The sequence below is a fragment of the Crassostrea angulata genome, chromosome 1 (genome assembly GCF_025612915.1).
Source record: "Crassostrea angulata isolate pt1a10 chromosome 1, ASM2561291v2, whole genome shotgun sequence".
In the NCBI taxonomy this organism is placed as follows: Eukaryota; Metazoa; Mollusca; class Bivalvia; order Ostreida; family Ostreidae; genus Magallana; species Magallana angulata.
Genome location: NC_069111.1, coordinates 48980309 through 49090364, shown reverse-complemented (window position 1 = coordinate 49090364; position 110056 = coordinate 48980309). Strand labels below are relative to the sequence as shown.

At 32.4% G+C, this 110056-nt stretch overlaps 9 protein-coding genes and 2 pseudogenes across 14 annotated transcripts; 8 read left to right on the top strand and 3 right to left on the bottom strand.

Annotated features, from left to right (window-relative positions):
• Window positions 1-3322: 3322 nt before the first annotated feature.
• Window positions 3323-22835, bottom strand: LOC128192848 (uncharacterized). Its single transcript, XM_052865848.1, has 31 exons — window positions 22720-22835; window positions 18816-19105; window positions 18143-18313; window positions 17987-18001; window positions 17551-17865; window positions 15499-15669; window positions 15371-15385; window positions 14501-14800; window positions 13978-14148; window positions 13860-13874; window positions 12898-13149; window positions 12488-12655; window positions 10391-12304; window positions 10097-10258; window positions 9908-9973; window positions 9447-9688; window positions 9251-9334; window positions 8996-9140; window positions 8473-8666; window positions 8119-8207; window positions 7956-8019; window positions 7553-7744; window positions 7140-7393; window positions 6648-6951; window positions 6415-6555; window positions 6054-6237; window positions 5699-5889; window positions 5075-5347; window positions 4840-4960; window positions 3979-4123; window positions 3323-3639 (listed from the first exon to the last, which is right to left on the bottom strand). The coding sequence occupies exons 1-31, from the start codon at window positions 22833-22835 to the stop codon at window positions 3567-3569; spliced, it is 6837 nt and encodes a 2278-aa protein (XP_052721808.1). The 3' UTR covers window positions 3323-3566.
• Window positions 22836-24801: 1966 nt separating this feature from the next.
• Window positions 24802-37065, top strand: LOC128175155 (uncharacterized). The gene is made up of 3 exons (XM_052840621.1): window positions 24802-25379; window positions 33681-33830; window positions 36748-37065. Exons 1-3 carry the CDS (start codon window positions 25139-25141, stop codon window positions 36924-36926), a joined length of 570 nt encoding a protein of 189 aa, XP_052696581.1. The 5' UTR covers window positions 24802-25138; the 3' UTR covers window positions 36927-37065.
• Window positions 37066-41992: 4927 nt separating this feature from the next.
• LOC128163442 (uncharacterized) lies at window positions 41993-46423 on the top strand. The gene is made up of 4 exons (XM_052827051.1): window positions 41993-42089; window positions 42500-42754; window positions 44918-45097; window positions 45277-46423. Exons 1-4 carry the CDS (start codon window positions 42047-42049, stop codon window positions 45531-45533), a joined length of 735 nt encoding a protein of 244 aa, XP_052683011.1. The 5' UTR covers window positions 41993-42046; the 3' UTR covers window positions 45534-46423.
• Window positions 46424-49126: 2703 nt separating this feature from the next.
• On the top strand, window positions 49127-49937 carry LOC128162740 (heavy metal-binding protein HIP-like; annotated as a pseudogene).
• A 3768-nt stretch (window positions 49938-53705) lies between these two features.
• LOC128164006 (complement C1q-like protein 4) lies at window positions 53706-54596 on the top strand. The gene is made up of 2 exons (XM_052827718.1): window positions 53706-53857; window positions 54125-54596. Exons 1-2 carry the CDS (start codon window positions 53728-53730, stop codon window positions 54535-54537), a joined length of 543 nt encoding a protein of 180 aa, XP_052683678.1. The 5' UTR covers window positions 53706-53727; the 3' UTR covers window positions 54538-54596.
• A 9765-nt stretch (window positions 54597-64361) lies between these two features.
• On the top strand, window positions 64362-65839 carry LOC128169776 (uncharacterized; annotated as a pseudogene).
• A 3195-nt stretch (window positions 65840-69034) lies between these two features.
• On the top strand, window positions 69035-71429 carry LOC128171744 (uncharacterized). Its single transcript, XM_052837513.1, has 3 exons — window positions 69035-69254; window positions 70729-70908; window positions 71173-71429. The coding sequence occupies exons 1-3, from the start codon at window positions 69038-69040 to the stop codon at window positions 71427-71429; spliced, it is 654 nt and encodes a 217-aa protein (XP_052693473.1). The 5' UTR covers window positions 69035-69037.
• A 3569-nt stretch (window positions 71430-74998) lies between these two features.
• On the top strand, window positions 74999-77390 carry LOC128158244 (heavy metal-binding protein HIP-like). The gene is made up of 2 exons (XM_052821006.1): window positions 74999-75147; window positions 76887-77390. The coding sequence occupies exons 1-2, from the start codon at window positions 75021-75023 to the stop codon at window positions 77297-77299; spliced, it is 540 nt and encodes a 179-aa protein (XP_052676966.1). The 5' UTR covers window positions 74999-75020; the 3' UTR covers window positions 77300-77390.
• Window positions 77391-78671: 1281 nt separating this feature from the next.
• Window positions 78672-87443, bottom strand: LOC128189678 (uncharacterized). 3 transcript variants are annotated; one of them, XM_052861390.1, is made up of 4 exons: window positions 87368-87443; window positions 83614-83868; window positions 79492-79671; window positions 78672-79064 (listed from the first exon to the last, which is right to left on the bottom strand). In XM_052861390.1, the coding sequence occupies exons 1-4, from the start codon at window positions 87426-87428 to the stop codon at window positions 78802-78804; spliced, it is 759 nt and encodes a 252-aa protein (XP_052717350.1). In that variant the 5' UTR covers window positions 87429-87443; the 3' UTR covers window positions 78672-78801. The 3 variants fall into 3 exon arrangements, with proteins under 3 accessions (XP_052717350.1, XP_052717341.1, XP_052717358.1); XM_052861381.1 differs by lacking the exon at window positions 87368-87443 and adding an exon at window positions 86071-86785; XM_052861398.1 differs by lacking the exons at window positions 78672-79064; window positions 79492-79671; window positions 87368-87443 and adding exons at window positions 82244-82767; window positions 83149-83328; window positions 86071-86237.
• A 523-nt stretch (window positions 87444-87966) lies between these two features.
• LOC128157421 (complement C1q-like protein 4) lies at window positions 87967-88876 on the top strand. The gene is made up of 2 exons (XM_052819967.1): window positions 87967-88131; window positions 88366-88876. Exons 1-2 carry the CDS (start codon window positions 88005-88007, stop codon window positions 88776-88778), a joined length of 540 nt encoding a protein of 179 aa, XP_052675927.1. The 5' UTR covers window positions 87967-88004; the 3' UTR covers window positions 88779-88876.
• Window positions 88877-91939: 3063 nt separating this feature from the next.
• LOC128183871 (MOB kinase activator 3B-like) lies at window positions 91940-104325 on the bottom strand. Of its 4 annotated transcripts, none has more exons than XM_052853072.1 (7): window positions 104182-104325; window positions 100147-100297; window positions 98343-98436; window positions 97917-98050; window positions 95882-95997; window positions 94229-94315; window positions 91940-93839 (listed from the first exon to the last, which is right to left on the bottom strand). In XM_052853072.1, exons 1-7 carry the CDS (start codon window positions 104248-104250, stop codon window positions 93810-93812), a joined length of 681 nt encoding a protein of 226 aa, XP_052709032.1. In that variant the 5' UTR covers window positions 104251-104325; the 3' UTR covers window positions 91940-93809. The 4 variants fall into 4 exon arrangements, with proteins under 4 accessions (XP_052709032.1, XP_052709041.1, XP_052709049.1 ...); XM_052853081.1 differs by lacking the exon at window positions 95882-95997 and adding an exon at window positions 95193-95308; XM_052853089.1 differs by lacking the exon at window positions 104182-104325 and adding an exon at window positions 101650-101799.
• Window positions 104326-110056: the final 5731 nt, after the last annotated feature.

The following is a 110056-nucleotide window of genomic DNA, read 5'->3' as shown; positions in this document are numbered from 1 at the left end:
AACCCAAAGTAAACCCCGAGTGGACCCAAATTTTCAAAAAGTCAACCCAGAGTAAACCCCAAGTAAACCCAAAAAGTAAACCCGGGGTTCAGTTGGGGTTTACTCTGGTGTTAGGTTGGGTCTGATCGGTACTGTAACTTGAAATCTTAACTGTCATAAACCACGAGAATACGATATCATCCTCGTCACTTGTATAGGTTCATTATATAACCTCTACATAAATGTGTTATTAAACAATAAAATGCTTTCTTTTGTGACTCATGTGTGATATGAAGGTGGCGACATTCTTTATTTAAAAAAAGTGAAAATACCTTACGCGTTAGCGGGTTATCTATTTTTTCCCCCTGCAATGATCGTTACCTTCATAACCCGCATGGAATATGCTGTTGTTTGTGTTTATATCTTTCTTGTGATCAATTTATAACTTACTCGCAAAAGTAAGAAAAATAAATAAAAGTATTTTTAGTGAAAACAGTAGTTGGCCATAAATGAGTTCGCAAAATGGCCCACGTTTACTTTGGTCTCGCCATCACCTAATTTTTTGGACCAACTATTTCTAACAGCAAATTTGAAAGTAAAAATGACTTAGCAGACATATATGGTTCTTTTTATTATATCCTTGGGAGTGAAATACATGTAATCAAAGACTTTTCCTGGTTTAGCGATGTACAGGCTTTGTATTGAATAAAAAGGGAGACTACTCGAAAAGTAAACGATGAATTCGGGTTTCATTTTTTGACCTTTGTACTTGTGTAATCAATACTTTTGCAATGTTTTTAATGATATTAATTTCTGAACGTTATGTATGCCTAAAACTGTGTTGGTACTGTGTTACTGTACCGTGGGCATAGAATTCGTGTTATTTTTGTAAGTAGGCCTAATTTTAACAAACTATAAGCGATTTGTAAAGTGACCGTGACGAACAATGACTGTTAGGCTACAGTACGAAGCTAAGCAGTCTAATTATGATTTTATTAAACACACGAGACTTTAGTCTTGCAGTGCATCAAGCTTTTTGATTCTTGGGACTCTAAAATGATTCAGTCATCTAGCTATGCCCTTATTCAACAACTTTCATTTCGAGTTACGGTTTTATCATTACTCCGGACTTTAGTATTTAAAACTTTACCTTACAGTTTTTGCTGTATATTCCGATCATCCTTCCAGTTTTAGACATTTAATACCCAACATCTGACATCTGTATGACAACTTGGTTCTGTCTTCCCACATTTTCCCCCGTTTGGTGCCATGTTGGTGTGCAGACGATAATTGTTTATCAAAGGGGAATAACTCAAAAAATAACATCGACGAAGGCAGAAAAAAAGTCGGAGAATCATCGGATGATTTTTTAAAATTCTGGTTATCGTAGAAAATTAGCTTTATTTAAACAATAAAATGCTGTCTTTGGTGATTCATTCGGGATATGAAGGTAGCGACATTGCAGAAAAAATACATAACCCGCGTTAGCGGGTTATGTATATTTTTTCTGCAATGATCGCTACCTTCATTACCCGAATGAATCACCAAAGAAAGCATTTTATTGTTTATATTAACATCTTTCTTTTAGCCAATTCATAAATTGATTAGGAAAAGTAAGTAGCATTCACTATATATAAATTACTGTTAATGTACGTAAGTACGTTAACTAAAAGAAACAGCCAAATCGTCTCCTGTTAGACTTTGAGTCTGACGTCGTCATGATTATTTCATGCAGTCCGTGATTTTTTCTAGGTAGTTGTAGGTCTCGACCAATCGATAAACTGGGCGTGTCAAGTTTGGTCCTGTCACTTTCTTGTCAGTTTCAGCCGCTGTCGATTTCGACCAATCAATAAACGGGGCGTGTAGATTTAATTTCAATCTGAGTATCCCCGAGTACCCAAACTCCGTCACCAAAAGCAGAAAACATTCTGCGTTTCTCGTCAAATTATTTTTTGCGGTTTTTATCATTTGCAATCACCAAATATAACCTAAACATTATAATTTATAAAATTATTAACAAAAATATTTTTATTATTATTCAAATAAGCCCTCTGAATACGACGTTTATCACACGTGCTATCATAACTTATGAACCTAACTCCGTCACCCACATGATCTATGATACGCCAGGGAATGAAGACACATTAACAATTTAGTTTAAACTCATCTTGTATCTAGACCAAGTTATAATAAGTAAAATTGGTGTATACAATTTAAATTGTATATCATTTCATCAAAGTGAAATGATCGCCAGAATAAAAAAATGGGCCCTTGTAACAACAATCACAATGACCTTTTCAGAATGTATGGATGCCGTTTGATTTCTGTCCTTACATATTTCAAATATATCATATCAATAATGAGTATATTAATGATTATATTATTTATTTATTACATTTTTAATAAATGTAGCATATTCCAAATACCGACATACCGTATATATCTGTAACCCTGTATAAGGCAAAAATTACGGCATGAGCGATTTGACGTTATCATCAAGTGTAGTGCATAAACGATATTGCGGACTGAAAAAATGTATTAATAACCTTAATAAAAAATGAATTACATGTGAAATGTTTCATCTTGACCTCTCTTAAAATGACTGACCACGGTAAATAATCAAATAGGCCCGCGTGTCAGAAATATCGTTATTTTAGTGCACCCGTAAAAGGGTGTTAGCTGATTTCACGCAATTATTGTTACATAAAATGAACAAGGTGTAATTTTGTTATGTTTGAACACACTCTTAAATTTAACCGTTGTAAATTGTTGACATTTAAATAAAAAGATTTTTGACATGCAAAAAATGACTTCATAATCGCACTTGATTTCAAACGGCGAGGAGTTTCCCGAAAGTGACGGAGTTAGGGGGCGATGCGATATAAGTTTCCGTAAGAAAGAGAGGGAATAATACTTGGTAGATGTAAATATTTTCTTTTTAAAATCTACCTCATAGAAAAAAACTATGTTACGGCGGCCATTTTGCGAACTCATTTATGACATCTGACTGTACATCGGTACGTTAGAAAAAAGAAACAACCAAATCGTCTTTTATAGGAATTTGAGTCCGACATCATCATGGTTATTTCGTGCAGTCCGTGATTTTTCTTAGGTCGCTATACGTTTTGACCAATCTATAAACGGGATGTGAAGAACTATGAATGTAGGATGCATTTCCATTAGAAATAATGGGGACCATACTTGTTGAATGTAAATACATGTGTATTATACATTTAATTACTGTCAGCTTTAATGATGAAGCTCTCCATGTAACAAATAAATTATGCTGACGAAACTTAAATAAATATTATGACCACTGTGATTCTTTAATTTAGAAGAAATGTTATCTAATATATATTTAATTGACCATTACTTCAATATCTTACGTCATTTAACAAAAAGCCCTCAAATTTGCTAACCAGTATCTATATTGATGTATTTACAGCAAAAGCATCAAATCAAACATTCTCAGATTTTAATTATTATAAACAAGATCTTCCTGAGAAAAGTTGATAATTTAAAGTGAGTCTTTTGAGCACAATGTCCTTCCAAGGACAGTATATAGTTTAATTGTATTGTCCACGAGTTTAGAAAAACATTTGGTTGTGAAGCTCCATGTCAGCCGCTGAAGATTCCGAAGATACGTCATAGGAACTTTTCCTGATGAGAGAAAAAAGAATGAGTGCCTCAAATATTGACAAGTATTACAGACCACAACTTTGTAGCAAATTTTCCGTAAGTAAATAACAGTTGGGATAGGATAAGGTCAACAATACTGTTACAAGTAATCTAGTAAAAAAAAACGTTAACATAATGAATATCAAAGTCAAACAATGTAGCCATGTTGTAATTTTTGCGTTTACTGCAATCGAGTAAAATAAATCAAATTTTAAAAATACAAGAAAAATGGAACACGCGATTGCACGTACATTTGTGCCCTTGATTAGCAAAAATATTGCTGTGAATTAATTATACATGTACTATATGGTGTGGCCTTACTTTTTAAGATGGACCCGCCGACACCGCTGCTGGCAGACGACCACGATGACAATGGCGATGATGACCAGGGTCACTGCCAGCAGCCAGTACAACTGGTCCGTGTCAAAGCTGGAGCTGGAGACAGGCACTCGGACAACCTCACACTCTGCAGAACAACAGTGATTACTTGTATATATAACGGGGTGTTGTTTACTTACAACAGAACACAAGATAAGCTTTCTTTACATATTGTTTGGTATATGTTACCAGAACTGACCTATAACGAATCAATTAACTAAAGACATATCTTCTAACAAGAGACAGGTGGAATTCTTTTAGGGTCATGATTTTGGTCAAAAATTATTTTCCCGTTTTTAATGTTTACAATGCTTCAGCAAGGTATTTCTAATAGTCAACCAAAATTTGTGTGTCATTCGTAGAGTTATAAGAGAGATACAGAGCTCACAATTCTCTGTCAAGTCAACAAAGCTTTTGTTGACGTTTTAAAATTTTAAGTGAACTAAAAATATCAGTTTTAGATCTAATATAATTTTAATAAACGCTAGATCGATTTTTGTATGCTTAATTAACTGATTAAATGGACAAATGTAAACAAAACATGGCACAAGCCTTGTTCACATCACAGGGACCAAGCCCGTTTTAACATTAATTTCAATGTAACCATAAATAAAGACTTTCTTTATTCATGGTTACATTTAAATTAATGTTTGAACGGGCTTGGCCAGAAAAACAAAATTTGACCAAAATCGCCACCATGCCTCTTGAAATAGTCAAATTAACCTCAAAGAAGGAAACAGTTCAATGTGTTTCGAAAATGTAACTCATAAAGCAGAAAGTATTGAACTTGGTTTGTAAATTCACCTATGGTATTAACTGGACTCCACTGAAGGAGATCCAAGGAAGAATTGCAAGCTTGACAATTATCAGTCGGGCTCGACCAACCGTCGGGAATTCCACGCTCGTCAATGAAGCAATAGCCACTCTGAAAAGGAGTACATATGTATATGTATATGTACATATCTATATGTAAAATCACAAACAAAAACTTTTGCATATTTCAAGATGAAAATTTCTACCCGCAAACTGCACACGTTACCTTTAAGGTAAATTGTGGTCTTCCATCTGCAGTCTGCCCAAGTTCTTGGAAGGTAGAATTGTACTCGTATAACTCGAAAGATTCGCTGAATGTTTCCCCGTCGCTACTCACAGACACGTTAAACGTCCGAACAAATACTGGACCCATTTTCAAAGAGATGCGAGACGTGAACTTCCTTTTACTGGGAACTGGACAGGAAACAGACATCAGTGTCTGTACGTCTCCATTAATGCGTTCCTCTCCGGCAGACGTCGTACCTCCCTCAAACAAAACCTACCGACATAAAGAGAGATGAGTGACAGGGATATCAATTGCATCAAAATTGTAAAATTCTTTTTTGTTTGTTTGTTTGAACTATAATAATTTATAACATAACCTGAAAAATACAGAGGAAAATGGATAATGTACAGTTAGCCTTTTTGTGAATTACGGTGGTACTGGGTTATGTTCGAAGTGAAAGCGGCTATATATTTTAGGGCTACGATTTTTAACGATCATCTAACTATGGCCGACCCACAACGTAAATAATTGTAGTTTCCAGCTTATTGTACAATATGTTATATTGTTTGGTGATATTTTCCTCATTTTATTTAGAACGTCTAAACAAGCTTCTGCTGATCTTACATGAGTGACGTCTATCTTGCAGTGGTACGTTTCTGTTTCGGTGAAGTCGTCACCTGCTACGAGGATCTGGTCACATGACATTTGACTGACGTCACAGATACCATCACCCTCAATGCCCAATATCTCCGGTGGAATAGTAACATTCAGAGAGCAGTCCGTGGCTCCAAAGAGGGGCGGGCAAGTGCAAGTACCTAATCGATATCACAAATAAAATAAGTAAGTGGTAACTATGAGAATTTTTCGTTAAGTAGACATTTTGTTTTGAACCTGCATGATACACAATGCTATACTACACAATCATAAATCAATCTACTACTGTATACAATTGGCTCCGGATGTTTTAAAAGTATTTTACCATTTACACAAGATCCTATGTTGCTGCAGTTGTTGGGGCATGCGATGCTGAGTATTTTGTCGGCGACAGACTCAGTGTTGTTGCTCTCTGCGTTCAGTGTTGCGTTCACCCGTAGTTCTGATATACAACGGTCTATCAACGCCTCCTTTGGATTGTCCACCCATTCTAGAGAGCCATTAGTCAACTATCAAAAAAATCATACCGCCAGTTTAGAACCGATTCTGCATGGTATTAAAAATTAACATACTTATGCAAAAATGTACTTTTCAGAAACAGCTCTACTAGTGATATGACTACATGATGCGTTTGATATTATAATAATTATCAAATGAAATCTAAATAAATATAAAAAAAAATATACCTCAATGTCCAAGGCACAGGTTTCCACGGCATCGTCTGTGTTGACATTCGGTATATTGTTACACAGACCAAAGGCGTTAGATTTGAACATTTGCTCCCGGCAAAATGAAGTTGCGTTTTCAATTCTGGTCAGAGTTCTTGTCTACAAATAAATGTTAATACCGGTACCAATGAAATACAAAGTCCGAACCAGAGAAACCAAACAAGCAGTAAAAGCGCACTATGAAGTCTTACTCGTAAATCATCAATTTTTATTCGTCTGTCCCTTGGTTCTTCTCTTTTGACTCTTTTCATATTAGGGCGGTTGAACTCAAACTTGGATGACGACCTTTTGACCTCGCATCCTCCGCCCATGGCCACCACCTTTTCGCGCCGTCTGGTGCAGTTAGACACGACACTGGAGGAGCAGTCTGGCGTGCCACGCCCATCGATTCTCATCTTGATGACGTTCTTCTTGCAGACACACAGATACCGCTCCTGTGGCCACTCAGCGTTACTAGGGTCGAAATCCTCGAACAAACTCTCGTTCCCAGAAACCCTTAATGAAAGTATAAGACACAAAAATTAACTTTTGCATTTGACTTTAAATTCTTCCTTCAAAATATAGTATTCTTAATTCCGTATAATACTTTATTCAATGTCGTTTAAAATATTTTTGTAGTTCTTGGTTAAATGTTGCTAAATATTTAATATGCAGGAAGTATATCATAGATTGAACTCCCTTACTTCCAGGACTGGGAGAAGGTGTCTGGCTGCCACCTATAATCCGACCATCTGAAATTTCCACACGTTTTGTTTGCATTGGCATGATTCAAATAACTTCCGTCCCGAAGGAAGAAATCGTCCGCACATTCATTGGATAGTGTTCCGCACAGTCCTCGGGTTCGTCCGACATCTCGAATGGCGGGGTAGATTTGTAGATTCATGTATGTTTTCCCCCGGAGGTTGACTTGAATTCTAGTACCATAGGGTGTATACAACTGTTGAGCAATAAAGATTGTAACTTACCTCAATCAGTATATTACATCAGTTGCATCACTAGAATATTCAGATCAATATTGTATGGAAAAAGCGAGGCATTTTTTTTTTATATGTTTACATTTTGACATTCTAAAAAAAAATGATGTTCTTAATCTTACGTTATATAAGTAATCATGTCTTTTCCTGACTTCCAAAGTACGGTCCATACAGGAAGTGTACATCATTCTCCGCCTCTTTCGACCTGATTGACACCTGTCAATCACAAAGACATCCTTCCCTACTTGAACCGCCACGCCACACGTGCAGTGAGGTCCAGAGTTACCACGACATGGCTTAAACCGTGCTTGAACCTGAAATACAGAATTATACCTTAAATTTACAAATGCATCACAGATAGTAGTTATCGATTATGAAAAGTGGATATACAAGCATAATACTCATACATTTTTTGAAATGCTGATTTTAATTGAAAAATAAAATATTTAAGCAACAAAAATTTATACAGTCAAGATTAACCGAAAATTACTGTTTGTTTTTGAAACGTATTGATTAGGTCTTTACCTGAATAGGGGCCGTTTGATGTTGATACATGATAAAATCCCCAGCCAAGTGTACATCATATGGTCTGTAAGCAAATTATGTCAAATCAAATAATATGGGTCAATTCTACGTGTTACTGGTCATTAGAAGTAAACGAATCTTAAATCGTTTAATGGGATAATACCTTTGATCAAAGGTCAACAGGTGAGGGTCATTGACCGCCCTACAGTATTTCTTGGACCACTCCCTGTCACTGCCCTCCTCGATCACAATCTTGAAATTAAAAAGATATATTGTATCGCATTCATTATTCTACCATGCAGCATAAAGCCTAAATTCTTTTACCGGAAATTTTCGTTAAAAACAAAGTTTAACAATACAATTAAAACTCGGGATGTACCGAATCAAATAAGAATGATTCTTATTGATCCTCTCATCTATATCAGATCGCAATACCTTGCGAAGCGATCTACGTGAGCGGATCAAAGGATTTTAACCCAATCACACAGGGATATTGCCGTTAATCTATAGGATATACCTTCACCGGGGGTAACTCATACAGCCCCCATATCGGCTGATGGAAGTGAGCGTCCGTCCGTAGGACCACTTCATAAGTCGCCGAATACTCGTGTCCTTCCTCTTCTATAGCTCCTACGGGAATCTCGTAAATCCTGCTCCATTCTTTACTTTTCAGGGAAATTCCACAGTCTCTTTGGCCGGATACAGCGGCGCCTGGCAAAGGAATATCATTTTATATACAATCATGTACAATTCTTTACTAAAACAATGTTTTTTTTTTATAATCTTACATTTTGTAAATCTGTAAGGAAAAATACCAACGCAACTTTGTGAATATTTTTCAAATGTGTATTTTCAGTTATTGTACGTGTACAGATAGTTCCAAATCTTGTATCGCTCATAGTTAAGTTTCATTCAATACGAAATAATTGAATATATGAATTTGCGTGGGCATTTTAAGAAATGGCTTAAGATTTAAATTTTAAAACACGCTCTTAAATTAATAGCGTATCAGTGTTAAGATTAAAAGGATATCGCATTACCTGTGCACTGATCTTCTGATTGGTCCATCATGGCGAGAATGACGTCACACTGACTAACCAATTGCAGACAACCGATCGGTACTGTAAGTTGTATTTTGATCTTTCCCTCCTCCCCACGTTTGAACGCCACAACAGGTGTGAGAATCTTAAAACGTATGCAAAGTCATGCACAAATGTACAATTTCGTATATTTCTCCGTTTATTTTCTAAACATTTGTAAAATAGGTTTTAAATGAAATTTGTTGTTTTGCTGACCTTTATTCCGAGAAACTTTTCCTGACTTTGCCTGGATTCAATGATTGACCCGCCGTTATTCAACATATGCACTGCGCATGATATCTGAAATTTATCGACAACATTGAAATATGTTCGTCCCTAACATAATTTAAAGACTCGGGAGGCGATCTGCAATTCATAATTAGATAGCGTTAGATAATATATCTCTACTAACATTCCTTCCTAGAGTTTTGAAGTTGTCCCTTTGGAGATAAATATATGTTCTCTGGATATCTTCCAGCGATTCCGACAGAGAAGAATAAAACACACCGTCGAAATACCAGGAGACGTTAAATCGAACACTCCCGGCGTTGGTGGCATTGAATACGCAGCGTGCTTGGAATGCTTCACTAATGCCCTCAGGGACCAAATGGATTTCTACCTCAGCGTCGGTAATTGTTGGAACAGGAGTAGGAGCTGTCGATTTGATTATTTTTATCTCAGTTTTAATTAAAAATTTTAGCATTTAAAAAAATATTAATCACATATATGACGATTTAATCTTGTTTAAATGAAAAATATAGATGAAATTCAGAGCTTAAAAATTCCCCTGTCAATGAAATATGTCTCGCTATGATTTTGATAAAGTACACAGAGGTTGCATTCTTGACTTTTAAATTCTACACCATTACTAACACGACAGTGGAGTTGAAGGTAGTGGATTAAGTGTTGTAGGTCTAGCTGTTGTTGGATCGCTGGTATCTGGAAGGTAAAGGATTATCCTATTATCAACAATAGGACAGAATAGGTGAAAATAATAATATAATTAGAACCAGCCCCCCCCCCCAAAAAAAATAACATTGCAGACAATTTGTTGCTGCCTACCATAAATGCAGTATGCACTGTCGACTATTGTTGGTCTTAGTTGATACACACGATAATTGCCACAGTTACGAATTCTAATGGCGATAGACGTCCCGCAGATCCAGTCATCAACGACACAGGCCCTTCTATCAACCACGCCTTCATCAACGCTCGGTATGCTTCCTAAAACATGAAATTGAATAATGAATCAGGATTTATAAATTAAGACATTGATTGTTTATACCATATAAGATTGATGAAAAAATAATATGTTTTGGTCTAAATTCAAATTTAGTAGAACAAATGAAGAGTTACCATCAATCCAAATAGGATCTTTAGTTCCGCAGTGATATCTTAGGGCCCTCATTGTTAATAGATCATGCGACCCTGTTCCATACCAGCCGAAAAGCAAGCTATGGTCAGAGAGGGACTCGTTAGAGTTTGCCGGAATTTGATTGGTGTGATATCTTTTTACAATATCCGTTAGATTTGTGTAGTCCACGCAGGGATTGTAAATGTCTGTAGTTGTGAATGGTAACAAAGTCGACGTTGTTTTTGCAGGTTCTTGAGGATTTGTTGCATTTGGATATACAGTAAATGGTGTTGATGTAGTAAGATTCACAGCAATTGTGTATGTAGTGTTTACGGGCACAAACTCATTTGTAGCGTTTCTTGAGGTTGACGTTGATAGTGTTGTAGTCACATTGATACTTGTCGGTGGCGAACTTGCAGTTGTTGTGTTGGTAGGATAATCTGTTTTAAGAGTTGATGTTTCAGTTCTGTTTACAGAAACTGGAGTTGTAGATGAGAAGGACACAGTAGAATACACTGTTGTGCTTTTGTTAACCGATGGCTCCATTGATGTTGTTGTAGATTGATATGTATCGGTAGCAGAAGTTGACGTTAATGGTTGATGAGTGCTGTTAATTGGTGTGGTGGGTTTTAAGGTTGAATAAATTGTTGTTGACGTAGGTTCTTGTGTTACCACAGAAGAGGTTGTAGAATTAGGTTTATGAGTTTCCAGAGTGGTTGTTGATGGCAACTGTGTAACGTTAATCGATGCTGAGGTTGATATAATTGGAGTTTTTGAAGTTGACTTAACTGTTGTTATTGCCTGATGTGTGGTGTTGGTGGATAGTGTTGGTTGTTGAGTTGTTATAGCCTGATGTGTAGCATTGCTGAATGCTGTAGGTGGTTGAGTCGAGGTACTGGCTGACGTGTTTGTATTCACAATTGTTGATGATTGGGATTGCGTAGTTCTCGTTGGTAGCTGTGTATCATTGATTGATGTTGTAGATCCATCGGTTGATACAGTTGTTGTAGGTTGTTGCGTACCATTGACTATAGTAGAAGATTGAGGAAGCTGGGGTGCAAGTGTTGTTGTGGAATGTTGTTGCGTGGAGCTTGGTGATGTTGGTGTTATTGGCTGTTGCGTGCCATTCGTTAAAGGTGTTGATTGTTGTGGTCCGACAGATGTAGAGGTTGTGTCAGGCTGAGGTTGTAGCGTTGTGGTCATCATTGACGTTTTAATGCTAGAAGAAGTAGACTGTTGATCTTGGGTGGCCACAGTTGTTGTCGTCGGTTGTTGTGTTGTGTTGACAGTTGTTGGTTTATTCATGTCTAAAGTAGTTGATGGGTGTTGAGTATTAGATGCTGTTGTCGACGATGTTGGTAGCTGAGTCGCAAGAGTTGTGGTGGACTGCTGTGTGCCATTGGCGGCTAAAGTCGTCGGTAGGTGGGTGTATGTAATTGTAGTAGAAGATAAAGGCTGTTGTGGAGAAAGGGTTGTAGCTGGCTGGTGTGTGCCATTAGCTGTTGTTGATGATACAGGTAGCTCAGGCTCCTCTGTTGTTTCTGGATTACTCGATGACGTAGGTAGTTTAGTTGTTGAGGTAGTTGTAGGTCGCTGTGTCTCATTAGCTGGATGAGTTAACGAAGTGGACTGTTGAGATTCTGTAGTCGATGCTGAGGGTCTAACTGTTACATTAGCTGAAGTAGATGCCGAAGGCTGTACAGTTGATGTGTATGGTATGAAAGAAGTAGTGCTGAGAGACTGATTAAAAGTCCACGAACTGGATGTGCTTGAATTTTGATCTAAAGTTGTATTGATAGGTGTTTGAGATGTAGGTTCCATTGAATCCGTATTTTCTGTACTCTCATCCTCATCAGTAGTAACCGGCGAGGGAGGCAACGTTGTTGTTGTTGAAATGTCGTAGTTAGGATTGGAACCTGACACAGAACGAGTTTATTCTATCAAGATATTACAGAAATACATTGATAAATAGGTACATATATTTGCTATAGCATTTCATATCATCGGTGCATTTTTTCTTTCCTATCACATATTTTATTTGCAAAGTTTTGTATAATGCTATGCTTTTGTACTGTTAAGATGCCTGTATGAGTAGTTACCGAAGCAGTAGGCCGAGGTGTTTGTTAGTGTTGGTTTCAGCAGATAGACTCGGTAAGAACCACAGTTCTTCACCTTGATCAGAATACTATGGTAGCACCAGTTGTCATCTCCCCCGAGGAAACACACTGTTCTGTTAACAATGCCGGTCGTAACATTCGGTATCAAACCTACAAGTGTTAAGAATTGATAAGAAAAGATTTGATGCAAACCGTAACAAAATATACAAAGCAGGTAATAATACAGCACGAAATAAAGATAACATAATCTTTGTCAAAATGAGTAAAAAGTGTTTTCTACATTAAATCAAGTATTAAAATGATATATATATCAAATACTAGAAAATCCATAATATTTTCACTGTTTTTCGAGGACAATCGAGAGCAAGAAATCAATCAGCAGAAATGTGTACCTGTCATGTATCCTGGGTATATGGTACCACAATGGAACAGGTTGGATACAAAGTTGGGCATGTCTAGATTCCCGGCCCTGTACCACCGTTCTATCAGGTTCCTGTCGTGGATGATGGAGCTGTTCTCGTTCACTGTGTTCTGTATGTATCGGTACTCGTAGTGTGGGAGAACAGTGTAATTCAGGCACGGCTCGACTTGGACACTAGGTGGGGGACCACCAGTAGCTGGACTAGTTGGTGCCGGGGTTGGTTCTGAAATTTGGGTTCATAGATAAACCATTCAATAGTAAAAGGAATGATCTGGTTTTATTTCAATTGAATTCTATACCAACCAAATTATATAAATAGTGCCTGCTTGGGAGGGTAAAAATTGAAATTGACACCCCGAGAAAACCATTGTCAATCGACGCGAAGCGGAGGTTGACAATGGTTTTCGATGGGTCTCAATTTCAACAGTTACCCTCCCAAACAGGCACTATTTATTTTATTATACTAAATGTCTTAATTTAAAAAAACCCTTTATGTTTCGTAAATAATGACGTAAATTCTACGGCGAACCGTACGCGCATAATTATTGAGCATGTAGCAATTCGTTGTGTTACCCCAAGTGTGTTGCTAACGCTGAAGGTAATAAAACGGATTATAAACTACGTCTAAACCAATCAGATTTCAGTATTTAACATGAAAGTATAATAACCAATTATATAACACTTTAAGACATGTATTCTATAATCAGTACAGGAATAAGTAAATATGATAAAAAAAATAATTCTACAGCTACAAAGATACATGTACCAGAATCAGTTGTAAAGACTCTAAGGAGGCTAATTTTAATTAATTAAACTACTAAGTATTAGAGCTGATCCTGACAAAGGATGCAAGAAGAGAAAATAAGGCCTACAAGATAAATATTTGTGTTTTGATATCTTAATAATTTTAATTAAAAAGATATCTCATATTACCTGGTTTGTCCATTCCTGAAATATATCAAAATAATATGCATTTTCAAATGACAAATGTAAAATCCAACTATGAAAATTTTCATTTGAATCATTTCAAATACACAGATGCAATCCTTACCGAAACAGTAGGCCTCGTCATTACTGGGAGTGGGGTACAGGTAATACACTCTGTAGTCTCCACAGTTCTTCACTTGGATTTGTAAATGATGGACACAGAAATTACCAGCCTGGTTACCAAGGAAACATACTTTTCGCTCCACTATCCCTTCCAATGTGTTTGGAATATTTCCTGGAAAGCAATACGCACAAAATCAACTCGATTTTAGCTTATCCAAAAAAAAAAAACCTTTAATGAATTAAAGAAAATGTGGTATTATTTCTATTTTGATCTTCTATATGTCATTCAAAAGATACTGAACCTCCATTTGAATTGATGATAATATTTTGATTGATCATATGATGCTTGTTTATTCAAAATATGGCTTTAAAACTGTCAGACCATAACCAATGCAAATTATACATATTGAAGGGGTACTGCATTACTTAAGATCTTTAGAAAACAAACTTAAGGCCTCGAAATCAAACACATAATACCAACAACTAGATTCATTAGATATATTTTAAATAGTTATTATTCTCACCATTCATCCAAATGGGAAAATAGGTCCCACAATACAGGTGGGAGGGGGCGATGTTGGGCATGTCCAGTGAGACCCCCGCCCTGTACCAGCCCTCCGGCAGGTGGCGGTCATGTAGCACGCTCCCCGAGGATCCATTGATCACGTTGTAGTAGAAACGGTCGTAGGCGTTAGGGAGGGGAGAGTATTTATAGCAGGGGTCAGAGGTCGGTACACTGGTCACGTTCCCAGAACCTGGCCTACTTATGGTTGTTGAGACTCTTGTAGTGGAAGGAGAATCTGTCGTTTCGTCATCGTCTAATTCTTCAAGAAGTCAAAAGTTTTGTTCCTTTATATTTCCATTTTCTTCGAAGTGAATTGCTTATATTTACATTTTCAACTGTCTTTGTTTGCGATAGCAGTACGAATCAATTTTGAACCCTAAAACCCAATAACTTCATAAAGCATGAGTGACGCAAAATTGGCGTGTCTTATAGCATAACCGAAAAACGGTATTGGCTGCGCCGTGGAGTAATACATAGCATGTGATACATGAAAAAAAGTGGTTTTAAAATAATATTGTATAAAAGTGTAAAAAATGGAAATAATATATAAATATATTAAGTAATATGGAATCATTCTTTGAATATTATGAGGTGAAAATTTCGGTCAGAGCGTGGTCAAATATATCATAAAGCCCTTCGGGCTTTATTGGATTTGACCACGCCCCGATTGAAATTATCAATTCATAATACTCAAAGAATGATTCCTTATTCCTTAACTAATGTTTAGAACTTGATTTTTGATGATAGTTTTTTATGCATCTGTAAATAAATCTGAATATGGGATAGACTGATTGCCATACTTGTTACAATATCAATGTATGAAATTTACCTGTTTTGTCCATACCTGAAATAAAAAGACGATTCTTCGTAAGTTTCGTTTCAATTCGCCTTAGAACATAAAAGGATTTTTTTTTTTAGACCTATGAAAATAATTGCTCTCAACTCGTGTACAATTACCGAAACAGTAAGCCTCGTCATTACTGGGAGTGGGGTACAGGTAATACACTCTGTAGTCTCCACAGTTCTTCACTTGGATTTGTAAATGATGGACACAGAAATTACCAGCCAGGTTACCAAGGAAACATACTTTTCGCTCCACTATACCTTCTGATATGTTTGGAATATTTCCTGGAAAGTAATTCAGACTAAATTGGTTCATTTGATGTAAAATGACAAAAAAATGAAATATTCAATTTGTTACAATTTTTGCTTTGCTCTTTTGTAGTCCTAAACTCTTTGGAGTCCTAAACTCTTATTATGAAACAAAGATAAATAGTCGCCATTGTTAATATATACTTTAGAATTCGAAACGATATACCAAGGGACACGTCAAGCAATATGTAGCAAATTAGACTTTTGGTGTGGTGAAAAGGCAAAATAAAATTCCAAGCAATTCGTCCATTCAATTCTGAACCTTTGATGTTAATTAGTAATCAATTTACAACATAAATGATAGAATTTGCTGAATAAATGTTTGTTTTTCTTACCATCCATCCAGACTGGAAAATAGGTTCCACAATACAGGTGGGAGGGGGCGATGTTGGGCATGTCCAGTGAGATCCCCGCCCTGTACCAGCCCTCCGGCAGGTGGCGGTCATGTAGCACGCTCCCCGAGGATCCATTGATCACGTTGTAGTAGAAACGGTCGTAGGCGTTAGGGAGGGGAGAGTAGTTATAACAGGGGTCAGAGGCCGGTACACTGGTCACGTTCCCAGAACCTGGCCTACTTATGGTTGTTGAGACTCTTGTAGTGGAAGGAGAATCTGTCGTTTTGTCATCGTCTAATTCTTCAAGAAGTCAAAAGTTTTGTTCCTTTATATTTCCATTTTCTTCGAAGTGAATTGCTTATATTTACTTTTTCAACTGTCTTTGTGTATGATAGCATTACGAATCAATTTTGAACCCTAAAACCCAATAACTTCATAAAGCATGAGTGACGCAAAATTGGCGTGTCTTATAGCATAACCGAAAAACGGTATTGGCTGCGCCGTGGAGTAATACATAGCATGTGATACATGAAAAATAGTGGTTTTAAAATAATATTGTATAAAAGTGTAAAAAATGGAAATAATATATAAATATATTAAGTAATATGGAATCATTCTTTGAATATTATGAGGTGAAAATTTCGGTCAGAGCGTGGTCAAATATATCATAAAGCCCTTCGGGCTTTATTGGATTTCACCATGCCCCGATTGAAATTATCATTTCATAATATTCAAAGAATGATTCCTTATTCCTTAACTACTGTTTAGAACTTGATTTTTGATGATAGTTTTTATGCATCTGTAAATAAATCTGAATATGGGATAGACCGATTGCCATACTTGTTACAATATCAATGTATGAAATTTACCTGTTTTGTCCATACCTGAAATAAAAAGACGATTCTTTGTAAGTTTCGTTTCAATTCGCCTTAGAACAAAAATAGATTTTTTATTGAGACTTATGAAAATAATTGCTCTCAACTCGTGTACAATTACCGAAACAGTAAGCCTCGTCATTACTCGGAGTGGGGTACAGGTAATACACTCTGTAGTCTCCACAGTTCTTCACTTGGATTTGTAAATGATGGACACAGAAATTACCAGCCAGGTTACCAAGGAAACAAACTTTTCGCTCCACTAAACCTTCTGATATGTTTGGAATATTTCCTGGAAAGTAATTCAAACCAAATTGGTTCATTTGATGTAAAATGACAAAAAAATGAAATATTTAGTTTGTTACAATTTTTGCTTTTCTCTTTTGTAGTAAATCTTAGAGTCGTAAACTCTTATTATGAAACAAAGATAAATAGTCGTCATTGATAATAAATACATTAGAATTCGAAACGATATACCAAGGGACACGTCAAACAAAATGTAGCAAATTAGACTTTTGGTGTGGTGAAAAGGCAAAATGAAATTCCAAGAAATTCGACCTTTTCAATTCTGAACCTTTGATGTTAATTAGTAATCAATTTACAACATAAATGATAGAATTTGCTGAATGAATGTTTGTTTTCCTTACCATCCATCCAGACTGGAAAATAGGTTCCACAATACAGGTGGGAGGGGGCAATGTTGGGCATGTCCAGTGAGACCCCCGCCCTGTACCAGCCCTCCGGCAGGTGGCGGTCATGTAGCACGCTCCCCGAGGATCCATTGATCACGTTGTAGTAGTAACGATCGTAGGCGTTAGGGAGGGGAGAGTATTTATAGCAGGGGTCAGAGGTCGGTACACTGGTCACGTTCCCAGAACCTGGCCTACTTGTGGTTGGAGAGTTTGTTGTCGGAACCCTGGTTGTATTTGTTTGGCTACTAGTTTTGTTGTCATTGTCAATTTCTTTTTAATAAATATTAATGTAAACATAATGAGGTTCTGACGGTCAATTGATGATTTGAAAGATTCTTTGAAATAAAAGTATGAATTGAGAAAGTTTACTGTTTATTTTCTAAAGACATACCCGCCTTGTTTCTTCCTAAAACAACAAAGAAAGCAATTTTGATACATTGCAATGAGAGGTTAAAATGGATATCTGCATTTTTTTTTTACATTTTCTATTCTCATTTTTATGCCGGTCTATTTAATCTAGACAAATTAAGACGAAATACCATCGTACCAAAACAATATGCCTCGTCATTGCTGGGCGTTGGGGGAAGGTAATACACCCTGTAGGATCCGCAGTTTTTCACCCTGATTTCCAGATGATGAACACAAAAGTTCCCGATGTTGTTACCAAGGATACACGCTCTTCTACTTGCCTCCCCGTCGGATATGTCCGGAATACTTCCTAACGGCGGATATGTCAATAAATATAATTTGCAGGTATGTGCATTTTATTTATTAAGCAAAAGATTTATGACTCGATGTTTGTGATAATTTTATCGAATTCTAAAATTATTTTTATTGTGGGTTTTTAGTTATTTTAACGTACATGTATATTTGTACACATTTTCATAAGACACTACGTCTATATGTTTTTAAGTATTATAACAGAATTGCAAAAATATATAAAATGTTTTTTCTCAGGTTGTTCAAACTTTGATTTTTTACCATTATCGACTTTCTAAAAATATGAATGAATATGATATGGATTTAATTAATGTATAATTACTGAGAACTGGAAGCCAATAAGATAATTTATATAACTACCATGCACATCGTTTGTAATAAAAGAAAACCATTATTCCATATATATAATTAATTGATTGATGATGAAATTATTCCTGCAGTGCGATGCACCAGAATAGGATAACACGTGGACGTAAAGACGTTTACACTACTATAATTACCGTTCATCCAAACAGGGAAAGTAGTACCACACTGTAGAAGAGACGGGGCCGTAGTCGCCATATCTAGGGCGTGGCCCGCCCTGTACCACGCCCTCTCTAGGTGCCTGTCATGTAAAACGCTGACCTCTGACCCGCTGATGTTAATTGTGACGTAACGGTCATAAGGAAGCGGGAGGGGAGAGTAGTTTTCGCATGGATTCCCTTTTGAATATGTAAGGAATGCTGAAAGAAAAATTGGAAAACAAAAATTACCATTGATGTGGATTGGTTTACTTTTTAAAAGTTTATCCCTTTAGACATATTTATTTACATAAATAAAAATTATTTGATACATCTTTAAATCAAACTTTATACGAACAATCACTTGTGTTGGTAGATTATGTCATGGTAAAGAATATAAACTTACGTAAAACATGTTTGAACGAAACAGAATTTGTAATAAAATGTTGGAAACAAACGGTACTTGTACATGTAATAAAGGATTATTATCAAATTGTGGACAAGATTGTTTTTATCTATAATCTAGTTTCCTATAGCAGATATAATCATATTTAAATATGGAATATCACAACTGTTTCATGAACGATAGATATAGTAGAGATACGGATTTCAAACTGACTGAGACTAAAAATTAATGATTATTATGTAAAAGACAATACATACAACAAAACCAAAAGAAAAGAATATATCCATATGGTGACATCTCTGTGAATAAGCCGAGGCAGAAGCTCAGCTGATTTTATAAGGGTTGATATATATTTTATTTTAGAAATATGTTTTTATTTATGGCGGTTACATTCAGGTGTGTTGTAAATCTGTATAGATATGGGTGGACAATTATTTACACTCACATGCAGATACTGTGTATAGCTGTCGACAAATTCTTCCACCCTATTGCACTCCTGTTAGACCCCGGTTTATGCATTTACAATATGTATGAATAGGTGAGGTCTATGCTATTTGTCTAGATTTTTATTGTTTTATTACTCTTGAAGAGTATTTAGGGGTGTGACACGCAGTTTGCTGTTTTTGCATCAGTTTAAAAAAAGATTTATTTTTTTTAAAACCCACCCACATTGAGTGTTCGTCGTAATGGTTGGTGACGGTGTATTAAGTACTCTTTTCAGTTAACTTATTTGGAGAAAAACATAAAACATTTTTAAAAATATAAAAATATAATTCATTTTCAATTTCTTTATTGCAAAAAAGACATACGTCTTATCGCACTTATAATGGTGAACAATACAAAAAAAATTCTATTTGATTGTTTTATTAACAAATATTGGCATAAGATTACAAACAACCATGCGTTATACATATGTATGTGGCTTTCTTTGGTTCAGGAGTAAAAAGCTAGAATTATCACTGAAGCAAAATCAAAGTAAATTGTTGGCTTAATTTGTTTTTGGCATTTGAAAAATGGAATTAAAGTTAAACACATTGTTTTCTTCAAAGAATGACTTGCCAGGGTCAGTAAATAGCTAAAAATAGGTTTATTTGCTTGATAATACAAGTTGGATATAATCATATAACAGAGCCGTTTTCTTTGTGTCTCGTTAATTCTACTTTGATTGATGGAAATGTTTTTCTGTTTTTATCATATTTTCTCTCATTTTGTCTAGACGGTATCCCAAACGCACTTTTAAAATAAATTGAAACTTAATAAACAAACACGCGTGCGGCATTATTTAAAGATGGCGGCAAGGTAAATAGTAAAAAACTGCTTGGGGTTGATTGATCCTTGAAGCTGAAATGTGACGTTAATTGATATATTATGTATAAGAAGTATGGTTTTGATCGCGGGAAAAAATAGAAAAGTACAAACTATTTTCTCACATTTTAATGAGCGTTCAGTGATAAAACAGACACCCGTTTTTATGATTGGTTAATATTTAGGACAATGAATAGAAAACACATTGCTGCTTTTCCAGTTTTCGCGGCATATGTCTATTAAACCTGCACCTTAACAAACGGAAGTGGGAAACTCTCTTTAGATTTGATTTTCATGAATGCATAAAACGTCCCAGGTTTTTTTTCTGTACCAAATAACAATATCCGTTTTTTTGTGTACCAAGACGAAATTTAGAATTTACTCTTCAACCAATTATTCAAGCATTTCTTTTATACTCGTATCTATCTTTAAAATAACTTTGAGACATTATTCTCATTAATATTGCGTACATATACAAAATATAAACAATATGCGAGGCACCAAAATGCGAAGCCAACTAGGCAAGTACTCAAGCATGCGTATGTTGATCAATGAACTTGTGAGCGGTGGGAGAGATACGCCCCTCAACGTTTTCTACAGTTTTTGTACTATCCCCATTCCCCATTCACACACCATTAGTTTGTGTTCGTAATATGTTAGGGAAAGTTAGAGACAATTTTATTACCTACAGTTATATTTTGTTATAAAAATCAAATGGAAACACTGAGTGGTGTTATGAGGTGGTAAAAGTACAATTATGTTTAAGGTGGTATTTGACACCCCCATGTTGTGACGTATTATTTATTGAAATAAACAATAAAATTAAGTATAAGTTTCTTTCCCAATATTGCCATCTAACAACATAGCACAGTGGGTAAGAGGGTTCACTACGGTGCCGGAAATCATAAGTTCGAAGTTCGCTAGAGAGTTTTAAATTTATACCTTTTCAAAAATTTAAAAAACAAAACCGTATTTTTCTGGTAAGCTATTGAAGAAAGTTCTAAATCGGCAGAATTATTTTAATTATAATGTACTTAAATCCACACTTATACCAACAGATGTCCCATACCAACCTAAGTACGATGTGTATCGAATATATCTAACGTTTTGTAGACATTTCATTGCCATATATTTCCACCATACATAAATACTATTTTCTGCTAAGCTGTTCTAGACTATCGGGCATGCTATCGAACAACTCGAAATATAAGACTTCAATTCATTGCAGCGTCATACTTGTGCGTCAAAAGTGAATATTCTTGTATCATTTTGGGGTTATTCAAAATCGTTAAACAATTTTGTTTGTTCCATTCCAAAAAAAGTAGTTGGCTTTAGGCATGTTTGACAGACGGAGTAGATAGGTTTCTTAGATATAAGAAATAAATGCCTCTTGTCTTTCAAACAAACAATGATCTCGAGTCAAATTATCTTGAATTAAATTATCAAAACCCGTGTATTATATATTTAAAGTGACAACACATTAGATTTAATCAAATCTCTTGTAGTGGATGTAACAGCAGTATATCACTGTAGTATAATTGAACTTATCATAAAAATGTTATCTTATATTTTGTGTTATGCTCGTAAGTTCTACTGTAACCTAAAACAAAAACATTCTCCACGGTATTCGTTTAAACATTAAGATGCTTTACTTGGTGCTTAATGCGGGTATGATAAAATACGTTTTTTATCTGCGATGCTAGCTATATACCTTTATAGTCCGAATGAAGGACTAAAGAAGAAATTTTATTGCATATATTACATCTTTCGATTATTTCATCCATCATCCGTAATCAGTGGGTAAATTATTACTATTGTCGATGAGAATATTACACATAGGAACATAGAAACAACCAATATTCCAAATACAGTGGAGCCTCACTTATCCGGACACTTTTGTCCCCAGGCCAAATCGTCCGGATAGGTGAAGCGTCCGGATATCTGAATTGTGTTATTTACCTTTAATATTTATGGAAACATAACTCATAAATTAATTATACAATTAAATGTTTTATTTTGATAGCCATAAGCACTACAAAAAAAGTTGTGTTTTTTTAAATTAACAAAACAAAATATTGTTAAAAACATTATTTAAGGTATGTTTTTTCCACATGAAACCAAGCACTACATTCTTCAAGGCAACACATGTACATGTACATAACAATCACTGTATTAAAGCGATAATTTAATTACATTCGCATAACAAAGCGAAGAGAAGAGAGTCGGTATTCCACTTTACGCTGACAAATCTTTTTCTTCAAGCTAGCGGTGATCGCAACTCTCGCTCTCTTGGCCGGTGGTGTTGACATGTTTGAAGCTGCTCAACATTTGATGATTGAAAATGGGTGAAAATCTGTATATATTCCCTTATTGATAATTGTCCAAGCTATTTTTTCATTGACAGAACTTACCCAAGCTAATTTTACGTATCCATCTTTCTATAGAGTTAATTGCACGAAAGCGATATTTACAAGTAGCGTGAACAATCATCCACGCCATGTTTGGCATAAATTATTATTACACTGTTAATTGAACACACGCTATAAAATTGATGTCGATACCCTGAACATCCCAAGCTGTCTTAATAACTATCGTAAACAGAACTCAAATTATCAAATATTTCATTTCAATTACGTTTTAAAATGAATAGGCGTACGAACGATCTAATCACACTACGATTAATAGAATTTTAATTCAATCAATAGTTGACTTTTTTAAACACAAATTAAACAATTTTCATGACATTTTAATCAAACAATAACAGTTCATAAGTTAAATGGCGACAATTAAACATGTCGCATCCATGGTTATCGTAATATCCTCGGGCGAGTACATAGCGTGACCAGGTGACCCCGATTACCGGACGAAGGCATTGTTTAAAACCAACAACCGGTGTCAGATGTTTTTACACCAATTTGCACTTGCGCATAAAAAACTTTTGTGCCCCCGAACACTTAAATGTGACCGTCCGGTTTAATGAGGTAAAATTTAAAGGAAAATTGTATTATGTGGTAAAATTTGACCGTCCGGATCCGGAACGCGGAATTCCGGATAAACGTCGACCGGTTAGTGAAGCGTCCGGATATCTGGCGTCCGGATATCTGAGGCTCCACTGTATCAGAAGATACTATGGTGACTAAAACTCCATAGAGGTGGTCTCAGGGCCAAGCAGTTAAAATGAGCTTATTATTTATTTTTTTATCTCACTCTCATTTTCCTATCATATATTCTTTTGTTAGAGTGTTGCTAAGATCAAAACTGAGTTCATTTAAGTTTTATAATCAAGGGGCCTTAGATCAGTTCGCACAAGTCCGAGAAGTCCCTGCTCTAGAAGTTGTTCCAAATCCAGGTGATCAAAAATAATCCAAGAAAATTTAACCAAAAAAGTATAAAAATGCATCAATAAACGATGCAGACCTATTTGATTTGGCTACTAGAATTAAAGTTGTCATTTATAAAGCTACACAAAGCATCTGAAAGCAGTTTAAAACGCATAAATTCTAACGCAAAAACTAGGTCGTTTCACCGAATCGCGTGAATTTTTGTCTTGTTATGCAAGTCAATGTCAATCAATTTTCTTACAAAATAGAGGGAAAATACTTAGTGAATGTAAATATATGCATGTAGCTATCGGAATTGATTCGATTAACCAACGAAGCTGAACAAAAAATAGTTCTTCACTTAAAATTGTGCATGGTATAAATCTGATTGTATCAAATACACGTATGTCCAATTTGCACCAATCTTTCATGTACTCACAGTAATACAAAACAAATTCAAACCGAACTTCCAAATTTATTGAATCATCGATTACGTGTAATTTGATTTCCTTGACTATAAATTGTATTGGAATTTTGTGAAACGTGAAATGAATGCACATAAAGTGCGTCGATCTGTCAGTATCATGCATTAGTCGATCCATAGAATGAACACACTGGTATGCATTGTCAATATAAACTATCGGAATGATTAACATTCCTTCACAGCTAATTGAACCTTTGCATGTCCAAGATAAAAACCACTTTGACAGAATCAATAAAGTTTACCTCATTACATTCTCTCTTGGTCCGAGATCATTCTCTTCTTCAATAAAACAATGGGTGCGTTCAATCCATCGAACCAATTTTGATCTGAATCTTTCAAGATCAAAAGCTATAACAAAGTTATAAAGATGCGTATCTTTGTCATAGTTATTGATTCAAGAAATTAGTTTAATGCATTCATATTGACATATTGACTATATCTATAAATGTTTACACTGAATCTATCGAGGAAGGATTTTTTTTAACAAAAAAGAGAGGCTTTACATTACAATTGTATGGAGTTGTATTCACTTGCTATATTTCTAGCAGCGTCGTTATATTTGCAGATTTATTCCTATCTGTTTTTGAAGGCTGTGTAGGGGTATACAATAGAGGAGCGAATCGCGCTAGAATCTATGCTCAGCTATTAATATCGGGTCAATTACGTCTAAGGCGCTTAACGCATTCAGTGTTGTTATGGAGATGCGAAGCGTACAGTTTAGCACTATGTAGTGTTAGTATTTTATTTGTGAGTCTTTGCTACGAAACTGTGTATGTGAATCGAAAGGAAACTTAACCCTAGAACAACCATGTTTAATGAAACATTCAAGTCCTCCAGTATCTTCTTGAAACTGAGTTTGATTCCTGCATTTCTGGGATTTGTTAACCATCTTGTTTCTTTCGCTTCCTCCAACTGGCGAGTGATTGAAAGTCCAGTACCATTACTGAAGATCTACCCCCACGTAGAAAATACCTATTGTGGTCTCTGGAACTGTTTTTCATGTTTGTCCAACAATGCAAGGTGTGAGTCGGCAGTGTTTCCGCTAGAAGGTAACTTACCTGTGGTTGTTGAAAGTCAAAATGTATGCCTTTTATTATTGCCTCAAAGAGCATTCATTGCAAGACAATGCAGATTCATATGCATTGTGGGGTTAATTTTTTTTCACATTCTAATGATCAATTAATATTGTCGCTATTTTTCAATTGTTAAGATATAGCAAGTAATATATAGACTTAACTATAACTTTACAACTCCTGTGTTGCATGCAGGTTATAACGATGTGTGTGTAGAATATGCTTCATGAACGATGCATCAAAGTCAGAGCAAAATTTCAGCAATTTAGCCTTGCTCCAAATACCCAATGTGCGTTTTATATATACATAACACTCTTTTGAAAAGAAAGATTCTTTGTTGATAACAACATAATCATAATCGTCTAGTATATATATCAAACGTCAAAAACACAAGTCATTATAAGGAACACATTGTGTTAAGTCCTACAATTTTAAAACGAAGAGAAAAAAGACGAAAATGGCCCACAATTACTGTGACCATGACTGATACTGACAAGGTTGTCTGAATGATCTGATATGGTAAAAAGTATCCCCTTTCCCATTATCTTATTATCGCTGTTGTCAAAATAGCTTAATTAGCTCTGTCTACAGGCATTGATCGCTGTATGTTTACACACGGAAAAGAATTCTAGTTTGAACAGTGTTAAGAACGTTAACCTATTGACCTTCAATAGACGCATTAGGGTGAGAACCTAGTAAGTTGCAAGAACTTGTGTTCGGACCCTTTGTATATCATATATACAATTAAATATGTTCAAACCAGATGCATCAAAAATATATTTTCCAAAAAAAGATAAAAGAAACAAGAAATCAAATCGCTTCTGGTGAAAAAATTATCGCTTTTAGTATTAAACAGTTATTCGATGTTTCATTTTCCTCGATTTCAAATCAATTTCGATAATTCACTACCCTGCATGACTCTTTGCAACTCATATTATACTCCTCTAGTAGAGTGGAGTGCCGCCTGGAGAAGAGAAACTACGTGTTTCTGTAATCAGCAAACGGAAGCTGGCAGTGAGAGGTTTAGTGTCATGTTTAATATGTACAGAATACGAAAACAACAGTTCTAAAACAGCACGGGACCTGCATTGCACGGGAAAAACAGAAATTGGCGAGATTGCTTATTAAGTGCTTCTAATCATAATGGCATTGTTTAATGATAAGATGATAGCAAATAAAAAGTTCTCATATGCCAGCATGTAAATATTTGCCAAGAATTATGTTATTATGTTGAAGAGGGATAGATAATATAATAAATCATTGCAGATGAAGTAAAAATCGTAATGAATGTTTCTCAATAGCAATGGAGCATAACAATTACTGATAGCTCTTCTATTGTGCACGCTGGTTTTACTATTTTTTTTCATCAATTCATATCAATGTAATGTTTTTAACGCTGCACCAATTAATATTGCAGGCTAGTTTAATATTCTGTCATTTTCACTTCAATTTTTATAATAATAAAAGGTTGAAGAATGTATGAATTTACTAAAAAAAAAATAAACATTCACGTTGTATTACTTTTATGTATTGCAATACGTTTTATAAGTTCTGAATAAAGGATGAGATTCGAGGTTAAAACTGTTTGCAACAAAGGGCATCGATTTTTGATCCACACGTTTGATAGTCTCCTCTTGATTAATTAAACCCCCAAAAGCCATGAATAAATCAAAACAAACCGATTCTTGAGATAATCGCAAGGGGTTTAAGCACCCCTCTTACATTCCGCACTGCTTGTCGTAGAGGTAGTGTTGATATATTACAACCTTTCTCTGGTTTTGATATTTACAATGATTTCCACTTTACAACACATTGAGGGGCCATGATAAGGTGATGTATCGTAAATCAAGACTAACTCGCGATTTTGTCTTTCTCAGTGAGTCTCTCTGCCCCTGGAATTCAGTCAATTTTGAATTACGTCATACAGTAATTAAACTGTATATCTTCATGAGATAGTTTAATAACTATGTATAATAACGTTATTTCAAAATGTATTTACTTAAGTATATAAGCCGCAGCGGATCACAGTCGTATTCTGGGCTTGCCGAAAACAGTGCTATAATTTCAGGCAAACTTAAATTGGATGCCACCCAGAATTACAGGATTATAGAAGTCAATGAGAAAAGAAAAAATGTCAATAAAAAAGGCCCAAAACCACATAGGAGATTTCATTATTTAATGGCTTCTTGATAGATAAAATGACATCCGGTAAAAGGTTGTTATTCATTGAAATTCCAAACTCCGCTTGATAAACGAAGGAAAACATGCACCAATGCGTCTTAAAAAAAGTTCAAAATGCGTATAAGTTTTTTAGTTTGATTGATTCATCTTTTTTTTTATTTTAGACGTTTTTAAGATTTTATATTACTAACAAATAATGATTGTCTTGTTTTTTGAGGGGATGTATGGCCAAAAATTAAGGAAAAAAATGTATACATTTCTTGAACTGATTGTTTCTGCCAAACACTGACCAAAACTGTTGTTAAAAGATGAAAAACGCAATAAATATGAGGTTTTATATGTTGTTTTGTAGGTAAATTGCGCATACAAACAGAACAATGCCTTTTGTAATCACTGCGAAGCTGAAGACTTATACTGAACTTTTATCAAGCTAAGTGATCAAGAAAGGCATTGTTAAATATTTGTGTAAACAATTTGCGTACAAAGCAACACGTAAATCCGTATGTTTATTGCTTTAGTATTTTTTGACAACAGTTTTGGTCAGGTTTTGTCATAAACAAGCCAGTTTAAGAAATGTTTACATGACTGTGTACAAGATGGCCGTACATCCCCCTTAATAGTGTTCAATAATAAATATTTACATCTACTGAGTATGATTCCCTCTATTTCTTACGGAAACTTTTAATTAATTCATAGCTCTATAGAAATCTACACGCTTCGTTTATCGATTGGTCGAAACGTACAGCGACCGACGAAAAATCACGGACTGCACGAAATAATCATTATGATATCAGAGTCAAATTCCCATAGGAGACGATTTGGCTTTTCTTTAAGCTAACGTATTGGTGTTCATTAACAGTGGTTAAGTTAATATTACTCTCTTTTTATTGTCAATTTATTAATTTGTTAAAAAAAAGATGTTTATATAATAAACAATGAAACGCTTTCCTTGATGATTCGTGCGGGATAGGAAGGTAGCGATCATAGCAGAAAAAAATTGACGCGGGTTATGTATTTTTTAAAGAAAGCGTTTTATTGTTTAGATAATAAAGAATAAATGTTTACGTTATTATCGTACATGTGAGGTTTACTATGGGTGGGGAAGGTTTCTTGAAGGACCTGCTGCCACCATATTTGCAGGAACCACCAAAGGATAATTTTGATGTATAAAACAGGTAATTCATTATAATAGTCTAATGTTCCAAAAAGTTTTATGATTATTATATAATCATATGATAATCATCAAACTTTTTGTAACATGTTACCTCACTGACAAATCAGAGAACGCCGGACCTTGTAGAATTTCAATTGAGGGTGACGTTTACTCAGAATGAAAACAAAATCCACTGATGATAATGAAAAACCATCTATTGTATGTTATAGACCTTTGATTGATGTGTTATTTTTCACTTTAAAAAAAGTAGGTCAATGACCTACTTTTTGAGTTAATGGCCATTGAATATGTTTTGAAAAATCAAGAAAAATCCCATAAAATTTGACACTACGATTAAATTTTTTTTTAATTGTAAAGATATTACAAATAATAAAACACTTTAAAAAATAAAAAAGAGTTTATGAATGGTAGTGGCACTAAATAGATATCAAGCATTAAGATGTCAGCAACAATTTTAAAAAATATTCCAGTCCCAATTTCCTCTCTCAGTTTTTAAATCCCTACCCATTTTTGATCCAATTTTACAAAAAATAGAATGATGATAATACAAAAACATTTATAGTATTGAACTACGTATATTGACCTTATTCTGTTGGTATAAAATTTATATGAGGACAATGATAAAAATTTTGAGAGATGGTGTCTTATCGTTTTTAAGCATTTTTCAATATTTTTACAAGTCGTGCCATAAGATTACTTTAATGAATAAGTAAGGTAAAAACAACAAAAAATATGCAAAATTATATATACTCAATATAAAATGTTAAATTTTAATTTTAGAATTGTGCCCAAAATTATTTTAGCGGAAAACAAAAATCTACAAAATTTAGTCCGAATATCCTCTGTTTGGCTAAAAGGCTATTTTTGTTTGAGACTAATTCCATAAAATAGTAAAAATATCAAATGTTTTGTCAATTATAATTCATTTCATAAATACTTTTAGTGTTTAGAACAACTTTTACTCATAAAATTGAACTCTCTAGCAATCCGAATTTGAAAACTCAAACCCTGAGAAAACAACACCCTTTTGAAAAGTTTTATCAATATTAAATCAAATGAATGCTTTACTACCACTTTCAGTTTTTAAGAGAATTAATGAGAAAAACGCCATTGATGTAGAAATTTCGTGAAGGATCGTTATCTAAATATCTCAATGAGAACCAATTATCATACAGTGTTTTTCTCAAATAAGGCAAACCCCCAAAAACCACTGCATACATTTTGCACAAAAATCGACCGAAATCTTCTAGGAGTTTCTTGAAGATTAATACTTAATTCGACATCTAGAAATGCTATCGTTGTAGTTATTATAGCATTGAATGATTCATTTTTGACGTCGTCGTGTCAATAACTGCCGTCAGGTGAGCAGACAAATTGAATAACGCGCGTTAGCGCGTTATGATAATTTATCTGCTCACCTGACGGCAGTTATTGACACGACGACGTCAAAATTGAATCATTTAATGCTTATATTTACATTCCCTTACTGAAGAAATCAATTGTTTACTTAAATAAATCGATATAAAGTGCAGATCACGGAGGGAGTGAATAAGTAACAGCAGGAACAGCTGTTTTGTAAAACCGGTTTAAACTGGTTTTCACATAGACTGTTGAGATGAGATCGACGAGCATGAAAATATAATCCATGATAAATAACTCTTGAAATGGTGCTTTAAACAATAAAGTCAACTTTTTTGTTGAATAATTATAAAACATGGTGTTTTTACAACATTCATGAAATACATTTTTTAACAAATAACATAGAAATCACTGTTTGAGAACTACTTATGTAAATTACTTGTAAATTCATACGCAGTGAATAGGTGTTGCATTTAGAGGCATTTAAACGTCACGGAATTTAATGGAAACACACAGTAGAATGTAAATATATACCATTGTGTGACACCCAGCAGTAACGTTGCAGTCCATATATGTACTTCAGTAATATTTAAGATCTAAATCCTTCTGCAAAACGAGGAAACAGACACAATCACATCATCGCTTTGATGAATGTCCAGATTGCATGTTTCCATCGTCGGAAAGTGTAAATTAAGGATCCATTAGACAGCCAGCAGTTCAATTACACACCAAAACGAGTCATGAACATACTACAGGAATATTCATAATGGATAGAATAGTATCTTTGACACAAAATATCCATCAAAATTTATCTTTATTGCTAAAAGGCTTAGTGTTATCACTGCAGATATTTTATTAATTGTTTTAAAGAATTATTATATGACAAAACTAAGATACTGGCCCCTCTCTACATTACGCTTAAGCCAAACAGCTGCTCTTTTTGTAGGATATTTTTGTTTAGTTTTAAAGACACTAGTAGTGTAACAATAAATTGTTAGCGCATACTTAAAATCTAGTCTTTCATCACATTTTCTTTGATGATACAATACATCGATTTATATCCCATTTTATTCGAATCTTCTTAAAATACATTTCTGACTGGGCGTATAAAAAGTTAAACAAGTTGCTGTCCTTTAAAAAAGGACTACAATACGTGGACCATTTGCATGTGTTTCCACGAAAACGTGAAAGCCTTACGATTATCAGAGATTCCACCGACTCTAGCCCTCTGCTTTTAACCACTTAATTTGTACGTTGCATTACGTATACATGTATGTATATCCCTGACTTTTTATCTCAGAATTTAAAGGATTCATACTTCTAAAATAATTATGATTTATCTATGAATGAAGCTTGCATGTATAATATCAGGCATTTGGTGAGTTCTACTATTTGCACACACATTACGATTCGCACTACTTTGTTAACTATGCAGTGACAGCTTTGCGTAAATTAAAAATTTCATATTTTGAAGCATTTTTCTTGAGATTTAAACTTTTATACAATGACATAATTATTCAATCATACTTAAATGCTTAAAAAATTTAATCGGGAAGCTCTCTAGCCTCGCCTACTATAAAAGTAGAGTAAGTTACATGTGTATTCGTAAAACAACAAAACATTGCAAATTATGCTATTTGATGCATATTGTCGGCATAACATTAACTTATTTCATAATACCGATAGTTCATATCACATGCCAATCATTTCTTTAAAAGGAATACTTTGTTTCTGTACTGTTTACCGACAACTTAACAATTACAGCGCCTTTGAACTTATGTGTGCATATGGCACGGAATCCCGACCCCGATTCAGATAAACGTGTGCTAGCCTGGTTCCCTGAGCTACCCGGAAAAAGAGTACCAATTAATTTCCCATAGAACTCAATGTTAACCTAAACACCCCTAGCTACTTTGCTATATTACTTACAGACATATCCTTGGTAAATTCTGAAAGTTCATTCCAAGCACTGACACAAAATCACAAGAAATATATATGGTCCCATGGCGTTTATAGGTCAAAATTGAACTTGTTTACAACTTACAGTGATCCGCAGCAAATTAACCCAAGTCTCTAAAATGACACCCACCTCCCACTTTAACCCCTCTAATTTCTTTACTCTCTGCAGTACTTCCTCATTTCATCATTTAATTTAAACACTGATAATTTTACCTTAAAATGATCATTATTTCAACAACTCATTCAGCCAATCACCTAAGCCCTACCTTTTTCTGCTCGGCTCAATCTTGTATTAACACTTCTCTGATGTCAACATCCGGTGCATTGGTACTCTCATTCCATTACGCACAGGAACCAGGCTAGCTCATGCGCAGGCTGAATTTTCCCCATAGCATCCGGTTTAACCTCGCTTATATATTTTCTGCGTGGACCTCAGGGTCCACGCAAAAAGTGTTATTTTATAAATGATTCATTGTTTTAATGAAATCATTATATAAGATGCAGCACAGAATTTGACATCTCAGTGGAAAATTTTAAGCTGATTTCTTACATTTATCGTAATTTTTAATTTATTTATTGTTTACTCAATGCATTTCCGTGATACTTCATGAGTACAATTACACTATTAAAATGTGTGAATGATTCATGCTTGATTATTGCATCCAGGGTGTAAAACTGCCTTATTTCATCAATAGCCCGATATTTTGACGGTAAAAAATTTCCTATAAGATTTGCAAGACATTTATTAAATATAGATAAAAGATGAAATATAGTATATCTCATGTCTAAAAAATGCTTTCCTTCTACTGAACGGAATGTGAATAGGTCTAGTGAGACGAGAGAAAACAAATAAAAGACGAAACAGACTTTCACAATAACATTAACGACTTCATAAAAATCCCAAGGAAGCAATCGAAATCTGGAGTCTAGAAATCTTAAATACACACTTGCCCTTGAAATCAAGACAAAGGAGGCTTTCTTTATCAGTAATGGAGGGAAATCGCTGATGAAATACGCCATCCTTATACTTTATCTTATTGATTTCAAATTTTCTATGCGGTGCTTGATGTAACAATGGCAATGGCAGTAGACAAAAACGTATCAAATTAGGCAATAGTCCTGGGATTCAGAGCAGAATAAAAGCGTGGTCGTTCTATCAAGACAAGGAGTAATTAGAAAATTTGCATGCAAATAAAACCGTAAGATTGAATCCAATGAAATGAATTGCAGGTATATGATTTTAGTGCAAATTCCTGTAGATATTCTTCAATGTGAAAGATGAATGTAGAAAAGTAGTGATTTACTAAGCCTTATCAAGAAAATAAGAATGATACGATGCACTACATTCAGCAAAAATACAGTATCAAGGTCATACAATGATAATCAATACTTTGATATTTGACCCTTTAAAAATTAACCAGGCGAAGACAAATTGTGTAAACTTATATTATATTTATTACTGCATGCAATATAATAATTACTTGTTCCGTCATAACCCCAACACCACTCCATCACCTAATCAAACACAATCCTAGCTATAGGTGTCTCGTATTTTTAATTGCTACAACAATGTAAAATCTCATCATATTTTGATATTTTTATAGATGCTATCGTGGTCACAAGAGTATTCGTTACAATAGGACTTTTCTTGGGTTGTGGAACCTTGTCACTCACGCTGTTATGCTTGTTCATACGAGAGGTAGCGTCACATGATTTTGTACATATTGGAACGCTTTTGATCAGCATCTCAACAGGTAAATATAACATCAATCTTACAATGTATGCAGTAAACTTTGTTTTTAAAATCATGATTTTTCCTTCAAGTAGTCATTGATTGTTTGGTTGAATTTATCTGCAGTCCGGCAGTGACACTTCAGTTTGGTTTTCTGGTAGAATTTAACATATACATATTGTCATTCATTTTTTTATTATCATGGAAACGGCTTCATTTATAAAAATTATTCGGTGTTAATGACTTACTGGTATAGTCTACATATATATAACAATATTATTATATTACATGTATTAATATTGTTTGTAACATTTTCTCTCTCGAGGGAAGAGGTATCTTTAATAAAACCATACTATGTCTATGATTTACTAGGATTGGCAACAGATTGTAATACAGACAATGTAAGGTTCATTTAGAAAAAATCTGTAATGAATATTTCAAAATTTAGCAATATTGTTGTCCAATAAAACATTAAATATGTTTACAAAAATACCTCTGAAGGTTTCTTTCCTATGGCCTTCAGATCATAGTAAAAAGATTAGATAATTTGACAAAGTTTCTCTAATTAGCACAATTTTGTAACCTTCAAGTGCATTTCTTAGCATAAGAAGAGACAAACAAAACACAACATTGGAAATTAGCAGTTTTGTTTTATATCTTCATTTCACATGCATATTTTGGAACCGTTATTGTTGTTTGTACCTTTTTTTAAACAAATATCGCCACCTTATTACGACAATTACAGGACTATATGTACATGTATATTACTTGATCATTTCCAAAAAATGTCGTATGATTCACCCTAATTGTCTCTAACACTATTAACGCATAGGTTGTTGTTGATAGTTCTGGTTCATATGAGAAGTAAAATGAACATTCTCTAGAAGTAGGTTTTATATCTAGTAGAATGCTAATCGCTGAACAGTTTACTTGAAGAATGTACCTTTCCCTGTATTGTTTGTGGAATTGCTATGAAATCGTCATTGTTTTTTTAAACCGTATGAAATCCAACAAATTGCAAGAAATTACATACAATGTTGACTACACCGTGAAAGGTATAGTGCTATGTTAAATGCTTACACATTCTATTTGATGAATCCCTTACTAGTATTCTCTCTAGTGTGGTCGAAATTACTTTCAGGTTTAATGCATAATAAATATCACATTAACATTTAATCTCCAATGAAATTGGTGAATAAACAGGATATACGAATCAGTGTTCATGTTTCTTTCATGAGGGTTTTGCTCTCCTTACTCCAAATGGAATCAATCCGTCGAACGTCTAAGGTCACTCTCTGAGAATTTGAAGAGAAACAAATCCATCATTAATTACCACTTTAGGAAATTTTATAGTAAATTTAAAAAATGAATCAAATGAGCTATATACTAGGTTAATGATCAATGCTACTTAGCTAACTGGATTCTAACTGGGGAAAAGCGGATGATTTTGATGAATACCTGTCAGAAGTATTTAACATTCCCCCATAAACAGCTTAATTGATTTGTAAAAATGCTGCGAAATAAACCCCGTGCCATATTTTTGAAAAATTTAAGCTTTGTTTTATATAAATTAGCAAAAGATGTTAATAAGTGCTTTTATACTGAATGAGGCTAAATGAAACAGACGTATAGAGTTTGTTTTCACTATGAAACGCAGTTGAAATGCAAATACGATTAAATTATTAGCTCTGTATTCATTTGACGTTGTATTTATGCAATACTGATCGTTCAGTTCTATACTAATACAAGATAATGAGTTCAGTATATACTGAATGCATTTTCCAATCAGCACACTTAATTTTTAATATATATACCTATTGTTCTGGACTGTTTCTTATATAAAAAGGTCAAAAGTTAATAAATGATCATTTTAAATAGATACATGCATTGAGTTACATCTCTATTAAATATATTAAAAAAAAATACTGTGAAATGTATTCGTATTCAGAGAAATTGGAAGATTTTGATTATTTTGAGGTTAGGGTATTTTGAAGACTATATATTTTTAAAAGTTTACCAAATCTTAAAGCACATTATTGTATATCTGAAATGAATAATCGATTAAAATCATTACTTTATTTTATATACTCATTTGACTTACTCAGCAGCTTTAAATTAAATGTTAATGTGATGTATTACATCACAACACTGACACTTTTGAATGTTATTGTATTTTCTGAATAAAAGTTGCGTACCGACAAGTTTTAAGTGAGATGTTTTTAATAAAAATGCAATCTTCCGCCTGAGTTACTATCTTTGCTTATACGATATAAATATTTAAATAAAGAGAGATAACTGAAACTAATGTTTCGTAATTGGCAATTTATACGAGCTATAAAGGTAGCAACCACAAACAAACAATATTATCCTCTGATGATACAGTATTTGCTTTTTTTATTTTGCCTTGCTCGAAGCCACGAGGAAGAAATTAATTGTTAATATATTTAAAAATAATGACTATATTCCACGTTCCTTTTTGCATGATGTTTTACAACGTTTCTTAAACGGCAACATACATACTTATTTTTGAAAAAAAAATTGATGTAGATAAAGAAAAAAATTCATATTTGACACATACATTTTACTCATGAAATAGGGCATGCATTGAAAGAAATAGTAAGGTATACTGTGTTATTTTTTAAAGTAACAATCTAAAATTTTTATTAAGTTAGACATTTCAATGATGTTAATACTAGAAAAACCAGAATATTTAGAACGATAAAAAGGATATACCTACAAAAACCGGATAAGATTGTAGAGTATTTAAAAAAAAAAAGCTGGCGATTTGAACTTTTTAATATTTGTATCAAATTTCGTATGGAATTTGTGGAAATTTTATTCGAATAAAAATCAAAATACACATGATGTTCCATGTTTATCTTACTTTTTAGGTACAGGGTTTTGCATTGTTTGTTTAATCATTATGCACTTTTTTTTAGGAGGCTGTGTTCTGATCGGTGTAGTGGTTTATGGCTCCTCTACTAGCGACCACGACTCGAATCTACACGCAGAGCACAGTCTTCATTGGTCCTATTTTCTGTGTGCAGTGGCATTTTTTATGTATTTTATTAATGGTTTGCTATTGTTTTTAAATGTACTTCGAATAAAGACATCATAAATTTGTGTTTAAAAATGTATTATTGCTCTAGATATTTGCTTATGTTTTCTATCGCAAGGATTTGAAATTCCATTATCTAGAATAATAATAGATCTAGATGTTTTATAAATAAACATGTATATGAGTAAACATGTTCAGTTTATGATTTCTATGTGATAAATTCTTGCATGTGTTGTTACCTATTCTTAAAGCGTTAATTCATTGGGAGTAAAACTCGTTTTTAAGACTGAATTTGCTGAAGTTGCTAGCGACAATACGATATTGATATAACCATGGAGTATTTTTTAAAAGCTATTATTTTTTTCTTAATTTTTAAAAATTGATTCCTTTCCAAAAGTCCCAGTCTTCAAATGAATTTTGATCTTTACTCTAAGTAAACGAAGAACATTTTTCACTTTCTCATGCTGAATTAAAATCATTTTGGAATAGGTGTCCGTTAAGGTCATATGTACATAAGTGTTTAAAAATGAAATACATTACTGCCCAATAAATGAATAGATTATCACGATAAACCTGTGTCTTCAACATTTTCTTTGGCAAAACTCAAATTACGTTTTAATACATCAACGTAGCGCTATTGAAATAAAATATACCAGCATGTCATTTGTAGCATGATCAATGCTTTTTTATTCCTTGAAAACAAATTAAAAAAAATATCAAATTGATTTAATCATCCCAGTATCTTGTTAAAATGCACAGCTATGTATATAATATTAGCTCTTTTCTGATCAAAATGTGTCTGTTGTTTGTCGTCATTGTTGACGTCGTCATTGTTGTAAACGTTTCACACTTTTATTTTTTTTTCTCCAGAACCACTTGGACAATTCAACCAAACATATCACAAAGCAGCCTTGGGAAAAAAGCCTTTTTTAATTTTGTTCAAATGAAGGGCAATGTTCTTTTTAAAGAAAATGTAAATTTGTTGTTGAAAATATTTGCTTTCTTCACAAAAACGTTTTGGTTAGGAAAGCTGAAACTTGTGTGCATTTTCAGTAGTGTGGATCCAATCCAAGTTCGTTCAAAACATGGTCCCCAGGGGTAAGGTTTTGGCTTCAATGGGGGTCTAACTAACAAAGAAATATAAAGAGAAAATTTTAAAAAACTTAAAACCATTTGGCAAGAAAAGCTTTACCTTATGTGGAAGCATCCTGGGGTATGTAGATTCAAATTTATTACATTATGACCCCCAGGAGGTGGGGCTACAGTGGGGAGTGACAGTCGAGTGACAGACGTAAATATAATAAGAATATCATTCAAAACTCATCTCAAAAAGATACTCGGGCAAGAAATCTGTCATTTTTGTGGAAGCATTATCAGGTGATATAGATTAAAGTTTGTTCACATTAGTTCACACCATAATTCCTGGGGCGAAGGAGTCACATTTTTGAATTGGTTTATTTTGAGAAAAAATTTCTCAAAAACTATTTTGCCCCAAATATGTAACTTATGTGGAAGCATCCTCAGGTAGTGGGACCAAAATGGATGGAAAGGGGTATCGTTAGATCTTAATTGAATGAGGAAGCCTTTAAAAGATCTTCTTCTCAAATACTGAAATATCAAAAGATGTTATCTTAAAGATGTGTGATGGAAAAAATTAAAATCTTTATAAACAGGATATTCTCTACTAAGTTGTCTAGATATAATGATACACCGAAGACGGTCAAAAGTTTTTCTGATCAAATATGGCTATTGTTGTACAGGTGATCGATGTGGGTGTACCGAAGAAAATTGAGACCAATTATTCTGGAATATATACCCGAGGTTAGTTATTGATTTATTTCCTTTTATCGGATAACCTGCACCCTATCAAAAATGACCGTGTTAAAAATTGACCCCAACTACTAACGTTTTAACTGTCTTTAAACTAGAACTTGCCCTAACCGATCTAATAAGGTATACTTGAAACTTTGAAACACTTTTTTGTGAGTGTGTGGTATTGGAAAGTTTTGAAGCATTAGATCAAAGAAATTCCATTTACTAGATTTTAAGCTCTGAAAAATTTACAAGGAGAGAACTAATAATTGCCTCTATGCATCTGATCATCTACTCAACGCAATTAGAGCTTCATTTTAAAATGCAAATTTTTATTAAAAAATTGTCATTTATCAATTCAATGACTTAAAAAGATTATAAATTGATGTTACATTTGCGTGAGAAAAGATTAAGACTTACACTAAAGCAAGCATATTTTATCTAACAACAGTTAGTTGGATTAGAAAATAAATGAATTTTTGAATCCTGCTCATCAAAACAACTCATCGCAAAATGCAAAATCATCATACAAACACATTTTCACAACCAACTAAAGTACGGGAAAAATCGGTTTTCCAGATTGATATAAAAAATTACATTATGTACTATAGCACTGTAAAGAAATGAATATGCATTAAAATGTACAAGCAGCATGCCTAAAATCATAACTTTTCCGATATATTCAAGTACTATAGTATTCAAAAAAGGAGCTTAAAAAGTAATTGCTGTTTATTTTGATGGTAAATATTGTATTTATGCCCCTTTAGCAAACATAAGAAAAATGTATTTCAGAACGAATGGGTTCATATACATTTCGGATAATCATGTATACCAATAAAAATTATTTTCAGTAAAGACATTAGTTTTGAAAATATAAATTTGACAAATACACAGCAGTTATATGTTAAATGCACACTGTATTTAAAATAATCACAGTTCAGTTTCTATTCACATATATTCTGTCATTTATCAATTCAATGACTTAAAAAGATTATAAATTGATGTTACATTTGCGTGAGAAAAGATAAAGACTTACACTAAAGCAAGCATATTTTATCTAACAACAGTTAGTTGGATTAGAAAATAAATGAATTTTTGAATCCTGCTCATCAAAACAACTCATCGCAAAATGCAAAATCATCATACAAACACATTTTCACAACCAACTAAAGTACGGGAAAAATCGGTTTTCCAGATTGATATAAAAAATTACATTATGTACTATAGCATTGTAAAGAAATGAAAATGCATAAAAATGTACAAGCAGCATGCCTAAAATCATAACTTTCCCGATATATTCAAGTACTATAGTATTTAAAAAAGGAGCTTAAAAAGTGATTGCTGTTTATTTTGATGGTAAATATTGTATTTATGCCCCTTTAACAAACATAAGAAAAATGTATTTCAGAACGAATTGGTTCATATACATTTCGGATAATCATGTATACCAATAAAAATTATTTTCAGTAAAGACTTTAGTTTTGAAAATATAAATTTGACAAATACACAGCAGTTATACGTTAAATGCACACTGTATTTAAAATAATCACAGTTCAGTTTCCATTCACATATATTCTGTCATTTTCAGGATCGACTCTCAATTCCAAAACAAAATAAATCAACTGCATGTTATAAAGTCAGAATAATGCTCTTCAACTTGATTGTCAATTTACAATTTTTTCCGAGCTATTTAACTATTTCGATTCTTAAATGTTACAATCAACTAATTGATTTTCTTCGTTTATTCTGTATATTGAGCAATTTTTAGTGTTTGAATTTGTTTAAAAAATTCTAATTTAACTAGCCTGATTAAACCCTATTAACCGTTTATTTTATGGAAAATTAGTGTGACTGTTTAAATCAACAACTCTTTGATAAGTTTTGAATTATATACAATAACTCACAAATTGATACAATAAAGAGAAAAGGTATTGCATTTATCACAAAATATGAAAAATTAACGTCCTTTCACTTTCAATCCTCAAATTTAGCAGGGTACAAATTTAGTGTGCAAGTTAAAATAACCAACTCTATGATTAGCTAAGATAAATTCTACTTAAAAAAGAAAGAATCTACAAATAAAAATTGAAATAGACACATATAAAAATTATCGCTGTGAAAGGAAATACCTTCCCAACACTAATCAAACCATCTATGTATTGTTAAATCTTATTGCTGCTGTTGTACATCCAGAGAGGGGTTGGTACCAAAAAAAGTCGCTCATTTCTCTTGGAAAGAGAAAGGTTATGAATACATTCAGAAATAGCCATACTCTCTAACATTGTAGTTTCACAGATTAAATATAAAAACGCTGAAAGTCATTTCTGGTGCTAAAAAAATGAGGGATTAGGGAATAAGATACCACCGTTTTGGGAACATGGTTCTTTCAAAATAATACTGACAATAAACATTTATCTAATACTCTCTTAAAGTAAAGCCAATGCAGTTAGACGTAAGTCATTTGTTTGTAAATTTATACTTCATACAAAGAGTACATTCATATTTATATATAGCATCATTATTCTTCAACATTTTCGTATAATAGCATACTATAACATACTGCATTTTGCAGTCAGAATATGGATCGATAGTTCACTTATACAAGAAATAAAATTTTATGCCGTACTTCTATAAATGTCAGAAATATTCCGACAATTACATTATATGATAAATTTGCCTAGAAAATGAGGTCAAAACATAATCAAACACTGAGCCTACTTTGGTCAAATACGATGATTACATAAAAAAAAGCAATTTGATCTTCAGACACCGAGTAACGAAAGATTTAATGAAAATCTGAAGATATTGCACGGATGAGTAACAAATAAGGTATGAAATTTGAAAAAAATAAATCTTAGTTGTAATTTTGTCAAACTGGCTCATTGGTATAGGATGTGCTTACAAAATGAAATATGAAAACGGAAATAGTCTAATGCTGAATTTAGACGTTCGTACATGAAACACTTGCTTTATACTTGTTTTATAACCTTGCTGAACTTAACCCATCTCCCTTTAACCACCAAAAATCCCTCAAATACCGACCATGAAATAACATTTCATTTGATAATCAAAATGCCAAAATATTGTTTGTTTTAAATCGAAACGTTCTAAAATAAAACTCATCAGTTGTTGCAAAAGTTGGAAACTCAGTTCAAATAGTAGGGCATAAAATATTAATATTTCTATTATATATCTCGATCATGAAGCAACACGGTCGATTGCCCATCCATTTGGTTTAGAAATCGATTATTGCAGTTAACTGAGACGTAAAACTAAATCAAAGTTAATATTTTACAGCGGTAGTTCGATCAATGGTTTAAACTAATCCTGAACAGGAGCACATTGGGTAATCATTTGGTACCAGAGATATGGTTATACCTGTGATATATTTTTGGTTATTTGGCCAGAGGGGTAATTACTATTGTATGGTTCATTAATGTATAACTCAAAAGCTAAAAAATCAAACTCATGTTTTTTTCATCATAAATGAATTTACTTATATATTATGATTTATAAAACAATTTTGATAAAAATTTAAGGAGAAAGTTGGTATTTTTATCATATTTTTAAATTATATTTAAAAATCATTTTAGCATCGTTCTGTTTGTTTTCATAATGTTGTCAAGATCGATGATATGAAAAACGAATGTAATAAATTGAAAGATTAAAAAAGGTTCATTTTTCAGCCGGTGTATTTAAAACAATAGAATTACATGAATGCACACGAATGACTTAAATAATGTTTTCAGAAGTTTTATCTAAAAATATACTACATATTTTACCAAGCAATACTGTGTATCAAAGTGTTTTATATTTTCAAGCTGTTTTGGGCGAAGTGAAAACATACAACTTTGCAAAGAAAAGTATGTACAGCAATGTGATACCTAGCTCGGATCTGGCTGTGGTGGACGGACAGTTATCTCGTGTAGAGTGTACCTTGTTGTGTGGATACAACATGACCTGCCAAACATCCTTCTACAAACCCAATGACGGAAGCTGCTTTCTCTACAAATATCCATTGCTTAATAATACACCCGTTAGTATCGAATCAGATGTAGAAGTATTTGAGATAAAGGGTAAGTTCATCAAATATCAGAATAATTTTTTTGAAATATTCGGTTCGTTTTTGCAGAGAGAGACTTAACAGTATTTGTCCAAAGTTTTATACAAGAGTGTCAACTCGCTAGTGCTTTTAGGAGACGTTATTTTCAAAATAAGCTGAAGCTTGATTTAATTCCACAGAGGTTTACAGACAGCTATGTAACTCATGTACTTAAAAAATGTTTTCATATTTATTGAAAAAAGTCGTCGAGTTTTACAAGTTTTAATGATTGAAAACTAAGGTTTGGTAGACTTCGGTTATTACTGATAACATTGTCCGATGCTTAATTTATGGATATATTGATTTTTTAATATTAAGAGCCCTCTATGTGCTAGCTCCCAATAAAATATCAGAAGTGGTTAGTCTTCAATCAAAACTGGTAGAGATTTGTGGTAATTGTTCTGAAGATATCATATGATTAATCATTCGAAATATATGAAGAACTTCATTGTCTTGATTTATATACCCAAACGAATTTTAAGTTTATCAAGTCATTAAATTATACATTAAAGCACGAGCAAACAAACACATATACATATATTTTGAAAAGAGAAGGGAAAGAGAAGGGAAAACAGGTTATATAATTGACGATTTGTAAACTCTAACTCCGCGCTCAATTGATACATGCAGAGTAGACCATTGGCTACATTTGACTTATAATAAATATTATTACATAATTGCCGTCATTATCCATGTCTGCTAACTTAGAGACGAACGAGTCATTACAATGAACTGTCGAATATCATTTAACTGAATTTACGTTGTCAAAAAATTTCCCGTACTCGGAATATTATCACAAATCAACATGGGTGTACACACTGTGATCGATGGATAGATGCGTTGAGTGACGACACTATTGTGATCGTGAGTTGCAGTTTATGAAACAAGCACTTTCAACGGCCGTTTTAGTACCCGCCTACTCTTATCTGTACCTTGGTTATTTAACTCTGTATCAGGACTGCGAAAACTAAATCGCTGCAGCAACTGAAAAAAAGTTCTCACAATAATTGCTTCTTGTTTTTAATGGGGTAAACAATTGTAAAATCGCACTGTTTAAACAGGTTCCCAATAACATTTTCAGCACAATGCTTCATCAATAAATTCAATCTTTTATAACGCATCATTTTTACGTTGAGGCAGTCTTTATTTTTTTGTAGCTTATGCCAAAGAATTCACAACAGATACTGACAATAAATATTACATAATTTGCATTTTATTCAACTTCAACCGATCAATGACACATTTCTACAAGTGTGCATGTACACAAAAGTTGAAATTTACGGCACAAACGTGTTCTATTTCGGACTGCTCTGTGATTAACCTTATTATACTTTGTTACTTTCTCAGTCTTTAGAAACATCAATTTTATTGCATGCACCTCAATATTTATGACAATATGTACTATTGATGTTGACGCTTTACTTTCCGCTGACTTTCAAATACGCTAATCGACCTCGAATTGTAAAATTCACATGCAGATCGAGTCGCCCATGGGCGTAGCTAGAACGTTTTGATGTGCACTTCAAAAAAGGTAAGGGGTCTGGAGCCGCCTTTATTAGGCACCTAAAAGGTGCGGGGTTGGACTTAAGAGGCGAAGTCCCCGGAAGCTCTTGAATTTTAACGGTCTGCAGACAAGAATCTATCCTCTGCTTATGTGCACAAAATATACAATCCAGATGAATTTAACTGATTATATAAAAAAAGATAAGCAAATAATGCGGGGTTAATGCCTTTATTAGCACGGATAAGATAAGTTTTTTTTTTCAAAATTTGATTCTAATGATGTATAATTGAAACAACATATGACTGTAACTCTTAAAGGATTCTAAATGGTTGTGGTAATTTTAGTCTGTATCAATCTCTGTATAAGGATGAAAGAAAATGTTTACTTAGATATTTGGATTTATCTTTACTATAGTAGTTTAGAGTCAATTATTGAATATGAAATTGTAACACATTGTGTAACTTGTCGACTACCCAACCTCTTAAAATAAAAACACTCAGAATATTTAAACAATAAAATGCTTTCTTTAATAATTCACGCGTGATATGAAGGTACGACATTGCTGGAAAAAACACATAACCTGCGTTAGCGGGTTTTGTAAATTTTCTCTGCAATGATTAGCTTTCCTTACAGGTTGCCGCAATCCCGACTTTGTCTTATTCAGAGAAGCAGGTATATGTCTAAAGATGTTTACAACAATAGGTCTAACATTCTCATACGCAACTTCAGTGTGTGATCAAGAGGGCGGAGAACTAGTCTCACTGGATACCAACCAAAAGATTGATGCTTTAGCATATTATCTAATTTACACTTGTGAGTAGATCTGTTTAGAGAACAGGAACTTTCGATGTAATCGGCAAAACAATTTTAACAAATGTTACTAAACCCTTAATGGATACGAATTTGTATCAGTACTATTACAATTTAACTTAGTTGTATTTTTTCACGTAAGTATCACGTTGTCAATACACTTATCTTTAATTATGTTACAGACGGGATGAACTTGAAGGTGTCTGTTGGACTTCGCAGATTATCAGGTTCATGGAAATGGAACAGTGGGGAGCCCCTGTCAATTACACATCCCATGCTCTCCAGTACAATAAACAATTATGACATGTCAGTGATTCCGTGCACTTTTGACTACTGTGGTATATTCCGTGCAAATTCCTTTGTAGATTTGAGAGTGTTTGATAACTGTTGTAACAACCTTTTTTCATACTTTATTTGTTCTACTGTGATTCAAATTTAATCGAAAGTTATAAACAATAGTTAAATTGCTTGATATTGAAGAAACGCATAAAGAATACATGAACATGAAGTTTTCAGTAAGGAAAGAAGAAAAAATCAAATAGGTATTTTTTGTTTTGCAAAAAAATTCTTTGGTTTTTTAATAAGAGGTAAGTATTTTTAAAAGTAATTGCAATTGTACCATGCATTGATATAATGCATACGTGATAAATGATAAAAGCTATAATTCAGAAGCACCTTCCTAATTATACGATAACATTTGATTAAAAATATTATCATCATAAAGATTTCAGTAAAATATAGTTTAAAGCTCTTATTAATAAATGCAATTGCTGTAAATATATTTTAAAAAAACCTGTTTTTTCTTGTTATTAAGAACTTGCAGGCATGTTCACGAAACTTTATTAAGAAATGACCTATGCATGTTTCTAAGAGATGAAGTATAAAAAAAAATAAGAACATCCTAGTTCAACTTATAACACGTCTTCAGCTGTAGCTCGGCTCGGTAACAAAAGTAACGGTATCCTCGCTGACTTAAATTGTTTTTATTTTTCACATCAGTTGATAGAAAGATTTTGAGAGACTTGCTCAGGGGTAAATCATTAAAAATTAGCCAGAGAAAATTATAAGTGTCGGTAATACGATAAGCTTAAAAAACAGTAATATTGACTTGTGAACATTTTTTAAAAATACACATTTTCTTAAATATATATGTGACCAATAACAATTTAGTTAAACAAAAAATCCATCGAAAACCAAATAACTGCTATTTTGTGTAAAGGAAGTAAGCATCAGGACAACTTTTGGCATACCAGGAAATAATTATTTAAACAGCAATAGTAGATATTAAGCATTTTTTTCGCCACAGACAGTATTTGCGGACAAAACTACACTGGCGTCGAAAGCAAATTGAAAGTGGGGGGGGGGGGGGAAGCTAGACTAATTAGACTGATGGTCAGAAATCTTAACAAGCAAAAAAATAAAAACTAAATCCCAAAATCATGAAAATCCTAATCCGGGGGGGGGGGGGGGGGGGGGGGGGCAATTATACCTATGACTCCAACTTCTCAATATTTCAATCTGTTCAAGGTAAATTTAGGAACAATTCTGTTTGCTGCGACAAAAAGTAGGGGGGGGGGAGGCTGAACCCTCTCTGATGCTATGTTGATGCTATGTGCCTAATGGTTAGGTCTAACTTTGCATAAATGTGAGGGAGGGGGGGGGGGGGGCTCAGCCCCCCTCCTAGCCCCCCCCCCCCCCGGTTCCGACGCCTATGAAATAAATTTGTTTCATTTGTCGGCTCCCACCTGCAGGCATATGCATTTGCAGCACCGGAAAAGGGGAGGAGGGAGAGTTCGGAGTCCCTCTCCACAAAATCATGTTTAAATAAACTTACATGATGGAACAAATGACTATGCCTCCTCCCGGATTAGGAATTTGAGGTTTGTTGGAAACGATTGAATTGTAGAAAAGATTGTCTTATTACACTGGTCGTAATATAAAGCTTCACAATCCCGATAATCCACCAAAATTGTGATTTTAGAACCTTAGGATGGTCTTAGGACAAGGCAAATGATGTCGTTAAGTTAGGGCAAAGTGATGGCGATTTCTGACTTGGGAGGACTTCGAGAAACAAACATATGATTAAGACGTATCCTGAGACGTACTTTGGACGCACCATAGTCCTAAGCTAGCATCGTGAACATGTCTGCTGTTCTGGCAAAGATGATATGTTAATGATCTAATAATTGTGGATGAAAAGAATTATGTAAAATGTTTTATACATCCAAAAGCAACTTAAAATCGAGCATGTAAGGCAAGGTCAGAAAAAAACGTTTATACTCTACATGTACTGCGAATAATAAGCTTAAAATTGATTTAACACGTGGATGTAAACTATTGCCTTGTATATATTTTCTTCCTCCCACTCTCGATAAACATAGATATATTTCAGAGTAGAATTATCAAACTGAGATACGATTCAATAGTTTACCATGATCACGTGATAGTATTTAAAACTAGTCCTTCAAGAAATTAAAGCAAGTGTATGTAAACATTGCTAGGCAATACCAAATAGAAAAATGTTTGTTTTTATACGAAATATCACATTTTTTTTCATTTTATCTGGGATTTGTGGTAACTGTTAGACAAAAGTCTTTGAAACTGGTACATATTCAAGTATACATCCCACCTGATATATTACCCAATTAAATATTTTGCTTGACCTGATTTCCATATCGCTTTGTATCTTATCACATTGATAATTATTATAATTTAGATCATGAGAAAATGTTTAAACAGATATATTGAAATATTGTATTAAAATTGCCCATTATAAAATCAATTTTATAACCATACATTACACTGGTTTTATTTATGTTTCTCATATACTGTAGAATCATTTTTATTCATGGAGGTCAATGTTCGTCGGAAGCCGAAATTTAAATGGTTTGTGGTGACGTAATTTCGTTCATAGGATAATCAGTAAAATTTTGATAAATATTAAACAAAAGATTGTGTATAGGTTCGTGAGAATATGAATTCGTTGGCAAGGGTCACCCACGAAAGCCACGAACATTGATCCCCCACGAACAGTGATGATTTCATAATATTGCGTGATCTGCTGGAAAAAAGTAATTATTTTAAATATTGTAACAAAATAATAAATCATTTTACACTTGAGAAAACTATCTATTCTTAGTCAGTTTGAACAGTAAACATTTAGATCTAGTTACATACAACGCAAAATGTGCTTTATTATTTCAAAATAAATGTGTATGTTTTTTAACACACAACATAAGTCATACAACTCGTGACATGATCCGTTATTCCTTTTGATTGAGAATTTGTCAAAACCTTATTCATAATTTACACAGCAAACTTAAGACAATTATTTATTAATTTTGATAATTTAATAGACAGCCAGCAACAAAAATTAAGAGATCATAAAACACGATCTAGTTGAAGATCTAGTTATACATATTTTAAAGATGCATGTAAGATTGATGAACTGTCAAGCAAAAAGTTATGCAATCGACCATCCAGATAATTACCTTATTTAAAGCTTAGAGGCGATAGTTTGCTACTTCAAGTATTCTCATTCTTCTAATGTTTGGCCAATATTTTAACAAAAGAGGTTTTAAATGTCAGCATTATATTTTGGCAGATGTTAATGATTTTTAACTAAATCTATGACACTTTTCTAGAAAAAAATGTATAAGCAAAAATATATTTTTGAGAAATCTCATTTTATGAACTTTTATTACTAGGATGTGTTACAGCTTTGTTAAAATAACTTTAACTACTACTAAACATTTCGAATCACGAAGTAATACTTTATAAATAGTTTATAAATGGTTTTAAAAAAGCACGTTTCATGAAGTACTTTTATTTTGGTTTTTACATACACAAGTTTTTGTATTTATTCATTTCAATTGTAATTGAAACTAGAAAATTAATGTTATTCAATATTCACAAAATGTAGTTGAGAAAAAATTATTTTGAAATCTGATGCTAGAAATGTTATCACATCATGCAATCGTTACGTATTTAAAACGCACAGCAAGATGCGTCAAATGAATAACCTACATATAACTGTAAACTAACCATGAACACCATCGGACTTTTCGTTGTTCTCTTTCTTTGGGTTGCGTATGGCCATGAATCATGTGACCGGAAGGAAATGGAAGACACAATTTGCAGTCTTTGTTCTCAGCGAAAAGAAAGTCAGTCAGGTAAGAAATTACAACTGCTGAAATTGATTGCCTTCATTGATTTCTTCATAAGTAAATAAAATTGTTTTTTGATTTTTTGAAAAAGTAAGATTGTTTAAAGCATTATTTTTAAATACTATTATTTTTTTAATTAAAAACCCAGCATATAAATGGGTATCTTTTTTAATTTAAAAACTCTTTTTGTAAAAATCAAAGGTTCCTATCATAATTGTGAAGGTGTGTTTTGATTTCATTTTTTACAAGGAAATAGGAACTTTTCTTCTTTCCAGGTCATCAAATTGCCTTTTTTTCATACATGTCCAAGAATATTCCAATCAAAAGCATCACCAAACATAAGACTCTGGTCTATGATATGGTTGAAACCAACGCTGGACATGGATACGATGTAAACTCTGGCAAATTCACGGCTCCGGAGAGCGGACTTTACGTGTTTCATACAACTACGACTTCTTACGACAGATCCCACAGTTCCATAGAGGTTGTAAAAAATGGCAAGGTGAAAGATGTAGCATGGGCTGACTCAATGAGTCATGATGATAGGGCAGTCGCCTCTACTATGACTATTCTAAATTTGAAGAAAGGGGATGTTGTCCAAATCAGAGTGGGAGAAGCATATGCTGGAAATTATCTGGAAAGTAATCAATACACCAGAATGAGCTTTTCTGGATTTAAACTGTCCTAAAGAGGAATCGTAACGTAGACTCTCTTTTGCAAGAAGAAATACCTGTCGGGTTTCTTTTCTAATTACAGAAATAAAGATATTGAAATAGCTATGCTTTTACTTTATCTTTTAAGTGAAAACTGTGAATCCAATAAAAATAATTATACATGTATAACGTTGACGAAACAATAGATAGAGTATATTCACCTATGTTAATAACTTTCATAATTCACGATAGATATATTACAGTGAAAATAATGTAGAAACTTTGTTTTCGTTGTTTATCTATATACGTAATGATACACGAAAGCCATTTAAATGATTACTTGTTATAAAAAAAAATACAACACTTAGATTATGTTTACAAAGAAATGATATAGTATGATTTAAAGCTTTTTGCTGCCGTACAAAAGATTAATGAAAATGACATTAGAGCTTAGTTTGCTCATCTTGGTTATTTCCCTGTTTAAAAACAGTTTGATAAAAAATGAGTAGTTGTATATGTACTGAAAGTTTGAATTTTTTTCCTGCAATACTGAGCTCGCAATAACGTGTTAAAGATTTTCTGGAAATCAAACTTTTGAATTATATCAACTCAAACTTTGTGATTTTATTAACACCAAGTGCTTTTGAACAACAGCAGTTGTCAAGGGAATGGAAGTAACAAAATTATAGATTTATGACAGCTGTAGATTCACACTATTTTCACTTACACATATATAGTTGGCACTTGTGTTTTGTCTCCATCTCTTTTGATCATCTTTCTAGCAAACATTTTCTAAAATGAACTAAGGTAATGTGTTGAAGTTACTCAAAACAAAAAGCTGATATGAGGTAGCAAGAGGTCATTTCGAGGCATGTTCATGCGTATCTTAAATTACCTGGGTAATATTGGTACGCATTATTTCGGTGCATTTAATTTGAAATGCAGACATTACATTTACTTGACGATTGAAAATATTTTAAAGTGTACTTTCCAACAAATAAAATTTATTCACTGGTATTTCTGAAATTGGAAAAGCGAGACTTGTCCTAGTATGTATAGGATGGCGGTCTTTCTGTATTTTAATATGTACATTCTTAAATTTTTTTAATGATACTTAACATTTATATTAAATACCGATTAAATCATATACAGTAAATTCAATGTTCAAATTGTTATTTATATGATGATAAAAGCAAAATAAACGTCATATGAAGTATACGCCTAGATCACGTTAAAACCACTGGATCTCACCTGATCAACAAAGTTCAGCAACGTAAAGCTTAGTTATAAGTGTTTGGTTGGATGGTAGACTGGGAACACTAGAGGTCGTAGACTCATGGTGTGCGATTTAAATTTTACATAGCTACATAGCTAATATGAATATGATAGTAATGGCATCCCATGACCTCCATTAGTTATAATACCGGTACATGTTTCAGTGAATCCATGCAATTAATTACTGTGGTATATTTCAGATTTTAATTGTTGATAATTATTTAAACACCTATTTTTTATTGTTTGATTTTCTACTCTGGTTTTAAACAGAAGTAAATATATATTAGAAAATATCTAATTCTAAAAAAAAAAAACACCTTATAAGAATTCAAATTACATATTTGCCTTAATGGTGTATACGATTATCGGTTGTTTGTTAAATATAAAATAATTTTTACTTATGCTTTGCTTATCTTGCCTGTTTTTAAATAGTAAATATAGCACTTGCATAGTGTGAGTGTGTATAGGCTCTAGGTACGTTCCCGTCATTACTCCGGACTTCGATCATGTTTAGTCATACTTGTACATTAGATCGTATATTTCTTATAAGAAGATATTAAAAATCAGTAATTAATTAATGCTGTATAGTAATAACTAGACTTTGACCCGTGCGTGCACGGGTTGACATTGTATAAAATATCGGACATTTACGAAATAGATACATCGACACACCGTATTGTTGCCATTTAAATTATAAAGCTTTAAGCCTACAATAATTCTATTAATTTCACTACACTCTGCTTACTTAGAATAATCTAACTGTGGGACAGGCCTATACCACAGTTAAAATGCCCCCCATACATGCCGTAATGTAGCAAAAAATTGCAGAATCGCTCCGAAACGATTTTGGAGAAAATTGATGAAGCTGCATTGAAAATAACAGTCAAATTATTCATAATAAACCATTTTGAGGCTGTAAATACCTTTCATCTAAAAATTTAATTCATATAAATGAAGAATTCAACACTTTCTCCGGCAACGTTTTTCACTCGCTTCTAGTTTAAATTCGGAACTATTGGGATTTTTCATATTAACTGCACAGAGTTAGAGTTATCTCTCGTATTTACTTTGATAAACAGAATAAATATATATGACAATCCATATGATTTCCGGATTTTTTAAAGGAATTTTTGTTGATTATTAATTAGCGAAGCTTGATTAAGAAAAATAAAAACAAATTGGTAATCTTCAAGTTCCAATAATGTTTAAAATATATAAAACAAATGACAGTTCTCTTCCGATTTCTCGGTATTAAAGCCCAAAAATTCGAGTCTATTATTTCAATATAGTAGTATAGATAACCCTACACCCATTTTTGTTTATTAGTCCAAAGATGGCTATCGATGTCACGTAATAAATCTGATATTCAAAAGCAAAATTACTTTACTTTGTACATAAAAATTAATAGTTGAATTAATAGTTGAATTCTCATATCTTTTTATTGCGATCAAATAAAGCATTGTTATGTTTAGCAGATAGGTAATTTTTGTAAATAAACAAAAAATCGGTGTTGTCACTGTCATTCATAAAAGACGCAAAAAAGTGGGTATAGCTTTAATTCCAAAATTTAAAATCAACAGTAAGCACTTTTAAGTGACCTTAAAGCATTACATTTGTCCACAACTTTAACTTTAGATATGCAATGCGAACGAATTCAGCGTTGTAATTTCCAGCAGATGGGTAAATTTAATAAATTAACTATAAATCTGTGTTGTCACTGTCATTCATAAATGACGCAAACCCCCCCCCCCCCCCAACACGTATAGAGCTTAAATTTCAGATCTAAAATCAACAGCAACCACTGACAAGGGACCTTAAAGCGTTCAATTTGATTATACAATAAAACCTATGGAATTCATTATCCGTAGGAAGATTAATAATCCAAAAATTTATAGGGATTGTTGTTGTGGTTATTTGTTTTAAGGCTACATTTTCCCGAAGAGGAAAAGCTTTCTATATATATATAGGGAACAATTATAAATCAAAGATGAACTGTGTTGATTCTTTTCTCTCCAAATAATTGTAAAATTAGATATAAACCATATTAAAAAGAAGATACGCCTGATTGGTATTCTGAAGAAAAAAAAATTCTGAAAATTAAGAGATGCCGTTTATTGGAAGTTTTTGCACACTTAATTTCTGATAAAAAAAAGAAAAAAATTATATTATATTCACTTTTTAATATGGCCCATTTTCATTGTTTGAATATTACAGCATTTTCTATGTGCATGTACAAAATAAATCATCAATCAGTTTAAAATATATTCGAGGAGCTACATTTTATTCCTTAATTACACCACTTAGTCATATGATTTAGAGCCTATGTTCATCGATTTTCATTGAAAACCAAAAGCGATACACTTAACAGCTGGATAATTATAAATTGATTTAATATTTACAAAATGCTTATGTTCTGACTACTGAATTGAAATATGAGACATGAAGCATAACAACATCTTGCAAAACGATTATATATACTCATATAAAATACCTCTAAGTTGCGTTTGGTTAGCATGATACATGTTACTATGTACTAACAATGAACACAGTCTGTATTCTTATAATTGTTCTTTGCCTGTGTGTCGCTAATGGCGATGAATCATGTGACCGGAAGGAAATGGAAGACACAATTTGCAGTCTTTGCTCTCAACGAAAAGGAAATCAGTCAGGTACAAAGCTAACAACCTCTAAAATTTATTATTTTTAAAATTATACTTTTACCTAATAACTTTATAGAAAAATTATTAATCTCGTAAACACTATGCATTTATAACATATGCTCTTGCTCTCTCAACTATTGATTTTTTGGTTTTGTTGTTAAGACCTTAGATTTTTGGGAACAGTACAATTTGTTTAGAAAAATTCATATAATTCTCAAAAGTTTGTTTTAATTTTTTTATCACAGTGAAATTATTCTGATTTTTTCTACATTCCAGGTCATCGAATTGCCTTTTTTTCATACATGTCGAAAAATGTCCCAATTAACACTATCTCCAAATATAAGACACTTGTCTATGATAGCGTTGAAACTAATAACGGAAACGCATATGACGCAAAATCTGGCAAATTTACAGCTCCTGAAAGCGGGCTTTATGTGTTTCATACAAGCACGACTGCACGTGACAAATCTCACAGCATAATTGAAATTGTTAAAAATGGTCAGGTAAAAGATGTTAGTTGGGCCGATGCCATGGATCATAATGATAGAGCAGTCGCTTCTACAATGACCATTCTAAATCTGACAAAAGGGGATGTCGTACTGGTCAGGGTGGGCGTATCATTTGGAGGAAATGTTCTGGAGAGTAATCAGTATACCAGAATGAGTTTTTCCGGGTTTAAATTGTCCTAAAGGACAAACATGACCTTGATCTGCCTTTGACTGGAGTAATAACCTGCATGATTGTAAAGAACTGATTTAATAGAAATCTTTATTATTATTAAATAAAAAGATATGAATAAATATCATCATTTTTTTTATGAAAAGTTGGTTCAATTATTTCTCACCTGATATGGATAAACAAATTAACCAGTAGACCTTACTTCGATTTTAAAACATGAAGCTTTAAGATCATGTCCTGTGGTATTTGGTAATGAAAAGCTCAAAGTTGTGTTAAATGATGGCGAAAACTGGCTAAGATGGTTCTCATACTATTGCAATAAATAGAGGATATCTTTATTTTATGATTTTATATTTGCTTTATCCAACTAGTTTAAATGGAGTATATATTTGCGAGGCTCGCGAGTTGGATGAAGCAAATGTACAAACACAAAATATTACATGTTCTATTTTTCTCATTTGGTTTGTATTGCAAAATTTTTGCGTCAGCACTATAATAAAGAATTAAAACATATAATCATTCAACAATAAGAATGCCGAACAGCTGACTCGCCTCGATTACAGCATGCTCATATGTTGTTCCTGACGTGCAAGTAGCATGCTGGGTAAAACTGACAATCTAAAAAGAGAGTCCACACTTTACTTCACTAACATAAATAAAACAACAAACAATATGATGCATTTTAGCGCAAGGGGTGGGACGCTAGGATTTTTATTTCACCGTAAAGAGAGTAATATTAATGTAACCATGCACATGTTATTAATAATACAAAATACTAGTAAATTATATAAACGCAACACAACTATGCTTCCCTCTCCGCCCAGGAAAAACCATAGATAAAAATTCCACAATATTTTGTGTAGAAAAACTATGGAAACCTGTATCCGCAGCATTAATTGCGAGGTAAACAAAAATAAATGGCGGATTCATTCTCACAAACCTAATTTATTATTAAACATTAAACTTTAAAATAAACTTGACATGCTCGGTTAGAGCGTGCGCTAGAAACTGACCACCAGAACTTTCAGAAAACTACTCAAAGACGTCATTTTCGACTCTCTTATTTCGTTGGCTGTCACTAAGTATATAAATGCTAATAACTTTACGAAACGTAACTTCCGTTTCTATGCACACAAAAATACGTTTTAATTTTATATTTTAGGACAACTATTTCTCGCTATACAATCGTAACGCGAGAAATTTCTATTATCAACGGTCAACAAAAGATATATCTGGAGTGTTAACAGTGCTCAGAAAAATACAATGATAGTTTTTTGAAAAAAAAATATGTACCGGTAAGTAGATTTATTAGGTTTGTAAATTAAACTTGCACGTACACTGTATTTACAAAGAATCTGTAATATTTGAAAATATAATAGATTAACAGTGCTGAGAAAAATACAATGTTAGTTTTTTGCAATTTTTAGACGGTGGCATATATGCCACCGTATAATATCGTCGCTCGAGTAGCTCATTTGTATGCATGATGGCACCCCTAGCGGCAGAAATGTGCGGAGGTGATAATCAAGTTTACGCAGAAGTTGATATATCAGAATGGTAGAGATATAATACTATACAACTTTCATAACCTGAAAGTAAACAAAATTTCTAAGTTATTTGATAAATGGTAAAGGTTTGCACAAAAAGACTTGAAAGTAAATGCTTATGAATATTCATGAAGTTAACGATGCTAAGCGAGTCGGGTTAGGTATTCAACCAGAGCTGTATTACATCCTTATAAATATTGCGCGTAGAAAAGTAGTTCAAAGTATATCGTAGTGTTTTTGTTGAATTTACAAGTCTATATTTGTTTTCAGATATCTCAAACAGTTATTGTTATAAATATTGATAAGAAGGTATAAAATATCTTTGCATCTTACATTTCCTAATAAATGAAAATAATGCGTAAGAATATATCCTGACATTCGACATTTTCACAAAGAAGAAGTCAGCCCAGAGGTCAGAAAACAACAACATAAACAAAGCCACGTGGAGAAAGAGAAGCGAATCAGAGGTGAATAATTTGTTTTCTTTTGAATATATATATAGGTATCTATTGTTTATTATCCTCGTCTGATAGTCATGTAGAGTAGGATTCAGACTACTGATGTTTTTTTTACTATCAATCGGCCATATTGGATTTTTTTCTCTGAATAGATTTCTTGTCTATTTTGATAAAGCCTAGTATATGTAAAGAGATCGACGTGTGGACAGACCAGCTATTATAAAAGATTCGATTTGTTTATTCATGATTTTATATTTTCGTTGTTGTTGATAGTCATGAGTTGATCATCATCTAGGGCGTACAAGCTTACTCACGCTATCTGTCGACCATATTGGTATCGGGTTCGTTCGCCATAGTATACTCTGTAATTTGTTTTGGAAACTTCATTAACTTTTCATTTGATATTACGTGTATATCATTAATTTCAAATAAATAAATCATAAAAATTTATTGAAAAAAATTATTGGTGCTAAAATGTTTTGTAATTGATTATTAAAATTAAGACTATCTTGATTCTTGAGAAGAAAATCAGAACTTTTTGAACAATTGTTCAATGTATATATATATGTTGGTAAACTTGAGATTTTGAGAACAATATGAGAACTTATTGAGAAAATTGACATCAACTTATCAATTTGAAAACAAAATGAGAAACTTTGATTGAGACAAACATGAGAATTTGAGAACAAAATGAGAAACTTCATAGAGAAAAATGAGATCATTTTGAGACTTCCTTTGAGCACAAACTGGCACTAACTTCAGAATATAAGTACAGAATGAGAAACTTGCTGACATTATCATAATTTGAGAACAATATGAGCAACTTACTTCAAGCAAAATGTGAATTGGAACGAATATGAATGAAGATTTATGAGCATATAAAGAACTGAATACATATATTGATTGAAATTAGAACTTCAGAAGGTTATCATTTGAACAAAAACAAGATTTTTGTGTACAGACAGTACATATACAATAGCATTTGGATTTGATAAAGTTGTGTGAGAGTTAGATTGAGAATCTTAGTAGAAGAGACACTACTTTATGTATTTCATGCATAACACATCTCTAGTGCGACAATTTGACAATCAAAACTAATTAATACATGTATGCACTTTCATTGTATTGAACGTAAAATACTAACTGAAAGAAGCTGTTTTAATTGATACTCGTAGACTTCAAAAGTTTAGTTGATTTAGAATTTCAAAGTAGAAATACATATATTATGAGCTACAATGAGTGTCCAAAAAAATATGTTTAATTAATTATAGTTTCAAGCCAGAGTATTTAGATAACTTGATATTTCAGTTCTTAAAATATGGCCGAACAACAAAATTTAAGTGTGGAAAGACAACAACTAACTGTACAAGCAGATCATTCTCAATGTGCGGAAATCTTCCCAATCAGTTCAAGGGGAAAACAATGTGTGACAAACAGTTTTATGTTTCTATTATTTTGTCATTTTTACGAAAACGCATCTTTCACAAAACATGATCTACATTCAGTTTTGGAGACTGGAGATGTTTTGTATCATTTAATCATTAAATCAAACTCATTTTTATTAGCTTCTGAACTACCAAATCACATTGAATTTAGAAATAAATATATTTCATCATTTGTCAGACAGAGTTATTTTGGCAACATGGCACAAACTGTGGGAGAAGAGGTTGGTTTTTCATTAGAAAACAGTTTGAATATGTCATTTGCAAAATATGATGCTTGTATTCTGATTTTTCATTCAGCAGCAATAGCTTTGAAACAAAGAGGTGACAGATTTTTTGTGTTTGATGCTCATAATAGAGGAAATGATGGGCTTTGCGACCCTGATGGAAAGTGTACTATGACAATACACAACTGTTTTCAATCTCTTTGCAATTTTCTACGACATCTGTGTATGTCTTTGTCTTGCATTAGTTTGGATAATGTGCAGTATGAAATCAATGCCTTCTGTTTTAAGACTCTTTCCAACAAACCAAGAAAACCTGTAACACGCATTTGCAGTGAAAGTGACTTGTCATTAGGAGTAAATAGAACACAGTCGAGGAAACGATGTTGGTCAGAACATAATGAGAATAGAAATCCTAAATGTCAAGATCATTCATTAAGAAAAAAAGGGAAAACTGAAAAAATGGATAATGATGTTTGGAATAAGAGAGGAACCCAAAATGTTGTTATTGAAAACTATGTTGATAGTTTAAATTTACCAGAAGTTGGGGAAATAAGTAGCAATTCAGATTGCCAGATTGAATATGATGTTTCGAGTTGTTCTAATGTGACCCCTTTAAGGGAAGGACTTGAACAAACTGAGGAAATTGCAGTAATGAATTTTAAACAATTAGTAAAGGAAGGTCCATTATTTGTTTGCTCTTGCTGTACACAAACTTGGTTTAGGGATGGTGTTTCTAAGGCTCAGTTTCTGTATACATTAGATATAGCACACACATGTTTGCAAGGTATCAAAAGTGCAAAAGATACAGAATGGATTTGTCATACTTGTAAGAAGTACTTAAAACTTGGTAAAATACCAGCTTTAGCAGTTGTGAATGGATTAGAATTTCCCCCGAAACCTCCCGAATTAAATATTACTGAAATGGAAGAGCGTCTCATTAGTCCAAGAATTCCATTTATGCAGTTGATGGAAAAACCAAGAGGAGGACAAAAGAGTTTACGTGGGAATGTTGTTAATGTTCCTTCAGATGTCAACACTACTGTCAAATCTTTACCACGGACGTTAGCTGAAACTGAAACAATTCAAGTGAAATTAAAAAGAAAGTTGAGTTATAAGCACCATGTTTTGTATGAGGCTATACGACCAAACAAATGTATGAATGCACTCAAGTGGCTTTTAGAAAACAGTGAATTGTTTCGAAATGAAGGGATATCAATAAGAGAAAACTGGGACATTTTACAAGAACAGAGAGAGTTTTATGCTACTGAGCAAAAATTAGGTGAAAATGCTACGAGTTGTGAGAACACATCTTATACAAATGAATTGGAAAATGAGACCAGTTCTTTGCAAGATGAAGATGATGTTGATGAATGGACAGAAGATCCAAATTTTGAAAGTAGACTTACTGGAAATACAGACACGTTGCTGCATCCTGCAGATGTAAGATCATTAAATAAGACAATGTCATTTGCACCATGTGAAAACCAAACACCTCTTGGGTTGTATCAAGATCCAGATGCAGAATATTTAGCATTTCCAACTATATACTGTGGTCAGAGAAGAATGTCTAACAAAAATCGTACGGTGCCAGTTACTTACAGTTCAATTTGCAAATGGGAGTTAAGATCCCAAGATCGCCGAGCAGCATGTTCAATGCCAAACCTTTTTTTCAAGTTAAAAAAATTACAGATAAAGCAAATTCAGGACAAAGTGACACTTGCAATGCGAAAGTGCAAAAGCGAAGGCAAAAAAATAACAGCTGGTCATGTTTTGAATCCTACTTCGTTTGATAACATTGTTAAATTAAATGAAGGGTATAGAGTCTTGAGAACATTAAGAGGATCACCAGCATATTGGGAAAGTGCAAAAAGAGATGTTTTTGCAATGATAAGACAGCTTGGTATTCCAACATGGTTTTGTTCTTTCTCAGCTGCAGAAACAAAATGGAAAAATTTGATTCAGATATTGAGCAAAAGTTTGAGCAATGCAGAACTAACTGAGTCAGATGTTGATGAATTGACTTGGATCGAGAAATGTGAACTCATTAAAAGAGATCCAGCAACTTGTTCGAGATATTTTAGCCATAGGTTTCAGATATTTATGTCCAAAATTTTGAAAGGTGACTGCAGTCCTTTAGGAAAAATTGTTGACCATTTCTTTCGTGTTGAGTTTCAGCAAAGGGGATCTCCACACATCCATTTGCTTCTTTGGATAGAAAATGCACCTGTGTATGGAAAGTCAACTAATGAAGAGATTCAAAACTTTATTGATGAGCATTCCACTTGTTTCAAAAATGAAAATATTGCGGAACTTGTCAATTATCAAACACACAGGCATGCTAGAACATGCAAGAAAGCAGGAAAGAATATTTGTCGTTTTAATTTTCCTTTGCCTTTAATGCCAGAAACCATCATTTTAGAACCATTGGAGGAGGACAAATTTGAACAGAATGCAGATGTACATCAAAATTACAGGAAAGTATGTGAACTGCTCAATGATTCTAAATTGTGCAATGCAATTAGTTTTGATGAATTTTTGACAATGATAAATTTGACAAAGGAAGATTACATTTTGGCAATACGGTCTTCTTTAAAGTCTCCGAAGGTATTTTTGCGTGGCAGCATTGCAGAAATAAGAATAAACCCATACAATCAGATATTGTTGAGGTCATGGGAAGCTAACATAGATGTGCAGTTCATTCTTGATGCATATGCTTGTGCAGCATATATTGTGTCGTATATTTCGAAGTCCCAGAGAGGAATGTCTAATTTACTTCATGATGCTTGTGAAGAGGCAAGGAAGGGAAATTTATCTTTAAAGCAGCAAATAAGACAAATTGGAAACAAATTCCTCACACATGTAGAAATATGTGCTCAAGAGGCAGCATATTTGCTTTTGCAAATGCCATTACGATCAAGTAGTAGAAATGTTGTATTTATAAATACATGTGATCCAGAAAATCGCACATTTTTATTGAAGTCTCTTGAAGTTCCTTAAGATATGCCAGAAAATTCAACAAATATTGAGTCAGACAACTGGATAAAACGTTATAAAAGAAGGCCAGGTGTTCTGCAGAACTATTGCTTAGCTGATTTTGTGTCGAAATTTGATGTTGTGCCACCTCCTAAAGACAAAAAACAGAACAATATTGAAGAGTTGTTACCAGAGGATGAATATGAGGAAATGAATGAAGACAATAGTGATGTGTCAATTAGTGATGAAGACAATTCAAATAGTCAAAAAGAATACCATATGAAAGATGGTTCTATTTTGAAACTAAGGAAAACTCAAAAAGTTATCAGATATGTTCGATACAACAACGAACAAGATTCAGAAAACTATTTCCGAGAACAACTCATGTTGTTTTATCCATGGAGAAATGAAGAAAATGATCTAATTGGAAATCATACCTCTTTTGAATCACATTTTAATCAGCAACAGGAAAAAATAAAGAAAAACAAATTGCCTTATGAAGCAGACAGGGGTATAGTTGACGTTGTTGAAAACAATATGAATGATTTATTGAGTGATGTTGATCATATTGTTGCTGCAGAAGTACAACATAATGAAGAAATTGACTTTCAAGAAGATGAAAACTTGTGCTTAGATCATGGTTGTTTTAACCCAAAATTTGCACAGATGGAGTATGACTTAGGTTTTGATTTAGGCATAGCCAGAAAACAAGTGGAGACTGATGATATATCAGTAAACATGCTGAGTGATAAGGAATATAAACTCCTTGCAAGAAGTTTAAATCAAAATCAGAAAATATTTTTTTACCACATACTTCTGTAATCATAAGATTAAAACAAATGATCTACCAATTCATTGCTTCTTAACAGGTGGTGCTGGTGTGGGAAAAAGTTTGTTAACAACCTGCCTATTTCAGGCAATTGTTCGTTATTATGCCAAACGTGTAGCAGAGAAATGTGATGAGGTTAAGGCGGTGTTATGTGCACCAACAGGTAAAGCTGCATACAACATAGGAGGGCAAACTATACATTCTCTTTTCTGCATTCCAGCAAACCAAAATTTGAAGTACAAACCTCTTGATGTACAGCAACTTGACAATATGAGAGTTAAGTTTCGCAGCTTGAAAATTGTCTTTATTGATGAAGTTTCGATGGTAGGAAATAAAATGTTCAATTACATTAATTTAAGGCTGCAAGAGATTTTTGCAAAAGGTGTTCCATTTGGAGGTATTAGCATCATAGCTATTGGTGATTTATTCCAGCTTAAACCTGTATTTGATGGCTGGATATTTGAAAATCTCACTGAAGGTTATGGACCATTAGCAACAAATTTATGGACTGATTTGTTTCGAGTCTTTGAATTAACAGAAATTATGAGGCAAAAAGAAGATAAAAACTTTGCTGAATTACTAAATAGACTAAGAGAAGGAAAGCACAATGACAATGATATAAACGTGCTGAGAACGAGAATCTGCACAGAAGAAATCCAAAATTTAAATTCAATTCCACACTTGTTTACAACCAATATCAAGGTAAATTTTCATAATAGTCAAGCATATGAAAAACCAGATTCAAATGACAAATGTATTGTGACGGCACTTGATGCTGTTACTGGAGATGCGTCCTCTGAAATAAAAAATGCAATACTCCTTCAAGTATCTGATGATCCATCTAAAACCATGGGACTATTTAAGAAATTGCAATTGGTGACCGATTTACCTGCTGAGGTTTGCATCAATATCAATGTCCAAGATGGGTTAACAAATGGAAGTCCATGCATAGTGAAGAAATTAGATTACAGAGTAATAGGTTCAAACAGGTGCAGTATTGTATGGGTATTATTTGATGACCCAGTAATAGGATTTTCTGCACGACAAAAATACTGTACCTAATCTGTATTCTGAAGATATCTCTAAAGATTGGACACCCATTCTTGAAGTGACTAAAAAGTTCACAGTCGGGAGACACAAATCCTGTCATGTCACAAGAAGACAGTTTCCACTGCGACTAGCATGTGCAAAAACAATACATAAAGCACAGGGTTCTACATTAAATAATGTTGTGCTAGATTTAGGAAAAAGGAAATTAGATCACATTCATTATGTCGGTCTAAGTAGAGTCCGAAAACTGCAAGATTTGCACATTTTGTCTCTAAATGAAGAAAAAATAGGAGTTTCAGGAAATGTTGTTTGTGAAATGGAACGTATGAGAAATCATGCAGCATTGTGGACCTGCCTGCCTATTCTTGAAAACATAACCTCAGATTTGAAAATTATATATCACAACAGCAGGTCGTTGCATTTGCACATAAGTGACTTATTGTCGGAAAAAAACATTCTGTCAGGCGATATTGTAGCTGTTACAGAAAGCAGATTAAAAGCAAGTGACAACAGTGAAAATTATTTGTTACCAGGTTTTCATATTTATCGTTTTGATGAAGAAGAATCCTCTCATACAATGCGGCCATTTTATGGTTCAGTTATTTACTCCAAATATCCACTGATCAATGTGTCAAAAGCAGTTTTAAATGGCATTCAAACAGTAAAGGCAACACTTATGAAAAACAGTGACCTTGTTCAAATTATTTTCATATATTGTCCCCCAAAGTTTGCCACCATCACCAATATTTGTTGTTTTCTGGTTTCAGTCTTGAACTTATTAGATACTAGTCAACCTTTTCTTATTATGGGTGATACAAACATAGATTATTTTACCCAAAGAGATCTCTCTTCAAATTTGAAACATTTAAATATCAGACAAATAATGCATAGTTCTACAACTGACTATGGAAGTTGTTTAGATCATGTATATACCAACTTAAATAGTTCTGCTGAAATTTCATGTGCTACTCTGGAATCATATTATTCAGACCATAAACCCATTGTTGTGTATTTGCCATTTTAAAAACTTATTATATTACGCGTTACTGCATTTCAGCTAAAAAAAACACATAATAATTAAACCAATCTCACCTCTTACAAATATGCATAATGAGTTCAAAATATAAAACAATAATAATCAATTGTCTGCAATATTAAAATACTCAACATTGTAAATCTATTACCATCGTACAAGACCATTATATTAAGTATCTATAGACATTCTTCAAGACTCTTAATTTATTTCTGTATTTCAGATGCTGCACAAAACTTTGGCAGAGTTGCAAAAAATGAAGTCAGGAGATTCCCGTCCATATCCCAATGCTTTGGTTAAAGCAACAGCCATCAAACCTGGCCACCTTTACCAATGCAAATGGAGAAAAGGGTTCTATCTTGAACTTTAGTGTTGCTGATGGAACTGAGGCCATGCTTGTCACTCTTAGTGATGAAGCAAAAATGCCAACTATCAAAGACGGAAGGACCCTACAAATAAGAAATTTCATTGTGTAAGGAAGTCGACTTGTACTGTCCAAACAATCAAAAATTATGGCAGGACCAGCTGTACAAGTGCCAGAATCTTTAAAGCAGTTACCATAATCATGCCACCATCACCTACAAAAACCTTGAACGATGCAATGTCATCGCCTGTTAGAGAAAACCTGACTGTTCAAGGGCAAATTATTCGTGTACGTAACTCAACTTGATATTAAAGTTAAAAATCATCTAAAATTATAATTCATAATCAAATGAAATTAAACACAATTGTACTTGTATTGAATTATACCCCTATAGTTTACTTTTCAATTGATTTTCTTTGCAGGATGAAGCAATCAAAACAGTGAAAGTTGCCCAGAAGGACACTAAGATTAGAGCATTGACCTTAGAAGAGAATGGACAGACAATGGAACTAACTCTTTGGAGAGAGCTGAGTGAACAAGACTTGAAGATAGGGCAATACATTGAAGTTACTCATTGTCTTGTATCTGAATGGCTCAGAAAGAAGAGTCTCAACTCCACAAGAAACACCACCATCAAGGTAACAATAGCTTGATACATTCAACTGCATTTACATGTATTCAAAATCCAAGCATAGTACTAGTTTATTGTAAATTTACACAAAATTGGAAAAAAAATAATGTACTTTAATCATGCCAAAAAATATCAGCTATGCATATAATGTATAATAACGAATGAATACTTCATTGTTTCAGGCTTCACAACCTAAAGATATGGTTGTAACCGGAAATGTCGAAGCTCTGTCAATGACGGACACCCACTGTGAAATGTGTGTCAAGGAAGATGACATATATAAAGACTTTATTGTGGATCTGGACATGGTTCGTGCCAAAGTTCAAAGATATGTGGAAGAAGCCGGAACATTCAACTTACAACAGCTAGAAAATATGATTGTTGACAAACTTCTCTTCCCTGTGAAGCTTGTCATCAACGGCACAACAGTCATTTCCTTTGAATTGTTATAAACACTTGCCAACATTCCTACATTCGAACCATATCAAAATAAATACTTTTTGTAAGAACTGTTAAATTACTATAAAAAAAAGTCAGTATGATTATTGATTAGCTATCATGACATCTCTTCAAATTGACATTTGCAAACAGGTTTATTAAATTTGTAATATTTCACTTACCTTATTTTTACCTTTTCTGAAATGCCATAACTGTATATAGATCTAGTTTAATTTCTGGTTGTAAATATTTAATGAGCAAATGCAAACAGCAACTGTTTACAGAAATACCGGTACATGCTTTTCTAACTTTGCATGCACACAGTGGTTATGCAAGTTAATTAATTTTGTTAACTTTGATAGTTAGTCTACTTTTATTGTTTTTGTTTCAAAAAACCATATGACCCTTTCATCCAATCTTCATTTGGGATATACAGATTGATTTCTGTTAATTATGTTGGTTTTTACTTTACTTTTCCCATTTTAGTAATACTCTTACTTGATGCATATTGTTAGTTTTAGTTGTATTTTTGTTGTTTTCATCTTCATAACCATATAACTCAATTGTTCAGTCTATAAGAGACATTCACATATGGTTATTTCTTTGACATAGATATATAGTGTGTTTATATATAGAACATGTTTGTTTATACTTTACTTTTTTTGTTTCTGATACTACCCTTACTTGATGCATATTCTAGTAGTTTAGTTATAGTTTACATACACAGCACAAAATCTAAGCAATAATTATCTTGCTGAAAGATAAGTGAAATGTATTGCAACTTGATCACGAAATACGCTACAGACTATAATCTCTGCATGCCATTTTACAATTCATCCATTTCTTTCTTTGAAATGTGTACATGTTCTAAATATGAAAAGAACATACTGCCAAATAATTTGTGCCAAATTTTCATTGCCATTGTCAATATACCAGTTGACATTCAGTTCATCTTAGAAAAACTAATTCTCCCAATCCACTCTAATAACATAACCAAAATAAAAAACCTTTGTGTAAATCATTATATTGTTAATTATTCTTTATATATATCTCATAAAACATAAACTTCCATTATTTTGTTTATCTCTATTTTCCAAACTGATATACTCTCAAATATACAAGATTCTGTATTGTTATTTAAAAGTTCTTCATCTTTTATCAAACCTAGCTATGTGTTCAATAAACATTTACCTCTAGATTTCATTTTGTTGTTTTACCATACCTAAAGAAATCAGACAACAGTAGCAACTTGATACACCAACCCAACTTTTCACGCCACCGTCTTTCAGTACTTTCAGTACTTTGATTTTTTTACCTGTACTGGCACTGTACCAGTTATCGGCTAAAATTTAACGTTTAATTTTCGTAATTCTTTATTTCTTCATAATTTTTGATAAAACTTGACATACTTTAAAAAGTGAACTCCTTATTTATCAATCTGTTAGTTTATATCATTATTTAGAACCCAAAACATCTTGTTTTGTGCTTTTAAGCACGCCCCGAATTTGCCGAGATTTTACGATTTACTGTACCAGTTATCGGCTTCGTGATAATAACATAATAAAAATCCGTGTTCTTGTTGATTTTATACTCTGCTAAATGTAGTTTGAATTATGCCCCTTTGCTAGGTCAGACTAAAGTATTCGGGGTCATGATACATTATAAACAAAACTCATAAAATAATTCGTTATTATCATACGGTAATACACCAAATCGTATACTATTCAATACATAATTGTGCAATCAGGCGTTCAATTGCGCTACGAATTTCTCGGAAATTCGTGAATTCCTTTTGTTTATACATGTTAAATGTATTGATTTTATATGTCAAATCAAAGAAGGGATATAATAACGTATCACAAAGAGGTAATATTCTATTTTTAACTTATCACGTCACTTCCCCCACTGCTGAAAGTGCAAAGATGTAAAATCAGCGGTAAACAATGATCGTTTAAGCTCATGTAAAAACATATACAAGAAAGTTTTCAAGCAAACTTACTTTTCTTTATTCAAAAAAGACGACTGAGTTAAAAAATCTTGGATTGTCGCGTGCTATAAACCCGAACTCTCAGTTTAGCCGATAACTGGTCTTAGCCGATAACTGGTACAATACCAGTACCGGTAAGTAAATTTTAGGTTTGTAAATTAAACTTGCTTTGATAAAGGCGGGTATTTACAGAGAAGCTGTAATATTTGCAAATATAATAGATTTGATACTGGAACATTTTTGTATATCTATTTATCGCTCTTTGTCTTAAGGATTTTTATAATAGAGTTTAAAAAAAGGCCAGTAATATGGATTTCTCTTGTCTTAAGGATTCTTATAATAGAGTTTAAAAAAGGCCACTAACATCGATTTCTCTTGCGATCTTTATACACAACTTTGATTATTGTCACGAATCGGCAACTTAATTCAACGAGAATACAAATCATAACAATTTATGACGCAATTTAAAGTGCTGAACTCATGAATGTAACGGAAAAAGTTGATTTTTGTTGAATGTGAACAAAACACACAATATCAACAATTTAACGTGCTCTAAAAAACCTCTTCTTTCATTTTTTAAGCTAAATTTTTTAAGTTCATTTGAACAGAATTTTTTCTCGCTGTTTAGGTCTTCCAAATTATCTAATTATTGGAATCAACCATTTCAACTAGATCAATAAAGCTCCCAACATGCCCTTTTGCAGAAATAAATATTAGCAAACTAACGACTTTTTAAAAAAATTCTCTGAACAAAGCTTAAACCTTCCTTATTATTCAAATTAGTCTATACATGCGATATTGTCCATTTGATAATACTTTGAATATTGCATAATAAGCCTAGAATGTCTTATTCATCAGTTGTCACTGAAGTTAAAAGTTCAGCTTAGATATTGCTGGGAATAAAATTTTAATATTTATACCATATTTCTAAAGCAACATGCTCATTAACTATCTATTAGATACTTCAGTATAGAAATTAATTACAATAGTTTATTGACACATAAAATGAATTCACAAGAAGTGCCATAGCCATAAGCCTATTACTAAGACTCGGACCGAGACTTGCTTATTATTGCGTATTGGGTATTATCCTGTGATATGCATTTTGTTGTGATATACATGTATGCTTTGTTCTTTTATATAACAGGTAAGTACTTTAAGTAGATACAATTGCTCAATGTTTTGAGATATCACTCAGATGATAAATTAAGAGAAGTATAATCTCAAAATCCTCGAATTAAACGATAAACTTCTAATAAAACAATTATCATCAGAAAGAGTTATGGAGATAAGTTTTATAATTCGATAAATAATTACAACTGTTGTAAATTTATTAGAAAAAAACATCCATATTTCTTTTATATTCTTTTTAGTATATTTACCCTCAAATGACATTGTTTGATATAAATAAAAAGGCTCTTGGTTCATTTGTTTGGATCATGATACTCTCTTTTAACATATGTCATACTGCTTTGTTATATTTTCAAGCTGTTTTAGGCGAAGTTAAAACATACAACTTTGCAAAGAAAAGTATGTACAGCAATGTGATACCTAGCTCGAGCTCGGATCTGGCTGTGGTGGACGGAAAGTTATCACGTATTGAGTGTACCTTGCTGTGTGGATACGAAATGGCCTGCCAAACCTTCTTCTACAAACCTAATGACAGAAGCTGCTCTATCTACAAATATCCATTGCTTAATAATACACCCGTTAATATCGAATCAGGTGTAGAAGTATTCGAGATAAAAGGTAAGTTAAATACATTTGGAACCTTGTGAAGAGTTCTTTTGCCCAAGAGTTACATATTTCTCTGAGGTGTTATACTGATCAATATAATCTTTACCGGTTATAGGAAATTTTATGTTCTAAAGTATGTTTTAAAACCGATTGAGGATAACACGTATCATCGTATGTCTTATCATTTTTTTAAGGCAAAGATCAAGTTTCATCATTTTTTTAAAGCTTAGTTCTTCCCGTTCTTAATTTTTGAAACGACGATTTGACGGACTATCCTGTTTAAAAATGATAACATGTTAAACGTTAGACATAGTTTTTTTTTCCATTAAACTTTGAGCTGAAAACCTAAAGTGTTGAATAATAAAGGTGTATCTTATTATTACACATCCAAATATATAAGAATAAGATTGGTTCTACATTAAAGAAACATGGTTACGGTTTTGGTTCAAATTTTTTTACGTTGTTAATGTTTACAGTGCTTTATTTAGGCATTTTTAACAGTCAGCCAAAATTGTGTCAGTCGTCGAGTTATAAGGGAGATACAGAGCTCAAAGTTCTTTGTTTTGTAAACATAATTCAGTTCATGTTTTTGTTTAAATGATGAAAATTCCAGTTTAGGACCTAAAATGAACGTAGAAAACGCTAGGAAATTTTTTTTTACAACAAATTAGCAGATAGGAAAATCAGCTTAAAATTTTTTTTCTGGTATATTGAAGCAATGCAAACACAAAAAATGGCAAACAAAACGAGCCTTGTTTATATAGCAGATAATTGTGAGCTCTATATTACTTTAATCTCTTCGACTGACTCTCAAATTTTGGTCGATCATTGATAATGCATTGTAAACAAAACAAAACAAATCAGAAAGATAAAATTTGACAAAAATCGTGTCCATGCCCCTTTAAAATACGAACAAATCAACACACATTTTTATATCTATATATGAAAAGGGGAAAAAAAGATTTTATTTTGAAAACTTATTAAAAAAAATATCTCTGCACTATCAATTTATAAATACTGCACTCTTTACTCTTGATCACATCAGTAATCAGTCAAATCAACTGCGTATGTGTGCATTCTTTACCTTAATCTGTCAAATTATAGATGGACGAGTCATTGCAATGATTTGTCGGACGACAGTTAAGATTGATCCAAACATTTCATATACTCAGGAGGTGGATAATCATTATTTATTTACAAGTAGTTTACTCCCACACCTTTTGACTTTATTCAGTGTAATTGTTGTCTGCATTTAAACAGATAACTAATTAAACTCCATACTCAATAATTGCTGCAGCCAACACCGAATTATTCATTATTTGGTTATTTATCTTAATTTTACCTATGGCAAAGAAGAAACATTTCACACCTTTATTCTAAGATACATCAAATTTTATATAATTTAAATAGATCGCAAGATTTTGGCGTTTATAAGACTTAAGTGCAAACACATAACAATAATTAATATATTCATGCTTCCTTCAAGGTTGCCCTTACCCCGACTTCGTCTTATTCAGAGAGGCAGGTATATGTCTAAAGATGTTTACAACAACAGGTCTTACATTCTCATACGCAACTTCAGTCTGTGATCAAGAGGGCGGGGAACTGGTCTCCCTGGATACCAACCAAAAAATTGATGCTATAGCATATTATCTCATTTATACTTGTGAGTAAACCAGTGTTACACAGTATCATAGTGATATTTCAAATTGCAATTCAAATATTATTATACTGCGATTTAATGCTCTGACGTTGAACAAAATATATACATGTATATTCTCTGACCGTGTCCCACTAAACTATCTAAGGTTGAAAGTACATCCATCATAAGTTATGCATAAAAGTATTTTAAGAAGTAAAACAAAATGATTTCAATTTAGTTTTATATGTCAGCATAACATTGCCAATTATTAAATTGATTGTTTTACAGATGGGTTTGACTCTAAGGCAGCTATTGGACTTCACAGATCATTGGGTTCATGGAAATGGCAAAATGGAGAGCCTCTGTCGATCACACATCCCCTAGTATCCAACGCTATTAATAATGTTGATCTGACGGTGTATCCCTGTAATTTTGATTATTGTGGTATATTTAAAGCCGTTTCCTTTGCCGATTTTCGAATATTTGATAATTGTTGTAACAATCTTTTATCAACATTTGTTTGTTCTACAGTAATGTTAATGTAATCAAAGTCATTATATATATATATATATATATATATATATATATATATATATATATATATATATATATATATATAAAGGATAACTTAATGATAAACGCGATGACTTCAATTTTTCTCATGTTAACTTTCCTTACTTATGTAGCAATATAACTTCATCACATGCATGTGGTGTTTTTATCAACATTTGTTTGTTCTACAGTAATGTTAATGTAATCAAAGTCATTATATATATATATATATATATATATATATATATATATATATATATATATATATATATATATATATATAAAAGGATAACTTAATGATAAACGCGATGACTTCAATTTTTCTCATGTTAACTTTCCTTACTTATGTAGCAATACAACTTCATCACATGCATGTGGTGTTTTTGTCTCTTAGTTAACTCGATACAAAAGGGCATGCTCTTCGTAAGCATAGTTTCTAAGGCGAGGCAAGCTTTTGACAAACAAGTTGATAAAACAGGACTATCAACAGTCTTTTTTGAAGTCATCTTTTCGTAAGTTCTATGGTCGATACAACGACCTTGTCAGCAAATACGATCTTTCACTGGGTCGCATGCTGACTGACGTCTTTCATACTAATTGTTAGACCATAATTAATCGCCTACCGGTAACTGTCTACGGTCCGTGTTGCTCTGCTTTGAATTTGTATTTCGTTTTAAGAATTTTTGAGATGGTTGACAGTTTGTATTTTGTCATTTTTTATATATATGTATATGAGATAGGAGATATCACAATTCACATGAGGCAGACATGATGCAGAACTCTTTTGTTTTGGAAACCAAACAATTATTATTTTGACGTCACACTATATATTCTAGTTTGACTCTGGAAAATACGCTGGTTTATGCCTTTATGTTACTTAAATAATCAATCAAGCGAATTTGATAATGCTTATGTTCATTTGCCAATCTAAATACATAACTGAATGAACAAAATATATGATAGCGGTTAATCTGCTAATATAGTCACGGTAGTTTATCAATAAAATATTGTAACGGATGTCTATCAACAAAACATCGAAATTTGTTGCAAATAAATAAGAAACAGACAATACCCTACCAGTGTCCTCTGCAAATAATTGCAAATTTATTTATTATTTTATAGATTATTTTACAAAATGCTCGACTTTTAATGTTATATATTGTATAATTTTATAATCCACTGTACATCTTTGTCAATAAAAATATACTTATTATTGAAACGAAATAATGAGACCATCACCTAGCATCAAGGAAAAATCTTTTCTTTTCGTATGAGAAGATTAATATAATAATTTTATATTACTGCTGAGAATAGATATTGTATGACATACAAGAAGAGAAGAAACAATCGTCGTGATCCAACAGGTAAATTTTTAAAAGGGTATATTACTGTATTATTCATAAAGCCATTAAAAAAACCTCTGCGACATCACTAAACTCATACATGACATATAGTCAGCGTTGTTTCACCAATTTGCGTATTGATTTCATGATAAACTAGCCGATTCAGACTTTGTGATATTTGAATGCTACAAATTCATAGCATTTCAGAAATAAGGTTTAAATTAAAAAATAAGAGTCATTATTATGATTAATCTTTATAAATATATATATGTATGCATCTCGTCCTCTTGATTATGACATTCTGAAAGAGGTCGGGTATTTTTTTGCTTGAGGCTTTGTAAGAAATCATAAAATTCGCTCCCACGAAAAAAAAGTTAGGGCAAGGAATAAATGTCGTTTGTTGTAGCAAAATGAGAATGGTATTGGTGTAAGAAGTACTGTAAGTACTACGTTTTATAAACACTGTACTACTTTAATATATTTCATCAGTTTATATGGTCAACATACAATTTAACTGTTTCTATCCACCTCTTAATTATTTTTATTATGACTTACAATAATTACTTTTAGAACTTCATAAAGAAATAAATCGATACCAAGTTTTCAGTCTTCAGATTAAATGATTTTAATAGGAAAAATTTATCTAAAATACTTCAACCACATCTGCATATGAATCGGACAGTCTGAAAGACAAACTTGTCAATACATGTACATTTAAACCGTGTAGGGCAAGTTCCAGTTCAGTTCAAAGACAGTTCATAACTACGAAGTTTGAGTCAATTTTCAACGTGCCGGGGTCATCAGAGTTTAGAAAAAATTCATGCTGCTTTAATCTTACGACTTTTCGTTTAAGTTTGGAACGTTGGAAATTACATCGAGTCAATAAATTAAAATGTCATTGCGAAACTTGACCCCCGATGGTCCGGTGTAACGTGGAATTTTGAACCTGATTAGCAATTCTATTTTGCAATTTATGATTTAGCAAACAGAAAATGCAATGTGTATAGCCTAACAATTTTTTTTATAGATTATACACTTGTATATTTACTTATTAGTTTATATTCTTGCAATGTATTGTCATAATCGTATGGCATTGAAAAAAAAATTCAGGTGAGCTAAAAATACATGTATTGACCGATTCATTTTAGAAACAATTCTGATGTGATGACTGAAAACTTATGTTATTTGAGTTGAATGTGTTGTTTTATATGAATTTATGAGTGATTTCTCTGTTGTTTGATTTTTTTATTTGCTTTATCAAACGTGTTGAAGTGGTGTGCATATTTGCCAGGATTGCCACGAATATGACAATTTCAACAAATAATTTTTTATCTTTAAATATTTTTTAAGAGCTTAAGAAATGGAAATATTAAATTTGTGAATGAATGGACTAGAATGAAGATCATTTGTTAATGTTTTATAAAACAAATACTATTGATTCCAAATTAAATATTGATTAAGAATGCTTACTGGTATTGGGAGACATGATTTAGCTAGGTAAGTTGTTGTATCTATATCGAAACACGACTGAAATATTCTGTTTTCATCGTGTCGTCTAGATTACCTCCTTGACTTCTATGTAAAATGTTATTTGCAGGATTCTTAATAACAAACAAATGTTTAATTCAAATCTTTGACAAAAAACCACATTTTTATTTTTAATCAAATTTGGTAGAGCTAGAAATAGTGATGTGAAATATACATGAAAATCTTCAAAAGCTAGGGCACTGAAGCGTTGAAAGGACTAGTTGTGTTAAAAAAAGTTAGACCAGAAGTATTTGATAAGGCATCATCCGTTGGTAAAGCAAAGATTTATCACGTGGGTAGTATACACCACGCAGATGAGATAAAATGGAATATTAATCAGTTCAACGATTTAAGAAATTACATTTTCATAAAGCTTAGACGAACAGCGTTTTATGATTAAAAACATTTACTAACCCTTTTTTCAAACCAATGTGTGATATTCCAGATATCTTTTGGAAACAAACATTTGTATTCCTGAATTTTTTTACACACATCTTTGTCACATTATGTTTCTTTATTCATTGATTTTTAAGAAAAAATTGAAATTGATCCCCTTAGCAGTGGGAGTAACTTAATGTCATCTGATATTTACAAATTAAATTAAATTGAAATATGAAACATATGAATGTAATATCGACATGCAATATAATTTCATATAAAATACCAATAAGTTGTATCCAGTGTTAGTTTGTTACATCTTACAATTTACTAACAATGCAAAGAATTTGTATTTTCGTTGTTCTTAGTCTGTGTGTTGCGTATGGCGATGAATCATGTGACCGGAAGGAAATGGAAGACACAATTTGCAGTCTTTGTTCTCAGCGAAAAGGCATCCAGTCAGGTACGAATTTACAGCTGCTGATATTGATTTCTTCTTTTTTTCTTTTATAATATCATTCTTTACAAAAAAGATTTTTGATTTTGAAAAAAAATGTGTTTAAAATCATATACTTAACTATTGCTAAAGATTCTTCAATAAGAAGACCTCAGAGATCTAGACATCAGAGTTGGGGTCAATTACTTTGAAATGTAAATATTTACATTTTCCAGTGTCTTTGCCTGTGATAACACTACGTATCGATTTTGTACTTTAAAACCCATAATACAAATGACGCCAAATTGAGGCACCAGCGGGGCTTTCTTATTTATATTTTTATATTTAATCGTACGATGGCTTAAAATTCTATAAATATAAGTAATAATGAATCATTCTTTGAATATTATGAGGTGATAATTTCGGTCGGGGCGTGATCAAATTTATCATAAAGCCCTTTGGGCTTTGTTGGATTTGATCACGCCCCGACCGAAATTATCACCTCATAATACTCAAAGAATGATTCCTTATTCCTTATTTAATTACTTTCAAATACATCAATAATTTTGTCAATTACTTGAAATACAATTACATTGATTTTTTCAAATGTAATTACTTTCAATTACTCTGACAAATGTAATTAAATACATTTTAATTACTTTTGATAACTTAAGAATAAATACTTCTATAAACAGCATTGAGAAACACAAAACTTTTTTATAGTAATGTCTTTACAGGTTTGCGTTCAGTTTAGTCATTATTTTTAGATTTTGCTGAAAAACGTATATTTTAAAATAATATATAAACATTATAATGGGTATTTAATCCAGTGTCATTGGGTTCATGTCTGGCTCTGAACAAGATTTTTTTATATTAAGGTACCTCACTACACCTTGAAATAGTTTCTCAAATCAGCAGAAATTTACTTGATTATGATAGAAAGAGTGATGGATAAGAATTATATATATCAAAGAGGCGAAAAAATGTACAATTTTAGATAAAAAATGATGTCATTCAGTAAACATGAACAAAAGCCCCAGGTGGATTCGAACTCATTACCTGCGGTTCACAAGCCTGATACTTTAACCACTGAGCTATGACGATATACATCTGAATAAATTGATACCAACAGATTAACAAAACATTTAAATCGCCATCTTGTGACGTAGTGTCTTAAAAAGTATAAGTCTCGGTGTAGTGAAGTACCTTAAATTCTTATTCAGTATATTTGTTTTGGGGTATGTGAGGGGTTATAGCCTGAACAAATTAGACCTTCTCTAGAGTGTCATGTTGTAAAAACACATCAAACATAATGACACTTAATTAGTGTATAAATACAAGCCCATTTAAAAACAGGTATACAACCTAAACATTATTATATTATCAAAGTTCTGTCTGTCATTCTCCTGTTAACCTTATATACCTGAACATGCACTGCTTAAGACTTAAAGTTCAAGAAGAACTGAACTGAATATGACACCAACTTTAAACTTCAAAAAAAGTGATTGAAATGTAATTGAAAAGTAATTGAAAATACATGCTATTTTTTGAAATGTATTTAAATACATTCAATTACTTGTAATTGAAGGGAAACACAATTACAAATTATTTCCAATTACTTTGAAAAATGTAATTAAATACACTCAATTACAAATACTTCTAACAATTACCCCATCCCTGCTAGAAATACTTACTATTTAAAAAAAATCAAATGATACGTAAAAATTGTTTTATATGAATTAAATTTTATTTTTCTTCCATTCCAGGTCATCAAATTGCCTTTTTTTCTTACATGTCAAAAAATATTCCAATAAACACCATCTCCAAACATAAGACTCTGGTCTATGATAGGGTTGAAACCAACGCAGGAAAAGGATATGACGCAAGATCCGGTCAATTCACAGCTCCGGAAAGTGGGCTCTACGTTTTTCATACAAGCACGACTGCACTTGATAAATCTCACAGCACAATAGAAGTTGTTAAAAATGGTCAGGTGAAAGATATTAGTTGGGCCGACGCTATGGATCATAATGATAGAGCAGTCGCTTCTACAATGACCATTCTAAGTCTGACGAAAGGGGATATCGTCTCTGTCAGGGTGGGCCTAACATATGGAGGGAATCTTCTGGAGAGTAATCAGTATACCAGGATGAGTTTCTCCGGCTTCAAACTATCCTAAAGAGGGATCGTTAGGTTAACTTTCCAATGGAAAGATGGATCTACCTGTAATATTTTTTCCTTTATTTCATAAATAAATAGAGTGAAATCAATATGTCTTTATTATTTGTTAGGAAATTGTGGATCAAATATAAAGAGATCATGTATAATTTTGAATAAAGTATACATAGAACCTATGCAGATAATGTTTTTCCTTTGTTTCGAATACTATACAGTAACCTTTATTATTCACAATAAATTACAAAGCGGTTTACGTTGATTGCATTTTATGTTTTATTTATTTTATTTATTCTTGTAAAACACACATAACACTGCTATTATATTCAATTGTTTTTTAAAAGAATACAGCACTTAGACGATCATTACAAAGACATACACTAGTGTGACTGAAAACTTAAAGTTTGCACAGTACAATATAAACTTACCTTTATATCCATTGGCACAAAGATAATTCCTAAAACTATCATTTTCATCCATAGATATTTTATTTTGTCAAGCAAGTACCCTATTTTTTTTTATATCAACTAGAAATGAAAATCCATTTCTCAAATCAAATGTAACAGAAGGTACAACGTAGTGTCAGAAGTACTCGCAGAAAAATGGAGGACATGATTTGAGATTTATGGCACCTGTAATATAAAAGTCATATTGAAAAAGTCACATAATCATTTGATTAGACGTCCTTTGAGTCAAATACATTTTATCATGCGTCTTGGGATATATTCAATCAATTTTCAAAGGTATTCTAAGATGATCTCTCGACATGTCAAAATAATTTCAGTCAGCTGATTCGAGAGAGTGAATTCTCTGGCATGATTTTGGTGGTTTGTTTTGTTAAGAGGGCAAGGTTGTCGTGGTCATCATATAAATTTTCCCAAGAAAACGAGTGTTGTATAAAGATATGGGAAAACATTCAAATTTTTGAATTAAAACATATGGAAGTTTTTCCATTAAATAATGTTTTATAGCTAAACAATGTTTTTTAGTTTAACAATTTACTATAACATTTGTCTTTAGACTCTGAGTATCATCAGCGTGAATATATTCCTCTTAAACACATGCCATGCGCACTGGCGCGTTGTCTTCTTTTTTTAAAAAGCGTAGTTGTTGGCAGAGACGGGTCGGGATAAATATCTAACTCTATCGGCATTATTGTTACCTTGAACCAAGCATAAAGTCCCTCGACCATACATATGGCACGCCAAATTCACAAAAATGGGCTAAACATGGTTTCACAGTCGACAAACTAGGTTTATCGGTTGTACGGACAGAAACTAAAGTTCACGACGATAATCTATGTTTCACATATGTAAACCAGGGTTAATGCTATCCTTTCTGTTTCAGGAGAGTAAAACTATTAATAACTGTAGTCATTTGACTACATGTATATTAGACAAATTTTCATCTTTTAAAAACATGTTATATTTTGATTTTGGAATATGAATTTTATCATCGGTTTGAAAATATTTTATGCATTCCAATGTACATCATTTTTTGATTTTCTTACAAAAGAGAAAGCATTGAACATACAAGTAAGTGAGGAATATTAATGCAGTATATGTCAAAGGTCCGGATATCTACAGTAGAATAAACCCGTAAAACACCACAGTAGTTATAATAGCATGGATTAACCTCTGAGTCATAATCATTAATTAGGGTTTTGACATGGGAATGATTGAAAGATACTGGTTCACCAATGCTCCATGTCCAAATTGAGGATGTGCTGTGAAGTCCAATAGCTACAGGTGTTCCCGCATTGGGTCCAACTTTCATTGGCAAAAGAAAATACAAATTCTGTAAATGGTTAATCAATTTTTTTTTCGATCTTAAGCGTGCCACAAAGCATAAGTTAATAAGCATAGAAAAAGTAATTTTAAAGTGTTCTTATCGTGTTTTTTTTTATAGACAGTGGTATTTTTACGAAATGAGGCTCTCTTACTTTCTAATAAAAGGAAATAGAAATATCAGATTGCATGATGATGTTATCATTAACGTTGATATTTCCATTGTTTATTCTGTGAAATGCACAGACAATTAAGGTTCTTTTATAGAAGTAGTTATACATAGAGAGATATAAAATAAACAGTATAGTCATCAAGTGTAAATTCTGAAACAGGCAAACTTTTTAATCATCAGAATTGATTGCCATATTTAATGTTTAAAATGAATATATACCCATTTGTTTGTACTCACAATAATGAGAGAGATAATGTGCAACAGCGTCAAGTTTTGGGTTGGTATCAAGTAGAATTAACTCCCCACCCTCTTGCTGACAAACTGCAGATGCGTCCGTATATAAATTTGCTGTTGATGTAAAAATCTTCAGACATACACCAGCCTCTCCGAAGTAAACGAAGTCAGAGTTCGGACACCCTAAAAGTAAGTAAACTTAAGTTTAATGTATTTGTTACCGTTTAAAGATATCCTTTTATAGATACCAACAAAGTAACACAAATGTGGATAATATTTAATAGCAATTAGGTGTTGAAAAACAACCCGTAATTTTATCAACAAATACCGGTTTATACGGTTATGCTTTTTCAACACAACTGTATCCATGTTTCTATCTAAAATGATGAACATTTTGGAAATCATAAAGCCGTGAAATATTTAGCATGCAAATAGCTTTTTATAATTAAATATTCAAGATTGAAAACAAAAACTAGAATTATTTGATAGTTCTAGTAAACATGAACTTTTTTATATGAAAATTTCAATAAAAGGCAAAATTTAATGCTAAATATAGTTTAATAATAGGTTTTAAAAGCATACCTATCATTTCATATACTGCAACTCCATTATTATGAGAGACAGATGTGTTTTCCAGCAATGGGTACATATAAAGGGAACACCATTTGTCTTCAGATTTGTAAAAGTAAATTTGGCATGCACATTCTTCTCGGCAATGACTTGCACATCTTACGAGAGACAATTCCTTTTTCAAAACATGTAGATCGGAAGTCGGTAGCACATTGCTCCTTACATCGTTTTTCATGTAGTGACCATTTTGAAGATTAGCCAAAATAACTTTTTAAATTAATTTTGTAAATTAGATACATGTACAAATATATGATAAAAAACATCAAAAAAAATGAAATTAGATGATTTTACAGATATTTGTTGGAAAATAATGCAACAAAAACTGTTAAATCCACTTACCTCTATTACAAATTGACAACAGAGCTAGCGCATATGTATGGACATTTTTTAAAACTGCAACATATATTTCAAGTTCAACCTCTCTGTTGCAGAAACAGTTTTGGAAATAGCATCAATAACTTTCAACATCCTCCTATAAATGGTATCCCTCTAATGTTATTTAAGTGCATGTCTTCAAACACATGCATCAACTTCCTTTTTTTGAAAAAAGCTTTTAAATTAAATCTATATGGTTCGATAAAAGGTTGCAATTAAGGTTTTACAAGTAAAACAAGTACTAAGTAAATTGATGTAAATACTTCCAGTAAATAGATAGACCACTATGTTTTATAGAATTTAAAAGCAAATCACCTTTTATGTTCGATAACAACATAGATGACGAATTTACCAATGCTTGTGACACAACTGTGCAAGGTCTGTAATTTGGCAGAAAATAGAATATGACAGTTAGTTTTGCTCTACATTCCATTCATTTAACGTACTTTTTTGGCAGTTTCAGACCACAGGGATAGTTTTACACAAATTATGTAATCAATTACGTCATTAAATTTATGAATTATTTAGTCATCATTTTTTTTTTGGTTGCTAGATAATTTTGAGAAGAAAGGTTAATATTATAATATGTGATTATTTAAGCAATGAGTGCTATTTTTTGGATGTCGGTCCTTTAACACACAAAGTGGTGCAGATAAATTGAATACCGCGGGTTAGCGCGATATGTTTGAAACATACATGGAACAGCCATAAAACCTATTTAGTTCCCTTCCGCGACTAAACATAAAGTGCAAGGAACTTTCTCGAAAAGAAACCTTTTTATCGATGAATAGATTTTATTTAACGATTATTTTCCATTAATTCATATTGCATTGGTTATGTAAGATTGAATATTTGATTTCATTGTACAATAATAGATATACTCAAAACATTTGATACTTGAATTTGTGCTCATGGCGCATAATTAGGCAATGTATTCACAGGAAATTGAACGTCACAGATTTCCAATGCATTCATAAGGGGAAATACACACTGGGTGTAAATATAACATAATCACATTCTGTTTCTAGTTTTACTCTATACAGATGGGGGACGCAGGTGGGAAAGTTGATTTTATTTTCTTTATAATTCACTCTTGGTCTACCCACACTTTATAAACTAAAGTTTCAGTTCATCATTTTCGAGTATATGTTTGCGCCGGGTACCCCGACCATTAACTTGTTTGTTCACCGCTCTAAAAAAATATCAAATGTTTTGCAGTTATATTTATTTCCTATATTTCCTGATGGGCTTTCAATAATTTTCATGAAGCTTTGATATTCTTTTCAGCAGATGTGAATTTGAAAATAAATAAAGTTATTTTATAATAAATGCAGATCTGGAACAAGAAATGAGCCAAACTATATGTCAAATTAAAGTTGAGCAAGTGATAATTTCTCTCTTGCAAAATGCAACATATGGATATTAACCATTGTTTTTTTATTGTCAACATCATCACACTCCTACTTCATTTCTTTGATATTTGATCGTTTTAAGCATTGAATACTTATTTTTGTATGCCTTCGGTCCTATAACACACCAAGCGATGCAGACAAATTGAACACATTTACAGATAGAGTTCAGAAAAGTTGGTTTAAACAGTAAAGAACAGTCATGAGAGAAATTAATCCTAGATTCCTCTGACCCTAACCCCCGCTTTTATATTGGGACGTGGGGGTTAGAGTCAGAGGAATCTCGGATAAGAGAGAAATATGGAATATTCTGTAAATGTTAAAAAGAAGATGAATAACTTCAATGACTTTTTATGTCATTTAAGATAAACAACAGTAATACAAAAATTTTTCATCGATTAATTAATCCATGACAAAACTGTCTTAATTGGTGTATGACTATAGGCCTCTTTAGTGATAATTATCTTTTACTATTTAATTGAGTGTCATTATTGATATAATACATCTGAACGAATATATGCTCTTCAATTAAAATGGTATTATAACATTATATAACATAATTATGATGATTTGACTATTCAATGTAGAATTTTCTGTCTTAAACTTGATTATTTAAGCGATTCTGTAGAACACACAAATGATCTTGGAATATTGTTACAACAGTTATCAAAGAGTTCAAGATCAACTGTAGATACAACGTTTAAAACACCTCAAAAATTATGACTGCACGGATTCATTGCTCCATCATGATTATTGATCGAGTTCTTGACATGAGCATGGCTGACTGACATTGGTTCACCATTGCTCCAAGTCCATCCCGGGGTACTGCGAAGTCCAATTGATACACTTCCAAAGGAGAATCCGACTCAATAAACAAAAGATAAAAGGATGTAAATCATTTATCAAATTTCATTTTATACAAATTTGCGAATCATTTTGCTCTGCAATAAACGTAAATGGTAAATTCAGAAACAGCCTCTATTATGTTTGTTGCATCAACAAGAAATAAACAAAACTGTATTAAACATGCATTCTATTGACATTGACCCTATCTATAAATGTTTTAGTAATTCAATTATATATATATATATATATATATATATATATATATATATATATATATATATATATATATATATATATATTATTAGGTATATAATGCGAAAATCTGCAAGTTTCGTCCAATTCTATATTAAACTACAGTATCAAATCAGCAGTAGGTTAATTTATTATCGAATGTACTCACAATAATGGGAGATGTAAAATGCCAAAGCATCAATCTTTTTGTTGGTATCCAGGGAGACCATTTCCCCGCCCTCTTGTTGACAAACTGCAGATGCATCCGTATATAAATCCGTTGTCGATAAAAAATACTTCAGACATATACCAGCCTCTCTGAAGTAGACAAAGTCAGAGTTCGGGCATCCTAAAAGATGTTTACAAGAACAAAAGCAGTAAAATACCCACTAAAGGCTCTTTTGTTACCTACCAAGAAGACATACATTTAATGTCGATTTGCGTTCTAACAATACTAATATAATTTATGAAAATAAGTCGGTGATAAATATAAAATAACTCGCATTATAAACATTGTCGCAAAACAAGGTTTAAAAACTGGTATCTTTATAATTTCAATAAAATCTTCAGCATGCCTTTGTTGGTGTTTCTTATTAAAACTAATAGAGTTAAATATAGCATTTTGGAAGCTTACCGATCGTTTCATATACGGCAACGCCTGTGTTGGCATATACGGGGGTGTTTTCCAGGAGAGGGTAATTATAAAGACTGCACTGCTTGTCATCGGATTTGTAAAAGAAGGTTTGACATGAAGTTGCTTCTCGACAGAGACTGGCACATTTTACACGAGTGAACCGTCCATCTAAGACATCCAGGTCAGACACCGGTAGTACATTGCTCCTTACACTGCTCTTTTTGTAGTATGCATTTTCAAGATCAGCCAAAACCCCTGTATGGTAATAGATACATGAAAAACATTCAGATGATTGTTCACGATAAAGCAATCGTATCCATCCTCTTTTACATCCGCTATTGTAAACACACGAACTATATTTGAGTAAATCATTCAGAAAAGCATATCTATAATGAGGATTTAAAGTTGATTTTTTTCGGCAATGGCCCTTGGGACTTTTTCTCAACTTAAACATTTCTCAAATATTAGACAACTCTTGCGATAGTTGTAGGAAATAGAAACAACAATTATTCTTCGTCGCTTGTCTACAAACCCAAACTTTTATATAAAAATAAGCCCTAAATTAAGTTTAAAAGCCGTTGAACAATTAACCTGACGAGTATAACCTTAAGGTGATAGTGTGTCCATGTTTGTTAATTATTCAAATATTTAGAAAAAACAGCGATGAAAGCAAATAATCATAAAATTTGTCACTGAAATAAAGTTAACTTGTAGATAATTGATATAAATAATCGCATAATGAAAATGTTTTGTAGAGACAATTGAATACCCTGGGGAGAAAATTTAAAATCATACGATAGTTGTTATATAAACTACAAACACGTAATTCGACACAAAATAATAAACATTAATAATGTCATTTTGCAAAACAAATGTACAAAACCTATATACAAACAGCTAATTGCATGTAAAAAAAATTACTCCAACTGCAATACCCAAGTGAAATCCAGAATGAGTTTGTACAAATATGGGGATAGAAAGGACGAGTGCACTTCTTGACCCCGGTAAAAAGTGAAAAAATAAAGATTCAAATTAAGCATATTTTCCCCCTAACATTATCTATTGATATCTATTTCATAAGAATTAACAAGTTTTAGCGCTGAATTTATTGTTTATAAAAAGCACGAAGCTTTAAAACATTGTAGGGGTCAGCAGACATTCGTGATTTTGTATAGTAAATCGAGGACGGGCATTCATTTCAAAGCCTTTGTTTACTGTCAGCCTAACCGAGTACAAACTTGTGGAAAAGACAAAATACGCATTATACATTAAGAAAACTCCTGTGAAAGTAAGAAGTTTGTACTACATTAAGCTGGTACCTAAAAAATGAAAAACGTATGAAAATTTCAAGGTTTTTCCTATAGCAAGCGAAATCTATTACCTGCGTGACCCATGTTTGAACCCACGCATGGAATAAATTATTTCAAACAATCACGTGGATTCTATCCAGGTAAACGTTTGTCAAATGTGCTCACTGTAATACACTGACACGTTTTAAATCGCTTTCCATCATCTTTGTATGGTCAGAAATGTTTGTTTGGTCACTATGGTAATATGCAACTTCAAAGCTTTATTCGATTTTTTTTTCAGACGTAAAATAATGCATAAAGTATAATTCAGCAAACACGCCAGTCGATCCACCAACAGAGCAATGTTGATTTAAATATCTCCTCCCTCTGATTAAAAAAAAACACAATTCAAGTAGGTTCGGTTCGATTTTTCCGGATTTAGATTATTTATAGGTATTTGAAAATCCTCAATTTTTTAAATTGTATGCTAATTTTGGTAAATTTAAGCCTGCGTATAAATCGGAAGTATCCATCAGTGCTTAAATATTACGAGAAAAAAGCAATTTGTTGATATTTTTTACATAAAAACGGCACTGAAAAAGGGCCCATTCTCTATAGTTTAAGTGCACTTCTTCTTTGTGTTTATGATGCTTTCAACGTATGTTTTTGGACAATCAATAACTCGTCTTATCAATGGTTACAATACAAATTACTTCATAGAATTCTTTCTGTTGATTACTATTTAATAAAATTAATGTTGTATCTTCTAATTGCTGTCCGTTTTTGAACGTGAAGATGACACTATCCAACATGTTTTTGTCAGCTGTGAAAAAAATCAACAATTTGGAGCAACCTAAGAATGCATAATTACCAATCAACTTCTCCAAGAATTGGTTTCAATGTTATTAAGATTTTGTTGGGTGAATTCCCATTGTCAAAATTTTTGAAATATTTTAGTGATTTTTCTTTGTTTATCATTATTACAATTTTTTTCTTTTGTCTTTTAATTTTCCTGTTGTCATTATTAACCAAGCGCCCACTGCCAATTTGGGTAAATGTAAACATGAAAATGTAAGTGATGAACAAAATTGGTTTTGAATCATACTATTGAAATATTTGTATCCATAAAAAATATATATAATTTTGTAGCAAAATCATAACCACTTACCGTTATAACAGATTGCCAACAATGCTACCACAATAATGGGCATATTACATAACTGTAATATATATGCCATGTCTCTCCATTAAATAAAAGAAACCATCAATGAATGAAACAGTATTTATCCGCCATCACATTGAAATCGTCCCGAGGACTTTGGTTGAAAGAGTTTAATACCAATATGTCCATCGAAGAGAGAGATGAAAACAAACACAAAACACAATCCATAAGCTTTGTTGCATATGAATGGAAGCTATTACTGAGTTAAAATGATACCATTAAATTGATAAGTAAATTAGTTGTCGAGCATTCGTCCCATTTCAAAATTGTTCCTTTTGATTTTGATTCATTACTTAAGATCGATATTCATTGTATTTATTGCTGTTTTCTGGCTTTCAAACACCCTTTCCCCCAAAATATTATGACCAATTTAATTAATACGACAGTCTATGTACTCAGCGAAACAAAAGTTCTAAAGGATGTTCGTGGCAGTCGCAAAAACGGTGTTAACATACTTTGTCCATAAAATTTCATTTCGAAAGTTTTGAAATTTGAACTAATTCCGATATTCATTATTTAAAGTCATATTTTATGTGAATTTTGACAGAAAAGCTTTAGTACTAATATTGTATAAAGGAATTTCATATAAAAGTTAGTGCACTTGATTGTGCAATGATAGCCAACATCTCGATAGGACTGCTGCTAGGAATGCAGTTTTTAAATGAATTATATCATAATACTTGTACTTGATTTTCAAGTACGTTTGAATTAAGTTAACTAATCATAAATAATAAAAACATCTATTGTTTTATATTCAATGTTATCAAAGTGGCTTATTACATTGTATATGTCGAAATTAAAATATGTACATCAATTTCTTTTTCAAATACAAAACATTCATCTATGATCCAGTAGAAACCAATGCTGGAATCGGCTATGACGTGAAGTCTCGCACATTCACGGATCCAGAGAGAGAACTTAACCTACTTAATACAAGCACGACTGCTTATGACAGATCTCACAGTAGCATTCCGGGGAAAATATCTTGAGAGTAATTCACACACCAAAACGTGTTTCTCTGGATTAAAACTGTCATAGAAGGGATATACTACATGTAGCATTCATATTTTCGTTCAGATGTATTATGGTCTACACAGTGCACTACAATGCTTTTCATTCGAAACAATTAAAATATGAAATATGTTTTAATAGTTTTTGATATTGATAATAAACTTATCATGCAGTAGATATTGTTTTGTGAATGAAAGTTTTTTGTATCGTGATAATGCCCCTTTAAACTTACATTTACTTTTCGATCTGCAGTAATGGACACAAGACCGTCGATGCCTATGATTAAAGTCCATCAGTATATACAAGAAACCCTACAAAAAGGAAGTTGTAGATGTGCTAGCGAGAAGTTATGAAATCCACTGTTCATTGCATACTGTTCATGGCTGAATCAATTTAAGAAAGAAATATTGCTATTAACACTAAAGACTATTATTTTGGCCGATTTTATTATTTAAATTAAATGCTTTTTTTATTTAAACGAATCAATTGAAATATTAATCATTTCGAATTTTTTTTAAATCACCTTTTAGAATATTTAGAAAAACGGCGTTTTATGATTAAAAACATTTACTAATTATTTGTAAATAGTATGCAATATTTCATAAATGTTTTGAAAACAAACTTATACGGTCCCTAATAATTTTTTACACACATCTTTGTCACATGACCTAGTTTCTGTATTCATCGATTTTCAAGGAAATTTGAAATCAATCCTCTTAGCAGTAGGAGTAGCTTGATGTAATTTGATATTTACAAAATAAATTAAATTGAAATATGAAACATATTATAGCATGCAATTGTCTTACTCATATAAAATAGCAATTAGTTGCGTTCAGTAAAAAAAAACTACGTTTTGCTATACTCTTACAATGCACATAATCTGTATTCTCGTTGTTCTTTGTCTGAATGTCTCTTATGGCCACGAATCGTGTGACCGGAAGGAAATGGAAGACACAATATGCAGTCTTTGTTCCCAACGAAAAGAAAGTCTTTCAGGTACGAATTTACAGGTGTTGGAATTTTTTGTCTTCATTTACAACTTCATTCTAAAGGATATGAATTGATCCTAAACTTTAAAAACCAAATGTGTTTAACTTTTAACATTCTTTCAAAACAAGAAGACTTTAAACTTATAAATGAAGAGTTTTTAAAGGAAACTATATAATTATTGAAAATGTGTTTTGATTGGTTTATCACAATGAATTAAATTTGTAATTTCCTACATTCCAGGACATCAAATTGCCTTTTATGCTTACATGTCAAAAAATGTCCCAATCAACACCATCTCCAAATATAAGACTCTGGTCTACGATAGGGTTGAAACTAACGCAGGAAACGGATATGACGTAAGATCTGGCAAATTCACAGCCCCAGAAAGCGGAATTTACGTATTTCATACAAGCACAGCTGCATATGACAAATCTTACAGTACTATAGAGGTGGTTAAAAATGGTGAGGTGAAAGACGTCACGTTCTCTGATGCTATGGATCATAATGATCGGGCTGCCGCTTCGTCAATGACCATTTTGAGTTTGACGAAAGGAGAAATTGTTTTTGTGAGGGTTGGCCTAGCTTATGGAGGGAATAAACTGGAAAGTAATCAGTACAACAGGATGAGCTTTTCCGGATTTAAACTGACCTAAAGAAGGAACATATGTGCATTTGCCTTTGAAAGGAAAATTAACTTGCCAGCTATATGTTAAATACGTTGGTCATTTATTCTTTAAATAAAAGGATTGAAAAAAATATCTCAGTAATGTTCAGGAAACTGTGAAGCATAACTAGATTTAAATGTCTGTCACGCTTAATGGAAAAAAAGGATATAGGATATAAAAAGTATTAATATAACCTTTCTCGTATGTTTTAAAAACCTTTCATTATTCGTGTGTTACAAAAGGCTGAATTTAGACTTCCCTTGGTTTATTCATTTAGCTAGGTAAACACTGGTCTTGTATAAATTTTATGATAAATTATATCATCTTAAATAAACTAAAGCATTAGGATTATTAACACAAAGAAACATAACTTAGTGACTTAGATTTTCGATATGCTATTGTACAATGCAAAAATATATGTATACGAGGGTCAATCAAAAAATACGAAGACTTTTGTCATAGCTTTGTTACTTAACATTACTAAATTTGGTAGACATAATCTAGCAATAGTTTAAAACAATTTGCAAGAAAAAAAGTTAAGAAATTCCTTTATTTCTAAGAATTATTTAGAATCTAATCCTGCAAAAATGAGGTCACGGCGCACGGTAAAAATTTGTGGTATGTCAACAATTAACCATATAATGTTGAAAGTAATATCGCTATAAATTGGAATTAAAACCAAATAATATTGAAACCTCAAATGAAATTTTGTCTTGGTAGTCTATGTTCCAAATAATGGCGGGATATATTGTTTTGTCGAACAGATATTGGTTACTAAAGACAGATAGTCCTCTTTAGAATTGACTAAAAACATCGACGTCGCCGGACGTCACGGCGCAACGAGAGGTACAAACAAAATGGATTTAACCAAGGAAAAAGCCGACAAACGCTGTGAAAATGCTCAATTATATGCAAGTTTGTGTTTAACTGTAATTAATTTTGTGGGGGTGGTGGTAAGTTTATTTTGAATATAAAACAGTCCGAAAGAGAGTAGAATATCTGTAAATATTTGGTAAAAAAATAAGTAACGTCAATCGACGTTAAGGGTTATCCTTACTGTAAACTAAGAGATACACGGTTAGAAAATGAAAACTTTGAAGAACTAACTTATGATTCTGGAACAAATGTGTGCAAATAAGCTGTTAAGTGGTTCAGTGCCATTTTGAATAGTAAGGAGAAAGTTACAAGAGACTAAACGTGATATAAAGACGGGGTATATCTATAAACTGTGCGTGTTTAATCTTGACGTCATTTTTTGAACGTCACCGTGCGCCGTGGTGACAAAACATGTTGTTTTAAAAAAGAGGTAACAAAAATACCGTTTCATCAAATGAACTAAAACTTCGCATATCAATGACATAAGCGTTGGTGCACAGATTAATCTGTTAAGTATGACTTTCATGAAAAATATATAATGGACAGCCATATTGTCTTCGTATTTTTTGATTGACCCTCGTAATAAATCCAAAAATAAGTAATGAAGCATTTTTATAGGATCACATTCCTAAACATCATTACAATTTTATAGAACGTTAAATATACAGTCAGTTGGATAACCCATATAACTATATTACTTAATCTCAATGTTATAATAAAACATTTTTTATCAATTAATCTTTTTTGTTAAACAAAAACCTTAAATTCTATTTTTATGCAATATTTGGTAACACCTAAAGTTGAATTCCAATTTTAAACTAATGCCATTAAAGGCACGATGTCTAGCTAAACGTAATCGCGAAGAAAGCCGGACGTGATTTGAGATTAATCGCGCTTGGAAAATAAAAAAAAATGAAACGTTTTGTTAGTTGTTGTTCTTTGGGTGAAATACATTTTATTATGTGTCTTGAGACCTAAGAGGTATAATAATATGATATCTTGCCATGATGAAATAACTTCGAACAGCTGATCGGAGCTAGTAACTTAATGCTTGATTGTCGAGGTCATTACATAAATCTACATAAGCATATTAAATAAATGGATACTTTCTTACCAAGTATTGTTTTATAGCTATTAAGCAAATTGTTGCTGTTGTAAATTTAACATTTTGGTATTTAGCATCGAACTCTTTGCTGGCTACAACACACCTCGATAACTATATGAATTTATATTACTTTACAACTCAAGCCGTGTTCACTGGTGCGTTGTCATCTTGAAAATGCGACGTTGTTTGCAGGGAAATGTCGGGAAAAACATGTGATTGTCTAAGAGAATTAATTCTTTTACTTTCTAGGCATAAATGTTACATTGAACCTTGCATAAAGTTCCCGGACCATTCCATCTAATACTAGTACTTATTCATATCATTAAAAAAACTTTGAATTTTATCATTTAGTAAACTCAGAATTTTGAAATGGCACACTAGCACTCCAGACAGTACGGATGGTTATTTTGGTCTATTACCACCTGATGATAATTACGAAATATGATAAATTTTCAGATTTGTTTTACAAACTATCTTGTTTCTGTAAATGCCATGATAATAGTTTTTCCCCTTATTTCTTTCTGTTTTTACAACCCAACGTTTTCAAACATCTCTCTTATAAATCTAGTAATTATCTTAAATTCGTTAAGGATTAGCACGTTCACATATCTGCAATACACACTTTAAGAATTGATCGGCATGTACATTAAAGAATTTCAAAGATCCCAATGACTTCGTGACTGTTCAATAATCATTCATATTTTCGTTCATTTTCTTTGGTGACAGTTCCTAAAATTCTTTGTCCGTTTTGTCTACAGCTTAAATGATTTATACGTTTTAGATATTACTCGTTCATTTTAATATATACCCCTTTGTTTGTACTCACAATAATGAGAGAGATGCCACAGCATCAATTTTTGGGTTGGTATCAAGTGAAATTTATCTCCCCACCTTCTTGATGACAAACTGCAGATGCTTCCGTATATAAATTTGTTGTTAATGTTTTTCCTCGACATAAACTATCGCACTTTATTACTAGTGACCCGTCCTTCTAAGACGCATTGGCCAGAAGCCGGTAGCGAATTGCTGTTATCAAGTCATATATCTTTGAACACCGATTCAAATATTTTCTGTTAAAGATGACCTTCAGGAACTGCAAGTTCTTTAAAATTTCTTTCGCTCTATCATCACAGAAATAATTGTTTCAGTACTAAAAAATAAGAACCGGTCTAATTTGTAAAAGATTTATTATCATTGAGACAATTGCAAAGACTCGTGTACAAAAGAGATGATACCAGATCACGATGTATTCAATATGACACCAGTTTTAGATAAAAAGCAAAAGTTGATAGAATTCCCTAGTAAACACTCCTCAAGAAGACCCTTAAATAATTAGACCTACAATACTATGTAATTCCTTATCAGAATTGTCACAGACTGCCTGAGAGAGACTCAACATATAATGTATATGTACCAGGTACATGTACTGGAGCATACAAGTCATTAATGAAACAGAGAGAAATAATATAAAAGTCATGTTTTTAAATAACATAATTATGCCTGCAATTCGATTGAGTAAATTGATTTTAGAATTATTCAATGACTAGAGAAATAAAATTCTGGGTATCACAATACATTGTATACACTTCATTCCAATACATTTTCCATCATAATGTTGTCAAATATGTATTTCTTTACAGCAAATATCTGAAATTATTTTGGCCATCAGAGCATTTAAAAGGAAATGAATCAAGCTACTTGAAAGTTAATACACTATGAAAAAATAACCTGATTTTAGAAAGCTATTTTCACAAACATACCATCTCTATTGTTTCTAGATTAATTCCTAGAAGCATCTTCAGATAAATATAAACAATAAATAACAGGCAAATGTTAAGCACTTTCAAAATATTACAAAAATCTTAAAATCAAAGTTCTGGCCATCAAACAGCATAAAAAAGACTGGATCAAGTTACATGTAGTTATATACCCTAGAAAATACAAGTAAAACATATTCAGAATATGGGTATTCTAATGAAATATCATGCATGAAGTATGAGTCAATGATGTGTTCCATACAGTTTGGAATGGACTCTTTGAGATACACTGAAGAAATATTTGAAGAATGTGTGGTGTGGCTTAATTATTTGTTGATTTCTTGAATACCTTTCATTGACATATCCATTAATCAACGAAGTACATGTACTGTAATAGTAAACAATTAGGTAACCCCCCCCCCCAAAAAAAATCCAAGAAAATTTACCCCACAAATTTAACTGATTCGTCAGTAGTTAAAACAGCAAAAAACTAATGTTCAATTTAAATACTGTACATGTATCATTTTCTACAGTCACATAATGAATCAAATCATATTTTTATTTTAATCAATGTAAAAGTTAAGAATATAAGGTTGCTAAAAAAAATTGAGCAACTTGACATACTTTGTTTAAATTCCTTTTTTCATATATTTATTTTTATAAATTTGATCACTTTTACATTTAAAAAGTAAAAATTAATTAGATGTACAGAATCGAATAAGTTTATAACTCATAATTGTAACATTTATTTTTTTTTTTAATTTAAATGTTCTAAAACACTAAAAGTTCTTGATTACTAGCTCTATGTTTATGTCATTAGAACAAAAATCTCAGTGGTTGGCAAGAGTAAAAACATAAGAGACTAAACTGTACAGAAATCATTGTATGGTTGTAATGAGAAAAGATGAAATATAAAACTTTAAAAAAATATTTAAAATCATTAAAATCAGTTCAACAAAAATAAACAATCCTGCAAGTCACAAAAGTCCATCTCTTGCTTAACAAAACTATCCAAAACAATGCACATATTGCAAACATAAAGTTTTATGCATCAATATCTGTAATTTAGCAACTTTTGTGTTCATCATATCCCTGACATATCAAATAAAAACACTTTTTAAAATTTTCCAACATAGGAAAATCCTGTAAATATGGATTATAAGGTTCAGAATGTTTGACAGATTGCAAATTCAGCACATGTTCATTCAATATTCCAAACAGGAGCTCTGCTTCTTTACTGGGTGCTCTCCCCTCAGTCAGTCAAATAAGCAGCTGTTTTGGTCAATGGCAAATCTTGGCAGTCATGTCTCTCTGTTAAAGATAAAATGATAAATTACTGCACTGATTTTTTGCTTTAAATTTGAAAACATTAAAAAAATGGATATCATAATATCCTCAAATGAAATAAAAAAGTTTTATATATATTTCTGTAAACCAAAATATTAGTAGATGCATCTTTTTTAGTTTTCTGTCATGAATAGCAGATTAAAAATCTAACCCAAAAATTTAACTTTTAAGAGTTGTGGGATGTTGTGTTCCCTTGTGATAAATTACACTGTATTCAAGAAAAGAGGTTGACCATAAAATCATGGCTATTAATCACATGCATAAAATCTTTGATTTACAGCATTTACAAGCATTTTTAAACAACAAATAGAGTGTGTTCGATTCATAGAGTACTTTCCCCCTCAGTCACTCACCAAAGGCTCTAATTCCTTCTTGTCCACCAGGTTATATTCCGTCACAAAATAGTAGAAGTGTTTGTAGCATGTGTTAACATGAGCTTCCTGAGGATATAGAAAGGAAGTATGATAAGTTAAGGCAAAAAAGCTCAATCCAAACAAAATTTGACTGTTTCATTACATGTTTTTTCATATCACATTAAAATCAAAGTTTACGAGGAAAAGATAGAAAAATAGAGATTGCAAATAAAATGGATGCATGTTTAAATGTATAATGTTTTTTATTTCTTCTCCCTCCCTATTTTCTGATTAAAATTTTTTTTATCACATTACATATTATTTTAAAAAAATCAAACTAACAAATTATCAAAATTTTAGCTGTAAAATAAAAATTATTTTGAATCAGTTCTCCACAAACACAATCCAAAGAGAACAAAATATGTACAACTTCATTCCATTTGTGTTTTCATAAACCAAGCCTGATCATTCATTGAGAACTAATACATTCAATAACAATCTTTAATTTTCTCAAAGTTTACATAATTTCCTTTATTCAAATTAGTATTGATATCTCTTCCCTGTTATTTGACCTGTTCCCATAGTTGTAAGCTATCTTAATACCCCTAATTGTGGTTTTGTGGTTAGTATCAACATTAGGTAGCAAGATGTTAGAAAACCAGTAAGTATATGTACATTCTGATTCATCAGATTGCAGAGTAAGACAGAAGTATTTTCATATATTACTGTCAGAATAAATAATGAAACTGTAAAGTCAGGAGAAAATAGTGCAAAGAATCATCAATATAGATAGGTCAATATCAATTAATTGTTCTGACTGAATCTTTGAAATACGAAATATTTATGTACATAATGTTGCTGACTAACTTGGGAAAGGATAGTAAACAACAGACATCAAATGTCCCTATGTTTAGCTCTATATTCACACAGAGGTTTGCTAGAGGTCTGTAGCAGAGATACTTACGGCACCAAGGGCTACCAACTTGTCAAAATGGTGGATATAAACATGTACAAAAACCCTAAACAGACGTGTCAGTATCTTCTTGACTATTTGTTGATAATTTTTGGGGAAAGGTACACCTACAAAAAGTGTGAAACAAAAATCAAGCTTGAGATGACCTAGCTCTCTTCCTACCAACACTGATCTAATTTCTACCCTAGCTAGATTAACAGTCTACTAGGTAAGTACATACCATGTGAATCTTCCAAGAGCATCAAGCTAGACATGCACACATGCATAACATAACAGAGAATACAGGATTTATAGCTTGTAATGAACTACCTGGAAATGTGCCTTTTTTATTTGAATTTTGTCCACATTTACAAGTAGTTCATTGTTTAGTGGAGGTTGAAGCAGAAGTGGAGGAATACAATTCATCATTCTGTGATTTTTCTTGTCCATTAACAGTGAGCACCACTAAATGGCCGACGCAGCAGTCAGAAGCAACAGACCTCTAAGTCCAAAGATATTATTTTTTCAGACAATTTTTTTCTTTTCACATTTATTAAGCACTGCATAAATACAGACTTTGTGACATGAAAAATTATCAAACCAGTTGTAACATTTAAATTTCAAAGCCTTTTCTTCTGACAACCTTGTTGGCTACCTATACATGTACTTCACTGTTGCCTGGCAACAACCAATCTACTCACAGCTCCAAGAGCGACCATCTTGTCAAAATGGTGGATGTACACATGCACAAACACTCGAAACAGACGTGACAATACTTTCTTTACTGTTGGTAAAAATGTCTTTGGAAATGGCACACCTGCATCACATCATGTTTCATGTGTTATAGTTTATGAATGAGGAATTTTATACATACATCTATCATAAAGTTGAAAAATGAAAAATTGTATTCTAATGCCTGTATTGCGCTGTAAACAGCTGCAGAGACTAACAGCAATGAGCTTATTGTGTCTACAGCAACAAAAGTTTTCATAATCACACTATAGTGAATCTGAAAACATAACATTGTACATATTAATCTTGCAAGGAGTATACAGCTTTTCCAAAATAAAATATTTCCAAAATAAAGCCAGCTAGGCTACAAAACCATAAACTGATCATATTAAGACTGAAGTCAAATTTTTTTTACATAATTTATAGATTTACTTTAATAACTGAACAATTTCATACATATGTACAGGTACTAAAAGGAGCAATTTCATAAATCAATAAATCAAGTTAACATACATTAAAAAAAAATCTTTTTCTCAGTTTATCATTTTGGAACCAGTCAAATACCTATGGTAAATACATGCAACAATAATGTCAATTATAAAAATCTTAAAATTTAATTATGTACCAAAATATGACATTCATTAACATTTTTCCTATGGTTATTCTTGATATAGAATTCATAATACAAATGCTCATCCAAATAAATACATGTATTGATAATGTTAGGATCAGATTAATAAAACAACTGTGCTGCATGGCATGGTATAAATGTACATGACAGTTACATATTATCTTTGGGTGCAATTATATAATATTCAAAATCAGAAACTATTTGGCACATCTTTTAAGAAAATAATTCATATAAAATCAATATGCAACGCACATTTAACTGGGGAAAATTATAGAAGTAAATCTATTTTTCACAAACAAGAATACATGTAGATAATTTATAACAAGATTCAATCTTGTCATTGTTACACTATCAGATAATTTGTATCCCATTGCTTTCATAATTCATAATTCAATTCTGATAATTTTTTAACAAAATATCCATACATATTCAGCTACCAGTACCTAACCAGTACTAGTCAAAGTGATTTTAGAAAATATATATTTATAATATTAAACAATGGTGTAAAGATGTAGTGTGAGTTATCTCTCCTTATGGATAAAAAAAAATTGGATAAAATGCAAAAACAAAACAATATTTAAAGATACCTAACAGTTGTCTATGACCAGAGAACATCAGTATAACCAATCACAATTTCTTGGGCCTTTCCGATATGTAGAAAAACAACCTCCTCCTCTTTTTTAAATACTTAATGCGGAGATAATAGAATGAGATTTGAGCTAAGCTTCATTAATTTCAATGATGTAACCTAAGAGGCATTCAATGCTGACTAGGCAAAACTTACATTGATAGCAAGCAACTCAATTCTGTATCAAATTTTAACATCTAGTAATGTTAGAGCCATTTAACAAGAGCTTGGACTTTCTTTGGGATGTTAATAACTAGTATTCTCATTAAAACAAGCTGTCGAATATTGACATCTTTTCTTCTAATTCACTAAAAGAAGCTCATTAATATCCATAGATTGTCTGAATCATAAGTTTTTTCAAAGATCTGCTCAGTTGTGTGTTTACACTGTTGCAACTGAAACTGAAATATACATCCCAGGATGAAGTAGGACAAGTGTTGTTGTGAACATAATTCATATCTATTAGCCAACAAATGGACAGTGAACCATGAGTAGGCCCCGCATTCATCAAATTGGAGATTGACACGTACTGCTCAAAGTCCAAGCTCTTGTTAAAACGGCTCCAATACACATTTGAGGTGTTTTTCAGAGTTCTGTCAGGAAAGTTCAAGAAGGTGTGATTGGTAAAGGACAGATAAAATACATTACACTGACCTATCTGGATAGAGAAAATAATCTACCAACTGACTCTGATTGGGAAGAGTTTAAGAACAATAGATTTGTCTGATCATATCAGTGTACTTACCGACTTTGACTGGGAAGATATTTTCGTCATTGATCTGTGCTTCCACCCACTCCATAAGTAAGGCTATATAGTTAGGGGCGGGTAATGCTGTAGGTTTCTTGTAGGTCTGGCCATCACACCAGTGATATTCATATCTATCAGGATAAAGGCAACATCAGAACACTCGCACCAAATAACAGATATCATATTCATGTCTCTATCTGCTTCATCAGCTTATTATTTGTAAAGATATAAAAATCATTACACATCTTCCAAACTGAAGTCAAATCTATAAAATGAATGATAAACTCCCCGATATTTATGAATTATTCAACATTGCTGAAGATAAGACATGGTTAAGTTACGATAAAGTATTTGAAAGAACTTCCCAAACAAAATACGATAGATAAATTGCCGGATCCAGCAATATCTGGGGTGGCCACTTACTTGGGTCCGCCACTCATGGTCGGACATGTCTGTTCTGTACAGTACTCACACACAGTGCCATATAACAGGTTTATTCTATTAAAGAAATCTACCACTGAAAAAAAGCAAACAGAAAATTAGACAACTGTGCCTCAATGTGCTACTTGTATTCCATAAAGAAACACATTATCTCTTAATAATTAATGTTCATTTATATGCTATAGATATTTAAGTGCATGCATAATTTCTACTGATGTTACAGCCCTGTATTTCGCATTTTTCTTATATTATTGCTAAGTTCAGTTGTAACGCAAACCATGGATTCATTAATATTTGTGGGCATCACCTTCTGTGGATTTAGTAGAAATGACAGTTTACAGGATATGTAACCTTGTGGCCAAAGATGTTATCAATACAACAAAGCACGGCATCAAATATATTGCTTAATGTTTGTACATTTGTATCATTTGTAATAGAACACATAACATAGAACTCTAGCTTAGTAGCCTATTTCCTTAACATGAGGCCAAAAAAAAAAAATATGTGTGTTTCCGGTTTCCCGACCGACCCTATTTTTTATGCGCCAACCCTAACACTTTTTATTCCGAATCCAGATTACCAACCGTAATTGGTTTAAACAATAGAGTCTTACAAATCAGAGTTCAAAAAACGCTTGTAACTATTCAATAGAAAACACCACTTATCAAAGCGTTTTAAAGATTTCTAAGTGCAGATTGACAGTATGGATGAAAGTTATCCTTGGTTATTTTAGCTTAATTATCAATGCAATAAATAAATGCAATAAATAGTTTCATAGGGCAGTGATGTGTTAAAAATTAATATAAAGATGTACAAGAAAAAAGCAGAGGCAAAGTTTTTTTTTTATATTTCTGGGTGTGGAGACTGCAGACATCGTAAGTCTTTGAATAGGCCCAACAATCATTCACATATTATAAATATGATTTTAAAATGCTGCAGTTCAATTGCAAATGAAAATTTTTAAAATAAGTCTTAAACCATTAATTATGCATTCATTTTTTGGGAATTATTGAAAAGATTTAATTCTAAGGCTCTCATCTGATCAACCAGAATTTCCTCTGTTTCTGAATTCAACACTTACAGTTACGATATTAATGTTTACTGTTATGTAAGTTGACCAGGAAAATAGAACTAATAACCAATTTATGATATATTTGTGGTAATGAGTATTATACTCTGTTAATTTATAGTGGCTGTCATATTTATATTTTCTATTTACATGAAAATAAAATCTTCGTATACATTCTAAATAAACCTTAGATTTAAGAAAGCTTTAATTCTGTAACAGTTGTCTCTATCCACGATTGCTCCACCTGTAAAATACATTTTCTTATTGTATAGAAAAATCATATGCTAGGAAAGGGGAAAACTTAAAGCTCATTTAAAAAAAAAAAACAAAAAAAAAACAACCTACCTACCCTATTTTAAAATTTGATGAAATAGGAAACACACACATTTTTTTTTTGGCCTGATATAATTACACATATTATATCTGTAAAACATTTAAGACTAAAATCACATACAATGGAGAGGAAAAGCTAGCTTTTATTACATCTGTATTTCCTGAACTCATGTTAAAATCCAAAATTTCAGCATAACCTCCTTTTTTGGACGAAATTCAAGTACATGTTTTTGAGTGTGTCTAAATAGGTTACATTTCAATTGTATAAATAAACAACCACTTAAAACAAAAGTGAAAAAAAATTCCAATTTGTATTTGTGTGATACCATGATGTATTTCTAATGATTCTATTAAACCCCATAAATTTCAATTTGTGAGACCCACCATGTACTGCGATCCAATCATTCATGTCTTCTCCAGGTGGAAGCTTGACCACTTCCTTTAAATCTATCCCAGAATTCAATGAGGCATTGGCTTGCTTGTGTAGATTAAACTTCATGGTCCCAGGTTCAAATCTCTTTTTGGGACGGAAAGTCTGCAAATACATAAAACCACATGTGACTACTATTTAAATGATGATCTGTTTCCTTTCATGCTGATAATGTCTGACAAGGAACTCAAAATTGTAAAAGATTCATACATGTAACTGTTAAGTTTTTTAACAAAAAATTCTGATTTTAGTAGTCTGTACTACCAATATGAGTTTTTGATGAATTACCTAAGGAAAACATTTATGTATACATAATGTTAACTTCAAATATTGAGAGAAATTAACTTAACATATACCACTTTTATTTTTTTTTTTCAATATTCTACTGACATAAAATTTCTTTAAAGAATAGCCTGAATTTACATTCATGTACCGGTATGTATCTTCATAACTACCATATGAAGTTTTTAAATTAAACAGTAAAATCATTCCATTTAAAAGATAAATATTTCTTGGTCAGGAGAGAGGGGAACAGAGAAGTGAATGTATGTGTAGACATTTTTACTCTAAATTGTGTATTAAATCTTACACTCTACATTATTATTAATAATAACATATGCTTTCATTGGACTTTCCATCCATTTAGTGCACCTCTTTGTAACTTAATAATGAGCCCTGACATGTGCACTAAATGTGTTAAACCCCATTTCATGACTCAGAGTCCTAATCACATGAACACACGCATGGCCACAAAAGACGGCAATTTCTACACACTGTCTATAGCAGAACAAAATAAACACACCCCATCCCCCTCACACTGCAGGGGGAGGGGCAGAAGAAAATAAACACACCTTGCTACACTATCAGACTTACTGATAGTGTGGATGTACATTTCTTCTGATTAACTCTGCTTATATTGCCAGAGAAAAAAAACAACAATCATAAAACAGCTGCATTCCCTGAATGATTGAACACTGTTTTTTGAAGCCTGCTGTTTTCCTAACTTATCACTAACACAATGTAGGATGGCTAGATTTTAATCTTTCTCACAAGGACCTCTAAAACAGATGGGGGTGTTTATTTTTGTTTTAATATTGAGGATGAATTTCTTGAAGGAAAAAAGTGTGGGATTTTTTTTTTTTAAGTGTTTTTAAAATTTATGAAAATTAATATTACCGGTACACATGAGCACGCACTGGTCATTGCACAAAAATCAACATATCAACAAGCACGTAACACTTCCCTCTCATGAAGTGTATGCGGTCTCTTTATGATTTAATTGCCGATAAGTACAGGCATTTTTCTCATAACATATACATATATACTTTGCCCCTGAAATTTATGATGATGGCAATTTAATGTATACTGGTAATCTTCATCTAGATAACCTAAGCATTAAATGTACATTAGGTTATTGCTGACAACACCAATGAGAACTTACTGTACAGAATACCTACAGCCTCAGTGGAGTAGCCTGTCCCCATTTTCCTAACTCCCCTCTTCTCTGTCTCTAACAGGAAGAGCCCTGTTCACATTGCCCAACCACAGCACTTCCACTAGTAGCACTCCTCTCACAAAAGATAACTTTTTATCAAATCTTACAACATTTTTGGAAACTCTCCAATTATTTCTGTGCAAATCTGTTTCATAAAAATCTATCATCCTTTGCTTACTATCTGCTCCATCTCTTAAACATGACATTGTCTTATTGAGTGATAAATGACAGTTAATTTGGAGCTTGCCTGGTAGCATGGAGCATAGTATGCATTTATCAAGGGGGATAACCTTGATATACCCCCTCTATTTTAAAATAATGTGTTAAAAACAGAACAATTGGTTCCACCGGCATACCAAAATCTGATAGCGTCATAGGCATATCTGGGGTTTCAAAACCCCTTTCTATATTTATTCATTTATTAAGATTATCTGAAAGTCATATTCTTCAATGGGGATTCCAACACAAAGAGCAAAACATCCCAGTGTTCATACTTATCACAAACACTTATCACAAACATGTAGTACATATATGTTACATTTGTGAGGAAAAAAAATAATCTGAAGATCTTGTTGTCACATGTCCACCATTGTGCACTGTAACCTGAATGCTCGGTTTATTTATCATAAGTGATCAGGAAACAGTTGTGTAGATATTTGTCATACTTCCTTCTTACTAAACCAAAAAGGGGGTACTGCTCTCTTAACACTCCCAATCCATCCATGCAAAAAATATCATCTTACTTCATCTATTAATGCTTTCTACCAAAAATCATGTACTGTATAAAAGTATTAATTGATTGTTAGATTTAATTAGTATCAGACATATTTTCTAGGCCCATGTCTTGCTTTTCCCCATGTATAACACAAGATCATACCACTAATGCCTAAATCATGTAAATGGTAACTCTATAATCCTTTCTTCTTGACACAGTTATCAAATAAAGTAGATTTGTCAATCTGATATCAAGGGATGTAACTAATTATGTCATTTACATATGTAACATTTCCTCATAAAGATAGTCTGTTTTTGCTGCTGACATTTCTCTTTACCCAAAAGCTGTGTTAAAATTCATTTAATTTTTGGCTTAATTCATACACTTGTATGGGTATTTGAAACAATATTTCACATTAAGATTCTGAATCAGATGAAATTTCAAGTCAACATTAATTCTTAATTAAAATCATTTTTATTAAAAATACCAGTGCCTATATAGTTCATTTGCATAAGGCCCATTTATTGGTTAACAATTGACTTAAGAAACCTTACTTTTCAATTACAAAAAGGCAAAAAAAACTATCATTATACATGCTATAGCATTAGAAACAAGAGCTAGCACATTGACAGTGACTTCAACACAGATATACATTTTTGAGAGTCTTATTGCTCTGTTTACAAAATCCTTCTGGCATATGTTTTTATGCTGTTTTTTTAATAACTACATTGTTTCAATTCCATTGTGTTACCACACACTTTTTTTTTTTTACTGTATTGAGGTTAGTAGAGGTATTATAATCCACTTTAATCTTCTGTAAAAACAAAATAAGTCAGGACCTATATTCATCCATTTTCTATTTCATACAAAAGGACTTTCAGGAGTATTCATAAGTACTGCATACACAAACCTTAAAGGTTAATATCCAAAGATTTCAAATAATGAATTTCATTTTCATTTTTTTAAAAGAGAAGTAATTACATTTCAAGCCCCCTCCTCTTTTTAAAGTGTGGGGAAAGGTTTATTTACGCCATTTTCTTTTTAACAATAAAACCATGAAACAATTATTAACACCAAGCACACTTTTAACATAGTGAGGTGACATAGCAAAGGGAAGCTTAAGGTTTGCCAGTCATTTGAAAATATATACACATAATCCTAATCCATAAAAATCAAAAGTTGATAAATCATGAAAGTATATTGACGGCATTAATTATATACAAAGTACATGAATAATGCACTTGTAAACATAAAACATGTACATGTAGTTCTACATAAACTTTTCAGGGCTTCTTAACTGTTCTTTCTGTGCTTCTGTGGTTTTTGTCTAAATGTTAGTTCATGTATCAAGCAGAGCAAGCACTTAAAAGTTAGTTGATCAAACTTATCAGCTAGAGTTCAACATCTTTAGATAGCAGCTATAACATTAAACATGATTTTGGGATGAAGATAAAAGTAGAGTAGACTTACAACAGAATACACAAGATTATAAAAACGTTTTAGTTTAATATTACATTGAGTAAATCAGTTTTTTGTAAAATTGTGATCAAAAATATGGTCAGCATTAACTGTGGTGAAATTCCAGGTTTAACAAAACTGTAATCGTTGCCACAATATAAAGTGAAAGTTAGTATCACTCCGATGTAAACAAACTTATCTTTGAACATTTTTTGAATTGATGTAAGTTTGTATTCAACTAATCCAAGTAAATCACGAATCATTTTCAATTTCTGTTGCCTTAACTGGTCAAAGAACACTAATTATTGTACTTTTACTTACTTTGTCCCGAGAGAAAAATTGTGAGAATGTGTTTTTCGAAGCCATATTTTCCTTTTTCCGGATACGCATGCGTAGAAATATCTTATAAAAAATGTTAGGTTGAACGTTATCACATTCGTATTTTGTGGATTATTTTTGAAGTGCTACCCATTTTAGTCACACTCTTATTTTTGTTGGTTACTCAATCATAGTACGTGGATCTAGAGAGGGGTTGGGGTGATTCGAACCCCCTGGAAAATTCAACAAGTTATCAAATTCACATAGTTAATGTAGGGGTAACGAGTGGTTTCGCTCCGATCGCTTGTTCGCGCTGAGAGGTTTCGCGCCGAGTGGTTTCGCCCCTTTTCAATATATTATATAAAAAATTTTAACGATCAAGGATTACCTGTATTTATCGATCTAAGCAAACCCCAAAAATTGCTAACGTTGTGTTTTATGAAGTAATTTAAAATTATCGTGATTTCACCTAATCGAGCTGTCTTAATTAATGCCTTTTATAAACATTTGTGAAGTGAAGGCATTTTAGCCAATTTTCCGTCATTATAAACAGTATACAAAATATGACATTGCAATAATATACATGCATTGGTCAAATGGACATAAAAAATATTATATAGCTTGCACAAAAGGAAATATTCAAAGTCCGATTGAAAATATATTTAATAATACATTAATTTAACATGTATATGCGAGCATTTTATGAAATTTTGGGCATTATTTAATTCATTTTATTATCTATCATATAATGCATTATATTTTAGTTACTCATCAACTTATGGCAGTAGAGGCAGCATTTCGGTTTAAAAAAAACGTGCTAACGTATTCTTGAGATACTCATCATTTAGTTCTCCCAATTAGATCGCAGTCAAAGCTATTTATTTAACGGTTTCATTGATGGTGGATTAATTGCCGACTAATTAAACTGCTCAGGCGATGTTCGTGCATGTGTATAAAATTAGTCTAATTAAACTAAATTACCTTCTAAAACATTTAATTTACCTCTTATGTATAGATAGAAATAATTTAAACTAGACTCTTGTTGCTATGGCAACAAAAATGTCTTCCGTTCCTCATGTATTAATCTGCACACAAAATCCAGTTATCTTGTAAACAGAAATTGGATATAATATATACATTTTGTTTTTCCTCAAAGGTTGGATGTTCCAAGTTTCTGTTACCTTTCGTATCTCGTTAAGAAAAGAGTTTTATCTCGGGACCGGAAACGGACAAACGGAAGTGATTAAGGAAATTAAAAGTAGATATTTTTAGTACATTTACCTACGGAACGTTACTGTTCTTCACATTGAGTAAAATGTTAAAAAAATCTAAAGTAAAAAAAGTCATCTGCTTGAATGCTTCAAGTGAGAACCGGAAGTGACGTACGACAAAATGAAACCCGTTAAACACATGTACAAACAAATGTTCATCATCCATATAAGTTTGTTGTCTTGATCTTTCACAGTTTCTGAGATCTTGCGAGTACTTTATGTTTTTATAAAATAAGGCTATTCGAGATATTTGAGATATCTCACCGAAAGTGGATTTTTTTTTTACCATTTGAATATGACCTTTTATATTTCTTTAGCTTAAATGTTACTTCCAGGCTAAGTAAACAAAATAATTTTTAAACAATCAAAATTTTTTGTACTTCCTTTGACGACCGGAAGTTACGCCGGATTAAACAAAATAGTGGTAACACATGTACATACATTGGTCTATCATTCCACAAAGTTTGGTTGTTCAAGTCGTTACCGTTTTTTAGATCTCGTCAAAATAAGAATTTTTGACTCGGGACAGGAAACGGACAAACGGAAGTGCTCAATGAAAATTAAATTTATAATTTCTTGTTTACTTGCCTATCTTACATTATTATTTATCGAAATAACTAAAACTATCAAAGGAAAAAAGTTAAACTGACAAACAGCTCGATTTGTTTGAACTCTTCCGGTGTGGACCGGAAGTGACGGAAGACAAAATAAAAGCGTTTAAACACATCTTCAATCAAATGTCTATCATACGTGAATGTTTCGTGCTTTGATCACTTTTAGTTTCTGAGATATCACGGGTACAAAATGTGTTTTATAAAAGCTACCTGAGATAATTGAGATATCTCACCGGAAGTAGAATATTTTTGTTGATATTAAATCGCAGAGATATCCTATGTATAGATTTATACCTTTATAATTTTCTATGGACAAAACAATTAATGCCTAAAAATAATTATTTTTGAAGTGCTTCCGGTGACGACCGGAAGTTACGACGAACAAAACAAAAGTGTTTAAACACATCTACAGCTATAGGTCTATCACCCCACAAAGTTTGGATGTTCAAGTCTTTACTGTATTTGAGATCTCGAGGTGACAAGCTTTTTGTCGCGGGACAGGAAACGGACGAACGGAAGTGAATTTAGAAAATCTTTTACTAAAAACCGCTAGATGTTTATATTTTCAGTCATTCCTGAAAATTTAATAAAAATTCATCAAGACATCTCTGAGAAATTCACAAGACAAAAAGGGGAAAAAAATAATAATAACTAGACTCTTGTTGCTATAGCAACAAAAAGGTCTTCCGTTCCTCATGCAAAAATCTGCACATAAAAATCCATTTCTTTTGTGAAAAGAAAAGGAATATAATATATATAATAAAAGGGAATTCCCAAGAAATTATTTCTAAGTTAAACAAAACAAAAAGACAAAATGTCAATTTATGAGTTCTTTCTGTGACGACCGGAAATTAAGCCTTATTATACATACAGATCATAGTAAACATAACTTCATGCATTGTTTTGTCTTCCCTTAAAGTTCGGATGTTTAGGTTTTTGTTTATTATAATATTTCTTGGAGAAAAGGTTTTTGTCTCGGGACAATTTAAAAAAGAAATTACCAGAGATATTTGAGATGTCTCACCGGAAGTAGATTATTTTTTTGCATTTTTTTTTACCATGAGTAGATGACATTTTGTATTTCTATTGCTAAATTGATACTTCCATGCTACATAAGAAAACATTTTTAAAAAATTAAATTTGGTCGTACTTCCTGTGACGACCGGAAGTTACGCCGGATTAAACAAAATAGTTTTTACACATGTACATACATAGGTCTATCATCCAACGAAGTTTGGTTGTTTAAGTGGTAAACGATTTTGAGATTTCGTCGATATAAGTTTCTTTTATCTCGGGACAGGAAACGGACAAACGGAAGTGCTCAATGTAAATTATATTATAATATTTGTTGTATACTTACCTTTTGTTCATTATTGTTCATTTAACTTACTCAAAATATCAAAGAAAAACAGTTAAACTGATACATCTCGATTTTTTAAAACTCTTCCTGTGTGGACCGGAAGTGACGGCTGACAAAATGAAACCGGTTTAACACCTCTTCAATCGATTGTCTATCATCCATAAAAGTTTCGTGCTTTGATCATTTATAGTTTTTGAGATCCCACGGGTACAAAATGTGTTTTAAAAAAGCAACCTGAGATAATTGAGATATCTCACCGGAAGTAAAAAAATTGTGTTGCTATAAGATCGTATGAATAATCTATGTATAAATCTATACTTATATGTATATTCTATGGAAAAAGAATTTAATGCAAAAAAATAATTATTTTTGAAGTGCTTCCGGTGACGACCGGAAGTTACGACGAACAATACAAAATAATTTAAACACATCTACAGCTATAGGTCTATCATCCTACAAAGTTTGGATGTTCAAGTCTCTGCCGTTTTTGAGATCTCGAGGTGACAAGCTTTTCGTCGCGGGACAGGAAACGGACGAACGGAAGTAAATTTTGAAAAACTTTTATCAAAAACCTCTAGGACCCAATGAAACCCGTTAAACACATGTTCAATCAATGTCCAATATATATATAAGTCTTGATCTATCACAGTTTCTTGTGGGTACTTTGTTTTTAAAAAAGAAGGCTACCTGAGATATTTGAGATGTCTCACCGGAAGTAGATCTTTTTTTTTACCATGTGTAGATGACTTTTTGTATTTCTATAGCTAAAATGTTACTTCAATGCTAAATAACCAAAATATTTTTAAAAATATCAAAATTGGGTGTACTTCCTGTAACGACCGGAAGTTACGCCGGATAAAACAAAATAGTGTTAACATATGTACATACATAGATCTATCATCCCACAAAGTTTGGTTGTTCAAGTCGTTACTGTTTTTGAGATCTCGTCGAAATAAGGTTTTTGGTCTCTGGACAGGAAACGGGCAAACGGAAGTGTTCAATGTAAATTGTATTCAATATTTCTTGTAAACTTGCCTTTTGTACATTATTTTTCATTTATCTAACTAAAATATATAAAAGGAAAACAGTTAAACTGATAAACAGCTCGATTTTTTTAACGCTTCCGGTATGGACCGGAAGTGACGGAAGACAAAATGAAACCGGTTAAACACATCTTCAATCAAATGTCTATCATCCATGAAAGTTTCGTGTCTTGATCGCTTATAGTTTCTGAGATCTTGCGGGTACAAAATGTGTTTTAAAAAAGCTACCTGAGATAATTGAGATATCTCACCGGAAGTAACAAATTTTTGTTGATATTACATCGCAGAGATTTCCTATGTATAGATTTATTCTTATATATTTATTCTATTGACAAAAAATTTGATGCGTAAAAATAATTATTTTTGAAGTGCTTCCGGTGACAACCGGAAGTTATGACGAACAAAACAAAAGTGTTTAAACACATCTACAGCTATAGGTCTATCATCCCACAAAGTTTGAATGTTTAAGTCTTTACCGTTTTTTAGATCTCGAGGTGACAAGCTTTTTGTCGCGGGACAGGAAACGGACGACCGGAAATAAATTCAGAACATTTTTAATTAAAATTCTCTAGATCTTTTTATTTTCTGTCATTCCTGAAAATTTTATAAAAATCCATCAAGACATCTCTGAGAAATTCACGAGAGAAAAAGGGGAAAAAAATAATAATAACTAGACACGATCTCGTTGCGAGCAACGAGGAGGTCTTCCGTCTGATTTTAGAAATTGAGATTTATGTTCGATCTTGATTTTGCTATTTAACAGCTATACATGATTTAAACAGGAAAAGAGGATCTTCATTTAAAGTGCCTGATACTATTTTGTTTCAGGTGTAAGAGTTTTGTTCAACAAGTGTTTAGATATTCGTCACCGTTCTTGAGATATCTCAGAAAGAATATTTTAGGGGCCGGACCTTATCTCCTTATTGGGGCCGCTGAACAAAAATTGTAAGGTTGCATGTTATTAGGTATATTATTTTGAGCATCTTTTCTTTTATACTGCATTTCAAAATATTTTTTCTTTTTGAGATATAGGTTATCACATTTTTGGACTTTTGACCCCTAAAAATCCTTAATTACGTAACACATGAGAAAAATCATTATAATGTTAGGCTACACAACTGTTAGATAAACATATTTGCTTCTATAATCTATTACGAAATACCCCTCGGTAAAGAACTATAGGAAAAAGACTTTAGAGCCCTCTAGGTCCCTAATATTAGGGGCTAGCCCCTTTTTCATGGTATCAAATGAAAGGTCATTTGATTATAAAGACATTTTGTTCAACAAGTGTTCAGAAATCCGTTACCATTCTTGAGATATCTCAGAAAGAATATTTTAGGGGCCGGTCCCTTATCTCCTTATTGGGGCCGCTGGACCAAATTTTTTAGGCTGCATGTTGTTAAGGACATCATTTTGAGCATCTTTTCTTTTATACTGCATTTCAAAATATTTTTTCGTTTTGAGATATAGGTGGTCAAAGTTTTGGACTTCTGACCCCTAAAAATCCCTAATTACGTAACATATGAGAAAATCGTTATACTGCTTGGCTTCATAACTGTAAGATAAACATATTTGCTTCTATAATTTATT

What these genes read in the sequence shown, in the direction of transcription:
- LOC128157421 (XM_052819967.1), top strand. Translation starts at nt 88,005, where the DNA reads ATGCACATAATCTGTATTCTCGTTGTTCTTTGTCTGAATGTCTCTTAT. An exon ending in ACGAAAAGAAAGTCTTTCAG is followed by an intron (nt 88,132 to 88,365) that starts GTACGAATTTAC and finishes CCTACATTCCAG; the next exon opens with GACATCAAATTGCCTTTTAT.
- LOC128189678 (XM_052861381.1), bottom strand. Translation starts at nt 86,140, where the DNA reads ATGGCATATATATTACAGTTATGTAATATGCCCATTATTGTGGTAGCA. An exon ending in GTTGGCAATCTGTTATAACG is followed by an intron (nt 83,869 to 86,070) that starts GTAAGTGGTTAT and finishes ATTACCATACAG; the next exon opens with GGGTTTTGGCTGATCTTGAA. An exon ending in TGCCGTATATGAAACGATCG is followed by an intron (nt 79,672 to 83,613) that starts GTAAGCTTCCAA and finishes ACTTACTTTTAG; the next exon opens with GGTGTCCGAACTCTGACTTC.
- LOC128163442 (XM_052827051.1), top strand. Translation starts at nt 42,047, where the DNA reads ATGGTTATACCTGTGATATATTTTTGGTTATTTGGCCAGAGGG. An exon ending in AGAAGTATTTGAGATAAAGG is followed by an intron (nt 42,755 to 44,917) that starts GTAAGTTCATCA and finishes CTTTCCTTACAG; the next exon opens with GTTGCCGCAATCCCGACTTT. An exon ending in ATATTATCTAATTTACACTT is followed by an intron (nt 45,098 to 45,276) that starts GTGAGTAGATCT and finishes ATTATGTTACAG; the next exon opens with ACGGGATGAACTTGAAGGTG.
- LOC128171744 (XM_052837513.1), top strand. Translation starts at nt 69,038, where the DNA reads ATGTACAGCAATGTGATACCTAGCTCGAGCTCGGATCTGGCTGTGGTG. An exon ending in AGAAGTATTCGAGATAAAAG is followed by an intron (nt 69,255 to 70,728) that starts GTAAGTTAAATA and finishes GCTTCCTTCAAG; the next exon opens with GTTGCCCTTACCCCGACTTC. An exon ending in ATATTATCTCATTTATACTT is followed by an intron (nt 70,909 to 71,172) that starts GTGAGTAAACCA and finishes ATTGTTTTACAG; the next exon opens with ATGGGTTTGACTCTAAGGCA.
- LOC128192848 (XM_052865848.1), bottom strand. Translation starts at nt 22,835, where the DNA reads ATGTCAACACCACCGGCCAAGAGAGCGAGAGTTGCGATCACCGCTAGC. An exon ending in CACCTCGGCCTACTGCTTCG is followed by an intron (nt 12,305 to 12,487) that starts GTAACTACTCAT and finishes GTTCTGTGTCAG; the next exon opens with GTTCCAATCCTAACTACGAC. An exon ending in ACCTTCAACTCCACTGTCGT is followed by an intron (nt 9,689 to 9,907) that starts GTTAGTAATGGT and finishes TCAAATCGACAG; the next exon opens with CTCCTACTCCTGTTCCAACA.
- LOC128175155 (XM_052840621.1), top strand. Translation starts at nt 25,139, where the DNA reads ATGTTTAATGAAACATTCAAGTCCTCCAGTATCTTCTTGAAACTGAGT. An exon ending in GGCAGTGTTTCCGCTAGAAG is followed by an intron (nt 25,380 to 33,680) that starts GTAACTTACCTG and finishes ATATTTTTATAG; the next exon opens with ATGCTATCGTGGTCACAAGA. An exon ending in TTTGATCAGCATCTCAACAG is followed by an intron (nt 33,831 to 36,747) that starts GTAAATATAACA and finishes ACTTTTTTTTAG; the next exon opens with GAGGCTGTGTTCTGATCGGT.
- LOC128183871 (XM_052853072.1), bottom strand. Translation starts at nt 104,250, where the DNA reads ATGCGTATCCGGAAAAAGGAAAATATGGCTTCGAAAAACACATTCTCA. An exon ending in AATTTTTCTCTCGGGACAAA is followed by an intron (nt 100,298 to 104,181) that starts GTAAGTAAAAGT and finishes ATGTATTTGCAG; the next exon opens with ACTTTCCGTCCCAAAAAGAG. An exon ending in ACCATGAGTGGCGGACCCAA is followed by an intron (nt 98,051 to 98,342) that starts GTAAGTGGCCAC and finishes TTATCCTGATAG; the next exon opens with ATATGAATATCACTGGTGTG.
- LOC128164006 (XM_052827718.1), top strand. Translation starts at nt 53,728, where the DNA reads ATGAACACAGTCTGTATTCTTATAATTGTTCTTTGCCTGTGTGTCGCT. An exon ending in ACGAAAAGGAAATCAGTCAG is followed by an intron (nt 53,858 to 54,124) that starts GTACAAAGCTAA and finishes TCTACATTCCAG; the next exon opens with GTCATCGAATTGCCTTTTTT.
- LOC128158244 (XM_052821006.1), top strand. Translation starts at nt 75,021, where the DNA reads ATGCAAAGAATTTGTATTTTCGTTGTTCTTAGTCTGTGTGTTGCGTAT. An exon ending in GCGAAAAGGCATCCAGTCAG is followed by an intron (nt 75,148 to 76,886) that starts GTACGAATTTAC and finishes CTTCCATTCCAG; the next exon opens with GTCATCAAATTGCCTTTTTT.